Below are 116,422 nucleotides of genomic sequence, written 5' to 3'. Positions count from 1 at the left end.
ACATATGTAGTCGATCTGATTCCTATGCATACCATCAGGTGAAGTCCATGTGTATAACCTGCGTTTGTGTCTCTTATAGAATGTATTTGCAATGACCCAGTAAAATAGAGGTTCTTGATCACAACTCTGAAGTGCTTTTAAATTAAGGTGTCCATTTCTAACCGTTCTCTGAGGTGATGAAATCTGGGCACTTGTTCTTTTGTTTTTAGGGTTTGTTTGTTTGTTTGTTTTTCATTCTCTCAATGAGTGAATCATTCACTCACTCCTATCTTGTCAATTCTAACTCATAGCAGCTTTCCATTGGGTTTTTGAGGCTGTAAATCTTAATAGGAGGAGGTTGCCCATATTTCAAGATCCAATGGTGGATTTGAACTGCTAGAGACTTGAGACTTTTGTGTCTTTTGTATAACACTGAGACTATGTCACAAGAGCTCTTTGATGAATGAATGGTGTAACCAGTTTAGAAAGCTGTTGGGCAGGCATTATCAACTAAAACAAAAGCCTACCCTTCAGCCCGGCAGTCTCACTCCTAGATATATATGTTGTTGTTGTCAGGTGATGTGGAGTGGTCTATGACTCATAGCAATCCTATAAACAACGGCTCTGAACCTCGCCCTATCCTGTGCCATCCTCACCATCCCTAGATAGTATCTTCAAGCCCGTTGCTGCATTTACTGTGTTGATCGATTTTGTTGACTATCTCCCTCCCTTCCGTTTACCCTCCTTTCCAACCATGATTTTTTTTTCCAGGGACCAGCCTCTCCAAACAACCATGCCCAGAGTATCTGTTTGCTGAAATACCTGAATAGATATCCCATCAATTTCTGGGGCCTTATTTTTTTTTCCAGTGTCTTCAGTGCATTTTGGATATCATGCATCCTTCAGTGTAGACCAATTCTTTTTTTGACAATGATACAATGATTCTGTGTATCCCTTCCATCCTTTTGAGTGTGTATGACTTTAGTGAACATTTACAGAGATTGGTTTTCGTTCATTCATACACACACATCTTTTCCTCCTTCATTTCACTTTGTACTGCTTTTCGTGTTCCAGATTGTCAGTTGTCATATGTAAACTGTCTAATCATCCTTTCAGATTGTCCTTCCCTTCACCTCTTCCAGTGCACTCTTCATTTACCTTCTATATATTTCCTTTTCTTCCCTGCCCACCCCTCCTGCCTTTACCCCTTGTCCATCCTCTCGTTTTAGCAATGACCTTAGGCCATATTTGTCGTATTGGTGAGTGAGATATTCAGCATTGTCTTCTTTCAAAGCTTCCTGCATCATTGAATATTTTTGTCCTTAGAATCTTTCAGTATTGCGATTGGAGACTTTAGTTTGTTCTTCACTTAGTTCAGCTTGAGAAGTGTCAAACATGTTCTTCCTTATTGGTTTTCTAACTCGAACTCTTTGCATATTTCACTATACTATTCTTTTATTTCATTATTTCTTCCCTTTGTTTTAACTGCTTTACATTCTGGTGCAAGTTTCAGTCTCTGACATCAGTTTTGTTTTTTTCTTTCTTTGTGATGATCTTTTGCTTTCTTCATGGATGATGTCGTCTTACAACTCACCTGATCTCAATTTAGTATCTGAGAAAGTCTCCAGGTGTTTAAGACTCTGATATTTCAACTGAGCTTACCATTTTATGTAAAATAGAAGTAATACTGATACCTTTATAGATTGTGAAAATAGGGTAAGACTTCCTGAAAAAAAAATTGGAGTGTTTAGTAAGGATTCAGTTTGATAATAGTATTTAAGTTTTTTGTACTGTGCCTAACTGGGTAGGAGAAAGATGTGCCAGTTTGCTCTGTAAAGATTTACCGCCTTGGAGACCTTATGGGGCAGTTATAGTTATACTCTGTCCTAAAGGGTGATAAGGGTTGCTGTAAATTGGAATTGACTTGTGACTGTGAATTTTTTAATTTATTGCATATTTTTCAGACTATGTCGTAACTATATAAAAAGTGTCTTATGTAGCTTCCTAATTTGCCCTATTTTTGCCTTCCTGTCCATGACCATGTGTAAACTGTTTACTCGACTTTCTGGTGGATCGTCACTCCTGGGAAGATGTACAGGTAAAAAAAAGTGTGAGCTCCCTTCTGTACTTCTTAATTTTGTTCTACTCCAGGTTGCCACATTCATCCTCCAGAAGATCCTGTTAGATGACACTGGTTTGGCTTATATATGTCAGACATATGAGCGTTTCTCCCATGTTGCCATGATATTGGTGAGTTCTCTCATTTATCCCTTTCTGCATATAACTGATCACACAGTTTAACTCCTTTGCCTCAGGCGCTGAGCAGCACCTGACTTCCAAACCAAGAAAAAAAACAGCCCTGAGATAATCTTAGATAAGTGATTCCTGGAATACCGGATTGCAATATTTAGTTTAAATTCTATTATTATGTGTTATTAGAAGTTGCATATGTAATAATATAAATATATATGGGCGTTTTTTTCCCCTCCCTTCTTCATCCCGTTTTGGAGAAAACAGGGTAAAATGGTCCTGCAGCTATCCAAAGAGCCTTCTGCCCGTCTGCTAAAACATGTAGTAAGGTGTTACCTTCGACTCTCAGATAATCCCAGGTAAGCATTTACAAGAGTTGTAGAATTTCAGAGAAATGTATGAGACAAAACTTAATTAGTATTAAAATCTGAATATTGAATTTAGTAATTAGAGTTTTATCTTCCTACTGTAACTCACTGCAATACTCTTGAAAAATTCCAGAATCAAGTCAGTTCCCAGGAAAGCCTTATGATGCTTTTCGTAACTGTATTTTGAGTATTCTTTTGGTGCTGTAGGTGGTCAGAAAGAATATTTTCAAAGCTCTCTGAAAAAGGAATGGATAACTCTTAAAGAGTTATATCTCCGGTTCTCGTAATTTCTGTAAGGTCCTTGAACCAATTTTTTATCTCTGTGTTCATAGTCTTTCTGCCAGAAATCATGCAATGTAGATAAAATGCATTTTAGAAATGTTTGACCTTTTGCTTTGTAAATCCATAATTCATGCTGAAAGCCACTTGCTCAGATTAGATTAAACCACATAATGGGGTGATTTCTGTGTTCCTAGGAATGGAAGGCATAACTAGATTTAATGAACTTGCTTTCCTGCCACTGAGGTTATTCAAGCCCTTGCTATTTTTTTCTGTTCTCGAGTACTTGACTTACTTAAAATTCTAATTATACAAACTAGACTCAATTAAATAACTAACTTTTAATAATCCTATAACTAGTTTAAGACTTGCCTTTTTAAATGTTTAGGCTTGGCTTTCTGGTGATCTTTTTTAAAGAAAATAAAACATTTGAAGGGGGTTTTTTTAGGAGTGAGAAGCCCTAGTAACCCACCATCCTTGGACCCTCTAGCCATGAAAGAAAAAATCAAAACAAAAAAAGTTGATTCAGATAATATGCTGTCTTTTTGTTTTACTACTCATTCCTTACAAATTTTTAACTAAAAATTGAAGTAGTCATGTCCCCTATTAATGTATTTTTATAATGTTTTCTTTACTGTAACCCAGAACATGTTTATGTATTTCTCGTGGTTATTTTGGCAGTACTTACTATAATGAGTCAGAAGCAATTTGATTAAATTTGCACCTTTTAATTCCACTTTGCTTTAATGATATTCTACATTGAAGCATCATTTCGAAAATATTGGTAGACTGGAGACCTCTGAATTTAGGTGTACTAGAAGCTTTAAGTAGTTACTTTTTTTGTTTGTTTCTTGAAACTCTATTTTTGTTGATTCTTATTAAGAATGTACAAGTACTTGCTGAGAAATTTTTAAAGTTTTTTGGAACTCTTTCTATGTTAATGACATTTCCTTTAAAAAAGGAAGGGGAATGAAAACCCAGTATTAGTGTGGTAAATGGCTGTTTTTCTCACTTAAGTTTTTTAAGTAAGCCATAAAACTGTTCACCACTTGTTGGGGGAAATGCTTTATTAAAGGGAATGTGGAATATTTAAAAATATTAATCATACAATAAAAAATATTTTTTTAAAAAATATATATATACAAACACATTGTCTTCCAAGAAACTTACAGAAATTTCATGCCTTAACAAAACTATAAATTTTCAGAATTCTAAATATTTGTATCTAAGAAAAGAACTCTTTATCACCCCAAAACGTGGATTTATTGTTGGTCTCTCCTTGGTTGTTTGTTTCTGACAATAGGGCACGTGAAGCACTCAGACAGTGCCTTCCAGACCAGCTAAAGGATACGACCTTCGCCCAGGTGCTAAAAGATGACACCACCACAAAACGCTGGCTTGCACAATTGGTGAAAAATCTACAAGAGGGCCAGGTCACCGACCCCCGGGGGATCCCGCTTCCTCCTCAGTGATCCTCTCTGTCCTCTCCTGCTACTGCCCTGTACTGGGGAAGGGAGAGGAAACCTGCGAGGAAAACAGCTCAGGTTTTATCGTCGACTGGGAATAGACAACCTCAATGCTGAACCGGACTGGAGAAGGGGACAAAGGACCCCTGCTGAGGTGTATGAGCTGCCTTGAGAACCTGGGCTCCCATCTACTACTCCCAGGAAGTGGGCTCCTGACAGAGCAGTCTGCCACCACAGCCCAGGAGGGTGTCAACACCAGCAAATGCTGTATTTGCAGCATGCCCAAGATGACCTTGTCTCCACCTCTGCCTTGCAAGGAGGGGAGACAGTGAAGAGCAGCAGTATTCTAGGCATGGTGGAAGCCTGGGACCAAGCCATGTGGCATTTTTTTTATTTTGCCTTCCTGGAAGACTCAAGATGTGTCTCTTCATTCTCTCTCTCAGTGTTTGTTTACTTTGGACTTTTTTGTTTTATTTTTTAATCTAAGAGAGAGGTGTGCTTAGTGGACACAAAGCTGGACAAGCAGAACTTTATCACTTGGCACTGTTTACAAGTTTGTTAGCTATATAAGCTCAATAAAAAGTTGGTCTGGGCATTAGATCCCTTCTGGCAGGCCGTGAGCTGCATTGAGCTCTTGAGAGGAGTGAGAAGCGAGGGAAAGTGTGAAGCCAAAAGATGGCAGGGAACCACCGCCTTTTTCACTTCCCTTTCCTACTCCCCTACCCCTTGGATGCCACGAGGACCTTAACCTTGTTTCTGGCTTTAGCCTCTAGTTTTCCCAAATCACAATGCTTTCCCTTTTTCACTCCCCTCCTGTTAAACTTAAAATAGATGTCTTAATTCATCAGGTTGTCCTGGAAGTCTTGTACTGGTTGAGAGAGACCTCACCTTCAATCTTACTCCTCAAAGATACATTTGGATGACTTTTAAAAGGGAGATTTTTGGTATTGAGGTGACTGGCTGCTTGATCAGTTCTTGGCTTTAGTGTGAAGTTGAGCAGCCCCCGCTGCCTTCATGATTGTATCTGAAACAGTATTAATTAAATGTGTCCATGTTATTATTCCTGATTTAAGATAGAGGCTTGAGCTATGCTTATTCACTCATGTTTTTCTTTTGCCACATTCCCTTTTGTTCTGTGGGAATTACAGGGTTACCACTAAAATATTTTCTACTTATTCATATTGTATCAGAGAATTCACTTCCCTGCTCCTGGAGCTTTTAACAGCTCCACTCCAAATTCAGAGGCTTGAGGATGTAACCTGGTATAAATTGCCTTGCTTTATACCAGCGTCTTTACCTCTGCCAACACCTGCTATTTTGTCCCCATCTAAAAGACAGTATTGCTAATCCAGCTCTAGAGAGGGACCAAATTTTTTCTGTCCACATCTCACATAGTTGTTGTCTCTGAGCAACGGTGGGGAAGGTCTCCTCTTCAGGGCATGCTCAGAGAAACCTTTGCAGAGGCAGTTTTACCAACACAAGGGCTCTATTCAAGCCGACTTTCACAAAGGGAGCCGGCCTTGTTAGTTGGCTTCTGTCTCTTTAGAGCCAAGAAAGTGGTAATTAAGTAACCTAGATATAGGAAAGCACTTAGTCTGCTGCCTTCTAAAAACAATGAGGAGAAACAGGTCATCTCAATAGTTACAAGCCTGGAGAGGAGATGTTTTGGAGAACGGTGAGAATATCATGGGCTGAGTACATGTTTTAACTCTCTTCAGTCCATAGTCTGTGGTCTGGAATGTCCACTTGGGTAACCCTGACTTTTGCAAACCTCCTTCCTATTGAGCCAAAGTTTTCTCATTTTTCCTCCACTGGAGAAGCAGCTGAGGGCCAGGGCCTCACTCCCTGGGACATTTTCTCCATCTTTCGGTGCATTGGCCACATTACTGTGCCAATAGTGTCTTAATTCTTCCCCCATCTTTTCTCCCTCAGCTGATCTTGGACTCCACATAGGATTGGGGAGGGAAAGCAGTGGAAATGGGTATTACTCCTTGTTGTTGATCTTGTGTGTATGTGTGTGTATAAGAGATCCTTCCCCTCCTTTTATGTTTCCCCTCTCTCTCACTCCCCTCAACAGGACTGAAATAAAACATGCTTCTGTTACTTTGTAAAAATAAATTTCCATTTGAATTGAGGATTTTATTCTGTCAATATAGAGCTACTAAGGCACTTTGTGAGCTTTGCTTCTGTCCACTGTATACAACACACAACTATACTGCCCCTCCCAAGAGAACCTTTATGGTCCTTTTGTGAACAGATCTCTCAGGAGGAGTATAGCTGAGACATGAAAGCTGTTTGGGAGACTACAGTGGTACATTATATCAGATAAAGTAGCCTTCCTGGAACAAAATTCTGCCTGTAGTAGCCAGGACATGGTATCCATTTGGGAAATAAAGAGAATGCTTGAGACGCTTTATCATAGGCTATCTTTCCTGTTTTCCTGTGCTCAGCACTCTGACCACATCTCCAGTGTTGTTCCCTTGCTTCTCTTTAGAGGTCTGTCCACTTTAAATGAGACACAGCTGACCCTGGTTCCGGCAGTAGGGTTTTTTTGGGTGGGGGTAGAGGTGTGTTTCAGTGTTGGGTTTTTTTCCTTTTTCCCCCCCTCCCTTTTCAGTGTACCAACCCTCGAAATCAGATCCGACTGGCACAGGGAGAGATTTCCCTCCTTCTCTAGTGGAGCATCTAGTGGATTTAAACCAGGTGTTGTGTTTTGTTGTTTGGAGGGTTTTTTCCCAAAGGCTTTAGAGACCCTCTGACTGAGTGATGGAGCAGGGCAAGGATAGCCATCGATAGTGTTCAAAGCATACCTACTATATCCACCTCTGTGATTCCCCTGTTTATTTCCTCCTGGAGAAAGGGATATATCCATGATAATTACTACTGAAAAACTCAAGGAAAGCCTTTGGAATAGGAATCCATTGAATGAAATTATCCCTTCTGATACATTATAGAATTAAAAGTTTCCAAAATTCAACAGCAGTTATATCAAGCCAGAAATTTGAATGCCAGAGAATGCAGTATTCTGAACCAAAGGTATGCATATTCTTTGTACTTGTACATGAAGAATATACCGGAATTGGACAAAGCTGGCTGTCAAGCAAAAACCTTATAATAGAATGTCTGACCACAGTGGAATTGGATTAAGCCAAGGAAAAGAAAATCCCTTTTCAGTTGTTTGAAACTAAACAGTACATCCTAAAGTACCCATAAGACTAAGAAAAAATGAGGAAATTTTAATTGGATGAAACATGCCACCTCAGAACATGAGGTGTGCATCTAAAGCAATGCCTAACGAAATCTAACCTTAAGTTCGTGTTACAAGACAAGCTTAATAGTGCTTTAAATTTTCTTATAGTAGAACTGGAAAAATAATAGCAAATTTTAAAAGTGAAAGGAAGAATACCAAAGAGGCAACCAAAAAATTCCAGTAGAATTAGAAAATCATCTCTGAAAACAATAAAGTTGGTAAGCCCTTAGTAAGATTGATGAATAGCAATAGATCAACCTTAATGTCATATAACTTCAAGAATACAGAAACAGAACCATTCCTGATGGACTGTAGGAGCAGTGTCTGTCTGATTGCCATGAAACTGACTCATAGCCGGCTTTCCAGTGGGTTTTCAGAAGCTATAAACCACATGGTAGGAGAAGGCCCATCTTTCTCTCTCGGAGCAATGGTGGCTTCAGACTGCTGTTGGTTGGCAGCACATCTCTACCCACTGGGCCATGATAGCCCCCCAAACCTCAGGTGCAGCATTTTGCCACCAAAACCTGTTAAGGACATCAAAAGGAAGAAAAATAGGGCCAACCTTGCCCACAAGTGTAGACAAAGTCCCCAAATAAAACAAGCAAATGAAAGCCAGCAATAATATATAAAAAGGATAATGCATTGGATCTAGTCTGGATTTATTACTGCAAAAATAGAGTGTTATTTAATACTTGAAAATCAATTAAACTACAATATAAATTCAGAGTACCGTAAAATTGAATGCTACTTTGTAAAAAGTGAAAAAGAATAAGGATGTTTACTGTCACACTTCATTTACCATCATACTAGCTCTAGCCAGTGTGCTAGTCTGAGAAAATAAAAAATTCTTTGTTAATCCAAAAGAATATAAGTAGATTTAGGTAGATCACTGAATATAAAGTCCATACTTTTTAAAAAGACTAAGATACCCCTCATCCAGGATATGGTCTTCACAATTGCTATTCATCAGAAAGCTGGATAATGACTAGGGATGATAGAAGGAGAATTTGATGCCTTTGAACTGTGGTGTTGGAGAAGAGTATTGAGTATACCATGGACTACTAAGAACAAACAGGTTTGTTCTAGAGAGGGTGAAACCAGGCTGTTCCTTGGAGGCAAGGGTTCTGAAGCTTTGTCTGACATACTTGACATGTTATAAGGAGGGACCTGTCCTTGGAGAGGGACAGAGCGAGAGAGGAAGAGTCTTGAAGAGATGGATGACTCAGTGACTGGGCTAATGGGTATCAGAGACAATGGAGTTGGCTCAGGATAGAGCAGGGTTTAGGGCTTTTGTACATAGGGTATGAGTCTCAAGTGACTCAATGGCACATAACATTGAAAAGAAAAGTTTCTATTGCTTTGCATCAGAGAGCTGGACAATGACTAAGGATGACAGAAGAATCAAATGTCTTTGAATTGTGGTGCTGGAGAAGAGTCTTGAACATACCAGTGGACTGCCAAGAAAACAAATAGGTCTGTCTTGGAGAGGATGAAACCAAATTTCTCCTTGGAGGCTAGGAAATTGAAGCTCTGTCTCAAATATCTGGAGCAGTTGGCCAGGAGAGACTGGTCCTTGGAGAAGGACATCATGCTCCAAAGAATAGAGGCACAGCGCAGGAGAGGAAAGACCCTGGGTGAGATGGATTGATAGATTAACTGGGTTGGTGTGTGGAATCAGTGAGACTGGCTCAGGATAGGGCTTCAGAGCTGTTGTTCATAGTGGTGTCTATGGGTCGCAGACTACTCGACAGCATATGAAAACAACGTATACCAAACAAAATCTACTGTCACGTTGTTCTGACGTATAGGACTCCAAGGCTGTAAAACTTGATGGTAGAAGGGAGCTCTGGTGACCTAGTGGCCAGAACCTGCACTGTAATCTCAGAGGTACATGGTTCGAATCCACCAGATGCTCTGCTGGAGAAGGAAGGGCAATCTCCTGTACCAGTCAGATTCGATTTGACAGAACACAAACACACACACACCTTGATGGGGAAAAACCCCTTGATAGGAAACCTCGCGTCTTCCCTCATTGATTCCTGCTTGGCTGGTGAACTCAAAGGACTGACCCACTCTGCTACCAGCGCCCCTTATTTATAATAAAATGAACTTTCAACGGATCCCAATAGTGTAAGAAAGAAAAGATGTAAGAATATATCGACATGCAGAACCTTTACAGCAAAAACTAGGAAACATTTAGGAGAAGAATCAAAGACCTGTTTAAAACGGAGGAATGGATCATCTCTGTGAATTATCTCTGTATTGTAAGGATTGCCAGTTCTCAAATTTGTGTAGGAGCAAGCCTTGACATTAAGTGAAATCCCACCAGATTTATTTTTGTGAAGATTGACAAGCTGATTCTAAAATTTGCATGTATATGCAGAGTGCCCAAACAGTGCTTCCATTCCCATAGACTTTCCTTTGTCTTCTTAGCCTTGGGTGACAGGTTTTTGTAGCCATGACTTAGAAATAGCACATATTTGGGGGGTTTTAATGGTTCTGAAAATTTTATGTCGATACGGAATGTTCTATAACTTGTTCTGATATTTTTCTTCTATCATTTGGTTCTCTGGGTTTGCTTTCTGCTTTGCTGACCCCTCTTTGGTTTTTGTTTTTATATTTGAGATGAGGAAGGGTGGTTATATATTCTCAGGTGTTTTGAAGTGATCTGTCATGGTAGTTATGGTTTAGATTGATTATTTTTACATGGAAATTCCTCTTTTGAGTTGTCTTTTTGATTACTGACTGAGGGGAACTGGTCTAATATTCCTGAGTAGCCAAAGTGTGGAAGTACAATGGCATCTGCCCTCAGTGGCATCTGCCCTCAGTGACAGGATGAGAGTTCAGGGCTCTCTCTTTGCCAGCTGTCCTTTCATTTTAATTTAGTGCTTCCAGGCCTCTCCTGGGCACAGTTCCCAGAAAGTCCCTCTGCTACTGCTACTCTGATCAGGTTTCTGGATCTGTTAATAATAGAAAACAGTGGGGGAAGGGCCCGAATTGTGGCATGACCGACAACCAAACCAGATGGACTTTGCTTGTGCCTGGGGCCTAATGTCTCTGTCTCTTCCTTGCATCTTGAGTGTCATGCCATCCTAACCTTGTAAGAACTTCCAAATGCCTGCACAAACGTCTTAACACATGGCCTGGAAATACTCATTCATTTATGGGAACACAATAGGAAGACTATTTGAAATCTCAACTCTTAGAAAAGCTTGGATGAATGATAATATCCCTCACAGAACACCCAGAAGAGGAGGAAGTTGAGAAACGCTAAGTGCCATCAAACTGTGTCCACCTCATAGAGGTCCTTTGTACACTGAACGGAACACTGCCTGATCCTGAGATACCCTCACAATCAGTGCTCGGTTAGAACCCATTGTTGCAGTCATGCCAGTCCATCTTGTTGAGTCTTCCTCTTTTTCACTGACCCTGTACTTTACCATGCATAACGTCCTTCCCCAGGTCCCTGTGTGTTTGTAACATGTCCAAAGGACATGAGGCAAAGGTTCATCGTCATCTCACTTCTCAGAAGCACTTTGGCTTTATTTCTTCTAAGACAGATTTGTTTTTTCTCGGATTCTACAGTATATCCAATATTCTTCACCATCACCATGGTTCAAATGCATCTGTTCTTTAGTCTTCCTTCTTTATTCACTGTCCAGCTTTCACATGCATATGGAAACACGATACCTTGGTTGGTCTTCAAGATGATACTTTGCTTTTTAACACTTTAAAAAGGTGTGTGTGTTTTTCTTTAGCAGATTACCTTATACAATATGTCATTCTTTAAAAACAGTTGCAGTTCCATACCAGCAGGGAGATATTAGAAATTCAAGCCAGATTCAGAAGAAGACGCATAGCTAGGGATATTATTGCTGATGTCAGATGGCTTTTGCCTGAAAGAGAATACTAGAAAGAGATTTCCCTGTGTTAAATTGACTAGACAAAGATATTTGGCTCTAATCACAAACAATAAAAAATTATGCATATTATTGGAAAGAATGGAATTCCAAAACATTAATTGTACTCATGAAGAACATATATAGAACAATGGACTGACTATTGCATGGTTTAATATCAGGAAAGATAAATAGACACAGATATCTCCTTTAATCATTCTTATGTAATCTGTATGCTGAGCATATAATCCAAGAAAATGGACTATTTGCAGAAGAATGTGACATCAGGATGGAAGGAAGACTCATTAACTACCTGCAAGATAAGATGGCTTTCCTTAGGAGAGCTCTGGTGGCCTAGTGGCAAGAAGCTGCACTGCAATCCCAGAGGTACACAGTTCAAATCCACCAGATGCTCTGCCAGGAAAGGAGGGACAATCTCCTCCTATACCAGTCAGATCCGATTTGACGGTACGCACGCACACACACACACACAATAAAATAATAATAATTTTAAAAAAAGATTTGACTTTCCTTGCCTACAGTGAAGAGGACTTGAAGCAGTTACTGAAGAAGACCTAAGACTATGACCTTCAATATGGATTACTTCTCACCAAAAATCCTCAAGACTGAACCAGTAAGCAACATTATGATAAATGGAGAAGATACTGAATTAGTCAAAGATTTGGTCTTCCCTGCATTCACAGTGCCAGGCAGTAGTCAAGAAGGGAAGCATTAAACTGAAGCAAATAGTGACTCAGACAAAACATATGTAAGTTCTGAGTATGGAGGAGCTATAGACAATATGGACATCAAGTATGATAAAAATAATGCTTGTATAGAAATACCTTTACTCTGTACCTCTGCCTGTCAAAACTTGCTCTCAATAAACAGCATGGTCAACCCAGCAACACCCATTGCTATCAAGTCAGAACTAACTCAAAGCTGACTTTGCATTGGGTTTCACGTAAGTACTTTTGCCCATCTTTCTCCCTCAGAGCCTATAATGGATTCAAACCTTTGGGTTGGCAGATTAAGACCAGTTTAAGATCTCTATGGATTAAGACCAGAACTCCCTTGGTAAACTCAGCCTAGGTAAACATGATGAAAGATCAATATTAAGAAATTACTCGAGGGAGCGCTGGTGGCCTAGTGGCAAGAAGCTGCACTGCAATCCCAGAGGTGCGCAGTTTGAATCCACCAGATGCTCTGCTGGAGAAGGAGGGGCAATCTCCTCCTGTGCCTGTCAGATTTGATTTGACTGTACACGCACAAAAATAACAAAAGAAAGAAATTACTCGGGGAGCTCTGGTGGCCTAGTGGCAAGAAGCTGCACTGCAATCTCAGAGATTTGTGGTTCGAATCCACCAGATGTTCTGCTGGAGAAGGAGGGGCCATCTCCTCCTGTACCATTCAGATCTAATTTGACGGTACACACACACAGAAAATAATAAAATAATTACTCGTTGCAAAAAAAAAAATTCAAACCTTTCTGTAAAATATAACACTTATAGAGAACTACGTAAATAAACTCTTTTAAAATAAGACTCCTGTTGTGCCCTGAATTAAAAATAAACCTTGTCCAACTACACACCCCATCCTCTCAAAATCCTTCCTCCCAAAACTAATCACTATTTCTAACTTCTATGTTAATCATTTAGGAGGATTTTATTTTAATGGGACTAAAGGTTTAGCTATAAATAATCACTGGTGGTGGATTCAGGCAGTTGGGGTATTGGGGGGTCATGAGAGGCAGCCAGATCTCAGGACTTCACCGTATTTCATATAGTTAGTACCCTCTTAACTGTAATTTAAAAACACATCGCTGGAAAAAAGCTCACAAAAGTCCAAGATGAGAGAGGACTGTGCCCTATGCCTTCAGAGGCCTTAATGCCATTTGCTGGTCCAGAAAGAGCCACGCCCCGCAAGGCAGAACCGAAATTGGTGCTAATTTACAGTGCTTCAGAGTGTGCAAGGGCTGAGTTGTTTCTCCTGCTGCCATGTATGAGTTCAGCACACCACCTTAATTTTTCTGGGCCTCACTTTCTCACGAAATGATAGCGTTCTAATAAAGCCCTTTAGGGAGCTCTGGTAGCCTACTGGCAAGAAGCTGCGCTGCAAATCCAAAGGCACGCGGTTTGAGGCCACCAGCTGCTCTGCGGGGGATGGATGGGCAATCTCCCCAGCGATTAACTACCTCTGAAAACCCGCCAGGGCGTCAGCTATGGGTCGTTTCCGTCTTGACAGTACACAACAACAATAAAGCCCTTTTCGCGTCCCTCTTCCTCTGGTACTTTTAATTTGATACCGATTTTGGTGCCTGTTCAACTTGCCCTTGAGAAGAGCTTGTTTCTTTCCTTTGCTGGTGGAGCATCCTTGGCACGTTGTATTGCTCTCTTTGCTCTTTCGAGTCTTCCACGCAATGAGTTTGCTTCCTTTTCCCAAATCTTTGTAAATATGCGCATAGATACGCGCACACGCCAAGTGCCTAGCGCTTGGAAAGGGAACATGCAGAACAAACGACTTAATTGCATCCTTGTCTGCATGGCCTCCCTATTCAGCAAGTGCCAACTGTGTGCGGAGATACCTCACTGGTCCCTCTTCTCTCTTTCGCCTCGTCTTCTCTTTGCCCATCGTCTTTCTTTCCCAGCGGCTCAGAGCTAGACTGAATGCTCTGCAGAGACGCAGGAGCAGTCCGTGGACACAGACACGATGGAAGGGAGCCAAACAAGGGCGAAGACCGCCGTGTTACGTGCAGAGAGAAATCGATCGGAATGAAAAGCGGTGATTCAAGGAACACCACGATTCAAAGAGTCCTTGGGTTTCACAGAGAGCTAGCTGCTGGGAGCGCGGGGTCAGCCAGAGCTAAGAGAGAGGCGGAGGGCAGCTAGCTAGCTCCTCCTTCCCGAGATGCGGCTTCCAGTCCCTCCCTGTAATCCTCCTCTGCCCACCCCGCCCCCACCCCTTCTCACCCTTACTAGTGTCCTGGGCCTTTAAGAGGTGGATGGGCTGAACAGAAGAAACAGCTCCTACCTCTCCCCACCTAACTCCTTCCCCCTCTGGCTGTCACTCTGCCAGCCGCAGCAGCAAACTGCAGAAGAAGAGAGGTGGAAGCGAGCTTTCCAAGAGGAGCCAAGGAGCCAGGCTGGGCTTCCCAGACACAGTGGAGAGCATCCCAGAGCTCACACACACAGCACTGCCATCCTGCTTTCCTGCCCACGGGAAGGACCTGCAGACCCTGGCCAGCCTCTGCTCCAAGGTTTGTCCTGCCTGAGCTCGCGACTCTGTCCTCATTACTTCTATCCGGTACCTTTCCCCAAACGTGGCTTAGACCTCCTACTTCTCCCTCGCTTATCCTCTTTGACTCCTAACCATTTTCCTCCAGGGTGTGCTAATTATTCATTTGTATTCTTCTAGATGCTTTTCTATGCTTTCACTCCTCCGGGGTCTTCTTAGCTGCCCAATACCAGGACTACTATTCCTAGCCACTCCTCAGATGTGAGTCTCACCTCAAGAGGGAACTGATGTTAAACATAGGCTCATTAGCAGATTGCCAAGAAGTACTCTACTACTGCAGGGATCATGATGAAACTTCCTGGAAAAAGCCAGGGTTTGAGTTCAGGACCTCATTTCTCATGCTGTTTAATGGGCCGGAGCAGTTGGGCCGGGAAGGGCATTTGATTCTTGTCATGACTCTACCATTAACTCGTTTTGTGACTTTGTACCCCAACTTTTATGATTTGCTATAGGAGAGAGTTTATGCACTTTAAACAAGTCATAACCAAATCTGATTCTGATCCTTTAAGAGTTTAGGATTTCCCAAATATACCTCCGTACTAGGAATTCTTAAAGTAGGTACTCTTGGTCCTATCCTTGGAAATTCTAATCCAGTAGATTTTGAGTGGAGATTACAGGAATCAGTTCAAGGGGGTAATGATATAATTAAGAACTTCTGGGTTAGAAGTGTTTGCAAAAAACACTACTGACATTCTGAGGGCTGGGACCTGTGGCCAGAGCCATTCTGTCCAACGTATAAACTGGGTCAGACAAAATCCTGTTCGGAAGTGAGGGAATAGTTGATAGGATTCTTTCTTCATCCTCCTAATAGATATCTGAGATACTCGGAATCCCACTATGTAGCGTTGGTGCCACGGAGGACATGCCAAAGTCCATCTCTAGGGTGACAGGAAGCCACTTGGAATTCGAGGACCAAATAATTGCTCTGGAACCCTGGACTACTTTCTATCTTACTTTATCTTTGTTTCCGCAACTATATTAGATCTATACCCCAAAATATTTCCATATATATGTTTAATCTAATGGCCTCAAGTTCAGTGGAGTCTGACCTATAACAATCCTCCATCAGGTCTCTGAGCCTATAAATCTTTGCTGGAAGAGATTGTCTATCATTTTTTCAAAGGAGTGGCTAGTGGATTTGAGCTGCTGATCTTATAATTAGCAGCCCAAACTTTCACACATCAAAGAAACTCAGCGCCATCGAGCTGTATTTCAGAGGATGTAAATCACGTTAAAGGAGGTTGCCTATCTTTTGCCCCCGAGAAGCAGGTGATGGATTTGAACAATCTGCTTTTGGGTTACATCACCACTCTTTACCCTCTAGGCCACCAGGGCTTCTTATATATGTATTTAGGAGTTAATATAACCCAATCTCTCTTACTTTCCATCTTCATCTTTGGTTCCTTGCTAATGCCCCTTACCTCCAAAACCTTTCACCTTTTGTCTCTCACTGAATCTGTGTCAGCTGTGACTTTTTCCACCCTCCCTTCAAACACCAGAGGAGATTCCAAGACACAGTATATGTGGATCCCAGCTCACATTTTCTGGGCACTTGTTTTGCCACTTTCTTAGGATGCAGGCCAAGTCGGGGAGAGGAATGTGCTATCTGCATCTCCAAACCCAAGTCTCCTACCTGGCTCACAATCTCAAAAAATATTCCCAAATAATATCCCTTCAGGCTATCCTGACTGAGTTGGAAGTGAGTCATAGCTGCTGCTCAGTGGGCTTTCTGCAGAGACCGCTTACCTTTCTCCAGCAGAGCAGCTGATCTGAACTCCCTGCTCTGGGTTTGGCAGTGCAACTCTGTGCCCACAAGGCCACTCGAGCTCCCATAAAAATCCTCAGAAAGTGGTGGAAATCAGAGATACTGAGAACCAGTGAAGAAAAGAGAGGGAAATTACAGGAAGAGGCGATGGAGAGAAGTGAGAAGAGGCTAAGAATCAGAAACTGACTCAAGTGAGCTTGATAGGACGACAGCAGAGAGAAGACTGAGAGAAAGGTGGGAGCCCAAGAGAAAAGAAAAAGGTCAGGTGTTGAAAAGGCAGGAGGTAGAAGAAAGAAATGAAAAGGCTATTAAGTGCAGGAGAAAGGGAACAAAATTATAAAGGAAAAGACAAAACTGCAGTGTCCCGCCTTGATTCCTAACTGTGCTTCAACCTGGACCCTAGGGAAGAATTTTTCCTAAAGGTGGAGTCGTGGTGAGATCTCTGAGCTAGTCTTATGTGACCTTGGTTCTGATCCCATTTCTGCCACTTAACTCCTGAGGTGACTCAGACAGTCCAGCTCTCTTTCTAGTTCTTGGGTCTCTTCTCTCTGGTGAAGTCTAGCACTGACATCCTGTGCCCCTGAGTTGAAAACTGGCCCCTTGTAACATCTTATCTGGATAAAGGTTAAAATTAGTGATTTAGCCGGTAATAGGATTAGAAGATCAAGACCCAGCCCTGGAATTGGAAGAGCGTGAGAGATGGAACAAAATCACTTTCAACAGGTAGTTTGAGAGGAAGTGGACTTGGAAACACAAACATCTAGGCTCACGGACTCTCAAGTTACTCATGCTTCAGAATATAGTTGTGACATCTTGGAGTGGAAAAAAGATAATTCTTTCTTCTTCTTGGCTTAAGACACCCTCTGCTCGAGTCTCTGTACCTCAGAAATAGAAGCTGAGGTCCACAAGGGAGATGAGGAGGGAAGATGTTGGTAAGGAGGGTTTAGACTTCATCCCAGGTCAGCCCTGTTTAGAGTCTGTGATCTTAAGACATTGGAAATACCTGTTGTTTTCTATTTCAGTCTTCTTGTCATAAACTTTGTAAATCTGAGGTTTGTAAAACTATGTTTCCAAGGGGGGGGGGAACCCACCTCACTGCTATTAAGTTGGAAGCCCCGTTTAACAGGCCCTCTAGCAGGTTTTCAGAGACTGTAAATTGCATGTGAGGAGACTGACCATCATCCTCCTCCAGAGCAGCTGGTGGATTCGAACTATCTGCCTTTGCATTGGCAGTGTAAGTCTCTACTGATTAGGCCACCATTGTTACGTGCTATTTTATGTTGTTATAGTTATGTGCTTTTGAGTCACAACTGACTTATAGCTGACCCTTCAATGGGTTTTTCAGAGGGTTTTTCACAGGAGGAGATTGCCTGTCTTTCTCCTACAGAGAAGCTGGCTGATTTGAACCATGTGCATTCTGAGTTCGCAGCACAACTCCCTTCCCTAGGCCATCAGATATCCCTGATTTCCACCCAGTAAAGCAGATCTCCCTTCTATCTCCTAGAAGAAACCCTGAGTCCCTTCAATGCAGAGGCTTCTTCTGGTCTTGCCCAGGCACTCATATGAGACTTAGCCAGAAGAATCTTCTTCCTGGAACTGTTACAATTCCAGTTCTTGAGAGCTGCCTCGTACTATCTTTAGCTATCTTGAGTTACCACTTAGTCCTAGGCTACTTTCCAATCTTCTCCTCTCTCTCTGGACACCTGCACATTACTGCATTTTTGTAAAGTCTTCCCTGCTGCCATGGAAGTTATATTTTCACAGTGACCCCCAAATTCTTTCTAAGACAAATGACCCCCAAATTATTTCTAAGACAATACCTGTGGATGATTTTACAGACTCTTCCCACTAAAAAGAGGACACTAACTTGCTGTGTGACCTCTGTCAAGTTACATCACCTTCTGGATGTCTGTCTTTTCATTGCTACAGTAAAATGAACTCAACTACATAATGTTAATGAAACACTGACTGAATGATCACTTTGTATATTCTTTATTTGGTTTTTATATTTATATAAATGTATTTAAATTATATTAAATATATATTTATATTTATATTTTGTTTTTATGTTTTGTTTTGATAGTTTTTCATTCTTGTACATTTTCCTTCCTCCTCCCCCAGCCCTCATGTATTGAACCCCTTGTTCCATATTATTATCATACTCTTCACATACTCTTTAATGTTTAAATGCAGGCTCTTTAGACTAAACTGTGATAAAGTTTTTCATTTGTTAATTTAAAAGCAATACATATCTATTCAATACATATCTATTGCTTATACAGAACAATAATTTTATGTTTCATGAGTTTCATGATTTGCTCAAGAATTGACTATTTCTCTATGGGAAGGACTAGCATAGAGAGAGACATGTTCTAGCTCATTTCAAAGGTTTCTTTTTTTTACAATTTTTTTATTATTAATTTTCTTTTTTTATTTTACAATCAGCTTTATTTCAGTTAATACCACATTGCAATTTCCTTTTGTTAATAAATATAAAAGTATATACACACACAACTACACACACACATTAATGGCTGTGTATAATTTCACCATGTGAGAATTTTACTAGGATTTCAATTTTTCACACTTGACATTTTAAAGCATTTTTATTATAGTAAAATATAAATCTGTCCCCAATCTGTTTCTAAAATAGATTTAAGTGTCTTTAGACACTCAGCTGATACCTGGTTCCCTGGGCACTTCAGAGTCAGCAACTGTTTCTTTAGTAATAAACCCTTAAAAAGACTAAAATGGGCCTCAAAATCTTTAAAATGGATGGCTCCTCTCAAAAGTCTTCTTTTCCTTACTCGGATCTGAACATTTTGGGTTAAACAGAAGGCTTTCCTGGAAATCTGAAAATCCAAATCCAAAGTAACCCCAATTAGAGGAAGAGAATCACAAACCAAAAAGAATGATGTTCAAAGTCCCTGCCTCTTCTCCAGTGATCACTGGCTACGTTAAGAGCCTTCTAGAAAGGATTTTCCCCCTCTTTTTCAGAAGAAAAAAAAAGTCAAATAGCAATTCATTGGGATTTTGAATTAAAAACCCTTTGAAGACTCCCACTCCATCTGCTCGGGCTTTTGACCCCAAACATCTCCAAAGTGGTAAATTAAGGAGACCATACAAAAGAAACTGGCCAATATTCGAATCAAACTATATTATAATACATGTGTTTATTCCTTCATGCCATGTAAAGTTAAATTTATCACCTCAAGAAAATATTGGGGGAGAAAATCTTTTTATCACAAGTTTTGACAGTTTTCCGGCTAAAGATTCACAAGATCCTCAAATTTCTTAATGTTTAAATTCCCCCCCCCCCAAGGTTTTCCTGTCAGGAAGACGCTCGGCTTCAGTGCGCGCAGGAGCCCAGCCCACCTATTATTAATTTTCATGAAAGTTTACAGAGACTTAGGATTTCCATAATTCAGAGGCTTCTTGTTAACTTGATTGCTAGTTGCTGTCAAGTTGATTCAGGGTCATGGTGACCCCGTGTGACCCCACTTATGCAGAACAGCTCTGTTCCTTTTCTTTTTCAAGGCTGTGATGTTTGGAAGCAGATTTCCAGACCCTTCTTCTGAGATGCTTCTGGGTAACTTTGAAATATCAATTTCTTTTTTTGCTAATAGTTGAGCACTTAACCATTTGCTTCACTCAAGGATTTCTTCTAGGTCCTAAATTGAACAGCATATTAGAGAAAACTGCAGGGAGTTCTGGTGGATGAGTGGGTAAGATGTGGTGCTGCCAACCCAAAAGCAGGTTCTTCAAATTCACTAGCTGCTCCAGAGAGAGAGATAGGAAGTCTCCTCCCATGCAGTTTATAGCTTCTAAAAACCTGTTGGAGGGTCAGGTAGAATTAGTTCTGGCTTGACAGTACATAACAACAGAGAAAACATCAACATCCAGTTCTGAGACTCATATAACTTACTCAATGCATTAAAATTGTGAGAATAAATCAAATATGCTTTATAATGTGGATGTGGAAGACAGCTCACTTAGCTAAGTAAAGCACTAAGTGTAGAAAAGAGGAAAGAGATGCTTTTCCTGACCCTTCAGGAACTGGATAAGATACGAGGACTCAAGCAAGACAAGGGCTCCCAGGGCAGGGATACTGAGAAAATGCCACCTGAATAGAAGAAGGCTAGGATGTGAGGCACTTCCTGATTCTGGAAGGGGGTAACCAACAAGACAGGGGCTCTTGGTAATGAGAGATGAGAAGTGAGCAGTCTGTGTGAGGTTGCCTAGTAGATGCCGAGTTATTGAGGAGAAACAGTGTGCTTAGTAAAGGTCCTGGTTAGACTTCTATGGGAAATAGCAGGGATTCTGAGATAGGACATTCTTGGGTTTAAGTTCTGTGGTTTGAAGTAGGTTCCTTAGCCTCTTTAAGCCTCCACGTCACCAAACTTAAGTTAGAGGCAAACATAGCTACAGATTGTTATAGGTGAAGCATCTAACACACAGTTGGCAATCAGGCAACAAGTTTCCTTCTCTTTCTCCTTTGTTCTGTTAATCGAAGACCACCATGATTCAACTATTTGCACCTCCTTGCTCCTTTAGGTGACTCTGGTGCCAGCTGGTGGAGCAGTGGGTGATGGCATCCCTACTGCAAGGAATCCGTGAGTACCCCTAAAGGGAAAGAAGGCATGGGGAGACAGCCTGAGGAGGAGAAGGAGGAGGAGGCTGGACTCTGCTCTAGAGCTCCCCCTGGCTCCATCCCCTGCCCTCAGCTAACTGCCTACTTCTGCACAGGGCTGCCCACTGACCCAGACCTGCTGCTGATGCAGGAAGGCACACAGATGCGCAAGGTGAGGTCCAAAAACTGGAAGAAGTTAAGATACTTCAGACTTCAGGAAGACGGCATGACAGTCTGGCATTCCCGGCAGATGGGGTGGCGAGCCAAGCCCAGCTGTGAGTGATGTGGAGAGACGGGGTGGGCAGGTGGTAGGCTGGAACCCTGAGGAGCCCAGCAGCCTGAGGACAGAGAAGGAACCAGGATCCAGCAGCAGTCTGCTGTTGCTTTGTCCCTATTTGTATCTTAGGTCTGTGTCTGTAAAACGGAGATTGTAACTAGGGCTTGAAACTGATTCAGGCCAGTTCAGCAATGGCCAGCAAAATGAGTCCAAACTGGAACTGAGTTTTTAAAATGTGAGTGGAGCCGAACACTAACCAGAATAGGGGAAAATGACAGGTCAAGCTCTGCTAGAAACTCAATCTCCCCGTAGAAAACAAGGACAATATGCATGTTGCGTAGCAGCTCAACCTCTTGACCAATAGTATCTAGTTCAATCATTGTGGCTGATCCAATCACTTTGAATATATATCACACAATAACAACAACAACATATATCACTTCCCACAGTTTTGGTGGGAAGAATCTAGGGTCAAACATTATGCTCCCAAAAAAGCTTAACACAGTTGTTATCAGATACCATTAAGCTGACTTTGACTATAACTCAGAGCAATCCTTGGAAAAAAAGCAGATCAAAACCTTGGCCCGTCTTGCATCAACCTTGGAATCTCCACTGTGTTCAGTCCAGTATTGTAGTCACGGTCATTCCATCTCCTCAAGGGCCTTCCTTTCTTTCATTGGCCCTCTACTTTCCCAAGCGTGATGTCTTTTCCCAAAGCCTGGCCTTTCCTGACAGCGTGCTTACAGTACTATCCATGTCTCTGAGGAGTACTTGTTCATTCTTTTGGCAGTCCATGGGAAATCCAGTATTCTTCACCAACACAGTAATACGAAGGCATTGATTCTTCTTTGGTCTTAATCATTGTCCAACTTTCATGTGCATATGAAGCAATTGAAAATAGCATATGGCGTGAATCAAGCATACCTTAGTCTTCAAACTAACATCGTGGCTTTTTAGCACTTGACAGATTTTCCCAATGCAACACATTTATTTGTTTTTTTTCTTAAGGCTGCTATTCTGATTCAATTGGCTCCTGCATGTAAAGGATTTAAAAAACCTTGGCATCAGGGCTTCAGACTAGTTCTCCTTAGTTCATTCATAGTCAACAAAATGAAACCATAATGCACCCAAATTTGTAAAACGTGAGTTTGTTGATTTGTTGTTGCATGACTCATAGTGACCCTATGAACAAAAAGGCCTGAAGCCTTTCTATAACCATCATCATTTATCAAAGTTCATAGAGTTTCCAGAGGCATGTTGTTTACATAGTGGGTGCTACTCCTGCTTCCAAAAAATGTGAGCTGACTGGAATGATAATCAGAATAGCAAAAATTTTAGGACAATGCTCTGATAGATCTTAATCTCCGTCTTAGAAAACAAGGGCAGTCACCATTGCATACCTACAAAATCCCTTAACAAGTAGAGTTGGAAACAGTGGTCCCCCTTTAATGTGGCAGCTGGCATTACCACTTTGAATGTGTGTTGTTGTTAGGTGCCATTGAGTCAAGTATGACCCATCACAACCCTGTGAACAGATATGAACACTGCCCTATCCTGTGCCAACCTCACACTTCCTGACACACTAGAGCCCATTGAAGCAGTCACCGTGTCAATCCACTTGGTTGAGGGTTTTTCTTCGCTGACCCTCCACCCTTCCTAGCACCATGTCCCTCTCCAAGGAATAGCCCCTCCTAGCAACATGCCCAAAGTGTGTGAGGCAAAGCCATCATTCTTGCCTCCAAAGAGGACTCCAGCTGCACCCTCTCCAAGACATATCTGTTTATTCTTTTGGCTGTCCTTGGGATGTTCACTGCTCTTCTCCAACACCATAGCTCAATTCTTCATAATTTCTTCTTCTTTCATCCTTATTCACTGTCCAGTTCTCAGATGCATAGCAAGTGATCAGAAAGACCATAACCTGACATCATTACTCCTCAATAATTTGGAGAGGTCCCTAACTGCAGATTTGTGTGTAGCTCTCCACAATTTCAGCAGTAATCCAATTAAATACCCATATTGGACTCTTGTAAGGGCTCAGTACATGTTCTTCAAGTCTTATATTCAAGGCTTCTACTCGTAATAGTCCCCATTCTCTTTATCATCCTGGTGCACTCACATTTTACAAACTCAGATTTGTTTTGATTCTGATGCATTGACCATGACAGAACCAGCTCGAACCAATTTGATTCCTGCCATGCACATAGTAAAGGTCACTAAATCATAAACTATATCTTGTTATCATAAGAGCTTAATATCATGCATCCTCCAGCCTCAATTGCAACTTCTGCTTGATTACTTTTTACCTGAGTAAACTTAGACAAGTTATTTAATAGTTTCAGAACTCAGGCTTCAGTTTCTTCATCTATAGAACAGTGACTACACAGTATGGAGATACATTGCACTGGGAAAATCGGCTGTTAGGGAATTCTCCAAATTATTGAGGAGTAATGATGTCAGTTTGAGGACTAAGGTGCGTCTGATTCAGGTGATAGTCTTTCCCATCACTTGCTATTAATCTGAGCTTTATACATTAACTCAGTTGAGACTCTGTAATTTTCCAGGTGGTTGTTGTTGTTGATAGGTGCCGTCAAGTCAAGTATGACTCGTAGCAACCCCATGAACAAAAGATTTGAACTCTATGCTATCCTGCACTATCCTCACACTTCCTGACATACAAGAGCCCATTGCAGCAGTCACTGTGTCAAGCCACCTGGTCAAGGGTCTTCTCTCCTTCGCCAACCCTCCACTCTTTCCAGCATAATATCCTTCTCCAAGGAAGAGCCCCTCCTATCAACTTGCCCAAAGTATGTGGGGCAAATCCTCGTCATTCTTGCCTTCCAAGAGGACTCTAGCTGCACTCTCTCTAAGACATATCTGTTTGTTCTCTTGGTCAACCATGTTCAGTGCTCTTCAACACCACCAGCTGAAAGGTGTCAATTCCTTTTCCATCATCCTTATTTGTCATCATCCTAGCATAACATAACTAGCTAGCATAACACCTGAAACTGAGGGATTTCATAAATGTTAGCTATTATGATAAATTATTTTGTTATTATAAATATAAATATTTTAACACTGTGTGCTTTATTAATAAAATTATTTGGATTTGTTGTTGTTGTTATGTGCTGTCAATCCAGAATCAATTTATAACTGATCCTCCTGCAGGTTTTCAGAGTCTATAAATCACATGGGAGGAGATTGCTCATCTTTCTCTGAAGGAGCAGCTGGTAGATTTGAACCATGTACCTTCGTGTTGGCTGTGCAGCTCCTTACCACTAGGACACTTTGTTGCTGTTAGGTGCCGTCGAGTCACGTACGACTCATGGTGGCCCTAGTAGAGGTCCTTTATAATAGCTTTGGAAAGATCACAGGACACGTTTAAAGCAGTCGGCTATAAGGACAGAATCAAGGCTCATGATCCGAACCAGCTCTGCTAAGATAACAGGAAGAAAGAACTTGTCTGGCTCCCTCTTAGACATTCTGGAAAGAGGAAGCCCTCAAACCTGGAATGTAAGAATTGGACTCAGTATATAATGTCTTGATGTAACTTGATTCTACCTCTCAACTGTGTTTCCATCTCTAAGCCCTTCCAATCCTCCTGCAATCCCCATAAAAAAAGACCATAAATGAGGACCATCCATTATTTAAAATGAGGGATTAAGTCATTTGGTATTTGCCAGCTGGTGGCTGAAAGCCTGGTCTTGCCACTCCCCAGCGCAAACCCCTTGTCCTGAAAAGAGCAATGATCATGTGTCCTCCTAAGTCCCAGGGGCCTCAGGCTTGGGTCATCCTGGTGAAGGGCCCATGCCAGTCTTCTCTGGGTAGTTCCTGTTCTAGTGTATGTGCTGTAGAAGCAAGCCTGCACTATAGATTTTGGGGATCCAGGCTGGGGAGGCTGGGATTGCTCCTCCTTCCGACCTCACAAAAATGAAGGGGTGTAGGTCCTTGGTCTTTGGCCCTTGGCCCCCGCCACCTGGTCGACCCTCCTCTTTAGTGTCTGCCCCTCCACTTCTTTGGCAGTCTCAATCTCCGACGTGGAGACGGTGCGTGAAGGCCATGAGTCCGAGTTGCTGCGCAGCCTGGCAGAGGAGCTCCCCCTGGAGCAGGGCTTCACTGTTGTCTTCCATGGCCGCCGCTCCAACCTGGACCTGGTGGCCAACAGTGTTGAGGAGGCCCAGATCTGGATGCGTGGGCTCCAGCTGCTGGTGGACGTCGTCACTAGCTTGGACCAACAGGAGCGGCTAGACCAGTATCAGCAGGATAGAATCAGGGTGGGGGTGGAGGTCACTGAGGGAGTCATATGCTCCAGGACTAGGGACAGACAGATGGAGGGAGGTGCAGAGCTAGGGAGCTGCAAAGGCCCAGATGGAATGAATGGGCAGGGCCCCATAGGAGGCTCAGGATTCTGAGGGAGGGCTGAGTACTAGGATTTACAAAGGCATAGATAACCAGGAGTCCAGGTGTGAATCGAGACCCCCTCCCCAGGAGAAAGAATAATTCACGATAAAAGACCAAACAAGGTACCAGGTGGCATTGAGTAACAACCATAGCTGTGAGAAGCAGCCACTAGAGGGCTGGGAACACAATTCACTTCAAGTTTCCTGAATTGTACTCGCCTTCCAGTCCATTCATTCATTCACCACCTGTTCAGCACAACGCCTAAGGCACTATGCCAGGATTTAGGGGTACAGAAATTAATGATGTCAATGATTTAACCAGATACTGTTTCAGTCAGTGGAGGGAATGGAATCGTGAGAAGTAATCCACCACAGGTAGTACGGAATTTAGACTCTTTTTGGGTGTTCAAAGGAAGGAGAAATATATAATTCCAGCTTACATCCTGAAAGATTCAGGGAGGAGAGGGCATGTGAACTGGGCCTCAAAAATGAGTAGAATTTCATCATGAAGAAGGAAGGGCACTTCAGGCTGAGAAAGCATCTTGAGCGAAAGCCTTGAGGACCCTAAAGAGCAGGAGAGAGAGTCACCCGAGACCTGGGAGCTGCTGGGTGTAGCTGACATACAGGGAGGAGCCAGAAATGTGGGATCACAGGGAACAAAGGGATCTTTACTTTTGTGTTGAAGAATTTGAAATTCTTTCTGCAGAAAAGATGGAGGTCCCTGCAGGCTCCTAAGCCATGCAGCAGCAAGATAGATTGTTGCTTTAAGGAGATTATTTGGGAGATTACCCAGAAGCTGTGTGGAGAATGGATTGGCAAGGGAGAGAGAAAGATGAGGGAAAGAAGTTGATCTAGAAACGCACACAGCTGTGTGCACATATACATATGCACACAGTGCTTCTTCCTTGACTCAGACCTGGGTGGCTGAGCGACTGGTTCCAACGCGGAGACAAGAACCAGGATGGCCGGATGAGTTTTCGAGAAGTCCAGCGGTTGCTGCACCTGATGAATGTGGAAATGGACCAAGAGTATGCCTTCCAGCTTTTCCAAGTGAGTCTGCTGGGGAAGGATTTGCAAGAGTCAGCCAGGCCACGGTCCCCTCAGCCAAAAGCATTGGCCTTAATCAGTAGTTTAAATTTGCTAAATCTCCACTAAAGTGCGCTAACATCATGCCATGCACAATGGGGAATGGGGGGAGTACCCTTCAGTATTGGAAAGTTGAGTTCCTGGGTGGCACAGAGGGTTGAGCGCTCAACTTGTAACCACAGGGTTGACAATTCAAACCTCCCCAGAGGTACCTCAGAAGATAGGCCTGGCAATCTTTCTGAAAGGTCGCCACCTTAAAAACCACATAGAGGTGAGCTCTGGTGGCCCAGTGGCAAGAAGATGCACTGCCATCCCACAGGTGTGCAGTTTGAATCCACCAGACGCTCTGCTGGAGAAGGAGGGGCAAGCTCCTCCTGTACCGGTCAGATCCAGTTTGACAGTACACACACACAATAATAAAATTAAACAAAAACAACAACCCACATGGAGCAGCTCCACCCTGCACAAAGGACCACTGTGAGTCAGAATCAAACCAAAAGCAACTACCATCATGCTACATATCAACTATGACAATCATGCTACTGTGTCAGACTCGAGAACTTTGCTGTCCATGGCCAAACTGTCACCCACCTCCAGCGAGTCAATTCTAACTCACTGTGGCCCTCGGGTTTTGGAGGCTGTAAATCTTTGCAGGAAGAGACTGCCCATCTTTATCTCTCGGAGCAGCTAGTGAATCAAACCAGTGGCCTCTTGCTCAGCAGCACAAACATGAGGCATCACTGCCACCAGAGGTGCTCAGTAAATGGGAAACTCCAACTGGAATGTGAAGAAATAGGAGGAGGGACCTTCTGATACTCTAGGGACCTTGGAGACACCGAGTTCTTTCTAGTTGAAAACTTTTTAGTAGAAAGTACTATGGCAGAAAAGTTGGCTTTCACTTACTGAAGCTTTTTCCATGAACACCAAGTATCAGAAGCTCTTTGGGAGTTTTGTGAACATATGCTTGGAGCTTTCCAGCATGGAATGTAAAATGTCTCTTCCAGGCCATCCGTTTTCTGGTTAGAGTTTGCTCACTCTCCCCTAAACCCTCTCTGGCAGGCAGCAGACAAGTCTGAGTCTGGGACACTGGAAGGAGAAGAGTTTGTGGAGTTCTACAAGGCATTGACTAAGCGAGCTGAGGTGGAGGAACTGTTTGACAACTTTTCAGCTGACGGACAGAAACTGACCCTGCTGGAATTTGTGGATTTCCTCCGAGAGGAGCAGAAAGAAGGAGACCAAGCTCCTGACCTTGCTCTGGAACTCATCGCCCGTCATGAGCCTTCGGAGAGCGGTAAGAGGGCACCAGAGATGGGAGGGAGAGGAGGCCGTGATTAGGAAATCTCAGAGATGAGCAGCCTTCTGTCTAACTCAAGGCAGACTGAATGTACCCCTGCTTTCTTCTGCTCCCTGATCTCATTCAGCTACTCCCCTAGAGAAGTGCAAGCTTTCCCTCCCTAGGAAAGATGGAGCCATTCTCTGTAATGCTAGATCTCTCAGGAGGAAGAAGATGCCACAGACACCCGCCTCACGTTTCTTATACTTCACTTCCAGAAAGTTCTTCCTGATGTTAACCTGTGGCCTTGATGGAAAAGGAAGACTCTTGGTCCTTTGGCCTTGGCCTCTTCTCTCCCCAGTATAGATTACTCCTGTTCCTCTACTTACTGTTTTTGGCTCCTGTTTGCTGTCCTTTGCGTGCCATGTTTCTTCTCTTTCCCAGACTCCCTCAATATTTTCTGAGTGGCTCTTGAGTGAATAAGGCTGGTTGAGGAGCCAGGAAGCTAGTCAGCCCCTGGCTGGGTGGATGATGAGACAGCCAACCATTTAGCTGTTAACAAGTACAATTAAAAATACTTTCTCAGGGAGCTCTGGTGGCCTAGTGGCAGGAAACTGCACTATAATCCCAGAGGTGCGTGGTTTAAATCCACCAGATGCTCTGCTGGAGAAGGAGGGACAATCTCCTCTTGTACCAGTCAGACCCAATTTGATGGCACACACACAAAAATACTAAAAAGGAATTTTAAAAAAATCTTAGGGGAGCTCTGGTGGCCTAGTGGCAAGAAGCTGCACTGCAATCCCAGAGGAACACGGTTCGAATCCACCAGACGCTCTGCCGGAGAAGGAGGCGCAATATCCTCCTGTACCAGTCAGATCTGATTTGATGGTACACGCACACAAAATTAAAATAAATAAATAAAAAAAAATCTTAACCCAACCAAAAAAAACCCCAACCTTTCTCTGCCCCCAAATCTTTCCCCCTTTATCCCTCCTGTAAACTTCCTCCTACCCTACATCTCCTATTTCCTTCAGAGTGTGAGGAAATGCCATTATTAATAACAAACTTGTTACAAAGCCTTTCCTACACCTTGTTTTACCCCTCACACAAAAAAAACTTAAATCCACTGCCATCAAGTTGATTCCAGTTCATAATGACGCCCTCCCCCCCCCACTGGTTTTCTGTAGGGAGTTGCCCTGCTAATCCAAAGATCAACCCTCTCTGGCAGTTCACATCTTCCTGTGGCTCAGTGGGAGAAAGGTGGGCAGCTGTCTCCTTCAGGGTGATTGTGTAGACTTGGAAATCCATTATAGGGTCAGCTGGGAGTTGGTTCTGAACTCAGGGGCAATGAGTAGAACGAGAACTAGTAAGAGGGGTCCTAGCAGAACTTTTCCTTCAGGTAAAGAGTGGTAAGTGTGCAAGTGTGACGATTTAAATTTTAATTAGTGAAATTCAATTTTTAATTTCGTTGCTCAGTGCAAAGGCACATTCAGGGCTCTCAGTATTCATAGAAGGTGAGAGGCAGTGCAGACTAGAATGCTTCTCTCCTTGTCTAACACTTGTGTTAGACACTGATGATCTAGAATGATGTGGATGGATCCTCTTTGAAGCTTTCACAGGGTGAGGGTGATTGAAACAGACATTAAGTAGGGACAAGTCTGGGATCTGAAAATTAGAAGTGGCCACCATCTGGAAGGCAGGTGTCCAGAAAGGGGTGTGGGGGGCAGGGTGCAGGAGGGGTTGTAGGTGTTAGGTGAAAGGTTTCAGATTCAAGCCAAGAACCATGCCATGTTAGAGGAAGAAGAATTCTCCAAGTTTATTGCGTGCTGGACTACTCAGCAAGGGGAGTAGCACTGGGGGTTGGGCTTAGGGGGTTTATATGGGGTTTTAGCAAGTGTGTTTTAGGGAGTTGTGAGATGAGTTTGACGTTGCATTAGCTTATTGGTGCATAACGTTTCTGGTTTTGGAAAAAGTCCTAATATGGGAATTTCTGAGTTCTGGTTCTGGGGAATGTCCTGACATAGGATTTTCTGAGTTCTGGTTCTGGGGAATGTCCTAACAGGATTTTTTGAGTTCTTGTTTTGGAAAGTATCCTGACATAGGATTTTTGAGTTGAGCTTCAACGTCCACTTTAGTTTTCAGCCTAACACTAGGAACCCCACTCTGAGCTTCTGACTCTAGTGCTGCCCCACCCCGCACCCTAGGCAAACGGCGGCACGTGCTGAGCATGGACGGCTTCCTCAACTACCTCTGCTCCAAGGACGGAGACATCTTCAACCCTGCCTGCCGCCCCGTCTACCAGGATATGAGCCAGCCCTTGAGCCACTACTACATCAACTCCTCTCACAACACCTACCTGGTGGGCGACCAGCTCTGTGGCCAGAGCAGCCTTGAGGGATATATACGGTACGTACGGTGAGGAGGGAGAGGGAGCGCCTGTGGGGAACTGCGGAAGGAGGAGGGTCCCCTTGAGAAGGGGAGACAGGAGTCCCAGGATACCTGAGAGACCTGGAGGAGGTCTTGGTGACTGCAGGGAAAGATAATTATGAACGCAGTGGGTAAACAGAGCTTCTCTTTTACAAGTTACAAAACTCTTGAAACTCAGGAGCCTGACAGATTTATATCTACAGGTAAATGGAAGACAGTAGGGCATAGGAATGAAAACCATGGGTTCCTGAGTCAGACTGACTGAGTTCAAATCTTAGCTCCTACTCTGTAACCTCTTTATGTCTGTTAACCTCATCTGCAAAGTGAAGATAACACAGTGCCTCGTCTGTCTAGGTTGTTATGAGGATAAAATGGGTCAATACTAACCAAGTTGTATAAATTCCATGAGTTACAGGAAGGACCAGTCCCTAAGGTTCTTAAGGGAAACAGATCACCAGGTTTTTTGGTACTGCCCGGAAGCAGGAGGGGCATCCACTTCCTAAACCACATGCCTCCAGAAACTCTATGAACTTTGATAAATGCCAATAGTTGTAGAGGGGCTTCACGCCTTTTGTTCATAAGGTCACTATGAGTCGTGCTCGACTTGAAGGCAATCAGCAACTGCCAGGTGGGTTCAAATTACCACGTTTTAGGCTAGTAATTATGTAAACTGTTTCGCCACATAGGGACCTGACAGTAGGTAAACCCACTACTGTTGAGTCAGTTATCAACTCAGAGTGACCCTCCATTGGGTTTTGGGTTTTGAGACTATAAATCTCAATTGGAGGAGACTACTCAACTTTCTTTCTCAGAGCAGCCAATGGATTTGAACTGCTAATCCTTCTGTTAGCAGCTTGAGACATTATGCACCACACCACCAGAGAGTTCTGGTGGCCTAGTGGTAAGAAACTACTCTGCAATCCCAAAGGCATGAGGTTTGACTCCACCAGCTGCTCTGCAGGAGAAGGATGGGTGGTAAGCCCCTGAAAATCCACTTGTAAGTCAGCCCAACTTGATGGCACACAATAAAAATAAGAACCCAACTTTCTTCCTCAGAGCAGCTAATGGATTCGAACTGCTGATCTTTCTGCTAGCAGCTGGAGACATTATGACCTGTGCTACCAGGGCTTCTTGACAGTAAGAAGCAGCTGCTTTAAATTGTCATTAATTATGGATTAGTTTGAGCAGTCAAGTATCTTTGAAATACCAGCACTGAATGTAGCTTTTTGGGATATAAAGACAAATGAAATGAAACAGCTAGTTTCTGCCCTAGGAAAATTACAGTCTATTTGAGAAAATAAAGTTTAACTGGAGTCTGAATAATCCTGAATTGTATAGTGACATACAACTGAATACTAGAAGTATCATGAAACAACATGTGATAGCTAATGAGGAATGACGGTGACGATTGTGGATGATTTGTATAAGGTACAGCAGAGAAGGCCCCATGGAGAAGCAGCTTTAGGAGATCTTGAGGGCTCAGTGCTAGTGAGCACTGCTCTGTACAGTAAGGAGGAATTCCCTGGGTTCAAGGTTGAAGATCACACTGACAAAGAAGATTAATCAGAACTGGCTTTGACAAGCACTGTGGCATTTGGACAAGAACAAACTGGGAGGAGGGTAGAGAGAATAGTGCAACAATGAATGAGTGGAAGCCCAAAATCTCTGTAAATGTTTATGAAAATTAATAAAATATAATTATAGAAAAAAAAAAAAGATCAGACCTTCACTTCTGCTGTCCCTGGGGGCTGGGTCCTTGCAGGGCGCTGAGGCGGGGATGCCGCTGCGTGGAGGTGGATGTCTGGGATGGACCTAATGGGGACCCAATTGTTTACCATGGACACACCCTGACTTCTCGAATCCTGTTCCAAGATGTCTTGGCCACGGTTGCTCAGTATGCCTTCCAGGTAGGAGTCCAGCTGGGAGTATTGGAAAGGCAAGAGGATCTGAGCCTGAGGAGGGGAGAGGGAGTGTCACATGACATGATGTGAGCAAGAGCTTTTTTTTTTTTGCAAAGCACCAGGTTGAATTCTATATTATGAATAGATGTTGAATGTGCTGTCATTAATTACTAGTTATAGAGGTAGTTACTAGCTGATAGTAACAAGGGAGATCTGGTGGCATAAAGGCAAGAAGCTGCACTGAAATCCCAAAGGGTTGAGTTTCAAGGCCACCAGCCGCTCTGCAGGAGAAGAACGGGCAATCACTCTCCTCCTATGCAATTAATTGCCTCTGAAAACCCACTGGAGAGTCAGCTATGGGTCGGTTCCACCTCTAAGGTACACAACAACTAGCTGATAGTAACTCTTAATAACTACTACTTCCAAAAGCAAGGAGCTGGGGAAGAATGGATAAGGAAACAGATAGTGACTTTAGCAGTGGGGTCAAGTGCATCAGAGACGGTGAAGTTGGGTTGGTTCAGAATAGGGTAAGGTTCAGAGCCATTGTTCATAGGGTTGCTATGAGTCAGTAGCTGACTCCGCAACACATAACAGCAACAGAGGCCTGGGAGGGATAGAAATTGAGGTAAAACCGTGACAATGTAACCTGAATATGTAATCAGAGCACTGGCTGAGACTTCCCACTCTTTCTCAGCTTAAAAGCTCAAAGGTCTGCAGGAGCCTGGTCTAGACTTGCCCAAGATATGAGATTTGGGGTCTCACGATGTGAAGAGTGCTCCAGGGGTAGACCTCAGGCACAAATGCACCCATAATGGGATTGTTATTGTTGTTGTTAGGTGCTGCCAAGTCAACTATGATTATAGTGATTCTATGAACAAAAGACCTGAACCCTAATAATGAGATTAGAGCAGCTGAAAAATCAGGGTCCTCAGAAGAGTAAGTGACTAATGGGAATTAGGAAGCAGGTGCTTGGAGAAGACGTTACAGGCCTTTAGAACCATCGAACATCTGTCCGCCCCTATCACCCCTAGACGTCAGACTACCCAGTCATCTTGTCCCTGGAGAATCACTGCAGCTTGGAGCAGCAAGAGGTCATGGCGCACCATCTGACCGAGATCCTGGGAGAACAGCTGCTGAGCACCACGTTGGATGGCCTGCTGCCCGTCGAGCTGCCATCACCTGAGGTAGGAACACGGCTCCCCCAGCCTAGGCCCTTCTGGGGCTTCCCGGTCTTCTTCTTGCTCCTTTCTGCCCACTCTTTCATGGACTACTTTGATCTTTAGTATCCTCAGAGACAGCTTCAAAGAATTAAAAAACCAAACCAAAACAAAAAAAACAGCAAAAGCCAACCAACAGGTATTATAAATGCTTATATTGTGCACATATGTGTTTATCTAGTCACATAAAATAAACCCCATGAATGTGATAATGGTTCTATGTCCTAGTCATATATCTTACATGTAAGCTGTTATGGGTGTCTTTTCATGGAGAGATGTGTGTGTGTGTGTGTACGTGTGTGTGTGTGTGTGTGTGTGTGTATGTATATAAATTTTTTTAAAAAGTTCTTTAATATTCCATGGATCATAATTTATTTAATCAGTTCCCCATATTCAGGTTATTTATAATTTTTCACTACCTAGTACCTGTAACTTTGCCTATTTATTATGCTTTTTTCATCTTTTCCTAAATTTTCTTTTATACTGATTTACTTACAAAGCTCGTATCCATCGTTTTTCACACTGGATCTTTTCCCTTTCCTTTATCCACCCCTATTCTATTATACTTTTATGGTTGATTCCTAGAAGCAAAACATCTGGTTTAAGGAGTTTGCATGCTAACAATTTTGGTTGTTATTGCCTAATTGTCCTCTTGAAAACATGCCAGATTATACTCCAACCCTCGGAATGAAAGAGTGTTTACAAGTGACCCTGAGAATGAGGAGACTCAGAATGGCAAACAGGAAAAAGAATTTCGGTTTTTGGTTTTTTGTTTTTTTTAACGAAAGCCATTCAGACTGCGTTCTCTCTCTCTAACTCTCCGTAATGGGAGAGAAGAACAATCTTCAACGGCAAATAGCGGTTGCACTGAAGCAACACGAAAAGCCAGCTTCATGCTCAGGAGAGAATGCTGAGCTTCTGCCTCGTGGTTTTCGGTGCTCTACACAATCAGAGAAACTTCTCTAGTAACAAACTATAGTAATGATCCTGAAAGTATAGTCTTAAGAATTTTTTTTATTTTTTTAATTATTTTAAAATTTTATTATTTTGTGTGTGTATACCATCAAATCAGATCTGACCGGTACAGGAGGAGATTGTCCCTCCTTCTCCAGCAGAGCATCTGGTGGATTTGAACCATGTATGTCTGGAATTACAGTGCAGCTTCTTGAAGAATTTTTTTTAATCACTCCTTTAATTTATGCAGTTTTTCCTTCATTCAGCCTAATAAAGTTTAGTTTTTTAAAAGAAAAAAAGTCCATGTCTACTTTCTTTTTAATGATTTGTAAATATTACTTTCATTTGAGTTTATAATTTGTACTAATAGATAGCAAAAGTCCTCATAAGATGACTTTAAAGGATTCCATTTAGGAAGTCTTATTTTCCCCATGTAGGTAGAAATGTTCTAAATTGCTTAACAATGGGGCAGTCTCTACTGTATGTATGAAGAAGCCAATTTCCTGTGGGAACTTTTGACCATCATTTACTTCCTCTGACTTTGAGATGAGAGCAGTGGGGTCTCCAGGATCCCCGAGAGGATCCCGGAGTGGAGAGGTAAGTAGACAAATCCCTTCATTTTTGTCCCTTAGGAACTTCGAAGGAAGATCCTGCTGAAAGGAAAGAAGTCAAGGACGCTTGAAGAGGATCTTGAGGAAGAGGAGGAGGAGCCAGAGCTGGAGCTGGAGCTAGAGGCCCAGTCGGAGCCAGAACCTGAGCCTGAGCCGCAGGAGCTAAGCCCTCGGAGTAAGGACAAAAAGAAGGGGAAGGTGAGCCGGGAGTGCTCTGTCAACCCCTCAAACTGAGGGTGTGTAAATGAAGAGTCACTAGCCAAGCAAAGTAATGGGCCAGGGAGCAAAGTGCCCTCTTCCTCCAATGAAAGAGACTTTTCATAGCAACACTATATATGATGTTATACCATGCGTACTGTGTCGTGGTGCTGGGGAAGAGTGCTGAACATTCCATGGACTGGCAAGAGAACAAATAGCTTTGTCTTGAGAGGGTGAAACCAAGTTGCTCCTTAAGAGGCAAGAATTTTAAAGCTCTGTCTCACATTCTTTGTGCATGTTGCCAGGAGGGACCAGTCCTTGGAAAAGGACATCAAGCTTGGAAGGGTAGAGGGACAGCCCAGGAGAAGACGACCTTGAATTAAATGGATTGACACAGTAACTGGGGTATTGAAGGGTAGGTGTCAGAGACAGTGAGATTGGCTCAGGGTAGAGCAGGATTCAGAGCTATTGTCCATAGGGTTGCTATGAGTCAGAGCTGACTTGATGGCACGTAACAACATACTATATGTACGTATATTGCTGTGGCGTCCTGACTTCTGTAAGCCGTGAAATCCTTCTTTTAAAGGAAATGTATATGGAAGCTCAGTGTATGAAATAGATCAGTGCAACTTTCCTAGCTGAAGCGCCCATTTGACCCTCTCCTGGGTCCCCAGGTGACTCCTAAGACATGTTTCTTCAACTTCTTGATCTCTTTAGGCCAATTTGAAAACCATTGATAGATGTGTGTATGCATAAATGAGCTTAGTTAAAGTTTCTTGGAAAGGGTAAGAATGAGAAAAGACCAGAAGTAGCCAAACAGAAGTAGGAAGGCCTGAGGAAGCTTTGAAGTGGGGATGATCAATGCTCTGACCTGCTGTGCAGTGATCTTGTGGAGAAGGCAGGCAGAGGGCGGAGAGTGTCACTGGTGGAACCTTCAGCATCTGGGTTGAAGTCGGCCAGCTTTGTGTTTGTCTCTTGTTCCCTTGTTTGGCTCAGCTAATACCAGTAGTTTATCTTGTTCTCTCTGGGGGTTGTGCTAACCTGCTGTCATGCAGGTTTTCAGAGAAATGTTCTCTCTCATGTTTTTTCACAGGCTTTTTGTCAGACTGTAGTCCAGACTCATATCTCCAAGCTTGGGTCCCGTGTCTTGCCCAAGCATGTGAGGCAGCAGGCAGTGGGGAGGCAGCAGGCAGAGGCTTACAGAGGGGACAAGAGAGTTCGAGTCCCCTTCTTTCCTCTCAGACTGTAGAGTTCATTTTCCTCTCTACTTTCTTCTTGTCTAGAAATCCAAGTCCATGCTGTGTCCATCCCTCTCTGCCTTGGTGGTCTACTTGAAAAATGTCCCGTTCCACAACTTCACGCATTCGAGGGAGCACTACCGCTTCTACGAGATATCGTCCTTCTCTGAATCCAAGGCCAAGAACCTCGCCAAGGAGGCTGGTCAGGACCACAAGATAGAGGATGGGGAGGGAAAGGGAGTCACTCTGATCTAGGGCACGTGAGTCCAAAGAAAGAGGAGAAGGAAATGAGGAGAAATAGGCACCTTGGGGAGCTCCCTAGCGCTGGTGGTGTTGTCAGTAGGGAGTTGTGCTGGTAACCCGAAGACGGACCCCTCTGGCAATCTGAATTCAGCATCAGCTCCACTACCAGTGAGTTCCTTGAGACTGGCTGATGATGATGAAGGAGCTCCCTAGGCAGGGAGACGGGTATTGAGTCAGGGCTCTAGAGTGAAGAAAACAGAAACAGAGTAGGAACGGTGCCTTGCGGCTTTCTAGATCCAGCCTCAGAATGGTGGAAAGGAAAGGAGTGAACAGGCAGGGCTCAGGGAAGCGGGCTTCACGTGCACCTTCCTTCCACATCTCTGCATCCCATTTACAGGCAACGAGTTCGTGCAGCACAACACCTGGCAGCTAAGCAGAGTGTATCCCAGCGGCCTGAGGACGGACTCTTCTAACTTCAATCCCCAGGAACTCTGGAATGCAGGCTGCCAGATGGGTGAGGGGGTGAGGCCTGGGAGGGAGGAGAGGAGGAATAGCAGGTGGGAAAGACGCTCACTGCAGCAACAGGGCCAGGGTAGCTTTCCAAACTGAGTGCTAGGCTGGGAAAGATGCCTTTGGACATTGCTGTGTCCAACAGACACTCTTCCAGCCGATACCAGGGTTCGTAACTTCCTAAAGAGATGTGGGAAGGATTCCACGGTGAACCCCTCTTCTTGTCTCCCGGCACCCTCAGTGGCTATGAATGTGCAGACTGCGGGGCTCGAGATGGACATCTGTGATGGGTTATTCCGCCAGAACGGCGGCTGTGGCTACGTGCTGAAGCCAGACTTTCTGTGTGACGCCCAGAGTTCCTTCCATCCGGAGAGGCCCATCAGTCCTTTCAAGGCCCAGACCCTCTTAATCCAGGTATGATGGAGAGAAAAATTGGAGAGCAGGTCAGGAAATGGGATAAGAGGTGATTTTGGATATCTATGTGTGAGAGGCAGGATATCATGACTAAAAGCATGATATTTAGGATGCTATTTGACTAAAGTCTGTTTAGGTCCAAACACACTAGTGTGCAATGCTGGGCAAGTTACTTAACCTTCCAATACCTCAATCTCTTCACCTGCAAACTGAGGGTAATATTATAATACTACCAACCTCAGAGTTGAAAGTATTACATACAGTACTTGGTACATACATGTCAATTCGAACTTTAAAATCCTTTTTGGGTGCATTTAAAATTGAAGCTAGGTTACTAGAAGAAAAGATAAGTGCCATGGAGCAATAGCTAAAGCCCAAGGTCCTGTGTCCTTTCCCTTTTCCCTCCTCTGGGGTGATGGCTGGAGTGTGGGCTGGGCTGAGCAGGGGCTAGTGAGGTTCCAGAGCTCTGTTGCAGGTGATCAGTGGTCAGCAACTCCCCAAAGTGGACAACATCAAAGAAGGGTCGATTGTGGATCCACTGGTGAAAGTGGAGCTTTTTGGCGTCCGCCCAGACACAGCCCGGCAGGAGACCAGCTATGTGGAAAACAACGGTGAGGGACTGGCCAGTCCTGGGGGGACAGGGGGAGATAGAAGCGTGACCATTGGTTTCCTTCCTTCCTGCCCTCCAGTAAAAATAGGCCACGTCACCCCTTCCCCATGTGGAACCATAGAAAGAATAAGGGCTGGGGCGACAGTTCATATGGCTTAGTGATAGGGGATTGCACTGCCAACCCAGAGGCAGGTGGTTCAAATCCACCAGCTGTTCCTAAGAAAAGTGGGTAGTCTTTTCCTGTCCACTTTACAGCCTCTGAAAACCTGCTGGAGGGTAAGCTATGATCAGCCTGTTCTGACTCAGCAGCAATGATTTAAGTTACCCTAAACACACACAAAAAAAAGGCTGGGGCATCTTAGGCCTAAATTCTGGGTCCTCACTTAAAGCTCTGGGGAGCTGGGCACATTGATGACCACTCTGAGCTCTCATGTTTCCTTGGCTGTAAGATGCTAATTACTATGACAATTATATGAGAGAACCATGGAAATTGTGGCGCTGTGTCTAAGGGAAAGAGCTGGAGATGTCTCCTTCCACTTCAGGTTTTAATCCTTACTGGGGACAGACATTATCCTTCCGGGTCCTGGTGCCTGAACTCGCCTTGCTCCGTTTTGTGGTGGAGGATTATGACTGGAAATCTCGAAATGACTTTGTTGGTCAGTACACCTTGCCTTGGACCTGCATGCAACAAGGTGAGGCAGTGCTCGGATTCCTGGTCAGCACGCCACCTCAGAGCACCTTCTTAAGTGTCGCTCTCCTGTCCCTTCCCAGGCTACCGCCACATACACCTGCTCTCCAGGGATGGCACCAGCCTCCACCCAGCTTCCATCTTTGTACACATCTGCATTCGCGAAGAGCCAGAGGAGGCTGAAGGCTGACGTGGGCACTTCCATGTGGAGGGTGGTGCGCTGGCTTTAGATGGTGAGGAAAGCAAAACATAGAAGGATGCTCTGAGGGCAAACAGAGGTGGAATTTTTAATTCTGCATCATTCCTAGTCTCAGTTAACGTCCCCCAAGCTAACCTCGGGCTTGGTTTTAATTCTTTTCTCACCTGCACTGCCATGGAATCACTCCTGCCCTTTCTCTGGACTCTGCATAGAGTTTCCTCCTTCCTCTTGCCACAGTTCACTCACTCGGCTAGATCGAGATCTAGGGCTGATCAGCCAAATGAATCCTGGCTCAAAAGGAGACTGCGGCCCAAAATCTAACCTGGGGCTGGAGAATCCCAACGAAGTATTAGCCCCTCTACGTCTTCCTCAGAGCTCAGAGCTAAGGGAAGGAAGGAAGGATGCATGAAACTTCCAGGCTCCCCAAGCAAAGGCTGAGCAAGACGACACCATGACTCAGAGAACATGACAGTCCCAAGCCCCACCGGACTGCTCTTCTCTAGCCCAACCTAAATAAACACACCTCTCCTCACTGCAGTGTGGACGTGGTCTTATTGTTGGACAAGAACAGGAGAACAAAGGTTGTAGGACATCTGGGTAGAAAGGTAGGAAGGGGAAAAGCAGAAAAGCAATAGGTTCCTAGCCCATTTCTTCTCCTCAACTCGATATGCTGCATTAGAAGGACACAGAACAAAGGCTGGTTAAGGGAAAGGCAAGAGGAAGAGACAAAGGGCTATGTGGCGTCCATTCTCCTGGTTTGCCTGGGTGGTGGTGGTTGTTGAATGCCGCCTAGTCGAGCACAACTCATAGTGACCCTATAAACAAAAGGCCTGAAGCCTTTCTATAACTATCGACACTTATAAAATTTAATAAAGTTTCTGGAGGCATGTTGTTTAGGAAGTAGATGCTACTCCTGTTTCCAAACCTGTCTTAAACTGGGAGCTCTACCAAACACTGTCCACCATGGGTAACCATTACAGCATCTGACACCCCAATGGCACAAGGCTCAGCATCACAGCAACCCCAGGTTACCTCAGTACAGCATATTGACAGAAGAGTGCTGTACCACTAAGAAGAATGTTCCTCCAAAATATAATAACAACTAACTTTAAATACTAACGCCCTCCCCGAAGTCTTGTTGACTTCTAAACAAGAGGCTTGAATAAAAAAAACAACACCCAATATAGTATGTTGTTGTTACGTGCCATTGAGTCACCTGCGACTTACAGTGACCCTATGTACTGGGTTAACCTTGGTTATTTCCATTGTCCTAGTCTAATTTAATTATCAGGATGCTCTGGGGGCTTGTTGTTGTTGAGGACCATCAAGTTGGAACTGACCCCTAGCTGACCCTCCAGCAGATTTTCAGAGGCTGTTAATCAGACAGGAGGAGATGGCCCATCTCTCTCCTGCAGAGCAGCTAGCAGATTCGAAAAACGGCCTTCAGGATTACAGTGTAGTTTCTTACCAAGAATTGCACTGCCAATGTAAAGGTACATGGTTTGAATCCACCAGCTAACCTGCAGGAGAGAAAGATGGGCAATGTCCCCCCATGCCATTTACTCCTCAAAAACCTGTTAGAGGTCAGTTTTGACTCAACTGTATTATACAACAACAGTCTGATTAGACTAATTATTACGGAGCTCTGGTAGCCTAGGGTTAAGGAGCTGCACTGTCCACCCAAAGGCAGACAATTCAAATCCACTAGCTGCTCCATGGAGAGACAGGCAATCTTCTGACAAACCCACTCGAAGTTCAGCAATGAGTCAGTTCAAACTCTATGACAGTGAGTCGAGCCTATTAATTAGTGAACTCTGGGGTCATAGTCTGAAGGGAATCGCACGGCTAGGCCAACGGAAGTTATCTCTCTGGTGATCCAGACCCACTAGCAGCTCCTCCAGAGAGAAATGGGCAGTCTTCTCTTGAGCGAGGACAGCCTTAGAAACCCGAGCAAAGGTCAACTGTCAAGTTGATTTCAACTGACGGTGATGAGAGTCCAATTATTATCAGAAACCTCCCATGTGTCCCAGTTTAGGAGCCCTTGTGACAGTGGCTAAACACTCGATTCCAAACTCAGAGGTTGGCAGTCTGAACCTACCAGCCACTCCACAGAGAAAGATGTGACATTTTGCTTCTGTAAAATCAGAGCCCTGGAATCCTGACATGGCTCAGCTGTCTAACAGAATCACTAGGAGATGGAACTGACCCGACAGCAATGGGGAGCAGAGGGGTCTCATTTCAGCTGATTGATTATAGTCATCGTGAGGCACCTACAGGCTCCTAGATTAGAGATTTAACTCTCCAATCACGTGCCTTTCACACCATCCTTATGCCTTAAATTTCCTATTAAGCTGCTGAATTAGTCCAAGGACTGATGGTAAACTAAAGCTGATTTCTGTGGAAGGCTTGGAATATGGTAGCCTACACACACCAAGGGCTCAGAAGTAGGGAGTGGGGCCAGGGTCGCAACAGCCTCAAGGACAGAGAAAAGGCAGATCTTTCTGGGTCTATTTGAGAATCAATCACCAAATGAAAATGGAATGAGACAAAGGAGAGGAGACTGAGGTCTGAGAAGTGACAGGGCAGATTGAGATGACAACCTAGAAATGTTAAGACTGGAATTTGGATGCATCAATAAGCTAGTAATCACTCTGTTTAACATGCTTTATAGAGTATCAGGCACACCAGCACATGTGGTTAGATACATCTGTCTGGAGGAGGATGAACTGAAAATGAGAATGTGACATTGTAAGAAGTAAAGAGCACAGAATAGATAAAACCAAGATCTTACACCAGGGCTATAGTGGAGTGATGGTGAAGAAACTAAGAACTCATGAGTTAAAAGAGAGTGCCTCAATAAGAAGTCATGTTGCTGTCCGTGTCTTTTTATATATATATATATATATATATATAGCTGTCAACTCCCAAGTATACAGAGTCCCAGGACGGTTCCAGCCTCCCTGACACCCCAAAGCCAGTCTTTTCTCAAGCCCTGAACTCCCCAGGCCTGCTCTAGGTCCAGGTGCACACCCTCTTCCTGTCTGGGAAGTGGGTGGCTGCTTAGCCCTCAGGTCCGGTAGGCGGTGCAGCAGGAGCAGGAGGGCCAGGGTCCTCCAGCTGCACGTCATGCAGATGCACTGTGGGGGTGGTCGGGTCCTTGCCCACGCCCTGGTTTGGGTCCATCTGGTCCGGGTGGTGCCTGCGCACGTGCTTGACCACCTGGAATTTCTGCTTGGCCTTGTAGCTGCAGAGTCTGCAGAAAAAGGGGTGGCGGTCAGTGTGGGTGAGGGCGTGGTGGCGCAGGCCGGCGGCCCACCTGAACGCCCGGTGGCACACGTTGCACACGTAGGGTTTGGCCTCGCTGTGCTTGCGGAGGTGGGTGCGCAGCAGGAAGCGCGTCTTGAAGGCCTTGCCACACTGTTCGCACATGAAGGCCCGCGCGTCCCGGTGCCGCGTCTCCCGATGCACACGCAGCGCGTCCGCCCGGTTGGTGCAGTACTCACACTCGGGACACTGGTATGGCTTCAGTCCTGTCGGGGAGAGCAAGGGCAGGACGGGGGAGTCACACAGTGGCAGGGCAGCCTCACGTCACCGTGGGACTGTGATCCGCACACACATAGATCTGACTTAGTGACCACTTCCTAGGAGTGCTCCAGTTCTGTCTCACACTTCATGTCTTTCCCGCAGCTCTCCTTTCATACAGGAGGTGCTCTATGGAGGCTGACCGCTAACTGGACCCCTAATAGTGATTTGTTCCTATTAGTAATAAATACAGGCTGGCTGCCTGACAGTAATGACTACTCAAATACTGTGGAGTTTCCAAAAGGGAGATTCTAGCTCCCTTTTGGTCACAAAGCAGGCACTCAAGGGATTTTGGAATTAATTTAAAACCAACTCCTCCTTTAACTCAAGAAATAAAAGAAAATGTTGTGGGGGAAGGGGTGAGGCAAGATTAGCGGTATTGGGGAGCTCTGGTGGCCTAGTGGCAAGAAGTTGTACTGCAATCCCAAAGATACACTGTTCGAATCCACCAGATGCTCTGCCGGAGAAGGAGGGAAAATCTCCTCCTGTACCAGTCAGATCTGATTTGACGGTACATACACAAAAAATAATAAAATTAAAAAAAAATACTTTAAAAAAAATTAGCGGTATTGACAGGCAGAGGGCCCTGGGATGTATCTGGTGGAACCCTCCCCCAGGGAGGGGCCACATGGAATGATCACAGACACACCATTAATCCTTCTCTGTGGATTTACACTTCATCAGCCTCAAACTCAGGAGGAAAAGGGGCACTGAATGGAGAACGCTGTTTTCTCTATACTTGTTCCACCATGTTCATACAGGGACTACGTAGACCTGTCTGCCTTCATTCCTGTTCAAGCTGGAGTTTCTCAACTAGGGGTGGGGAGCTGCACATGCTCCAACTGTCAGGTTCACCCCTCTTCTGAAAGGTCTTTTTTCTTTTTTCCTATTTTTTAAAAATAATTTTAATGAACATTTACAGAGAATTTGGATTTCCATTCATTGCTGCAAAAAGTTTTTTATTATTATTATTTTTGTGTGTACCATCAAATCAGATCTGACTGGTACAGGAGGAAATTGTCCCTCCTTCTCCAGCAGAGCATCTGGTGGATTCAAACCGTGCACCTCTGGGATTGCAGTGCAGCTTCTTGCCACTAGGCCACCAGAGCTCCCCTTTGAAAGGTCTTTTTTATTAAAGAAGGTGGGGAACCACTTCTAGGACATCGCCTCAATGTGAAAATCAGGACACTAAGCGAGGACACACACCACCTCAGGGTCTGTCAGGGGCACAGGACCTCACCTGTGTGCTTACTCATGTGGTATTTGAGCTGGTTGACCCACTTGCACTTGTAGCCACAGTCGGGGCACAGGTACTTGCGTTCCTCCTTATGGATCCGCATGTGGTACTAGAGGAGAGCAGAGCAGAGAAGATACCTGGATGAGGCCCACTCTTGGGTACTTACCAGATGAGCACAGAGGCCAAGAGACAGGAAGCTGTTGGCACATAAACTTGTGCTCTGCTCCCATCCTATGCATACGCCCAAGACTGGTCTGCAAGTCTGATCATTTGACACCAACTGAGTTCGGCCTCGATCTGAGTCTGAATCTCAGCCATTGACTAGCTGAGATACTGGGTGAATTAACCCCCAGTTTTGTTAATCTGTAAAATGAGGAATAGATAAAGTATCTTTATCTTATAATGGATTAAAGTTAGAATGTTTGGTATCTTGTTAGTTAATGTGAGCCATTATCACCATCCAGGTGACCTCCTTAAAAATTACATATTTTTATCCTATTTCAAGCCTCGATTACAGAATCTCATCTTTGGACCAACTCTGTGAAATTAGCATTATCCCTTTTTCACAGATGAGGAATCTGAGGCTTGGAGAACCTAGGACTAGAGAAGAGGTAGCTTCTCTCCAGGGCCTGCGCTCCTCCCCCGCCCTGGCTTCAAGGCCCCTGACCTTACCTTGAGGCGGGAGGGGTCAGCACAGGCATAGGGGCAGAGGTGACAGCGGTACGGCTTTTCCCCGGTGTGGATGCGGCTGTGCCAGGTGATCTTCTGCCGGTTTTTGGTGCTGTAAGCACAGTCGGTACACTTGTAGAGCCGAGTGCCCCCGTGTCCCTTCACATGGTGATCAAGCACCAGCTGGTGGCGGCATGCAAAGTCACAAAAGGGGCATCGCAGAGCGGGCTGGCTAGCATCCCCGTCCACAGCTGGGGCTGCGCATACAGGGTCCTCATGCTGCTCCAGGTAGTGCTTCACCAGACCCACCTGCTCCCGGGCGGCAAAGTCACAGAGCTGACAGCGGTGGCTGAAATGCTGCTGCCTCCGGTGCTCCTCCAGCGCCGGCCGGCTCGGGAAGGCCTCTCGACAGGCCGTGCACTCCAGCCGGGGGTGCTGCTTCCGGGTGTGTCCACGCAGGCTGGCAGGGCTGGGGCACAGCAGCCCACAGCGCGAGCAGTGCAGGGGGCCCTGGGCAGCCTCTGTTGGCGAGCCGGGGGCTGCAGGTGCGGGCTCAGGGTGCCGGCGTAGAGCATGCTGCTTGAGTGCCGTCTCAGAGCTGAACTGGGCCTCGCACTGGGGGCAGGCAAAGGCGGGGGTGCCCTGGTGGCAGCTGTTGACATGGCGCGTGATGTCATGGCGGAGATAGCCACTATAGTCACAGAGTGGGCAGAAGTGGGTGGGCGTCTTGTCATGTACCCTCAGCCGGTGCAAGCGGAGCTTGGAGTTGGTGCCAAAGGTCTGGGGGCAGGAGGTACAGGGGATGCGGCCAACGCCCGTGTGCCGAGACTGGTGAGCCTCCAGCCGGTACCGCCTGGTGGTGGAAAAGTCACAGAAAGGACACTGATGTGGCTTCACCCCTTCGTGCTTGAGCCTCCGGTGCTGCTGCAGACATCGGCTCTGCTTGCACGTGAAGCTGCAGTCCCCACACTGCAAGGGTGGCCGGGGGCCTCGGGCAGCGCCTGCAGCCGGGTGCCTCCTCTTCTGGTGGAGCCTCAAGGCAGTGGCAGCAGAGGTGGTAAATGGGCAGAGGTCACAATGCAGGTCTCCAGACTCCTCGAGGGGGCAGCCCCGGGCCTGGTGAGTCCTCAGAGCACGTTCCTGCTGGCAGCTGAAGGGGCACGTGGGGCAGGAGAAGCGAGCCCCCTTTTGTCTGGGGACCAGAGCTGCATCCCCACCACTAGGGCTGGGCTCTGTGCTCCCAGTGCCCTCGGGGGCAAGGTCTCCATTGTTCATGGGGGACACCACAGGCTGGCCTTGGGGAGACCCTCGCTTCCCACCCCCTCCACGTGCACCCCGGCAGCCTTCAGCCACATGAGAAGTAATGGAGGACAGTCGAGAGCAAAGGAATGTGCAAGAGTTGCAGTGAAATTTGCCCTGCTCAAAGTGGAACTTGTCAGATGTCCCTGTGGGCGTGGGGTGGTCTCCTGCAGGAGGAAATGGGGAGCCAGAGAGGGTAGTGAGAGGCTCCTCTATTTCTCTTGGCTCCTGGGGCGGCTCAGGAGGAGGATCTTTTGGAAGTACCAGCTCTATTTCCAACGGCTCTGGCGGGGGCTTCCCAGCTTTTGCATCCTCTGAGGTCTGGGTGCATGTGGGCAGAGGGCTGGGTGAGTCGGACCTGGACAAGCCTTTGTTTTTTCTGAGCAGAACAGGGCACTTCTTCAGCAGGTGGGTGCTAAGGCCCCGCTGCTGCTTGAAGCTGGCCCCACACTCAGGGCACAGCAGGGGCTCTCGACGACCCTGGCAGCCAGTCCTGTTGTGCAGACTAAAGGCCTTTTCCCGGCGGGTGATAAAAGGGCAGTGAGGGCAGCGAAAGGCCTGCCCCTCTGCCTGGATCACCACCATCTGCACGCGCCCCTCCAACACCAGTGCCTCGGCTTGCTCTTTGTCTTGTCTCCGTAGGGCCTTGAGTAAGGACTCTGACTCGGGCAACTGGGGTGAGGGTGCAGTCTCAGCAGGTGGCGTTGCCTTGAAGGTCTCCACCCAGCCACCAGAGGGCTCCTCTGGGAAGGGAGGCTGTCTGAGGAGCTCAGGATCTGGCTTCTCCAGAAGGGGCTCTTCAGCACCCAAGCTGGCAGGCTCAACGCCTTCAAAGCTAGTGAGCTCTGTCAAAGCTCCCTCTGATCCTTCCAGTCCCAGCGGCCCTGAGGGATCCAAAGGCCGGAATGTCACAGGGGCTGCCTCTGCGATGTCCTCAAGTGGTGGCTCGGTGGGTTCCAGCTCCACACCCAGGGCCTCCAGGTGAAGAGTGCAGCCACCCTCGTCCACCTCGGCTGGGCTGGGGCTGCCAGCCAGATCGTCTCCCTGGGGAGCTCCGCCGCCATCCTGTCTCCCAGCACCATCCTCCTCGCTGGTCTCTGGCAGTGCCTGCACCAGGCTGGGATCCACCACGGTCCCAGGGTCGGGGCCCAGCTCCTCAGGCTGGGTGGACAGCTGGTTTGAGGACTGCGTGTCTGGCAGGGGTGTTGGGCACTGGCTGGAGCGCTCTGGCTCCTGGCTTGCGTACTGGAGCTGCCAGACCTGGTCCCCGGGCACGTAGCCGTGGGCCTTTCGCTTGTGGAAGAAGAGTGTGGTGTTGCTGAAGGTGCGGTAGTCGCAGAGCGCACAGCGGAACTCCCGCAGCCGGGTGTGCTTGCAGTTCTCGTGGCTCAGCAGGGCCTGCTTGTGGCGGCTCTGGTAGCTGCAGTAGCGGCAGGGGTAGAGGGGGGCTGGCGTGCCAGGGCGGTGCTGGGAAGCCATGTGCTTCTGCAGCTCATACTTCCGCTTGCAGGCAAAAGCACACACCTCACACATCAGGGTCTTGCCCTGGTGCCGTAGTTTGTGGCTGCTCAGCTGGTCGGCCCGGTGGCAGCGATAGGAGCACTGGTTGCACTGGTATCTGCCAAGGAGACAAGAGGGCAGTAATCATAAATTAATCACAACTGGCGAGCTCTGGTGGCCTAGTGGCAAGAAGCTGCACTGCAATCCCAGAGGTGTGTGGTTCGAATCCACCAGATGCTCTGCTGGAGGAGCGACAATCCAATTTGATGGTGTACACACACACACACACACACACACACACAAGAAACATTAAAAAAAATTAATCACAACTATCAGTCACTAACAGGTTCTTAACTCTGAGCCAGGCTCTGCCTTTAATAGTGTCCCTGAACCATCTAATGGAATCCTCCTTCCCACTACCCCATGAAATAGGTATCTACATTTTTACAAGTGAGAAATTTAGACAAAAAGGAGTCAATAACCTGCCAAAAGTTACAGAAGAAATGAGGGACACAGGCAGGATTTGAATGCCTAGCTTCAGGGTCTGATCCCCACGCTGGACGGCTTCCTAAGCAGCAGCAACCACACCACTGACTTCTTAGGCGCTAACCCCGCTAGAGCTCAGCAGAGCAGTTCTGTACCCAGATCCCATTATCCCATGAAAGCAGGAATTTTTTGGATCAAGCCTCCTAACCAGTTGTGCTCACAAGTTCAAAAGGAACTGGCCTGGACTTGAAAAGTACCACTTAACCAAGACCAGACTCGGAACTCAAGTGGTATCTCTAGGCCTGTAGCCCTTTCCCTGAGCCCAGAAAGCAATCAATGCATAGACTGGGCCATACGCACAGAGGCTGACAACAGACGACAAAGGGAGCAGGGAAAGGGTTAAGGAGTCATGAGTGAGTGATGGGGTCAGGGCTGGGAGCCAGGAGAAGCCTGAGGCAGCACCCGGTTCACAGGGTGGGGAGAGGCCTGTGTGCTCATACCTGAGGTCTCCCGCATGTTTGCGCATGTGCACGCTGAGGTAGTGCTTCCACTTGGTGACGTAGCCACACTCAGTGCACATGTAATCCTTGACGTTGGAGTGGGTCAGCATGTGCTTGGACAGGTAGCTCACGTCTCGGCATGTGAAGTCACACAGCTCGCACTTGTGAGGTTTCTCACCTTAAGTGGGGAGAGGAGTAAGGACGAGGGGAAGAGACCATGGATCAGACCCAGTCTGAGCGAGCTGCCAGACCCCGCGGCTCAGCAAGCCTGCTCTGACGCCTGCCAGATGTGGAGCACTTGCCAGATGTGGGGCACCACGTGCTACCGAAGGGCTGAACGCACCTCCACTGGCATACCCCTCTCAGATCACTGCTCCTCTGACTCCTACGCTGAGGAGGACAGGAAGAAAGCAACACTGAGCTTTTATTTTTAACTTAAAACTAGCTTAAAGTCCACTTTTGATTTGCTCACTGGCAGAACAGCCAACTATTCTCCATTTGACCCAATCCTTCCAGAGAGTCTGATATAGTGATAAAAATACTAATAGCCAAAATTTATACTGTGCTATCCAGGTGGATGCTTTTCTGACCATTTAATAATGTTTCCTCTCCCTGAATCCTTACAACATCCCTATAAAGCGGACACTTGTATTAAGTAGCTATTTTATGGGTGAGGAAACTGAGACATAGAGAACTGTTAAATGATGGTTAAAAATCTCAAATTTGCATTATTTGTGGCTGTGGGCAGGTCTTTCAGCCTAATTGTCTCCCGATCTCCAAAGAGGGGGCAAGCAAAATACTGGGTTCACACAGTTGTGAAGAGTAAAGGCGGGCAATGTCCTCCGTTAGAATTACAGCCTCCGAGAACCCGATGAAAGGCCAGATCAGTGTTGGTTCCGACTCAATGGAAATGTGTGTGAGCGTGGAAGTGCTCATGGTATCAGTGAGAACAAACGGTCAAGGTGCCAGTGTGCTGGCCAAAGCCTGGCACTAAGAGGCTGAAGGCAGGTTTCTCCTGAGCCCCTACCTGTCATCAGCTGCCCACCCCACCAGCCCCTTTCTCTGGCAAGCAACACGGTGCTCTGGCTTTGAGACTAGATGTGTGGTCTTGGAATAGTCACCTAACTCTGCAGTGTTTGCTTTCTCCTCTTTACCTGCCTTCAACACAAAACTGTTTTTATGGATTAAAGAGGATAACGCATCTAAAAGAAGTCTGTAACATCTAAAACACTGGGCACATGTACAGTTTTAGGAAAGGCCTATGAAACATGAGACTGTGTGACTAAGGCATATTTAGAAATAATCTGCTCAACGGAACTATGGCTTTATCCTAAGCCTCCTATGAATGGCCTTCCCAAACTAAAGAATCCTCGATGAGACCTTTGATACACTGCCAGTCCACCGAGGCTCCCACTAAGGTCCCGAGGAGGATGCTGACAGGCAGGAATCTTGACTTGGTTGTAATCCAAAGCATCAGTAATGCTGGTAACCAAGTCTCATCTAAAACACATGCAGCTTCCTGGTCATTCGAGGCGACCCTGTCTGAGTGTCATAAGCACACAAGCCGTGGGAAGGCCACACGTATATGACTGTGTTTCTTTGTCAGGACGTGTCTCTCATGGCATATCCCAAAACTTGAAATGCAAAGGGAAGTATCTGTCCTGACCCGGGCACGTCCACTATTACTGAAGGTCAAACAGCCTGAACTGGGGGTTGGGACAAAGGATTAAGTTTAGGCAAAAAACATATTGGTTAGAACATGGGTTCTGGAATCAGACAACTGGTAACCATATTACGAGGCTCATCTGTAAAGCCAGAATACCAGGCCTATCTCTAAGACTACGAGAAGGGAGAAGATGTACGCAAAGGCCTGTCACGTCAGTCACGGTCACGCCAGCTGTCATCACTATGGCACGGTAAGGACGCAGGCCATCTCACCAGTATGCAGCAGCATGTGTCGGATGAGCACCCTCTTGTGGGCGGTGGCAAAGCTGCATTCGGGGCACTGGTGGATCTTCTCGTGTGCATGCATCTTGCCCACGTGGTCCTGGTAGGCCACTGGGTTGAAGGTGGCGAAAGGGCAGAAAGTGCACCGCAGCTCTTCACTGCCAGGGTGGCCCTGCTTCTTGTGCTTGCGGAACAGGTGCTTGTTGGAGCAAGCGAAGTCACAGTGGGGGCAGTGGAAGGCGTAATGGCTTTTGTGGTGGACCTCCATGGCCTCGGCCGTGGCGAAGAGCATGGGGCACGAGTGGTGACGGCACTCCACCGCTCGCAGCCCATGGGCCTCCTTCAGGTGCTTCACGAAGGCCTTGCGGTGGGGCGCTGAGTAGCCACAGCCCTCCTGAAAGCAGCCGAGAGGCAGCGGCTCTGCTGCTGCCGCCGCCGTGTGGCTCTTGAGGTGCTCCTTGAGGGCCTGGCTGCGGTGGAATTCCTCGCGGCACACAGGACAGGCGTAGGTGTCCGAGTAGAAGTTGGAAATGTCCTCGTGCATGCTGGCCATGTGGCGGTTGAGCGCGTTCCTCTCCACGGCGCTGTAGTGGCACAGCGGGCAGCGATGGGCCTTCTCGCCCAGCTCGCGAAGCAGGTGGGTCTTGAGCTTGCTCTTACTGGTGAAGAACTTCTGGCAGTTGGGGCACTGGAGGCTGGGGTCTGGGAAGTGGAGATGCAGGTGCTCCACCAGGTGGGTCCGCTTCTTAAAGCAGCGCTTACACTCTGGACACATGTGGGTCTTGAAGAGGGACTCAGCACCAGAAGCCACCTCACCTGAGAGAGGGCGGAGAGGCACAGGGGGATGAGCAGGGAGACAGGGAAGGCTGGAGCCGGAGTCTTTGATAATGGGATACCCACAATTCCCGCGCCCCCCAACCGGGCACAAACACTGTGATAGCGGACTCCTTCTCTCCAGGAAACAAATAATAGGGCCTCAAACAAGAGCTGATAGATGGCAATTCAAGTACTCAGAAAAACAAAATTAGAAACCCATGCTGTGGCCTGTTTCATTTGGTTTACCCAGTCACCCACTGTTCTTGTCCTTTTCTTTAGAGTTGTTCAAAAGAACAATCCAGATGGAACATTCTTCCATAGAAAATAAACAGAAGGGCCTCATGTTCCATAGATGTAAACAAAAGGACCAGCAGGGATGTTTGGAAGGAAAATAACCCCGACGGGAGTGAGAAGAAAAGGAGGTAAAACATTCTTGCTTCGAAACGCTGGCTCACGGGGTTCGAGGTGATTTAGAGCTGGTAATATATACAATCAGATCTTGTCTGTTCACCTGACACTAATTAGACTCCCCAGGAGATAGGTTTCAAATGTTCTATCTCGGAAACCTGGGAAGCAAGGATTTAAGTGGGGGAAAAAAATCTGAAGGAGCTCAATGTCAGATAGCAGAGGCTTGAACATCAGTAATCACTAGCATTTCATACCACGGATTCCATTATCTACCCCACAGGAGAGTTTTCTGCCTTATGAAAAGCAGCCCAGAACAAACTATTTATCCCAATCCTATTCCCAGAGTCTCTATTCACTTAGCATTTTTCTACCAGATAGGTCAAGGTGGAATGGAAAGAAATGAGGGGGCCAAACCAAAGCTGACTTCATACCTGGGAGCTGCAAGGCCAGGCTATCTACACCCATTCCTCCCCATCGTCAAGCTAATGGTGTTGGTGCCGAATGGTGCCATTACCTTCCATCCGCTGAGCCTCCTTGCCATTTTCTGGGGATTTCTGGGAGTCCTTCGGGGAGTTACTCTCTTCTTCCTCTTCCTCTTCCGCTGACTCCTGCCCAGGCATGGGCACGCCTGCTTCTTCTGAAGGTTCCCCCTCTTCTGGAGGCTGTTTCGGTGCTAGAAATACATAAAGCCTAATGAAGTCTACAGGAACCAGTGAATGTTCTTCTCTGGTATGACGGTATCTGAGGTTCTAAGGAACTACAGTTAATTCCACTTAAGACAGGTATGGGTGGAGCAGGAGTTAAGCTGTCAACAATACTCCAGTCTAAAGGAGATGAAACCTCAGGTAACACCAGCCTCAGACTCCCTGAAGGTAAGAGCTTTGAGGTTATCAGAGGGCTGAGAGGTAAGAATGGGTCAACTCTACCTCCCCAGCTCAGTGTAGGCCAACACACCCTGATCTTATTCTGAGAAACCCAACTCAACAGCTGAAGGTCATCATATCTTGCTGCCTCGAATCTACTCAATCAACTTCTCAACAGAGGCCGCTCTAACAATAAAGTTGTTAGGACTCTTCTTCAGAAAACAGCTGAGTCTTTTGTAAGCTAAGTTCTCTCATCAGAATCCTGCTCTGTTTTCTCAATTTCCTTCCTGCTTCTCTATTCATCCCACACTGGGTTTTGGTTTGTTGTATGTCTTCCTCACAAAAGAGCAAGAACAATCAGTGACGTATTCACCTAACCCAAGCATCTCTTGCCTCACTCCCTAATTCCATTTGTTCTGAAAGGTAGTCTACAAGCATTCTGTTGATAGACATTTAACTTTTACCCCTGGAAAATTCTGAAATGGATCAGAAAAAATATTAGCCAAGTATCTTCAAGGTCAAAATGTATTAACAGCCAAATTCTACTCCTTCTCAGAGACAAAGGTTTCCTCTTGGCTACCTTACATATTCTGACTGATCAACGGTTTCATGCATTGATATAGACAGAGATGTAGATATAATCTATAGATATAGAAATCATCCAGTAATTCTGTCTTCCTGAACGGCTGCTCTGGATTCCCTCGTACTCACGCACTGCTCTCTCCCACAGGCTTGATGGTGCATTCCAGGTGACCACGGGACCCTTTGTCTCATACCTGGCCGCAGCTCCTGGGACGGAGGGCCTTGAACGGCAGAAAGTTCTCCCTGTGCTCTGGCACCATGGCTGCGCTGATGCTGCCGGAATAGCTTGATGTTGGAACCCATGAAGCTGCAATGGCTGCAGTGGAAAGGGTAATGGGTCTGCCGGTGTAGCTCCATGCCCTGCTGGCTTCCAAAGAGCAAAGGGCAGCCCCGGAAAGAACAGGGCACAGGAACAGCTTTGTGAGTCTGCCTGAGGTGGTGCTGTAGACCCTTGCGATCTTCAGGGGAGAATGCACAGCCAGATTCTGGGCAGGAGAAGGTGGCAGGAGCGCTTTGGTGAATCTTGAAGTGGCTCTTCAGGGCCTGGGGCTGGGCAAACTCCTGTCTACATACAGGGCATGGCAGAGGGCTCTGGCCCTGCAGAGAGCCAGGGAGGGTGAGGTTGCTGGGAGGAAGCTCCAGAGTGCAAGGGGAGCGAGGCAGGCCCTGCACAGGCTGTATGAGGGCCTGAGGGCACTGGTGCAGGGCCAGCAGAGCGGGCTCTGCAAAGCTCTGCTCGCAGCGCTCACAGAAGTACACTTCCACCACCTTTACCAGGACACCTGCAGGCAAGGACCAACAAAGAAAGGCACAATATCAGACAGAAGGAGACTCGCAGGCTCTTAGTCCAAAGTGCAGTGAATATTTTAATATCCATCCATGGGGTGAAGATGGTCTAATCTATCACCTTGAATGTTAAGTCCCATGAGGTCAAGGACAGTCTATCTTGCCCATGTGTGTATATTCCTAGTACCTAGCACAGTACTTGGCACAAAACTTATTAGATGCTTAGAAATATTTGTTAAGTGGGTGAACAAACATGAACCAAATCCAGAAAACATTAATAGTAGTATATTTTGCCCAAACAAAAATAGGAAACTTCCAAAAGAAAACTCAATAAAACTATAACATATCCTCTCAGGGGGAAATCTCTGCAACACAAATGACAAAGTGTTACTTTCAGTTCTATCAAGAGCTTTACAAAATCAATAAAAAAGATGAACAGCTTATAAAACAGTGCCAAAGGGTTTCCAATAGCCAATTCAGAAAATAAAAAGAACCAATAAATGAAACAAAATATTGACCCAATTACCAATGCTAATCAAAACAAAATTATCATTTCCCTCTCTGCTGGGTCCGGAGGTTGGCACCAACACTGACAAAGCTACAAGGTGAGGCTAACGCTACTGGTGGGGATATAAATTGGTGCAACTTTTCTGTAGGGCAATCTGTTCTAAACTTAAAATGTGCAATTCATCTTGCAGGAATTTACTCTATGAGAAGACTTTGAGAAGCACACAAGCTTGTATAAAAGGGTTAGAGTCTGTATCACACAGTGGCTGGCTAGAGAATTAAAGGACCCCTGGGTAAGTTAGAGCATAAGCATACAACTCAAGGGTAGGAACCTGTAGAAACAGAAATGGGTATTTTCTGAAATAAAATACAATCACAACAAATTCTATTAAAAACAGGTTATGCAAATGTGTATGGATGATTAAATAGGCAACCAATTTGCTTTGTAAACTTTCATTCAAATTACAAGTTTAAAAACAGTACATACAGAACAAAACAGTACATACGGAATTTATGCAAAAAGGTCTAGATGAATATATGCACAGGAGAAAGTTTAGAGGGATGCGCCGAATCATTTATAATGATTATCCATGAGTAAGGGGATCCTAGGTTATTTACTTCCATCTTTCTGCACTATTTTTTTAGACAATGAACATGCATAGCTTTTTCTCTCAAAAAACAAAGGTATAATGCACACACACACACACACACACACACACACATATAAAAGCAATAAAGACAGGTAAGAACATGAAGAAATGCCAGGGGCCACTGAGGAACTGAAAAATAGATTCCTTCAACAAGTATTTAATGGATAGTCCTAAATTTAAGGCACTGCTTCAGGAGGCACATCCTGGAGACCATAATCATCCCACACATCTCAGGAAGGCCCCAACCAGGCCTACATTGGGTTCTATGCTCTGAATCTTAGCGAGAACATCAAAATAAGAAAAGGGATTGGAGGAGACTTACAAAAGCAAAAGATCTGAAGAAAGATGGCAACAGTGTAGAGAGAGAACATTACATTATCTTCATAAGCACTCACTACATGCCAGATACTACAAGATCATGTGAGTGAAGAGGAAGAATGAGTTAAATTAGAGGAAATGATCCAACATGATGAGGTGAGGACTCAGTGTTTCATAAAATTCAGACTATTTCTTTGAGCACTTTTGAGCTGAAGCACTTCCATAATAAGACTTTAGTAAGAGCTCACTAAACACTCCCATATAGTCTTCCCAATTGCTAGTTGAGAAAAGGGACTTGAGATTCCAAGAGGTAAAGGCTATCATGCTTGTTAACGGTGAAGTCATGATTTAAGTACAGCTTTGTTTCATAATAAAACCTGATCTCCAAATTTATTTAACTGACTCTTTCCTCTTTACTGTTGTTTAAACAAATAAAAAATATAGTCATTGTACAATAAAGTCATATGATACAGAAGTATAGCAAAGAGATGGAAGCAACCCAAATATGCGTTAACAAAAAAAATGGATAAAATAACTACCGTACATTCAATGGAATATTATGCAGCACTGAAAAACCATGAACTTGTCCAACATTAGAGAACATGGGGGAGCCTGGAGGACATTCTGCTGAGTAAAATGTCTCACTCACAAAAGTACAAACACTGGATAACACTGCTGTTATAAAATATGACAGACATGAAGGAGTTGGAGAGAGCATAGGCAAAGAGTGGATATATAATGAACACTGCATTAGAACTGATGAGGGGAAGAACTGTCTGAAAGAAAGGGATATATGATTAGGTATTATGTGTATGACAATGTGGAACAAGGGTGCACTGCAAGGTTGACTGAGAGTAGGGGGAAGAAAATATTCAACAATACAAAAAATTAGGCATCAGAAAGTTGGATGATGACTAGAGATGACAGAAGAATTGATGCCTTTGAGCTGTGGTGCTGAAGAAGAGTACTAAATATACCATGGACTATTAGAACAAATAGGTTTGTCCTGGAGAAAGTGAAAACAGATTGCTCCTTGGGAGCAAGGATTCTGAAGCTCTGTCTGACATACTTTGGGCATGTTGCAAGAAGGGACCAGTCCTTGGAGAGGGACAGCTCAAGAGAGGAAACCCTTGATGAGATGGACTGACTTGGTGACTTGGGTACTGGGAGTAGGTGTGTCAGAGACAATACGATTGGCTCAGGATAGAGGAGGTTTCAGAGCTGCTGTACATAAGGTCGCTATGAATCACAAGTGACTCGACGGCACATAACAAAACAACATATTAAAAAATAATACAGAAGAATAAACAAAGAGTAAGTTCTTCTTCTCCCAACACAGTTTGGTCTGTATCATTTTTACGCCTTTTTCTGTGCAAACATATATCCCACAATTATATATATATGAGAGAAAGAGAGATATTTTGATTGAGAAAAACTAAAAAAGTGAAGGAGCAGATCAAACATTTGCTATTTTTATAAAAACTGTTATAAATAATTATAAGTATTTTAGAACAACCTCATAGGGGTTTTTTGGGGGGTCTCACTTGTGGTATTGATAAATCATGACAGAATTTTGCTCTTATTGATGAATATGTGGTTACTTCTAATCACTACAAATAGAGGAGCTCTTCACATCTCATTTTTAATACCTGTGTGTGTTTTTCCTTAGGCCAGATTCCTGGAAGAATTTCTAGGTCAAAGAATAAGTGTGTTTTAAAATTTGGAAAGTAGCTAACCTGATCTTCAAAGGATTCTATTAATCCAAACTCTATCAGCATTATAAGATAGTAAGTCCTGAAGAGCAGTGGTGTCTCTCTGGAGACTAAGATGCGTCTGATACAGGCCATGATCTTCGCAATCACCTGTTATGCATCAGAGAGTTGGACAATGACCAAGGAGGATAGAAGAAGAATTGATGCCTTTGAGCTGTGGTGCTGGAGAAGAGTATTGAGAATACCATGGACTGCTAGGAAAACAAACAGATTTGTCCTGGAGAGGGTTAAACCTTCCAAGGAGGGTGGCTCCTTGGAGGCAAGGATTCTGAGGCTCCGTCTAACATACTTTGGACATGTTGTGAGGAGAGACAGGTCCTTGGAGAAGGACATCATGCTTGGGAGGGTGGAGGGACAGCAACAGCGCAGGAGAGGAAGGCCCTCTATGAGGTGGATTGATTCAGTGACTGGGATAACTGGGATGGGAGTGTCAGAGACAGTGCGATTGGCACAGGACAGAGCGGAGTTTAGGGCTGTTGTACACAGGGTCGCTATAAGTCGCAAGCGACTCGACGGCACATAACAACAACAACAACAAGCTGTTTCTTCACATTCTCACCAACACTTGGATTTTGAAAAAGGTTTCATTTTTCGCAGAGTAAAAATGACATGTTGTGGTTTGTTTTTTTAAAAGTAAAAAAGTAAAGATAGATTTATTAGAAAATTATATCCCCAAAGGAACAGATCTCCCTCCTTGAAAGGAAATAAAGAAAGGCCCCTTGTGGTTATTTTTAACTTTAATTTATTTATTTTTGTGTTAATGAGATTAAGTAACCTTCTATATATAGGTACTGATGATTTTGATTTCTTCCTTAGAAATAAAAGGACTGAACTGAGATTCTTCTCCCACTTATTTTTTTAATTGGTAAAATCTTGGAATCTGAAGGCTATTAATTATTTTCTACATATCCTAAATATTTTCCTCAGGCTCTTTATCTGTGATTTTTTTTTCATTACACAAGAAAGTTTCAGTTAGCTTTTCTAGTATTCTTTGACAACTACCTAGAAAATAGTTTAAAAAACAAGTTGGGGGCAGCTCTGGTAGTCTAGAGGCAAGAAGCTGTACTGCAATCCCAGAGATAGGTGGTTCAAATCCACCAGATCCTCTGCCGGAGGAGGGGCTGTACCAATCAGATCTGATTTGACGGTACACACACACACACACACACACACACAAATAATAAAATAAAATTTAAAAAAAACCAACAAAACAAGTAGGGGTTTTTTTGTGTTTTGTTTTTTTTTAAAGGGGGGGTTGTAGATAAAGGAAGAATAAGGTAAAGACTCTCCCAGGATAAATAGATATGTTCAAGTGCCACTCTCAATTTGTACACTTGGAAAAGTTAGTTATGTTATGCATAAGAGATTTGTTGTTGATTGCCTTTGAGTTGAGCATGACTCATAGCGACCCTTTGAACAAAAGGCCTGAAGGCCTCTACAACCATTGACATTTATCGAAGTTCATAGTTTCCAGAGTCATGGTTGTTTAGGACTAGGGTAGACTATTATGTACCAGATGACTTCTAGAAAACCATGCCACACCCAGGTAGTGGGGAGTACCTAAGCCTTTTGCCTAATTCCTGGCTGTAGTTTGTGGGTAGGTAGGAGGGTTTGATGGGAATCCCTGTAACCTCTAAGAGTAAGATGCCAGGACTGGCCACAGGTGTCAACAAAGTCTTCACCTCTAGTTTGGTGCCCCATAGATGTAAAGACCACTCTGAGCTCTCATGAGAACAGACTCCACTAAGCCTAAGAATACTCTGCCAAGTTGTACAGTATTACCTTGCCAGTCTTGAGTCAACATTCACCAACTGCACAACAAATTACAACACGTCGAAGTATAAAAATAGGACGCTGGCCTGTGTTCTCACAGATTTACAGGACGTTCAAAAATAGCACAGATAAAACCTCAGGGCTGATTATCTCGCTGGCTGCAAACAACTGCATTTGTACCTGGAGCGTCTCCAGGAGCCCCTGGGGACAGGTTTCCGGCTACTGCTTCCACAATGATCTCCATGTTCCCCGTGCCCTCTTCAGTTGTGGTGGCCTCTACGAGCAAACAGCCTGGCTCGGCAGGCAGAGGGGTGGGGCTCCCAGAAGGGCAGGGGCTCTGAACAGGCTCCAGGATTCCACGGTTGGAGAGAGGCTGAGGGATCAGCAATAGTTCAGAGCACAGTCTATCCATCTCCCCAGCGTTGCTGGTTGACTGTGATTCCAATATGGGGTCTGTCATCACCAATTTCAGGGCTCTCTCTGTCTCTCAAGCGCTGAGAAGGCAACCAGAAGAAAAACAAAAACAAAGATTTAGAGGTCTCACTTTCTTCCCAGGCAGTGTAGATATGCAGTCAGTGCTTGCCAATCTAGACAGTTCAAGCTGCATCTTATTGACCTTAAGAGAGATTTTCTTATTATGACTATAAGGGAACAAAACTAATAGAAATTATAATGCATAGGCCAATACTGGGAAAGAGCCAATAAATCCCCACCAAACTATTTAAATACCACCAGTTAGCCCATCAACAAACAAAATGGATAGAGAAGCTCTGGTATAGTCACACAATGGAACACTACGCTGCATTGAAAAGCAAGGGACTCATGAAATATGCAAAATGGATGACTCTGGAGGACATTATGCTGAGTGAAATATCTCCATCACAAAAGGACAAATACTGCATAGGGCCTCTGTTGTAAAACGGGACTGACATTGAGGTTGAGGGAAGACAGAGAAGGAGGGAGGAATGATGTATACCACATTGAAATAGATGAGGGAGAGAACTGTTTAAAAGGGATATATGATTGGGTATTAGTATCATGAGAGTTCAGAATGAAGGCAGCACAATGGAGTGGACTTGGGGGGAGGGACTGTATAACAATAAAAGAGTTTTTCTTTTACTTTGCAAGGAGAAGAGTGAATTGGGGGGCGCAGGTGGGCAGCAAGAAAAGTGCAACAATGAATGAATGGAAACCCTAAGTCTCTGTAAACTTTCATTAAATTAAATAAATACCACCAGTTAGGTTTCTTATTTCGCTGCTTAGCTTAGCTAAGTGAGTCATGAAGCAATTTAGGGCTGAGCTTTCTCCTGTGCAATAAAACTAGATGAAGTCTAAGGATCCTCAAAGTCCCCTTTCTTCTTAGCATTTTATAATTTGACTCTTTCTTATCATGGCTATTAGGTCCTTCAGGATGTGACCTCTTGACCTTTGCAGACTCATCTTCTACCTCTCAAGAGGTCTGAATCAATCCCATCAAACAACTGACCCTCCTTAAGACTCTTAAAATTTTCCATGCCTTTAGCCGGATGTTTATTTTCATATTCTCTTGTCTATCTGCTCTAACTCCTATTTATCCTTTAAGAATCTGCAGAAGGAGCTCTGGTGGCCTAGTGGCAAAAAGCTGCAATGCAATCCCAGAAGCACACTGTACGAATCCAACAGACGCACAGCTGTAGAAGAATGAGCAATCTCCTCTTGTACCAGTGGGATCCGATTTGATGATGTGTACACACACACACACACATTCCAAGAAAAGAAAAAAAAATAATCTGCACAAATGCAAATCGCTTCTACTATGAAGGCTTTTTAAGCTACGTTGCTCTCTCTCTTCAGTGGTAAGGTTTCCAAGTGGTTTCTTATATATTAAGACACTTTATACACAGTTGTTTTGAAGACCACATTACACTGTGCTGTTTTCCTACCAGTATCCTTTCTTATCCTAGTCGCTGAGCTTTTAAAGTGGCATAGTTTGTTTTTTGTTGGTGTGTTGTTGTTTTTTTTCCAGTGGGGCAGTGTCTCAGCTTTATAGATGGACACACGTGTGCACCCAGAGGAGGAAGAGCACAGAGAGGGCGCACCACACTGTCCTGTGTCCTCACCATTGCCATCCCTCACCACTGTCCCTTGTCCCCACTGCTGTAACCTTCACTGCCCCAGATTCGCACCACTGTCCCTACAGCTGTTCGGGTTTTTTTTCTTCTTCTCCAAATAGAGCCTCCTGACATCCCTAAACAAGAAGAGATCTGGTGGTGTAGTTACGCTACGAACAGAAAGGGTAATGGCTCAAATGCACCATCTGCTCCACAGTAGAGAGACGGATAGTCTTCTTCTGTCAGGATTTACAGTCTCTGAAATCAGAAGCAGGACGGCCATGACTTGGAATGGACTTGATGTAAGTGGGTTCTTATGACCAACTTATACAAGTCAGACAAATGAGATTCTGGTGATGAATTATAGAACTTTAGAGATGCATCAGATTAAAATGAGGCATCCAAGTGGATGCTTACATGTAAAGAAATAACATTTGCAGAAATCTCAAACTCATTGACTAGAGTCTGATCTCAAAGTGAACACTGGGACACAGCTGACAAATGCATGGCAGTTAAATTGCACATCCTGTTAGAAATGGTTAAAAGAGAGTAATTCATCATTTTGTAACTAACAAGAATAATGACAGGCGTGAAACTGCATTACGAAAAGTCAGTAAAGACCTTAAGCCAGGAAGCAATCAGGTGGCAGGTGAGCAGCAATAGGTATTAAAAAGTAACCTAGACCTGCAGTCTGATATTCCCTTTTCTCCAAAATCCTGCCACTCCAAATCTTGGATCACAGGTTAAGTGCCCTTCTGCAATAAAGGAATTCTCTGCAAACCACTCTACAGCTCAGAAAAGGGGAGACGATGGGATCTAGACAGAGAACCTTAATCTGCTGTAAAGCAAGGTGAGGTTGGAGACAGATGGGTCCAAGAGAAGAGACCAGGTTAAGAGAAAACACAAATGAAGGCAGTGAGAAAGCTCCTCTAGGGACCAAGGCACACTGACTTACCGCATGGCTTCAGGTAGACAGTCACCTGGTTTCTGGGGGCCCCGTTTTTCCACTTGTAAGGTGGAAATGATAACAGCATCCAAATTGTCCAGAAAGAGCTGGGATCACAAAAACCGATGAGAGGGAAAAGTGTTTTGTAACCTGCAAAGCTCGAGACAGAGCGTCACGACGTGTAAGGTGGAAATGATAACAGCATCCACATTGTCCAGAAAGAGCAGGGATCACAAAAACCGATGAGAGGGAAAAGTGTTTTGTAACCTGCAAAGCTCGAGACAGAGCGTCACGATTAAGGCTCTACGGAGGATGCAGGTACCCAAAAGCGGTCCAGAGCAGTGACAGATTGAGGCTCCGGGGCCGCGTTCCTCGGCGTGCTCCCTTCAGCACCTCCTCCCGGGCGTTCCCCCCACCCAGACCACCCGCTCATCCTCCGGTGTCAGAAAGTTTTGCCTCCGGCTCTTTCCACCCTCACTGTCCTGCAGTTCTCAGCCTGCGTTCGCACACTCACCTCCCGGCTCCCCGGCCGGCTGGAGCCGCATCTCTATGGTCGACCAGCGGCCGGAGCGGTCTCCCGGGGCTCGCTTTGTGCGACCGCCTCTGGCCCAGGCGCCTCTAGGACATAGGACGCCTGAGAGCCACTCTCTCTCCTCCTCGTCGGCGGGAGGGCTACTCTATGGTTTCCCCCCCCTTAGAGTTTCCCTTTCCTCCCCGCCCCTCGGCCCTGGGGCGCAAGGAGTACCATCGAGAGTTGTGGGGCAGAGAGGCATGGCCTTCTTGGTGGGTGTAGCGGGAAGTAAATGCGAGTCAGGGCGGGGTCGAGCGGCGCTTCCCTCAAGTACGAGGCCGTGAAACCAACGAGAGGGAAGGCCAGAGTGTCATGGAGGTAAGGGGGCGGAGTGAGGGGGGTCACTGCAAACCACGCGTCTGGACGCGCGAGCTTGGGGGATGGGGGGGATCCGGGGAGCGAGCTTGGGGCTTCTATCGTGGACCAAGTAAAGGAAGGGATGGCTTTATCTGCTGGCTCTTCATGCTTTAGAAATCTGTATCCTTTAGAAATCTGACTCCTAACTCAGAGCCTCAGCCGAGGTCACTGCTGTCAGCTCACTGTTCTGCAAGCCAGGTTCGAGGCAGAGTGACCAGGTGTGGGAGGCAGAAAAGATTTGGTACTTACCCCTCGGGTTCTTACAGCCTATCATTAGACCTGGTCACAATTTACTGGGAAGAATTCAGCAAATCCTTGTCATTCTGTGGATGAAGGAGCAAATGGGCAGGATTCTGTTTGGTGAGAACAGAGGGAATTAAAGACGAACGAATATATTCCAAATAGGGAGACCTGCAAGAGCAGGGAGATGGGAGGTTATTTGCATATGTTTTTGGACAAGGATCATGAGAAACTTAAGTCAGGAAAGGTAGGTGGGCACTGTATTGTGAGAGTCTTGTCTACTAAGCAGTTCGCACCTGATCCCGTGGTCTTTTAGGAACAATTCGAGATACTAGGGAGGTGTATCTGTATACAATAGCATACCTGTCCAAAGTCTGATGCTTATCGTAAAAATTTAGCGTTATTGTACATGTTGGACAATTAGCCCAATAATAAAGATTTGGCGTTAAGGGCCCAACTCATTACTTGTGGGAGGGACACCATTTTTCTAAAAAAACTACCTCTTTTGGGTCCTTCCATTGCTTTGACACTTCTCTGGGACTTGGGTTACTTTCCCCAATTTGGTGGAAGGTTCTAGTAGGATACACTAGGCCCTACCATCTGAGAACTTGTCAAAGGGAATAGAAGGCATTTAACTGTAGGTGGATGTCTGAGAGGCATGAACAGGAAGAACGGGAGCTAGAAGCAGGGTAACACTGGAATGGGGGTGATGGGAAGAAAGCTCTGTTCAGTACAGGGCTGTCACATAGGAGAGAGATGAATGTTCTGTTGTCTCTGGAGCTGGAAACAGTTAACAGAAATGACTCAATGGCTCTGTCTTTCAAGTGGCACCCCAGGGCACAGGCCATACCCACCATAACATCGATACACCTCTGAGTATTTGAGTCAAGTGCTAGAATTGGAGCTGATCCCATCTATGTAGAATTTTGGTGAAGCCTGAATAGAGACCAATTAAGAGATCAATTCAGTAAATAAAAGATAATGTAGATGGAAAAGAATACAAGTTCTAAATAGGACAGGTTATGAGGAAGCTCTGGTGACCTAGTAGTAAGAAGCTGTGCTGCAATCCCAAAGGCATGCAGCCCAAATGTACCAGTAGCTTCATGGAAGAAAGATGGGCAATCTCCTTCCGATTTATGACCTCTGAAAACCCACTGGAGGGTCAGCTATGAGTTGGTTCCAATGGCACATACCACCAACAACATGAGGAATTGGGTATGAAAGGGAGGATGTTTAAAGACCTTACTCAAAACAGCCATGTAAAAAAAAACAAACAAAAAAAACCAGCCATGTCATTGGAAGAATGTCATTTCCTTCCTGCTCACTTGAGGCATTGGGCCTCTGTGCCTTAGTTGGTCACAAAAAATCCTATCCTTCGATTGCACTGTTGTGAAGTAAAAGTTTTATTGTTTGTTCGACTTTACAGACTCGTCAGACACCATCCTCTGTCTGGAGACTGAGTTTGCACTTCAGGTTAATTAAGAACAAACTAGGCTGAGGGCTTGGAGTCTCAAATCTTGGACTCTTCGCATTCCAACCCCTTCCCACCCACCAAATGAGGGCGGGGAGCAGTGGACATAGGTCTGAGGACAAGGGATTGCTGACCTGTCCCCATAGGGGAGAGTGGGTCAGGTGTTATGGAATCCAGTTTCTATGCTAACCTTGACCTTTGTCCCATTTCCACTGCTCCCCACCTCTAGGTTCTGATAATGCTGCCAGGCCTGTAAGACTCCTTTCAAGATGCCCCTCTCGGACTTCATTCTGACTCTGAAGGACAATCCCTACTTTGGGGCTGGATTTGGGCTGGTAGGTGTGGGCACAGCCCTTGCCCTGGCCCGGAAGGGTGCCCAGCTGGGCATGGTGGCATTCCGGCGCCATTACATGATCACACTGGAAGTCCCCGCTCGAGACAGGAGCTATGGTTGGTTGCTAAGCTGGCTCACCCGCCACAGTACCCGAAGCCAGCACCTCAGTGTTGAGACTTCATACCTTCAGCATGAAAGTGGCCGTATCTCCACCAAGTTTGAATTTATTCCCAGTCCTGGAAACCATTTTATCTGGTAAGGCTGGGAACCAAGCAGGGCTCCATGAAAGCAGAAAAAGTGAAGGGAACAGGGTTTGACCCTTTTGGCCATTCTTATTTAGGTATCAGGGTAAATGGATAAGAGTGGAACGAAGTCGAGAGATGCAGATGGTAGACCTACAGACTGGCACTCCTTGGGAAACTGTCACCTTTACAGCCCTGGGCACCGACCGAAAGGTTTTCTTCAACATCTTGGAGGAAGGTTTGGATGGCACAGGGAGGGCTCTTTGTGGGGCTGCAGAGACTGGGGAATTTGACATTCAAGAGCCTTGGAAAGTCCATAAGTGCATGGAACCAGAAGTAGCTGTTCGGTACACCTCTTTGTCTAATTCAAGAATCAGCCATGGTCAAAGAAGAATCACTGACTTTGCCTCATCTCCCTTCTCCTAGCTCGAGCACTGGCCCTACAGCAGGAGGAAGGGAAGACGTTGATGTACACAGCTGTGGGCTCTGAATGGCGCCAGTTTGGCTACCCACGACGCCGGCGGCCACTGAGTTCTGTAGTTCTACAACAGGGTCTGGCTGACAGGATTCTCAGAGATGTCCGAGAATTCATTGATAACCCCAAGTGGTACACTGACCGAGGTGAGAAGCAGCTGGGGGTTTGAAGGGGCTGTTTTTGATGTGTTAGAAAAGGTGATAAGGGCGAGTAGAAAACTTTAGGCCCATTTCTAAAAATGAAGGGGAAAGAAAAATTGCCTACTGGATAATTTCTTCAACTTCAAGCCCATCAAGCCCAGAGCATAGCTGAGTTGGGAATGAATGTGGACATTTGGGAGAGAGAGAGATCATGATTCTGTGTAGGTCTTGATTATCCTGGCTATCTTCCCAGGCATTCCCTATAGACGTGGCTACCTGCTTTATGGGCCCCCCGGTTGTGGAAAGAGCAGTTTTATGTGAGTAGAGTAAAAATTCTCTTAACTTGGCAAAACTTGAGAAAAAAACCTGGGCTGATGGGGTTAGAAAAGCAACTTGGGAAAGAGAGTCCTGGGTCAATCTGGTAAGTGGACCGTCAAGAGTGGTTGGAGTGTTAGACTTCGCAGACACAACTTCCAGGACAGAAAGGGCATCTGGGCCTGAGCGAGAATTCCCAGGAGGCCCGCCACCCTGTCATCCCCTTGCCTGCCTCCGCAGCACGGCCCTGGCTGGGGAGCTGGAACACAGCATCTGCCTGCTGAGTCTCACTGACTCCAGCCTCTCTGATGACCGGCTCAACCACCTGCTGAGTGTGGCCCCACAGCAGAGCTTGGTGCTCCTGGAGGACGTGGATGCTGCTTTCCTCAGTCGGGACATAGCCGTGGAGAGTGAGTTTGGTGCTGGGTGAGACCCCACCAGCGGCACTGATTAAGCACCATTTCTGCATTAGTCTGGAAGGGGAGTGTGGAGGGAGGAGAACAATGTCTTCCAGTGTTTTGGCAAAACCTCAAATGCAAGGCCTTATGGCCAAGTGTCTGCAAATTCATATTGCTGGAAAAATTCATTATGCCCTTAGAGGTTGCGGCTCTCATGTTTGTAACAGCTGAACCCAGAAAGAAGGAACGTGCAGATTTCTACAGAAATTGTAATTCCATGAGGCTTGTGAGATGAGGAAAACTGCTGTCTTCTAATGTGCAAAGCAATTCTGGAATGTAAAGAATTTTCTGTGGATTGAGTTCCATAGACATCATTACTGACATGTTCTTGAACAATGAAACATGTCTGTGCAGGCCAAGGAATGGCTTAGTAAATAACCCCTGAACAATGACAGAAGGCATTGATAAGCTGGGAAGATGAAAGAACTGAGCCTTTTCAATAGAGCTGTGACCACTCTTCGTTGTCCCTACTTTCCTCCAGACCCAGTAAAGTACCAAGGTCTAGGTCGGCTCACGTTTAGTGGACTTCTCAATGCCTTGGATGGTGTGGCTTCCACAGAGGCACGCATCGTATTCATGACAACCAACCACGTTGACAGGTAAGGGCCCCGCAGCCTCCTTCCTTCAGAACGTCTGTAAGTTGTCTTTTGGGATGCTAGTGGAACTGGTGCCCATGACTTTTATTTTCCCTGCCTCCTCCTCTTAGGTTGGATCCTGCCCTGGTCCGTCCTGGACGAGTAGACCTAAAGGAGTATGTTGGCTACTGCTCACATTGGCAGCTGACCCAGATGTTCCAGAGGTTCTATCCAGGGCAAGCCCCTTCCTTAGCTGAAACCTTTGCAGAACATGTCCTTCAAACTACAACCCAGATCAGTCCTGCCCAGGTGCAGGGTTACTTCATGATGTATAAAAATGACCCTGAAGGGGCAGTCCACAATGTTGAGGCTTTGAAGAGGTGACCAGGGTGTCCAGATCTCTAAACTGAGGAAACCAATAAACACCTGCCATCCTCCAATCTCGGATGCCTCTCTTCCCTTAATTTTTTTTGGTACCTGAACAGAAAGCAGAGTTCAACTGCAGATCCCTACAGGAGGAAGCAGTCAGATGGGTAAATGCTTAACTACTCCATGAAGGTTTAAGGAGCTCTGATGGACTAGTGGGTCAGGAGTTGGGCAGCTAACTCAAAGGTTTGGATCCACCAGCTGCTTTGTGGGAGAGAAAAATGGGCCTTCTCTTGCCCTGCCATTTACTGCCTCTGAAAACCCACAGAGGGTCAGCTATGAATTGGTTCTAATTCAACAACACATTACCAACCACATCAAAGTTGTTTGAATCAACCCAGGGGGACCTCAGAAAATGTGGTCTGATGTTCTGTTCCTGAAAGGTTACAGCCTAGAAAGTCCTATGGAGCAGTTCTAAACGTGGGGTCACCATCAGTTGGAATGGATGCAGCAGGTAGTAACAAATGTTGAGGACAACATAAATTGGAGGAAGGTACTATTATAGTAAAGGGTAAAATGCATTCTTCCCTCAAAGGCATTAAAAAAATCCTGTGTGTTTAATATATTCCAGTTGACAAGTTGTTTCTGACTCATGTTGATGCTGCACTGGGTTTCTGAGGCTGTTAATCCTTAAAGGAGCAGACTGTCCATCTTTGTCCTGCAGAGCAACTAGTGTTAGGAATCTAACATCAACACTATGCCACTGAGGCTCCTTCATACAGAAATAACACATGGGTGAGTGGCGGTGTGGATTTTGAGCATTTGTACATTCTCCTCAAATGCTGACATCTCACTACCTTCTCTAAAACCCACCATTTGAGGCGCTGGACCCCTCCCTTGATCCAGACCATGACCTCTCAGAACAGGCTTCAGAGCAGTTTGGAGTACTGCCCACCCGAGTTAGATAAAGAACAGTATTCTACAGGGTGAGCGCTGCTGAGCACAAGAAGCCCAAGGCTAAATGTCTTTATTGTTTCCCTTCCCACCCCAAATCCCCCCGTCCCCCCAACAGTACTGCTAGGAACCATCCTCAGGTTCCAAGCCAAGGTGTTCTCTTCGACCACCAGGCCTGTACACTCCCCGACCCCGAGGCAGGCGGGGGTAGGAGGAACCTGGGGTCCGACCTCTGGACCGTTCCCAGCGAGCACAGTCCCGAGTCCTGCGGGGCTGGGGGCCCTGCCGAGTGCCAGGTCCCTTCTCTTGGGGAGAACCTTGAACCCCTTTGTTCAAGGGGTTCTTGAAAGGCCCCTCAGGAGGGGGCAGTTCCTGAGAACAGCTGGTACTTTTGAGAGCACAGGACTCCTTGCAGGGCCCCTCAGGGGGAGGCAGTTCCTGAGCGCAGTTGGTACTTTTGGGAGCACAGGACTCCCCTCCCTTCGGGTGCTGCTGCTTGGGCAGTCGCCAGGGATCTCTACGAGCCCGAGAAGGATCTGGCATTGTTTTCTTGCCCAACTTCTGATTGGGCCCAGCCCCTGCAGTCTTCTCTTTTGTGTGTTGAGAGGCCACAGGAAGAAGAGTTGATAGGGTGGGTTGGGCAGCTGATGAGGTGGACAGTTCTGTGGTAAGGGCACCGGGTGGGTGGGATCCTCCAGAGACATCTACAGCTGATTCAGGTTCCAAAGGGGCAGGAGTCTAGAAAAAAGCAGTGGAGGAGATGCAGGTCCTGCAGAGCAGGAACGGCACACCATCTCCCACTATCTGAGCCAGCCATCATCCTGTAAGCAATGCACCTACAACACTGCCTTGTGTTGGGAGCACTAGGGCCAGGATGAGGGGGGAAGATGGCATATAGACAGGGTGGGGAACCGTCCTCTCACCTGCTGGAGGCTAATGAAGAACCGGTTACGCTCAGCCTCAAGGTCAATGATGCCACCTCGTTCCTGCTGCCTCTGGTAGAGCCGCTTACGCTCTTCTTGTTGGCGCAAGCTCTCTGCATCAGGCTGGTACAGCTCCTGGAGGGAAGGAACGATCGCAGGGAGGAGGGAATAAACAGGAGAAGGCAGGCTCGAACCCATGCTCTTGCAGGACTGCTGCAGGTGGTCTGCAACAGGCTCTTGATTTGGCCCTTCAGACTCCAGCTTCTAGTCTGTAGCCTCAAGCTCCCAATGGAGGGTGGCAGCTCTACAGAGAGGCTTCAGGCCGGCCAAACTCAATTCTGGAGATCCCATTCAGGGCTGTAAGATGTCATTCCCCTTTCCTGAAGAATGCTGCTATTCATAAAGAGTTCCCTTACCATAGGCTGCTGGGGTTCAGGAGCTGCTTCCAGTGTGGCAAGATCGTACACAAGGGGCTCTCTGCACACTGGACATTGCACACCAACTGCCTCCTAAAAAAAAATCCCCCCAAATGAGAAATCACACCCTGCCTGACCAGCCAGCTAGCCTACTCTACAGAGGACTAGAGCTATCTGTTTAGTGAATGACAAAGCAGGATGGCACAAGGGGTGGACTAGGGGTCTGGGAATTCTCTAAAAGTGCAAGCCACAGAAGTGTGTGGAAATCACCCTTTCCTGAGCAGAGGTGAGCTTGCATTAATCTCCATCTGAAGACATAGCTGGTGAGTTGGTTCTGATGTGATATGGACCTACAGGGCAGAGCAAAACTGCGCCCCACCCTCATTTCCTAAGGCTGTAACTCATTCAGGAAGCAGACTGCCACAGCTTTCTCTTAGTGGTGAGTGAGTTCAAACTGCCAACCTTCGGGTTGGTAGCTGAACACTTGACCACTGTGCTACAAGAGCTCTTTCCAAGGTTATTAAAATACCAAAAAAAAACAACACAACACCTCAACTCCAACTCACTGCTGTTGAATGGGAACCAACTCACAGCTGACAGTGGAATTTCAGGGGCTGTATCAGATCATATGGAGGACACTGCCCAGCCTCTCATGGAGCTACTGGTGGATTCGAACTGGCAAGAAAGGTGTGCCTTTGGGTTAGTAGTGCAACTCCCTACAGACTACAGAAGTGAATGGGCAGAAAGGATTATGAAAGTCAGCAACCAAGGAGGTCGGGGGAACGGGGCAGGTGGAGTCTACCTGTCGGGTTGTCGCATGCTGCCGTTCCTCCTCCTGCTCTTGGGCTTTCAGCTCTTGCTCCATGTGCTGGATGTACCGAGCAAGACAGTGGCAGTGGAAGTAGTGGTAACAGGGTGTTTTGGTAAAGGCCTCCTTCTCCTGGAGGGAGGGGGAGATGCAGGGCTTTGGGCCAGAGCTCTTTACTAGCCCTCCACTCCCCATCCCAAGCAGACACCTGGGGACTAAGAGAAAAACCCACCTGGAAACCATACAGGCAGATGACACAGTGGCCGTGGGGAATGTTGTTATCGGTGAGAATTTCTTTCCCTTTCTGAGGGGAGAGAAGACATTGCTACAAGCCAGGCCTGTAAACTACTCCTGGGAGTGAGAGGCCTGCCGTCTCCAAGCACTTGTGTGTTTCTGCATTTGTCTGGTGATACGCCCTCTACTTAGAACAAGTCCTCCATATCCCCACCTCTCCCTCCAATGTGATCTTCCTGGTTTCCAAGGCCAATTGTTCTTCTCATTGAGTCACTTAAAGTTTATCTTGGAGATGAAATATTTCTTCAAGTGAATGACAGCAAGTGCAATTAAAACCCTTATCTTTTGGGAAGCCTTTCTTGTTTAGTCCCCTTTGAGTATCACTCCCTCATAGAGCAATGAATTTGGTTTGGAAATTGCTTTCAGGAAGTCAAGGCATAGATAGCTCCACTGGGCTAGTCTATGAAATGAGTCTACACTGTTACTTGAACAGCCAATCTAAAATCCCAACAAGTTTAAAGCTGTACTGTGGCTTGACTTAGCAATGCTATAGTGGTCTATACTAAGTCTACCTCCTAGAAAAAGAATATCATGATTGATAAAGTAGATCAACAGAAACAAAGGAAATCCTCAATGAGATGGATCAACACAATAGCTCCAACAATGGGCTCAAATACAGCCATAACTGTGAGGCTACACCAAGCAACATGCAGTTGTTACACACAGGATTACCGAGTTAGAGCAATTTGAGGGCAACTAACAACTAACTTTTCAAACCACCCACTTTCACTCAATTCCAAACGCTTTTTCCTTCAATTCAATCCACAGGAAACTGGATTGTACTTAATTGTGTGTCTTAAATCTGAACCAATATTAACTTGCAGTTCTAGCAGGTGTTTCTTTTAACCAGGGTGTTGACTCTGAGTCATGACTTGTTTTATTCACCCCCAATGGCTAACTAGACTTCAAGAGTTCAAGTATTACTGACAAAGAAACTTCTCCTGACCCAGCTTCCTGTCCCTTGCCACTTGCAGATGGCAGCATGAAAAGAGAAAATGCACTGAAGATGAAGCAACAGAAACTGCAAGTTAAAGAGCAAAGGAGTTTTTTTTCAAGAGACTGGAATAGGGAATTTTAGGAAACTATAGAAACTATTCTTGGGGCGATTCCTTAAAATAGAAGTGCCTACCTAATTTTTCTGGATTAACTTATGGTTTACCTAAACAATGAACTCTATGACTAGTCCCTGGGTGGTACAAACTGTTACCAGAGAGATGAGTCTACCCAGAGGCACCTCTGAAGAAAGGTACAGTGCTCTACTTCAGAAAATCCAGGCATTGACACCCAGATGGAGCACGGTTCCACTAACACACACACGGGACTGCCAGGAGTTGGAGTCAACTTGGCAACAACTGGCTGGTATCTAAACAATGAAGTGAAGTGACAGTTATGTTTAAAATTCTAATCCCCTGGCTTCCCTTGGGAGTGTGCTTTACACCTTGGCAAGGCCATTTTCCCAGGTTATAGAACAGCACCATCTTACCTCAATGAGTTCATAGAGCATGGCGGTGCCCAGACTGGCCTTGGCCACATGGCTCAGCGTCTGGGTGATCCTGGAGGAAACACAGGAAGCCAAACATCAGGCCTGCCCACTCTCCTCTCCAGGTACTTGTGTCGTGAGTTTCACCCCAACTTACGTGTGGATCTGTTCATCTGAGAGTCCTCGGGGGTTACGGATAGAAATCTGTGGCACTTCATTGGGATACTAGTAGAGGAAATAGTAGGTTACCACTGATGTGATCCACCTCGGGTCCTCTCCCCTCCCTCCCTTTGCTGCTACACACTAGGGGCCTCACCTCTGCTGGGACCTGAAGCACCAGAGTGAAGCAGACGTATTGTGAGTCTTGGTCCTCTGCAGTAGCAGGGTGGAGGGTTATATAAATTTCCCATGAAGATCTGCAGGTGGATGAAGTAGAGATTGGGATGTGATTAGGCAGAGATTTGAGGGTTAGGGACAATGGGATGACAGTAAAAGGACAGAGGAAATGAGCACTGGTTTCTATCTCTTAGGAGAAGAAAAAAAAACTCCAGCCTTTGTCATCATGAGAGAAATAGCTTTGAATCAGGCCTCACAGGGATTTAAGATCAGACTTTTATTAAAAAGACTTTTGCCCACCCCTAGTCACTTACCTTTCATTTCCTTTAACCACCTGTAATTCATCCAGATAGATAGACTCTAACACTTCAATTTCAGAGGGAAGGACCCTAGAGAAATGCAGAGAGTGAGTGGCTTAACATCAGAGTTCTCCCTTTTGAAACCTGTTTAGGCCAATGAAGGCTGACGTTGTGAAATGACCAGGCAGGCGCATGGAATCAAGAATTTCAGAGATTTGTCAAACAGAGAAAATAGATTCCCAAAGAAGGAAATGACAAAACCAAATATTGAGGCTTAAGATGCAGAATTCGGAGCAGCCTGATTTTCAGATTTTCCACGGCTGGTAGTCACTCAACAGACATTATCCTGATCTAGAAACATGGTATCTCTTCATCAGCATCAAAGTGAGTAACACTAACTTTGTAGTACTGGCTATTCCCACGTTGTTCCCTGTTCTGTGTGGGACCCAGGCAGTGTTGGGGCTATTTTGTATACACACTGACAATGCCAGTCATCCTACAGTTTCTCAGAGAAGACAGTAACCTGAATAGAACTAGGTGGTATAAAGGCTTTGTTGAAGTAGAAGAGCCATATGCTTCTAACAATATGGGCCACAAGTTTATGTCCCTTTTCCTGCTTGTACATTATTTTCTCCATTATGATGAAAGACAGAAGGATCTAATTAGTATAGTATTCTGGATATATTTGAAACCATGCCTATCTGGTTGATCTTGTATCAAGCTGTCCAAGGGCCCAATGGTTCTTTTGTAAATCAGAAGATAAATACACTTGGTCACAAATGGCAGTTATGACAGTGAAAATATGTGACTGTTAAAGAGTCCACAGCTCCTTCCAGGGACTATGTGAAATAAGCACTCTGCTTGCTTTCCAATAGTTAAAAGCACCGTCCCCTCTTCATCAACAGAAGGGTTCTTCTACTGTGGCCTCTGTATTTGGGGTCCTTGGTATTTTTCTTCTAGTCTTAGACAATTCCCCAAACCAAATCTTTTATTGTCAAATCCATTCTGACTCATAACAACTCTACAGAACAGAGTTTAACTGCCTCATAGTGTCTCTAAGGCTATAAATATTGACTGGAGCAGAGTGCCACATCTTTCTCCTCAGAGTGGCTAGTGGGTTTGAACTGCTAGACTTCTGGTTAGCAGCCAAGAACTTAACCACTGCACCACCATGTATCATCAGACTTTGGCAGAAACTTCAAAACATAAATCAGAGTGGAGGAGTGTTGGTTGACAAGGGAGTGGGATGCTCATGGCAGTACGGAAAAGTTGCCATCTCCATGTCCTAAGGAGTAAGATAATCTTAAAAGTCTCCCTGAATAGTTTCAAGCCACCAGCTTAGTCTTAGTTAAGACCAGCACTGGCTGGGCTGGCTAAGCCAATGACACCTGCGCTACCATCTGAGTTAGGAGCCTCATCAATACTTCACCCCCTGTAGCTTTGATCCCAACGCTGGATGACAGGAATGGAGCAGGATGGTGGCTTAAAAAGAGCTGTAGCAAGCCCTATTATTAACAGATTTAAGAGTTGGAATCAGAGAGACATAGATTCCTCAATACAAACATTCACCTTTCATCAAAATTACCTCTTGGGGACGCAGCTATTCTTTTTAACTGTCTAAACCCCAAAGATCTTAATGAAAAGTCTTATGTATGTTAAAAATACAACCTGATCCTCTCTGATTCTCTGAAGTAGATGCCACTCCTACCTCTCCGTACAGCTGAGGACAGTGACTCACAGGAGCTAAGTGGCCAGATCAGCATCACATAGCTAGTAAAATGCCAAGTGAAGCCATATGTACCGTGTTTCCAAATTCCAGAGTCCTTCCAGGCGCTATTCTTTTGGATGGGAATGTTTGAGAGAAGGACTAAGAGAGCTTTTTGTGAAGTGCAAAGCTTGATTCAGTTCCCACTTACTTATAGCCATAACTAGTGCTGTACAAAGTAGAAGGTTGAAGAAGGCTAAGGCACAAACAGGCTGATGCAAGAGAGGAAGCGAGATGAAGCACAGGTGAGGTGGGGAGGGCTGACGAGCAGGCATCTTACTGACCCCTGAGCAAACGTGTTTCAGGAGGGGACTCTGTGGCTGGAGGGACCGAAGCGGCCTGACCCGCAGCCTGTCTCCATCGGCTCCCACCGGCGCCCTGCCACCCACCCGCGTCCCAGTCCAGAAGCCTCCCGGGGAGAAGACCGTCAACTCCCTGTCCACCCGCACGCCGCGGCTGGCCCTTTAGCGGCGCCGGTAGCCCCTAGGACAGGAGCCAGACGGCCACCAAAGCCCACGCCCCGAAGTTACCAATACTCCTCCCCAGCAGGGCCGGCCGCCGCCGCCATGTCTTCCCCGGCGCCGGAAGCGGAAGTGCTCTGGGCGCTCGGAGGCGGAAACCGGAGAGCGAGCGGGAGGACAGCCTCAAGCCGTCTCCAGGCAACCGCGGACTCCGGGTCCTCCTTGGGGCTTCCGCTCCAGAGACGGTTCCAAGTCCCCTAGCAAGTTCCTCTGGGCGACCCACCGTCTCGCCCACACAGGTGACTGCCCTCCCCGTCCTCCGCGCTTCTGTCCAGAAAAGTACTCTTAACTTCTAGAGAGTAAAGCTGGTGAGAAAGGGAGTCCAAAGACTGCGCAGTGCAGGTGGAATGCAGTTTTAAATCGGGCAGCTAGCAAGGGCCGGATGAAGGCCGTCGTTCCTCAGCCAGAGGAGCTTGCAGCACCTGGGCTTGGGGCGAGAGGAGCTCGGGCCTTTGAGGTGCGTGGACAAAGGGTTTTGAAGAGGTTGGGAGCAGCAGGAGCCTGCGGGAGGTTGGCACCGGGGCGAGGGGGCGAGGCTGGTGGAGGGGGCGGGGTTGGGGAGGTGGGCGGGGTCTAGTGTGCCTTGCGGGGTTGGAAAGTGGTGAAGGGTGCGATTGGGGTCGGGTTGGTGAGGTTGGATCCGGGGAGTTGGAGTCTAGTGGGTATATATCGTTAGATATAGGGGGTTATGGGGGATGCTAGCGTCGGGGGTCAGAGGAAACTAGAAAGGAGGAAGAGCTCCAAGAGGCTCTCACCCTTCATTCTTCCATCCACTCTCTTTTCATATTTTTGAAGACTGGATTATTATGAAACAGAGGAAGGGCAAGGTGGCTGACATTGATCCTTTTCCCATGCCCATCCCAGGCCTTCCAGATGTGCGGAGCTGTCCCTGGAGCGGTAACCCTTCACCACCACCTCCAGCCCCTTCCTTTGGGGGGATCCTGAGACACCTGTCATGGAGAAGTACCACGTGTTGGAGATGATTGGAGAAGGCTCTTTTGGGAGGGTGTACAAGGGTCGAAGAAAGTACAGTGCTCAGGTGCTGAACAAAGAGGGATGTCTTTTGGGTGGGATTCTGCTCCCCAAACTCCCAAGAGGTGCACCAATGGAAAATGGGACCAGAAAGAACGCACTCATCCCAACCTATATTCCTGAGTCTCTGACTTCTTCATCTATCTCCTGGAGCATGAGCTCTGGGGTTAGATCACTTAGATTAGATTCTAGATTTAGAGCTATGGACAAGTTACTTAATCTCTCCATGCCTGTTTCCTTACTATAGAATAAAAAGAAGCACATTTGCTTGATGGTGATCAATACTATATATGATAAATCACAATAAATAATACAAAGATGCCTGGCATCTAGTGAACAATAAGTAAAAATTGTTTGTTTTTAGGTGCTGTAAAGTATAAACCACAGATCTGAACCTTGTCATATCTTGTACCATCCTCACATTTCCTGGCTTACTAGAGCCCATTGCGGCAGTCACTGTGTTAGATCACCTGCATTAAACATTGTTGTTATGCATTGTCTAGTCACCTACAACTCTGTGACCCTATGTACAACAGCTCTGAACTCTGCTATATCCTGAGCTAATCTTACTGTCTCTGACATCCCTACCCCCATTACCCTGGTCACTGAGTCAACCAGATATTATTATTTGTCGTATTATGCAGGAAGACATGAATTGCTTTCCATTTTCTTTTTCCTTCTTCCCCCCACCCCTAAGTTTCATGAATCACCCTGAGTCATTTTACCAGGTCAGAATACCACCCCCAACATCCACCTTTTTTTTCTAGATGATCTCCAAAGTGGCCAAAGGTTCTGTCTGGTAGATAGCATCTCTTCCTGGGGATAGGGTTGAGGGAGGCCTGGGTAAGGTCAGCGTACCCCAAAGAAAATGAAGGAGATAAGTAGATATAATGAGAGTTGCTGAAACTCTAAAGGCAGTGTCCTGGAACTCTGAGGCTAATGTTGAAGATCTAGCCATTGATTGTTTACCTCATCACTGACAGATTGTGGCCCTGAAATTCATTCCAAAACTGGGACGCTCAGAGAAGGAGCTGAGGAACCTGCAGCGAGAGATTGAAATCATGCGTGGTCTGCGACATCCCAACATTGTGCATATGCTTGACAGCTTTGAGACTGACAAAGAGGTTTGGGTCACCTCCTCCCAGCACAGGGTCTTGGGGAATTTTCCCATCTCAGAATGCTTGAATCTGGAGCCATTCATGCTATTGCCTTTTCCCTGCAGGTGGTGGTGGTTACAGACTATGCGGAGGGTGAACTCTTTCAGATCCTTGAAGATGATGGGAAACTTCCCGAAGACCAGGTATAGTTTCTGACTCAAACTTCTTCCTGCCTCAACCTCTTTTTTTTTTTAAATTATTACTAAATTTAATGTTTACGGAGACTGGATTTCCGTTCATTCATTGTTACATTTTTCTCCCTGCCCACCTCCCACCCACAATTCGCTCTTCTTATTGAAAAGTAAAAGAAAAATTCTTTCATTGTTATACAATCCCTCCCCCCAAGTCCACTCTGCTATGCAGCCTTCATTCTGGACTCCTGTCATGACAATAATACCTAATCACATATGCCTTTTAAACAGTTCTCTCCTTCATCTGTTTCAATGCAGTATACATTATTTATCCCCTCTTTCTCAGTCTCCCCTTAACCCTGATGCCAGTCCTGTTTTTTACAACAGTGGCACTATGCTGCAGTATTTGTCCTTTTGTGACTGAGATATCTCACTCAGTATAATGTCCTCCAGCGTCACCCATTTTAAATAATATTTTATGAGTTTCTTGATTTTTAATGTGGCACAGTATTCCATTGTGTGACTGTGCTATCCCATTTGTTTGTTGATGGACACTTAGGTTGTTTCCAACTCTTTACTGTTGTGAACAAAGCTGCAGTAAACATGGGTGTGCATGCCCCAACCTCTTTTTAGATCAAAGACTGATAGGTAAGCTGAAGGTACTGAAAGTCTCTATTTTCAAGATTTCCTGAAAAGAACGCAAGAGAGTCTAGGTGTAGATAGACCATGTAATGTGAGAGTACAGTATGTGAATATTGAAACCAAAATATCTAGATGTAAAGCTTGGCTCTGCTAACTTCTTAGCTGAGTCCCCTTGATCCGATTACTTAACCTCTTTCTAATTCAGTCTATTTGTAAAACGGGGATAACAATAATAATATATAATAAGGCTATTCAAAGGATAATGAGGGAGCTCTTTTGGCCTAGTGGCAAGAAGCTGTTCTGCAATCCCAAAGGCATGAGGTTCAAATCCACCAGTTCTGCAAGAGAAAAATGGTCATTCTCTTCCTGTGCGATTAACAGCTTCTGAAAACCCACCAGAGAGTCAGCTATGGGTTCATTCCAAGTCGATGGAACACAACAACAAGAAGGACTAATGAATTTGTTGTTGTTGTTAGGTGCCATCAAGTCTCCTTCTGTGTGACTCATAGTGATCCTATGTACAGCAGCTCTGAAGACTGCCCTATCCTGAGATGGGCTCACTAACTCTGATACACCTACCCCTGTTGCCCTAGTTCCTCTATCAATCCATCTCATCCAAGGCCTTCCTCTCCTGTGGGCCACATGGGAACAGCCATATCGGATCCTTACTAATTTCACAAAAGGGAAGTGTCCTCATCAACAGCATCAGCAACGCAAAACCAATTTCCATGAGGTCAGACATGTCTCCCACACTTCCCTACCTCTTTTTACTCAACTCAATATCAATCTTACTGCTTTATTGGGTCCAGAATCCAATGTGATATCTCACAGACCACACGGAACCATATTGGGGAAGTTAAAAATTTATACTCCAGGTTAGGAGCAGAATTCAGTCAGGATAGCTTCCAAAATGTGTTCGCAGGCACCTCAGCCTTGAGCCTGGCAGCTTACGGCCAGTGTTAAAGAATTCTCAATCCTGACAATATTGGCTTCCTTCCTCACCCCCACCCCCACCTCAGTTGTCCAATAGCCTTGGTAAAAGCTCTTATCTTAGCTCTGGTTCTGTTCATGGGGAGGGAGGTAGCAGTAAACTTTATGTTATGTCAGGTCTTTCTGGTCCTCTATTTAGTCTGTGGCTTCTGCTGCTGTAGATTTAGCTGGAGCAAGCATTTCTGGACCCAAAGGACTTGTTGCATTCTCTTGCCTTTTTGATGGTGGGAAAGTTCTCTCTCTGCTTTGTATACACTCAATTTAGTGGCAAGGCTAGCCAATTCCTTTATAGATAGGCTAACACACCCTGTTTGCATATTCCTTTCCATCCATGTGGCAGAGCCAAAATTCAGTGGCTAGGGAAGGTATCTTGAATAATAAACTCCACAGCGTATATAAAATACTTAAAAGAGTGCCAGACACATAGTGTTTAGCAAAGTTAGATATTATAATTAATGAGGTGTCATTCTCAGACATGTTTAGGGAAGAAGGGCCAGTATGGTGGTACCTCAGAGGGCAGTAGGGCTGTGGTCAGGCAGAATTTGCAAGCAGGATTAAGACTATCTCTCTGTCCATGCAAGTAGGCCTCACTATTGCAACAGCACTGTTTCTGTCTGGACATTGATCATGATTTGTAATCATCTCATTCATTTGCTTATTGTTTGCCTGACTGCCACTTTGGAGTGCTGAAACTTGTCTCATTTAATGAGAGCTAAAGTGAAAGTAGTCCCAGTTGAATAGTGGTTAAGCATTGTGTTACTAAGAAAGAGTTTGGAGGTTTGAACCCACCAGTCACTCTACAGAAGAAAGATGTGACAGCCTGCTTCCATAAAGATTACAGCCTTGGGACCTTTGTGGAGCAGTTCAACTCTGCCTTACAATGTTCCTGTGAGTTGGAGTTCACTCAGAGGCAATGGACAATGTATACAATGGACAGCGTATATAGCAGACAGGGTATACAATGGACAGGGTATGCTAAATGCTTTCTAATTGCCAGGCACCATTCTGAGCACTGCTGTGTGAGCATTTAATCTTCACAGTAACTCTGTGAGGCAGATAGAATCATTACTGTTGCTTTATAAGTGAAGAATCTGAGAATTTGACCATGGTCGCACAATTAGTAGATGACACTGAGTAAGTTTTCCCTGAAACAGTGAGCAAACGAAACAGTGAATAAGGGGAGCAAAAAGTAAGGAAGATCAAATGTAAAGCTCTAGAAAAAAGAGAAGGAAGTAAAGATCACAGCAGTTGGATTAGGGAGGAGTCCAGACTGTCCTGCAGGTGACTTCTTACCTTTCCTGTCTTCCTCCTGCCTGACTGCTGGCCCCTAGGTTCAGGCCATTGCTGCCCAGTTGGTGTCAGCCCTGTACTACCTGCATTCTCACCGAATCCTGCACCGAGACATGAAGCCTCAGAACATCCTCCTTGCCAAGGGTGGTGGCATCAAGCTCTGTGACTTCGGGTAAGTTCCCAAGTTTTCATCTATGTGTGCAGTTCTGTAGGAGGTCTTAAACCATATGCTTGAGTTGAGTCTCATTTTAGATCCTGAACTGAAAACTGGAATTCCTGATGCATATTTTTTTAATGTAAATTCAAAATTTTATTTAGAACATAATCTCTGTAACACATTAAATTGATCCTACCCAGAAGTCTGAGTCAAGAGACCCATTTTAGAAGACATTACCAAAGGTGCTTTTTCTGCTCACGCAGTAGATGGTTCTTGATGGGGTCTAGGTTTTTTTTGGTTCGTTTTTCTTTTTTTAATTTTCTATGTGTATGTGTACCATCAATTCAGATCCGACTTGTACAGGAGGAGATTGCCCCTCCTTCTCCAGCAGAGCATCTGGTGAATTTGAACTGCATGCCTTGGGTCTAATTTTTATTGACTGTATTCTATCTTTCCATTTCCACACTCTCATCTTCAGGTTTGCCCGGGCTATGAGCACCAACACGATGGTGCTGACATCCATTAAAGGCACGCCACTCTACATGTCTCCAGAGCTGGTGGAGGAGCGACCGTATGACCACACTGCAGACCTCTGGTCTGTGGGCTGCATCCTGTATGAGCTGGCGGTGGGCACCCCACCCTTCTATACCACAAGCATCTTTGAGCTGGTCAGCCTCATTCTTAAGGACCCTGTGCGCTGGCCTTCCACCATGAGCCCTTGTTTCAAGGTAACGAATATAAAAAGAGGGATTGCATTTGCTTCAGAAATAGGGTTTCTTCTGCCCTCATGCCATTTAACAAAATTATTTTCCAGAGCTGGGGAAAGATATTGTATTTATCACAAACTATTGCATGAACTTGACTTAAGCAGCCTTTTCTACTGCAGTGGTTTACCTGGGAAGATGTTATAAGGTTTACAGTATTAGGGAATGGTCAGGCTGTTCTTTATCACAATGAAATATAATAGAAAGATATCAGAAACAGACACTGATCCCTTCATATGCCCTCTGTAATTATCTTTTCATATGCCATGTATTTACTGTGCGATAAAATGATAATTAGATTTTCAGCCCTCTGCTTGAAAGAAGGAATCTTTAAATACCTACATGGTAGGAATGGGCAAGGTGATTCAATGATTAGGGCAGGTGGTGGAGCACCTCTTCTGGTTGGGGGAGGAAGAGGAGGATTGCCTCAGTATAACCTTCTAAAATGCCAACAACAAAGTGCTGTATCATTATATCTCTTTTGCTTTATCTAAGATAAAAAGGGAGTTTTGGTGGCCTAATGGATCAGGAACACAAAGACATGCAGTGTGAGTCTATCAGCTGCTCCACGGGAGACAGATGGGCAGTCTCCTCTCATGAGATTCTGAAAACCAGCTTGAGGGTCAGCTGTGAGTGATTTCTGCCTCTACATCACATAACAGCAGCAATAACAAGATAAAAAGCTCCTCCCCAACCTAGTGGGTTTTTAAAAAAATAAAAAATTAATGTGCCATCCAAAAGATTCAGACTCACAGAGCCCCTTCATTGGGTCTCTGAAGCTGTAAATCTTTGCAGAAAATTGCTTATCACTTTCTCTCACAGGGCTCTCAGTGGATTCTAGCTGCTAGATTTTTGGTTAGCAGCCTCATACCTTGTCTGTTGTTCGTCAGGGCTCCAGCTTACTTTACTCAAACTCACTGGTTGTGTCAGTTCTGATGCATAGCAACCCTCGATTGGATTTCTGAGGCTGTAAGTTTTTATAGGAGGATACTCTGCACTCTTCTGCTGAGGAGCAGCTGGTAGATTTGAACTGCTGACCGGATACATACACACTCAATGTCAAGCAGACAAAGATTTTTTAAAAAAAAGACAAAGAGTCTCACCACTGAACCAATTGGCAGCATCAGGATAGATGGTGAAGAGATTGAGACTGTTCACAGCTTTAGTTTGTTTAGTTTGCTTGGCTCCACAGTCAACACTCTCAGCACCAGCAGCCGGGAAATTAGAAGACATATTGCCATGGGAAAGTCTGCTGTTAGGGACCTCTCCAAAGTACTGAAGAACAATGGTGTCTCTCTGAAGACTCAGGTGCGACTGATACAGGCCATGATCTTTGCTATCACTTGTTATGCATCAGAGAGTTGGACAGTGACTAAGGAGGATAGAAGGAGAATTGATGCCTTTGAGCTGTTTTGCTGGCGAAGAGTATTGAGAGTACCATGGACTGCTAGAAAAAACAGGTGCATCCTGGAGAGGGCGGAACCAGGCTGCCCCTTGAAGGCAAGGATTCTGAGGCTCCGTTTAACATACTTTGGACATGTTGTAAGGAGGGACTGGTCCTTGGAGAGGGACATCATACTTGGTAGGGTGGAGGGACAGCTCAGGAGGGGAAGGCCCTCTATGAGGTGGATTGATTCAGTGACTGGGATAATCGGGATGGGTGTATCAGAGACAGTGCGATTGACACAGGACAGAGCAGAGTTTAGGGCTGTTGTACATAGGGTTGCTATGAGTCACAAGCGACTCGGCAGCACATAACAACAACCACCACCACCCAGTTGGAACCAACTTGTAGTTGACCCTCCAGCAAGTATTCAGAGGCTGTAAATCACATGGGAGGAGATTGTCTATTGTTTTTGTGTGGAGCAGCTGGTGGATTTTAATCACGTGCATTTGATTTTGCAGCTCAACTCTCTACCCGGCCACCAAAACTCCTTGTTTGGAAAAATAAAATGGTAAAAAATCAAAACAAAGGAACTTTAAGAAAATTCATTTTCAGAGCTCTGGTGGCCTAGTGGCAAGAAGCTGCACTGCAATCCCAGAAGTACTCTGTTCGAATCCACCAGATGCTCTGCTGGAGAAGGAGGGCAGTCTCCTCCTGTACCAGTAAGATCTAATTTGACAGTACACTCACAAAAAATAATAAAAAAAAGAAAATTCATTTTCCTTTGGGTCAGATACGTAGATATCTTCAGCAAAAACTACAGTTGCACTAGCCTGCCTCCTTCAAGAGCACTGATCACAATCTGCTGGTAACTTCTAGTCCTATTTCATACCCAATGAGGATTTTCCCCAAAGATAACTCATAATAGATGTACCCTTTTCAGAGACAGTCTCTCTACCCTGCTACCATCTGATAACTTGCTGAAAGATTTTTCCTTCTAAGTGTTCCCAAAGCATACAGCTGTATGTGTGAGTGTGTGTTTAACCACAAATGCATCTGTTCCTACCCAGTCACAAGCAAGCCTAATCACGGGGAGGGCTAAGTGAGCAGCTTGGGAGTCCTGTGAGCATTTGCTCTCCACAGATGTTTGTGAAAGTAGCATCCCACTCTTTCTCGCAGCTCTCCCTTCCTCCTCAAGTGGCACTGAGGTGCCGTTTTCACTTCTTGGATTCCAGGATGTTCATAGACAGGAATTTGGGCTTCCCAGGAAGTGAAGCAATGAAGTCTGTCCTTGACTGCAGCCAAGAAAATGAAGCCAAAATAAAGATAAAGAAAGTATAATCAAGACTGGCTAGTCTTGTCTTTTTTTTAAAATTTTATTGTTTTTGTGTGTGTGTACCGTTAAAGCAGATCTGACTGGTACAGGAGGAGATTGTCCCCCCTTCTCCAGCAGAGCATCTGGTGGATTTAAACTGCATGCGCCTGGGATTGCATTGCAGCTTCTTGCCACTAGGTCACCAGAGCTCCCTAAGACTGGCTAGTCTTTTCTAAGATGAAATCAAGAGTTGATTTACCAGCTTTGCTGATGACTTAGGGAGAGTCTGTAGGAAAGTGAAGAAAGAACTGAGGAATATTTTTTCTCTCCCCAGAACTTTCTGCAGGGACTACTCACCAAGGACCCCCAACAGCGTCTGTCCTGGCCAGACCTCTTACATCACCCCTTCATTGCTGGCCATGTCACCAGTGAGTCATTGGGCCTCCCAGGGGTCTTGTCCTCAGTCCTCTTTTGTCTATTGCCCAACCCCCACCCCACCACAAAGCCCCTTCCCGGATCCAGAACCAAATTTTCCTTCCTTTACTAGCTTGAATTTCCTCCCTAACCCTTTATCCAGTCTTGCCACTTCTCTTGGAACCTCCTTCCCTCTTTGTCATTTTGCCAAAAAGATCTACTTCCACAGAAACTGGCAGACCAAGAGGCCGTATTGGCTGCAGGTCCAGTGTCATCTTATGCCCTCCTCTTCCCTGCAGTAATAACTGAGCCAGCAGCCCTAGATTTGGGTACCCCATTCACCAGTCGCCTACCCCCAGAGCTTCAGGTCTTAAAGGAGGAACAAGCACATCGGCTAGCACCCAAGAGTAGTGAATCTCGCATCTTGCGTCAGGCACGTAAACGCATGGCTGAGGAGGCCAAACAAAAGGTGTGTGCAGCACAGGTAGTGACTGGGAGAACTGAGGAGAGGGACTTTCTAGGGTGGTCCAAGACTGAATGAGATCTATTAGAGCCCTATGGTAAGCATATAGTTCTGGCCCAGAAGCTCTTACCACCTCCCACAGAAACTCCAGAACACAGAACTTGTCCTTGAGCAAGAAGACAAGACCAGCAAGGTGGCTCCTGGCACAGCCCCTTCGCCTGAGCTAAAGGCTGCCGATCAGGAACCAGGCCTCTTGGCCGGGATCTTGGCCTCAGAAATGAAGAGCAGCTGGGCTGAATGGGGGCATGGCGAGGCCCTCCCTACACCACGGTGAGTGAGGTAAACTCAGAGGTTTTTAGGGCAAAGTATAGGGAGGTCTGGTGGCCAATCCACAGGTAAGTATTTCAAACCTACCAGCTATTCTGTGGGAGAAAAATGGGCAGTCTCCTACTGTGTAGTTTGCTGCCTCTGAAAACCTGCTGGAGGGTCAGATGTGTGTTGATTCCAACTTAATGGTATTTAAAAATAAGAGCAATAACATTGTGCAGATTTTTGACCCTAACCCAAGTAAATAGAAGATGGCCCCTGTCCCTCGCCACTGTGTAAATGTGGACAGTGCCCTGGGAGAGTCTTGGTCCTAGGCTCTTGGGTTCTAATTCCATAGACTTTCCTGATTGGTCAGGAAATGTGGGCACTAAAAGAGAAAGGATACCTTTTATCTAAAAGAGAAAAGTGTGTGACTTGAGAGCTGTGGGTAAAAACTGCCAAAGACTTGAGAATAAGATCCAAAGTGGGAGGGCAGCCTGGGATGTGCCCACAGTGGTCACATATCCTGCCATGGACACAATCTAAAAGGCAGTTGCCTCATTCAGTCCTATATGACTTATTCCTCATTCCATCCTGAGTTTGGGAGAGGGATGGGTTAATGACCTCTCAGCCACATAAGACTGGAGCTCACCCTATTTGTGTTTCCTTTGTTAGGGAAGCCCAGGCCACTGTGGATTGTGAACAAGCACTCCCAGAACTGGAACCAGAGGAGATGGTCCAGAGGAATGTTGATGCTGTAGACCTAGAAAATGAGGTGAGTCTTAGGGGTTCTTCTTGGCCTTCTGTCAAGGGAATTTTCCGCCCCCTGGAACAGTGATTTTCAATTCAAGCATAAGCCCTTTTATAGTAAAAAATTATTTTCTTAATGTTAATTTATAGACTTTGACTGCAAAGTATGTGAAGACACAAAAACTAGAATGTTGATTCAAACTGCCGACCTTTTGATTAGCTTCTTGGTTTATTATGTGCTACTCCAGCAGGGTTCTTTAGATTCTTTACAGCAAAAGAAGAAATGAAGTCCTCCCCCCAGTCCCTGCCTCATTCTTAGAAGTGACCACAGTTAGCAAGCAGTTTAATCTATCTTCTTAGAAACTTTCTATCCTTTTACATACACAGACATACTCGCTTAGAAGTAAGTATTTCGACTTTAACATCAGATTTTGCCATTGCTCCAGTAATAGTCTTTATGGAAAACAAAAAACCTGCCACTGTCGAGTCAATTCTGACTCATCAATGTAGTTCTGACTACACTGGGCCTCTGAGGTTCTTAATCTTTATGGGAGGAGACTGCCTATCTCTCTCCCAATAAGTGCCTGGTGGAATTGAACTGCCAGCCTTTTGGTCAGCAGCCTGATACATTATCCACTATGTCACCAGGGCTTATATGCTTATAGCAAAAGAAAAAAAGCTCTGATCCAGGATCAAGCATTTCTCATTGAATTTAGTGGTTTTATTTAAATATTTCCCTTTAATCTGGAGCAGTTCCCAGCCTTCTGTTGTCTGTTGTACGTGACTGCATTGAGGAGTAGAGACCAGTTATTTTGTAGAATGATTCTCAGATTGATACTATCTCCATGTTAGATTCAGGTTAATTTTTGAAATGATTACTACTTGAGTGATGTATCCTCAGTATCATAATCTTTGAAACAACTTTATAGCATTTCCTAATATGGAAGTACCATGATTTCTTACTCACATGATGATTGGCTTTATGATTTTATTGAATTAGAGTATGTTGCAATATCTGAGGTACTGGTTTGTGTACATGTGCCATTATTCTCTGAGACTTTTTTTTTAATAATTTTTATTTATCTATTCTTTTTATGTGTGTACTGTCAAATTGGATCTGACTGGTACAGGAGGCGATTGTTCCTCCTTCTTCAGCAGAGCATCTGGTGGATTTGAACCACGCACCTCTGAGATTGCAGTGCAGTTCCCTGCCACTAGGCCACCAGAGCTCACCTCTCTGAGACTTTTTGAGATCTTTCACTTATATGCTTACCAGCTATCCTCTTTTTAACTGGTGGCTGGAAAAAAAGACATCAGTGCCCAAGGAATCATTGGTTTCTTGCAATTATTTCATGGTTCCCCAGGGTTTTTACCCCCAGGTTTGGAGTTAGTACTCTTTTTTTAAGGTTTTTTTTTTATTATTATTATTAATTTCAATGAAAATTTACAGAGACTTTGGATTTCCATTCATTCATTGTTGCACTTTTCTCACTGCCCAACCCTCCCCCCATTACACTCTCCTCTTGGAAAAGTAAAAGAAAAATTATTTTATTGTTTTACAATCCCTCCCCCCAGGTCCACTCCACTGTGTAGCCTTCACTCTGACTCCTGTCATGACAAAAATATCCAATCACATATCCCATTTAAACAATTTTCTCCCTCATCTATTTCAGTGCAGTATACATTATTGAACCCATCTTTTCTCAGTCTCCCCCCAACACTGATGTCAGTTCTGTTTTACAACAGTGGCACATGCAGTATTTGTCCTCCTGTGACTGAGATACTTCACTCAGCATAATGTCCTCCAGGGTCACGCATTTTGAATAATATTACATGAGTTCCTTGTTTTTCAATACAGCATAGTATTCCATTGTGTGACTATACCACAGCTTCTCTATCCATTCCTTTGTTGATGGTGGAGTTAGTACTCTTAAATCTTACAGCTTCCTCCTGACTTCTTCCACTTCCCTTTTCCTCAGGAGCCAGACAGTGATGAGGAGTGGCAGCAGCTGCTGGAGAGCACCAGGCCTGCACCCATTCAACTGAAGGCCCCTCTCACCCTGCTATGCAATCCTGACTTCTGCCAGCGCATCCAGAGCCAACTGCAGGAGGCTGGAGGGCAGGTGACTTGCACGAGGCTACTGGGGATGACATTTGAGACTGTCTTTTCAGAGGATGCATAAAAAACATTGCCTAATGTTATTAAGACAGCTTGTTTCTTTTCCGTTCTCTTACTCTCAGGAGATTTGTTAACCTCCTTTATTAAAACAGAAAAAGCAGGTCTCAAGTTTCATTTTCTAAAGGGGAAAGTGTCTTTCTAGAGCAATAGTTGACAAACTTTTTCTGTGAAGGACCAGATAGTACATATTTAGGCTGTGCAGGCTAAGAGGCAAAAATGGAGGCCATAATATGGTAGTTCAGTATTTGAGTATAAATAACTAGACCCCTGTTTTGTAATGTTTTATGAGTTCATTATTTTTGAGTGATGCAGAGTATTCCATTGTATGAATATACCATAGTTTTCCTATCCATTGATTTGTTGATAGACACTTAGGTTGCTTCCATTTCTTTTCTATTGTAAATAAAGCAACAATAAACTTGAGTATGCATATATGTGTTTGGATAGCAGTTATGGTTTCTTTAGGGTATATTCCCAGTAGTGGCATTGCTGGGTCAAATGGTATTTCTCATTTTTTGAGGAAGCGCCAAACTGCCTTACATAGTGGTTGTACTGTATGACACTCCCATTAGCAGTAAATAAGAGTTCCAATCTCCCCACAACCTCACCAACATTTATTGTTGCTTCTCTGTTGAATGTTGCTATCCTTACTGGGGTGAGATGTTACCTTATAATAGTTTTTATTTGCATCTCTCTGGTAGATAAGGATTTTGAACATATCTTCATGTGTTTGTTTGCCATCTGAATGTCTTCTTTGTTGAAGTATCTATTCATATCCTGTGCTCATTTGCAATTGGTTTAACTTTTTCTTGTTGAGGTGCTGTAGTATTCTATACGTTTTAGATATGAGTCCCTTATCAGATAGATCATTACCAAATTGTTTTTCCCCTCAAGTCTGTGGCTTTCCTTTTTACCCTGTTGACAAAGTTTTTTGTTGTGCATAGGTATCGGGATCCAACCCCGATATATCGAAACAGTTCTGCCGAGTGAAGGGACAGGGATGAAATGAAGACACAGAGAGACTACCTGTTGATGACAAATAGTGAATTTACTGATTTTAGAAAAGCATATATAGCTTTTAGAAAACCCATCTGCAGTAGCAATCGTATTATCTCTTTCTGTCTGAGATGTTGACTCTCAGGTCAAACATTAACTCTCACAGACCTCAGCACAATACAAAGATGGTTTCCAGCATACCTCATTGTGAGCTCCAAGAAACAAAGAGAGAACATTCCCTAAGGTCTGTGACCTTTGGTCACTCTTATTCATTAACATCCTGCTTCCTTGAGTTGTTTATTGCCAAGCAGATGTTCTAGCCAAGATGGAATTAGTCTTGCTGGTTTTACAATACAGGGCTAATCTTGTTTTGCAAGTTAGCCAGGCCCCTGACACAGAGGGATTTGATTCTTAGAAGGTTCTATTCATCTATTTTGTTCTCTCCTGGTTATAGGTTTTTCATTATGCTTGGAAGACTGTTCATACCATAGGTTAGGGCTTCTAGAGTTCTTCCAAGCTTTACTGTAATGCAGTTTATAGTCTTTGGTTTTACTCCTAGGTCCTTGATCCACCTTGAGGTGGTTTTTGTGTATGGTGTGAGGTGTGGGTCTTGCTTAAAGTTTTTCTACAGATGATTTTCCAGTTTTGCCAACTGTCATTTCCCCACTTAACTGATTTCATCTCCTTGTCAAAAATCAGTTGAACGTAAATAGATGAGCTGATTTCTGGGTTCTCACTTTTATTCTGTTCATTTGTGTATCTGACACTGTACCAGTACCACGCTGTCTTGACCACCATGGCTATGTAGTAGAATTTGAAATCAGAGTATGATACCCCCTACCTTGTTTTTCTTTTTCAGTCATGCATTACTTATTTGGGGTCTCTTTCCATTCCAGATAAAATTGGAAATTGCCTTTTCCATCTCATTGAAGAGTGGAATTGGTGTCTGTATTGGGATTGCATTAAACTTGTAGATTGCCTTTGGTAGAATTGTCATTTTCATGATATTGAATCTTCCTATCCATTCTTTTATTTATCCAGGTCTCTTTTTGTTTCTTATAGAAATGTTTTGTAATTTTCTTTTTATAGATCTTTTGTGTCTGTATTTATATTAGCTCTCAAGTATTTAATCTTGTGATTAGCTATTGTGATAAGTATTGTTTTCCTTAGCTCCTTTTCAGTATTCTTTGTCACTATAAAGAAATGCAACTAATTTTTGATCCATTTGATGTATGTTGATCTTGCTACTTTGCTTTATTGGTCAACTATATCCAATAGTTACAAAAACTTCATTTTTTTAAAAGATGGCATCTGAACTTGTCTGGCTCAAAATGCTGAGAAGTTACAATGTAGTTTCTGCTAAATATATTTACTGTGCTCTAAATATTAAAAAAAGGCAGTTCAAGAAGACAAAGCAATGTATTATAATGGCATGTACAAAGAGCTAGAATTGGAAAATAAAAAGGGGGCGAGCTCTGGTGGCCTAGTGGCAAGAAGATGTATTGCAATCCCAGAGGTGCATGGTTCAAATCCACTAGATGCTTTCTGGCAAAGGAGGAACAATCTCCTCCTGTACCAGTCAGATCTGATTTGATGGTACACACACACAAAATAATAAAAAATAATAAAATTTTTAAAAAGGAAAAAAAAAGAACCAATGATAATGAAGAAAGAAATTCAAGCTGCATTGAAAGAATTGGCAAAAAATAAGGTCCCAGGAATCAATGGGATACCATATGTTTCAACTAACAGATGCAGCCCTGGATGTGCTCACAGTCCATGCCAGAAAATTAGGAAGACAATTACGTAGCCAACTGGAAGAGATCCATATTTGTTCCCATTTCCAAGAAAGTTGATCCAACAGAATGTGAAGATTATCAAACGTAATAGAAAACTGCCAGAGTTTCAAGCTGAGTTAGAAGAGGCCAAGGCATCAGGGGTATTACTGCTGATGTCTGATATATAGTTGCTAAAAGCAGAGAATACCAAAACAATGTCTATTTGTGTTTTATTGTCTATGCAAAGGCATTTGACTGTGTGGACCATACAAACTATGACTAACATTGAGAAGAACAGGCGTTCTAGATATTATATTATTAATACTTAATTGTGCTCATACGAAACCTATACGTAGACTTAAGAGACTGTTTTCCGAACAGAACAAAGTTTAAAAATCAAGAAAAGTGTGCATCTGGGCTGTATTCTTTCTCCAAATCTGTCCAAGCTTCTCATTCAAGAAGCTGGACTTCACAAAGAGGAATATGGCAACATGATTAGAGGAAGAGTTATCAACAGCATGTATTTTGCAGATGACACAACCTTACTTTCTGAAAGTGAAGAGGATTTAAAACACTGCCGAAGTCTTCAATATGGATTACAACTCAATATCAAGAAGATGAAAATTCTTACTATGGGGCCAATAGGCAGTATCATGATAGATGGAGAAAAGACTCAAGTAGTCAATGAGTCCATCTTACTTGGATCCACAATCAGTACCCTTAGTATTAACAGTCAAGAAATCAAAAGACATGATGTATTGGGAAAGTCTCTTATCAAGGACCTGTCCAAAATAGGAGCAATTATGTCAGTTCAGAGACTAAGTACGGTGTGCCTTATTCATGCCATGGTCTTTTCAATCATTTACTGTGCATGGGAGAGCTGGACAATGAATGACAGAAGAATTGACACTTTTGAGTTGTGATGTTGTAGACGAATGCTGAATAGCTTATGGATTGCAAAGAGAATGAACACCTATGTCTTGAAGAAAGTACAACCAGAGTGCTCCTTGGAGGCAAAGATGTCAAAGCTTTGTCTCATATACTTTGGGCATGTTGTGAGGAGAGGCTGTTCCCTGGAGAGGGACATCATGCTTGAAAAGGCAGAGGCTCAGCGAAGGAGAGGAAGACCCTCAACCAGATGGATTTTCATGGAGACCACAGCAATGGACTCAGTATGTCAGGTGATGCAGATAGTGCTGTCGGACAGGGTTTAGAGATGTTGATGGAGTTGCCATGAGTCGTACTCAACACACCTAACAACAGCAACAGCCTCTCTCAGTCTTCTCTGAAAGAGGGACTTTATACATTCTTTTTTTTAAGTAATTTTTTTTTCTTCATTATTTTTTATTGTTTTATTTACACTGCCAACTTCTAAAAAGATTGCTAAACTAGGCAGAAATCGCTTTATACTCCTCATTCTTGAGGGGGAAGGGCTCTTCTTCTGTAACTAATTCAAGCTGGGAAGGAATATAAAAGCTAATGACTTAGTCACAATTGTTCTGCTAATCCAAAGGCTGCCAATTTCACAGTCTCTGTTGATCTTAAGCCCATTGTTGTAGCAATCAGGGAGAAATGAACAAAAAGAGAAATTCTTTTCTGTAAAAAACCCAAAACAAAACCCCCAGACCCATGTTGTTGTTGTATACTATCAAGTCAGAACCAGCCCACAGCTGACCCTTCTGAAGGGTCTCCAGAAGCTGTAAGTCACATGGGAGGAGATTGCTGATGTTTCTCCTGCAAAAGCATCTGGTAGATTTGTATGTTGTACCTTATTATGTATGTAATTATATGTGTATTCAGTGTTGCACAAAGGGCATTATATAATATATTTTTTCCCCAAAATGTGGTTTACTTTTTAGTTCTCATAAGTGTCTTGAGTGATTAAATTGTGAATTTTGGTAAGGGGGGTATTCTTCCCTTTGGTCTCTGTTGTTATTATTATATTTTCAGACAACTTGGCCTTCTATATTCCTTTTCCCTTGATCTTTGTACAATAAATCTAAACTCTTACCATATCCAGCACCATTCTCATCAACTCTGACATACTTGAGTCTGTTGCTGTGGTCACCATGGAAAGGGTACAGTCTCCCTTGTAGGGAATTTTAGACTCTTTTTTTTTAAAATTTTTTTTCTATAATTATATTTTATTAATTTTCATAAACATTTACAGAGATTTTGGGTTTCCATTCATTCATTGTTGCACTGGAATTTTAGACTCTTAAAGAAAGAAATTGTTCTTAAAGATTTGCCAGCTTCCTGGGGATACTTTGTAACTGTATCTTTCCTCCTTTTACCTCATGATACTGATCTCTGTCTTGTTCCCTCATGTCTCCCAGATCCTGAAAGGTATCCCAGAAGGTGCTTCTCACATCCTCCCTGCACTCCAGGTTCTGAGCAGTCTTCTGTCCAGTTGCAGTGAATCTGTTGCCTTGTATTCCTTCTGCCGTGATGCAGGGCTTCCTGGCCTCCTGCTCAGCCTAGTCAAACACAGCCAAGAGAGCACCAGCATCCAGAAGGTGAGCACCAGGCGGGGAGCCTCTTGAGGCTGACAGAAGTGCCCTCTTCTTGGCGTTCTCTGCCTTCTGCCTGCCACCTCTATTTGCTCAAATGCCACTTTTCTCTTTCCATCACTATCTAGTTAGTAAACCAGAAATTGCACATTTTTATGCCTTCTGGAGCTCTAGCGGCCTAGTGCTAAGAAGCTGCACTGCAGTCTCAAAGACATGGTTCAAATCTACCAGCAGCTCTGTGGGAGGATGGACAATCTCCTGTAAAATTTTGTTGTTAGGTGCTATTTAGTCAGTTATGACTCAAAGCGACCCTGTGAACAATATACCTTAATCCTGTCCTGTCCTATGTCATCCTCACTATCTCTGATACACTTGAGCCCAATGCGGCAGTCACCATGTCAGTCCATCTCAATAAGGGTCTTCCTCTCTTTTGCTGATCCTCCACCCTTCTAAGCATGATACCCCTTTCCAAGGAATAGCCTCTCCTAGCAATTTGTCCAAAGTATGAGAGACAAAGCCTTGTCATTCTTGCCTCCAAGGAGTACTCCGGCTGCACCTTTTCCAAGACATACCTCTTCATTCTTTTGACAGTCCATGGGATATTTAGTATTCTTCTCCAACACCACAGCTCAAAGGCATCAATCATTCTTCTGTCTCCCTTATTCATCACTTAGCTTAGATGCATAGCAAGTAATTGAAAAGACTATGGCCTGAATCAGGTGCACCTTAGTCTTCAAACTGACATCACTGCTCTTCAGTATTTTGGAATGATCCCTGACAGTAGACTTGCCTAAAGCAGTATTACCTCTTATAACACACTAGGTTCATCTATCAAAGTATCAACTCATAGCACTAGAGTTTGATTTTTATTTACGTTTTGATTAATGTTTATATGAAGTATAAAATACTCGATGGCCTATTCACATGCACAGATGACAAAACTAAGGGTCAGAGAGGACAAGACCTTTAAAAGGTAAATTTTATCAGAGTTATCAAAGACCTCATTTAATCTGGCATTACCATTCCATTAGACAAAATAAAGCCCTGAGAGGTTAAGTGCTTTCTTCTAGGTAGAAAAGTTAATAGTGGCAGACTATATTTTGCAAGCTGTGATGATCACATTAGGTATATTCGCAATCTATTGGGAACCCCAGATAAACTAGGAAGAACTAAGCCCTTTCATCCTGCAGCTGCCCGCTGCCCACAAAAGAAAAATAAACTGGAAGGACTGTGGGTCGGTTCCAACTCAACAGCATATAATAGTACACAGTGTCTCCTGGGACCATGTAGATCGTGTTAGTCATGAAGTAGAGTATGTGTATGACTAGACAGAAGAGTGGAGAATGTGATAAACATGCCCAGTCTAAACAGGACAGCCTCTTCTCAGTGACAGTTCACTGTTGCCATGTGGGACTGCAGACCTTAGTGGTCTAGCTTTCCAAGATTCTTCCATCCCCCCAAGATTCTTTAAAAAAAACAAAACAGATAAAACTTCATCTTAGAGCAGGGTTTAGAGCTCTTTATATAGGGTCACTCGACTCGATGGCACATAATAATAATAAACAATAATACCAACCAATAACTTAGGCAACCGAAAAGCTGCATTCTGATAAGTGCCAATAGGCATGGTGGGTTGGGTTTTTTTAAAGTTTATAAAAAACTTGGATTTCCATTCATTCATTGTTGCACATTTTCCTCCCTGTCCCCCCTCCCTACCAGTTCACTTTTTTCTTGGGGGAAAAAGTTCTTTCATTGTTACAGTCCCCACTATCACCACTTTACTATGCAGATCTTATTCTGGACTCTCGTCATGCCAATAATACCTAATCATATAATCCTTTAGACAGTTCTCTCCCCCATCTGTTTCAATGCCGTGTACATTATTTATACCCTCTTTTCTTAGTTTCCCCCCAACTCCCATGCTCCCATGTCAGTCCTCTTCTATAACAGTGGCATTATGCAGTACTTGTCCTTTTGTGACTGAGATATTTCTCTCAGCATAATGTCCTCCGTGGTCACCCATTTTGTATAATATTTCATGAGTTCTTTGTTTTTCAATGCAGCATAGTATTCCATTGTGTGAATATACCACAGCTTCTCTATTCATTCATTTGTTGATGGGCACCTGGGTTGTTTATCATGGGTATTTCTTTTTTTTTCCCCATGGGTATTTCTAAGGTATTTAGAAAAATACTGAGGTCTTTTGAAAAGCTGACCCTGCAACACTCCTCAAACTAAAATTTTATGTAGACTAAAGAGGACTCATTTCTAGGCTGCTGACAGCCTGCCCGCTGACACTTTGCTATCCCTAGTGTGTTTCTTATGCCCATGCGAGATCTGTCTCTGTTCTTCAAGGTTTGGCCCTCTTGACTAGATCTTCTTGTGCCTTTTTTCCATTTTTCCTACTCTCTGTTTTCCTCCCCCACATTTAATAACCTTTTCTCACTTATCTTCCCTGGCAGCAATCTTGGTATGGTACCTTCTTAAGGGACCTGCTGGCTACTCTTCAGGCTTACTTTGCCTGCACCTTCAACCTGGAGAGGAGCCAGACAAGTGACAGGTAGGGTTAAAGGCAATTATCCTCGGTCAGCCATTTGGGCTTCACTTTTTACTTCACTTTCTTCCTTTCTCCAGCTGGAGGAAGCTAAATGAGAAGAAATTTTGCAACAAGTTTAGGGATCAAATTAATCCAGCTGATCCTTTAAATAAACTCAGAGATACCTCAGACTTTCAGGTTCTAAGAAACAGTAGTAACCCTGGCCCTAAATGAAAAAGTCCAGTAGTGAATAACTAGGGAAAATGATAAAGCAGGGCCTTGGAGGATGTGTATGTGTATTAAGTTGGGTGTGTATAATGTGTGTAATGGAAGAGAGAAGAGAGCAATTTGATACATTCCTTTGCAAATTCTTTGCACCCAGAACTGGCCCAGTCGCTACATCTGGCCCTTTATTCGATGAGAAGAAACCAAGGGCTCACTTGTTTCCTAGCTTGCAGGTCTTCCAGGAGGCCTCCAGCCTCTTTCTGGACTTTTTGGGGAAACTGCTGGCCCAACCCGATGACTCTGAGCAGACTTTGCGGAGGGACTGCCTTACGGTAATGTGCTCCACACCATATTCCTGCCTCTCTTTCCCTCCATGTTTCTCTTGTTCTCTTCTTTCTGACTGCATAGGATGAGAATAAATTAATACAACAAACATTTGTTGGATGGCCTCTGTTTGCCACACACTATGGGAGTAAGAGGAAGTTCTCTTATTAAGGGGTGAAGGGTTATCTAATTGGGAGGATGGAAAGTGATCTACAGATCATCCAGTAGTTCTCAACTTTGTTCTAAGTAAACTGTAGATATTGGAAGTGAAGGCCAGAGAATGGAAAATTGAATGGGCGTTCTAAATGATAGCACCTGATTAAGTGAGAGAGGAACATGAACAAGAGGTTAGAAATTGCCTGGCCATTGTTCACATTTCTAATTGGGAACACAGAAATAGTTACATTCCTCCGGCTACTGGTACATTCAGACTTTGCTGGTCTGAGAGCCTGTTTGAATACCTCAAATTCTTTTGAGCCAAGAAACTCCTAATGTCTAACTTAAGTGCTGGCCACAACCAGCCTGGGTCGTGGATGTGCAGCAGTGACTCGTGCTCTTGGCCAAGACACTTCAGATGCCATCCTGCATGGAGAGTTTAGAATAAATGCTCCACCTACTGAAATTCTAAACCAGGGAGACTTGGGTTTGGAGGGACGTAGGAATCCTCAGGAGCTCTTGTACTTGTGTTCCACAAGTAATACTTTGAGAAACAGCATGTAGCAAGCAGCAGAGTGAATTCTTGTTTTTGCTGAGAAAGCAGTTAAACATGCATTTTCTGTAGAAGGAATGTTTAGAGTAAGACACCTGCTGCCCTAGGGTTTTCATCTTCATCGCTGAGATTCTTAGAGGGTTCTTGTTCCTTACATTAAACTTCATCATCTTCCTGATGCCCTGACATTAACACTACTCTTGACTTCCTTCAGTGCTTTACAGTTCTATGTGAAGCAATGGACGGGAATAGCCCAGCCATCTCCAAAGCCTTTTACTCCAGCCTGCTGACTACGCGTCGGGCTGTGTTGGATGGTCTCCTTCATGCCTTAACTATTCCCCAGCACCCTTTCCACACACCCCCAGGTAATGAGTGTGGAGGGGAGGTTCCACTGATGTTATTGTTGCATAGATCTGGTTCTGTTCTTTCTATTACCAGAATAGTGCCTGGTAGTTAGTAGATACTTAATGAACGGCTGTGAAGTAAAGGAATGAGTGGCGGTCTGAAGGAAACAACTGGAGCCCACCCTGAACCCTTGTCTTCCTCTCCAGGAGCCCCACAGATGAGCCAGTCGCTGAAGGAGCAGAGTGAGGACCTGCCTGGAGCTGTTTCCTCCGCATTGGCAGCCATATGCACTGCTCCTGTGGGACTACCTGGCTGCTGGGAAGCCAAGGAGCAGGTGGAGTATCTGTTCTTCCCATCTGGGTTATCAGGAGGCTAACCCAGCTTCTCAGATAGACAGAAAGATACAGGCTTTCAGGGCCTTCATTTGATGCCTCTGTGATAGCAGAAACTTGCTCCCACCCTGGGTCAGGCCACTTGAAGAGTATGATAGAGCCAGAGACCCAGTGTCCTTGGTCCCCTGATGAAGAGGAGCTCAGGGATAAGCTGCCCACCCAGGTGGGGTTGTTGGGCTGAAGCCGCCACTGATGTTTCCTCTAGAGCTTAGGATTCAGCTTTCCTGCTCTCTAGTGGCCAGAAACACTTCTCTCTGTATCTGCCTACTCTTGTGCCAAACTAGGTATCACTTTTGGTAAGGAAGACTGGGGATAGGAATGGGCTCTGAGGTTCCTGGTAAACCTGGGGAAGGAGCTAGTCAGGAATTGAGCACCCTAGTGGTTGGAGAGGTGAGAGGATTAGGACTGGAATACTGTCTCTAGGATTGAGCCTTCCGTCTGTCCCTGTAGGTCTCTCGGCATTTGGCACATCAGCTGACTAAAGACAGCAGTCAGTTGAGGCTGTCCCTCATCTCTGGCCTGCAGCATCCCCTTCTGTGCCTACACCTTCTCAAGGTACTGCTTACGCGTAACTCCACCCCTGCCCCTTCCTCTCTTTTTAAATTCATCCTTTCACTGCCCTGGCCCCTTCATTATCTAGGCTTCACCACAACTGAAGCATATACCCACCTAACTCAAAGAAGAAGTGGAAATGGACTGAATTCCTCACACTCCCAAGTGTAGATACCAAATTTATAGAGAAACTTTATCTGCCTTTCAGCTGAGCCTTCCAGCCTTGGAGCCCAAGGGCCTCTCTGCCTCACGGGAGCCTTCTTCTTGCTCCCTTAGGTTCTCTATTCCTGTTGCCATACCAGTGAGCACTTGTGCCATCTTCTAGGGCAAGAGCCCCTGGCCTTGGAATCGATGCTGATGCTGGTCCAGGGCAAGGTAGGCTAGGAACACAGGTGGGGGTCTCACAGTGACATCACCACCTCAACCAGAGGTGTTGCCTGATGGCTTAGCTTTCCTTTTTAGGTAAAAGTAGTAGATTGGGAAGAATCTACTGAAGTGACTCTCTACCTCCTTGCCCTTCTTGTCCTTCGACTCCAAGAACTACCTTTGGGGTGAGTCGTAGAGTCAAGTTAGTCCTAACTTTGATGATGTAGTATATGAGGAAATGGCACTCGCATCCTACCCTTTAAAGGGATTGAAACAGAGAGTGAAGGTTTCTCTACAGAGACAGATCTAGAGCCCCACCAACTTTCTGCCTTGGCAATGCTGTATGGCCTAGGTAAAGAGCATAATCAGAGGGTACAGGAAGACAACCTACCCACCTCCAGTGTGTTTCCCTTTTCCAGACTGGAGAAGCTAGGCAGTGAGGCTGCTGCTGTCTTTACCCACTCACATGTTGTCTCACTTGTGGTAAGTATTCACTCTATTTCTTCCCTTCTCACCTTAATCCTCTATCCTTTGGGGGAGCAGGGAAGGCAGTGTCCCACTTGGCAGCTGTTTCTAGGGCCATTCATCTGGACCAGGGCAGGGACAGATTCCTCCTCTGCTTGTGTTGAATAACACACAGATTCAGACATTTCTTCTCCCCCTTCTGTTTCGCCCACAGAGCGCAGCAGCCTGTCTGTTGGAACAGCTTTGTCAGCAGGGGGTAACCCTTGACCTCCTGCCTGCAGAATGGATAGCTGCAGCCACTCATGCCTTGTCTGCCCCTGCAGAGGTGGGAAAGCACAGACATCTTTTCTCTGAATCAGACCTTCAAGACAGCATTCAAGACATGCTAGGGAGTGGTGAAGGAATAAGAAGGCTTTCTTGTTTTATCCTTTGCTTTTAAATAATAGGCCCCCCTGAGAGAAAGAAATAAGGGCAAAGAAAAGAGACTTAAATTCTCTGAGGAGGTACAGTCCTTGGCCGCCTGCAGTCTTGTCTACCAGAAGCTCTTATTTTTGCCTGCTGAAGGATCTTCTACTTCTAGGTTTTCCACTCTCCCATTCTTTCCACTGCCACCATAACGAGCTTTCTTAAAAGCAAATTTGGCCATCTGTTAACCAGTATTATCAAAGACATCAATTTTTATTGAGTTCCAGACATCATACTAGGCTCTGGGGCTACAGCAGTGAAGAAAAAGGACAAACTATCATACCCGTGTGTAACTGACTTCTGAGATCAAGTCCTATAGCGGGATGACTCCTTAAATGTGATTGCCAAGAAATACCTGCAGTTCACTCCTTAAATTTGGGTTCTTCCTCCTGTTAAGTAAGAATTGCAAAACAGGATTTCAGGCTTAAAGAGTTTATTAGTGGAAATATTTTGCAGAGAACCCCTTGACTCACTGAACAAAGGAGGAATTTATTCTTTTTTTTTTTTTTTTTTTTGCCTGTCAACAGATGGTTTATTCTATATGAATTTATTCTTTTAAAGGCTCTGGAGGTGGGTGAGGAGGGATATCACGTTTATTCATAGAATTGGTGGAGTTTTTTGAATGAATCTATCAGGCTTTGTGGGGCATATGCACAGACGATCAAGACAGCCATGAGTATGCACAATTAAGGAAATTTCAGAAGATGTTTGTGGCACTTGGTCATCATGGAACATGCGTTTTCAAGATGGTGCTTATCTATGTTAAATAGAAAAAAGAGTTGAGAGCTAGAGAGAGAAAGAAAGAAGCTGCATTAACAGGCCTTTATTGCGTTGTCTGAGAAGCCTGTATTGGGTGTGGAGAAGTTCAGAATGACACCTTGGCAGTCAAGGACAGTTCCTTTTTATAGGGGGTTTTAAGAAGAACTAGGGAAGATTGTGTTTTACTCTGAATTTGGGGCTAGGGTTCTGTTAATTATCTTAGGTGTGGGCTTTTGTGACCAGGCCCAGAGCCTTCGACATTATCAAGTTTGTTCAAGGAGTGGTCAAGCCGGGAGGCAACTGTGACAGTCTTCATCCAATCATACAGGAGTCACTGGACAAGTCACCAGAATGTTTTTAGCAGAATTAAAAGTTGTTAAGAGGGAACCCTTAACAGAAATCTAACCCTGAAGGTGTCTAAGCCGCTCTTGTAGAATATGTTTTTGGGTCTATGTTGCTTGCAGTTAGCCAAATGCTGGCTTTCCTGATCTAAACTGTTTCAGGGGGAAAGAATCCAACACATCATGTAAAGAAGGATGGGAAAATAAAGTCTACAGTTCAGTGGTAATTTAGCCAAAGTTTAAAACAGTTAATCTTATTCTTTCTTATGCAGTGACACAGTAACTCAGGACTGAAGGTAGGTGTGTCAGAGACAGTGGATTTGGCTCAGAATAGAGGAGGATTCAGAGCTATTGTGCATAGGGTTGCTATGAATCTTAGTCAACTCATGGCAAGCAGCAACAACAGCATTAATTGTAAAGGTCATCTTTTTTTTTTTTTTAAAGGTCATCTTTGATAGAAGGACAGATAGTCCTGTTATTATGTTAATAGAGGGAGTGCCACTTAGGTGTGGATTGCAGCATGGGGAGGCAAACTAGAATAGTTAAAAGATGTAAACTTGGGGAGTTCTGGTGGCCTAGTGGCAAGAAGCTGCACTGCAATCCCAGAGGAACACGGTTCGAATCCACCAGACACTCTGCTGGAGAAGGAGGGACAATCTCCTCCTGTACCAGTCAGATCTGATTTGACGGTACACGCACACACAAAAAAAAAATTTAAAAAAAAAAAAAGATGTAAACTTGATAAGGAAGTATTTTTCAAAATTCTTTCTAGATTAGACTTATCCTTATAAAAGTATTATTACAATCCCAATTGTAATTGCAGCCCTCAGGACTGTCTTTTATTGTTTTTGTTCAGACATTCATCTAGGTCGTATAGCCCTGGTGTACAAGTTGCTTGTACAGTGGTAACTTGTGGTGGCTGCGAGGCTGAACACTGTGACACTGTGTCAAATGCGTTAATGGCTGGTTACCCAATGTGGACAGAGAGTGGGGTGGAGCTCCCTGATTAAAAGCTTGGAAGGAGGAGTGACATCCACTTCCGTAATAGCTTGCCTCTGGAAACCTTATGAACCTGGAGATAGGATGAGAGACACCCAAGCTTTGAGGACTCTTCCTTCATAGGTCACTATGAGTCGCCTGCTACTGGCACTTAACAACAACAACAACATTACAGTCCCAAAGGTATGCAGTTTGAATCCACCAGATTCTCCACTGGAGAAGAAGGGGCAATCTCTTCCTGTGCTGATCAGATCTGATTCAACAGCACACAACAAGTAAATTGAAGAAAAAAATATATATGATTAAAGACTGTTACTCTTACTCTTGCCAGCACATAACAACAACTCTCTTGCCTGTTGTCATACCCCCTTCTTATTTCTGAGTTTCCCAATCTCCGGAGACTAGGCTATTCTCTGGAGTCTGGTTGAATTCTAGGCTCACTTAGAAAATGGTTCTGATATAAATGGCCCTGTCTTAGAGGAAGCTGATTCTTTTCAAATTCTAATCTCTAATGGGGTTGTTAAAAACTTCCCAAAATAACTGCTTGAGCAATTGAAAAGATCAAAGAGATGAAGAAATAAATGTTAAGATGTCTTCTGAACTCAGTCCAGCCTACAGTGCGGGGAAGCTGCAGTATAGTTCCTCCTACTCATAAGCACCATGTTCCAAATTTTAAAGCAGAACCTAGTCTCCATTCAGAATCTTCAGTCTGCCTTTTAAAGCTCATGTGCTGTTACCTCTGGGCTCTAAAATCCTGCAATACATAAGAGTTACCATTTTCTTTTTTTTTTTCTATAATTTATTAATTTTCGTAAACATTTACAGAGATTTTAGGTTTCCATTCATTCACCGCTGCACCATTCTCTCTACCCTCCTCCCAGTTTGTTCTTGTCCAAATGCCACAGTGCTTGTCAAAGCCAGTTCTGATTAATCTCCTTTGTCAGTGTGTCCTTTGCCATTCCCTATCACTCCTCCCTGAGAGAGACTTCACCCTGAGTCATAAGGAAAAGGGGATGGCGTATTCTCTTAGCTACTTCCTGCTGAAAAGGGACGCTGTGGGTTTCAGGGTGAAGATCTTCTCTCACTACTCTAAAGGGCCCCTTTGGCAGTAGGAAACAAATAGACTATTATGGAGATTGATTTTGGAATTTAGATGCACTCTTATTGATTGTGCTTGGCCGTACATGTTCATATCCCTGAAGATGTATCATGGGGGGGGTTGCAACCTAGAAGACACAAATTTGACTAACAAGTTATAAGTACAGGAGTCAAAAATTATGGAAAAGTAAAAGAAAAGATTCTTTCATTGTTTTACAAACCCTCCCCCAGGTCCCCTCCACCATGTAGGCCTCGCTTTAGACTCCTGTGATGACAGAAATACCTAGTCACATATCTCTTTTAAACAGTTTTCTCCCTCCTCTGTTTCAGTGCAGTATACATTATTGAACCCAAGAGTTACCATTTTCAAAGTTCACTGGTTTTTCCTGCCTACTTAACTTTACATAAATTATGATTTTAACTTGAAACGTTCTCTTCCCTACTTTTACTTTTCTTGTCTGCCTTTGAAACTCTTCATCCATCATTTTACCGCCTCCTGGAGGCAGTCAAGTATCTCAGTTATGCCCCCTAAGCAGTCAGGAAATCAAAAAGCGTATCGGGATGGGAAAGTCTGCCGTTAGGGACCTCTCAAACGTACTCAGGAGCAACAGTGTCTCTCTGGAGACTAAGGTGCGCCTGATACAGGTCATGGTCTTTGCAATCGCTTGTTATGCATCAGAGAGTTGGACAATGACTAGGGAGGACAGAAGGAGAGTGGATGCTTTTGAGCTGTGGTTCTGGAGAAGGGTACTGAATGTACCCTGGACTGCCAGGAAAACAAACAGATCCATCTTGGAGAGGATTAAACCAAGCTGCTCCTTGGAGGCAAGGATTCTGGGGCTTCGTCTGACATACTTTGGACATGTTGCCAGGAGGGACGGGTCCTTGGAGAGGGACATCATGCTTGGGAGGGTGGAGCGACAGCGCAGGAGGGGAAGACCCTCTATGAGATGGATTGATTCGGTGACTGGGGTAATCGGGATGGGTGTGTCAGAGGCAGTGCGGTTGGCGCAGGATAGAGCAGGGTTTAGGGCTGTTGTGCATAGGGTCACTATGAGTCGGAAACGACTCGATGGCACATAACAACAACAACAACAACAACAACAACAATCTTTTATATAGCAACTGTCTTCTCAAACTGTACTTCTTTCCATGTCTGCTTACCCCACCAAGCTGTATATTTCTCTTCAAATAGAGTTATTCATTGAACGAATAGCAGGAGCCAGGATTCCCAATTCCTGAACCTTTCCCACTCCACCAGACCAAGAAAGGGATCTTCCTGTCTGATTAGATTAGGGTGCACAGGCCCGTGAGGCGGCTTCATCTCCTCTCATGGTTTTACTTCCTGCCTCTCTCCCACAGGTTCGGCTGGCTCCACCAGGTGGCTGTGGCTTCTATGATGGCCTCCTCATCCTTCTACTACAACTCCTTACCCAGGTATTTTCTGTGATGACTGGGAGGAAAGAAGAGAGATACTGGGTGTTTTGGAGAGCCACTGAACAATAAGCAACAGAAGAAACAACTCCTATTAACCTCTCAGACCTACTTTACTAGCTTTAAAAAAGGACATCTGCTCTGCAGGGCCAGCTCTAGTGGCCTGCTGGGTAAAGAGTTACGCTGCCAACCCAAAGGCAGACAGTTTGAATCCATTAGCAGCTCCAAAGGAGGAAGATGGACAGTCTCTGAAAACCTTCTAGGAGTATCAGCTGAGTTGATTCTGACACCAATGCAATAACTTTAACTTCTGACTTTGCCTTCCATGTAGACCCTTTAAATAAAACGACTTAGCTGCATCCTTTGGAATTCAGTGGAACAGAAAGTTGTGATTCTGTTTTTCGGCAGACATACACATCAGTTGAGCAGTCGTTGGGGTTGGGTTAAGGTATAATTAAAAAGGGAAAAGACACCAGGGAAAATTTAGATAGGAATCAGAAAACATTATTTCTGAGAATCTCTGCGCTTCTGGGTCAGGGAAAGGCATGGAAATGACCTTTTGACTCCTTACTTATGTGTCCACCATACTTTCTTCTAATTTTGTCTCCAGCAGGGCAAGACCAGCCTGATGAGGGATGTGGCTAGTTCAGAAATGTGGACCATTTTGTGGCACCGCTTCTCTATGGCCCTGCGGCTACCTGAGAAAGTGTCTAGACAGGAAGAAGAGCTGTTGCTATCCAGTCCACAAAGCCAAGAGCCAGACTGGACACTGATCTCACCCCAAGGTGCCTTTCAGCATGGTCTCCTTTTGTGGGGGCTGTTATATTAAACTCTCTTCAGAAGGAGGCAGCCTAGAACTGAGTTAGCCTACAGAGATTGCTACTTCTGCCGCCTGGGAAGAGGATGTCCGAGTCTACATTAGAACTGGTTAGGGCAGAGTCAGGGGGCACCACCACTCCATGTTTGCACCACTGGGTCCCGTTCTTGGTGTTTCCAGGCATGGTTACCCTGCTGAGCTTGGCCGTGGCCACCTTCGCCCAGGAACCCCAGCTGTGCCTGAATCACCTGTCCCAACGTGGAAGTATCCTCATGTCTACCTTGAAGCACTTGCTTACTCCCAGCTTCCTGCTTCAGTTGAGCCAAGCGTGAGTTTGAGCTGGAAGAAGGAAAACAGAAGATGAAGGGAATCAGCAGTCAGGAGTAGAGATGGGAAAGCAGGAGAGGAGTAGCTGACACTGAGCTGTGAGGCACAAAAGGGAATTAAGATTAAGCTGGAAACCTGAGTTGCTGAGAATGGGTAAGGGGAGCTGGAGGAGGGAATTTGAGAAGAAAGAGATAAGAATTTTAAAGGGCATAAGAGGTGCAAGATAAAATTCAAGTTTATCCTTCTTCATTCCCCTGCTTAGGCCTCACGGGTCTGAGTTTCTTCCTGCTATGGTACTCTCTGTCTGCCAGCTCCTCTGTTTCCCCTTTGCCCTGGACGTGGATGCTGACCTCCTTGCAGGGATCCTGACTGAGCTCAGGGACTCTGAAGTTACAGCCCATCTACTCCAGGTACTTGGGGAAACTACCTAAGCATGAAAGTGTGAGAGGAAGACGGTCCACTTGTGTACTCTTACTCACTTCCTGCCATTCCAGAGTTCTCCTTGGCCCCTAGAAAAGTAGAGCACATGGCCAGACTTAGGAGTTGGAATGGAGAAAGTATTCAGACCTGAGCAGAGGCATGTAGTCACAGCTGGGCCTGCTACCTCTTCTCCCTGTCAGCCCATTATCTGGATTCTGTTGGCGCTCATTGGGGTTGACATCCCAGTCTAGGGCACTGGAGATTCTGCTTCGTTACCAGAACTGCTGCTCTGCATTTCTTGAATGAGCCTTGGGCTTTTATTAATTTCTTTTTATATGTATAAGAAGTGAGGTTTTAAAAGGCAGAGATTCAGAGTCTTCAAAGAGCAAGGAATGAACTTTGAAAGAACCTGCTCTTTTGGGCTCCAGTGTATGTTTCCTTTGGAATGGTGAGGCAGGAGTTGGCCAAGTCTTCCAGCTTCGCTGTGGTGTTTCTCACTCCTGTTTGGTTTTGATCCCCCTTCCATTTTTTACCAGTCCTAGCTGCCAGGTACACCCTCTCCTTTAACTCCTTTTTCTTGCGCCCCCATCCTTCCAGGTTTGCTGCCACCATCTTCTGTTGCCACAAATTGAGCTGCCCATGGGCCTTCTCACGCGCCTGGCCCTCACGGATTCCACCTCTCTCAGTCAGTTTGTGAATACAGTGGCTGCCTCCCGTAGCCCCATCATCTCCTTCTTATCACTAGCCCTCTTGGGTGATCAATTACTGCTGACTTCTGATCTTCTCTCGCTTCTGGCTCACACGGCACGGGTAATGTCTCCCAGCCACTTGTCTTTTATCCAAGAGCTCCTGGCTGGCTCTGATGAATCCTATCGGCCCCTGCGCAGCCTCTTGGGCCACCCAGAAAATTCTGTGCGAGCCCGCACTTACAGACTCCTGGGACACATGCTCCAACACAACATGGCCTTGCGTGGAGCACTGCAGAGCCAGACTGGACTGCTCAACCTTCTCCTGCTGGGGCTTAGAGACAAAGACCCTGCTGTTCGACACAGCGCTAGCTTTGCTGTGGGCAATGCAGCTTACCAGGCTGGCCCCCTGGGGTTTGCCCTGGCTGCCGCAGTGCCCAGTATGGCTCAATTGCTTGGAGATCCTCAGGCTGGTATCCGACGCAATGCTGCTTCAGCTCTGGGTAACTTGGGGCCGGAGGGACTAGGGGAGGAGCTGTTACAGTGCCACGTACCCCAGCAGCTCCTCGAGATGGCATGTGGAGACCCTCAGCCAAACGTGAAGGAAGCTGCTCTCATTGCCCTCCGGAGCCTCCAGCAGGAACCCTGCATTCATCAGGTATGTCCTGAGGGACTCAGGAGCCAGGATCAGGCCCTGTAGAGTTCACATTGCTCAGAGAGAGTTCTTAAGGAATTTGGACATCTAGAAATCCAAGCTGGGTTCCTCTGAGCAAGCAAGTCTAGATAAGTGTTCACCTTTGAGCTGTGGTGCTGGAGAAGAGTGTTGAATATACCGTGGACTGCTAGGAGAACAAACAGGTTTGTCCTGGAGAGAGTGAAGCCAGAGTGCTCCTTGGAGTCAAAGATTCTGAAGCTTCATCTAACATACTTTGGACATGTTGCAAGGAGGGACCAGTCCTTGGAGAGGGACATCATGTTAGGGAGGTTGGAGGGACAGCGCAGGAGAGGAAGACCCTCGATGAGATGGATTGATTAAGTGATTGGGATAATGGGAGTGGGTGTGTCAGAGACAGTGAGTTTGGCACAGGATAGAGCAGGGTTTCGGGTTCTTGTACATAGGGTCACTGTGAGTCACAGGCAACTCCATGGCACATAACAACAACCACAACAACCCTAGAATAAGGTCATTATCTTTGTTAGCGCTTACTGTATGAACAGTACCATGCTAAACATTTTACTTTTAAGATCTGGTTTAAGCTATGCTTATCATCATTTTGAAGGTGAAGAAACTGAGGCTCAAAGAATTTAATAAGTAACTTGTTCAAGTTACAATGCTAGCATGTAAGATTGGACATTTGAACTCAGGAGCCCGAGTTCAGAGCCTGTGCTCTTAAGCTTCACTTTTACTCTTCCACTTTATTCAGTGTTTATTAAAAGCCCAACTGAAAACATGCATCCATTTACAATAAGACTAACATCCCAAATTACAGTATCTCAGTGTGGTACTGTGTTTAGCAGGAAGTAACGGGGCATAAAGGTACAGGACCATGAGCATCTCTCTGAAAGGGCCAGAGAAAGTAAAAATAACACAGCTGCTCCCCACCCCAGAAGAGAAAGCAGATCAGAAGTCTGTAGTCCAGCCCCATGGTATCTGGCCTCCTTGCACTACTGCATTTGTCACCACTTCCTGGGGACAAGTCTGTGAGTCCCTTGGAGCCAAAGGGTAATATGAGTAGAACTTTTCTCTTATTCCAGTATGAGTTCCCAAGGCCCTTTCTTACTTCCTTTCCTGGAGTTTGTATTGTTGGGTCGATTGGAATTTCTCTGCATCTCAGACACTACTATTTCGAAGCCTCACACCCTGTGTCTTCATCTTTTCTCTATCCTCCAGGTGCTGGTGTCGCTAGGTGCCAGTGAGAAATTAGCCTTGTTTTCTCTGGGAAATCAGCTGCCACCTCCCAGCAGCAGCAGTCCCAGACCTATCTCTGCCAAGCACTACAGAAAACTTATCCACCTCCTGAGGCCGACCCACAACACATGATTTCAGACACTGGGTTCCGAGCCTCTAGTCTTCTCAGCCTATGGTTGCCAACTCTTCCTTTTACTACTATGCAAGTCGCCAACTCAACTGAGAACTGAAGAGATAACATTGCCAAGTCAACTAAGATTGAGAAACTAGAAAAAGTGTACGCATCAAGTTCTTTCCTTGCCTCTCAGATGCAGGATAATAAGAACCAGTATGCGTCATTGCTGTTGGCACCAGAGAAGATTCCTCTGTTCTCTGTATCAGGGGTCTTTTCTCCCAGTAATGAGCTTATAACTGCAGGAACTTGAATCCTGGACTTTCTGGAAAGATCTTGTACCTGACAGTGGACGAAAGATCTTTTTTTGGAGTAGCTGTAACCCTCCCACCAAGTTCTTGGGTTGAATCCACTGGCTTCAGAGTAGTGATGAAAACAGAGATTGTTTAAGCTCTGTGCTGTTGGGATAAATGCCACCAGTGTCTGTTATTTGAGGGAGGGCCCCAGACCTTAGTCCATATTCCCATTTTTGGGTGGTGGTAGGGGAGTATGTCTTTTTTTAAAAAAAATTCTGTTTATAAATCATTTTAATAAAAAATGTGTCTCATCCTACCTAGAGCTTCCAGAGTAATGGATTAGGAGATTCAGCCTCTCTCTTCTCTTCTGGGTGGTGTGTTTGAGGTACGCCTGTCCTTCATGTTGATATCCTCATATGCTGGGTATGTAGGCTTATCTATATCTTCCTACCTTCCAGCATTCTTTTATTCAGATTACTACATGTGGTTGTTTCCACATCAGTGCTGGTGGATTTGAAATAGGAAAGGGTAAGATTAAACAAAGGGGTGGGTGGGGTTCTTTTTGAGATCTCCAGCCTGATCACTAGTTTTGGTGTTTTGTTTTTTTAAATTTAATTTTATTGATATTTTATTGAGAGTTTACAGAAAACTTCGATTTCCATTCCTTCATTGTTGCACACAATTTCCTCCCTCCTCCTCCTCCCTGCCCCCCAGTCCACTTTGCTGTGCATCTCTTATTCAGGACTGTTGTCATGCAAATAATACCTAATCATATCTTTCTTTTAGACAGTTCTTTCCCTCATTTATTTAAATGCAGTGTTCATTATTTATCCCCTCTTCGGTGTCCCCCCAAACCCCCATGTCAGTCCTGTTTTATAACAGTGGCATTATGCAGTATTTATCCTTTTGTGACTGAGATATTTCACTCACCATAATGTTCTCCAGGGTCACGCATTTTGTATAATATTTTATGAGTTCCTTGTTTTTCAGTGCTACATAGTATTCCATCATGTGGATATACCACAGCTTCTCCATTTGTTGATGGGAACTTGGATTGCTTCCATCTCTACTATTGTGAACAACACAGCAATAAACATGGGTGTGCATATATCTGGGTGGCATTTCTGATTTTTTTAAATTTAGAATTAATTTAAATGAAAATTTACAGGGACTTTGGATTTCCATTCATTCATTCATTGTTGCACTTTTCCCCCCTCCTAATCCTCCCCCCTAGTACACTACCCTCTTGGAAGAGTAAAAGAAAAATTCTTTCATTGTTTTACAATCCCTCCCCCTAGGTCCACTCCACTATGCAACCTTCGCTCTGGACCGCTGTCATGACAAAAATACCTAATCACATATCCCTTTTAAACAGTTTTCTTCGCTCTGGACCACTGTCATGACAAAAATACCTAATCACATATCCCTTTTAAACAGTTTTCTCTCACATATGTTTCAATGCAGTATACATTATTGAACCCATCTTTCTCAGCTCCCCCCCAACCCCGATGTCAGTCCTGTTTTACAACAATGGCACCATGCAGTATTTGTCCTTTTGTGACTGAGATATTTCACTCAGCATAATGTCCTCCAGGGTCACCCATTTTGAATAATATTGCATGAGTTCCTTGTTTTTCAATGCTGCATAGTATTCCATTGTTTGAGATCCAAAATGGTTGTAGCTTGTAGGCCAGGCAAATACAAGTAAGATCGGGGACCTTGGATCAGGGACCTTGCACTTCGTGGAATCAAACAGCGACAGTTTACAATTAAAATATTCCTAGAGAATCTCCTCCTGTACCAATCCAATTTGATGATACACACACACAAAAAGAATAAAATTTAAAAAAAAGCAACAACAAACCCACAGGGGTTAGGTGGAGTCAAGTCGGGGCGAGTTCTTGAGGCCCCCATGCTACCTCTGCATGGGCTTAAGCGCGACACTACATCTCCCAGAATTCCTCTCGCTGGCTCCCACCCACTCTGAAGGAACTGCGCGTGAGCACACGCCAGGCACCGCCCCGTCTCTCCCTTCACCCCGCCCCCCCAGTTCCCAAGGTGCTGTGCGCGGGCTGTGCGCCCGCCCCCAGCTGCCGGGTCTCGGCCCCCGCTCTGTCCTCTAGGGGCGGGCGCAGTGCGTGGCGGGCACCCGCGGCCGAGAGCGCCGGGCGCGTGGAGCCGTGTGGTTGCTAGGGGCGTCTCAGGCCATCCACTGGCCGGCGCCGCAGGCCGAGGAGACAGCCGCGTAAAGTGGGCGCCGCGCCGAGGTGACGCCGGGTCGGCTAGGTGAGTGCTGCGGCCGGGCCGGAGGACGGGCCCCAGCTGCCCCGCTCTCCCCACCCGGGCTCTCCGCGCTCTGCCCCGACCCTTGGACCGCTCCCGCCCTCACCCCGCTTCCCGCCCCTCGGACGGCGAGCGGGCAGCGGCCTCCTCGGCAGCCGGCCGCCTGCCGTGCCTGCCCGGTGAGCCCCTCCGAGGGGACCGCTGGGCAGCCCCTCGCCCGGTTTTCCCGCCGCGCTGCGCGCTCCTCGCATGGAGCGGAGCCCGAGCCGCGCCGAGACGCGAGGGTTGACCTGGTGCCCGCTCTCGCCGTGCTAGTTCCTTCAGGGAAACCCTCCTGAGGGAGGTTCCCGCAGGACCCGCGAACGCGCTCCTTGTGCCTGTGCGTCTGTCCTCTGATCCAGTCACTCCCGACAGCCTCTAATGAACGCAGACAAGTCGTGGGTGCGCCAGGCGCTCGGAGGGGCCCGGGGGACCCCGGGAAGGGGTCGCTGTGGGCCCCCCGCGCACGTGTATTCTCCTGGGACTGCTTTAGTTAAAGCGGGGTCGGGGCATACTGTGTGCTCTGCTTGAACGCAAGGACTTAACTTGCACGACGACCATGACCACGTTCCCTGCACTTTTCCGTTCTGTATCTAGAAAATGCTTCACATGGTGATGGACTGACTCACCTCCTCCAGATACTTCACGTCCTGTTTTGTCTTAACCGCAGCACCTGTTGCTTTAACCAGGTCCAGACATTTTGATGGGACACGAGCAGTCCGCGTTCTTTGGGACTGAGTCGCATCCAGTCCTTTCCTGTTTGTTGCCATCAATCCTGAGACATTGGTTACATAAAAACCATGCATCCTTTTGGATGATGGTACTTGTTGAACTAATATGTCCCAAATCCAGCCTCGGCCTTTCAACTTAATAGCAAGCAGTCCAGTAGGGCAGAGTAGAGCTGCCTTTGAGGTTTCTAAAGGCGTGAGGAACACACAGGTGGCCAGTTAGCTGCGCTATAATCCCACATACACGTGGTTTGAATCCACCAGCTGCTTCAGTTGAGAGACTGTTGGGCTGTTTCCTCCAGAGCGATTTACTGTCTCTGAAAAACCACTGGAGGGGTAGCTAAGAATCCCAACTCCACAGCACACAACAAAGGCACAAGCCGACTGCCTTTCACCCTAGGAGAGGCTGGTAAGTTTGAACCACCAACTTTTTGATTAGTGATCAAATGTTTTAACCACAGCTCTGAGTTCCCTGTAGAAGCCTTTTAAACATGTATCAAATAGTTTCTGGTAATAAAGAGGTAGGAGGAGATATGAGATACAGAGTAGCTTTCTAGGGAAGGTATAACAAATGAGAACTGGAAACAGTTTTGACAGTCTTAGCTGCCCTTGGAGAGAACCATCCGGGAACTAAAAGGAGGGGAGCTTTGGTGAGGAGGGATGTTTTAAAGAGCAGTTAAAACTGTTAGCAGATTGTTGGTTTTGATGCCTGGGTGATCAAGGTTCACACAGTGTTAAAAGAAGCCGTTTGTAACCTTGATGGTGCAGTGATTAAATGCTTGGCTGCTAATGTAATATCAGCAGGTTGAATTGACCAAAAACCCGATGAAGAAGAATGTGACCCCCTGCCTTAAAACCCGGGAAACCTAAAAAAAAAAAACCCAAAAAACAAAAAAACCCCAAACCAAACCACCTTGGAAACCTATGGAGCAGTTTTACTCTAACTTAAGAGGCCTAATTAGTCAAAAGAATTTGTGTGGTGACAGCAGTGAGTTTGGTTTTTGATTTTCAGATGAACTCTTTCTGAAACTGTACTTAACAACAGAGGTGATATATATCCCATGTGTAGAAACCACCTCAATGTTTCAAACATGGGAAAATTTGGATATATTGGTTTGAAGGAAACCACCATTTTTAATTAAGTTACCTCTCAAACCCAGGAGATTCCTCTTTTCTAACTGACTGCTGTTAGGATGACTCTTGTTCCATGTTGAGTTAACTGAGTTTACAACAGAATAATTATATATAACTGGAATATATTTTGGGACCCCAGACCTTTAAGCTATATTGGATTTTGGAAAACAAAACCCAAACCAAATAAACACTACTGTTGAGCTGTTTATGATTCAAAGTGACGATCCATAACTTTTGGAGGCTGTAAGTCTATGAGAGATTGTACGTTTTCCTTTGGAATAAAAAAAAGTGATATAGTCAACGAACTTCTTGTCGTTGAATCGAAACTGACATGACTGACTCTTCAGCAGGTTTTTGAGGCTAAATCTGTCTGTATATCGATCTAATCTACCTATCTTCTATATTTGTTGTTGTTATATGCTGTCAAGTTGCCTGTGACTCATAGTGACCCTGTGTACAAAAGCCCTAAACCCTACTCTATCCTGTGCCAATCACACTGTCTCGGACACACCTACCCGAATTACTCCAGTCATTGAATCAATCCACCTTATAGAGCGTCTTCCTCACCTGTGCTGTCCCTCCACCCTCCCAAGCATGACGTCCTTCTCCAAGGATTGGTCCCTCCTTGCAGCATGTCCAAAGTATGTCAGATGAAGCTTAAGAATCCTTGCTTCCAAGGAGCAGCCCGGTTTAACCCTCTCCAGGATGAACCTGTTCTTTTTCTTAGCAGTCCATGGTATATTTAATACTCTTCTCCAACACCACAGCTCAAAGGTATCAATTCTTCTATCTTTAGTCATTGTCCAGCTCTCTGATGCATAGCAAGTAATTGCAAAGACCATGGCTTGTATCAGTGGAACTTAGTCTCCAGAGTGACATCATTGCTCTTTAATACTTTGGAGAGGTCTCTAACCGCAGATTTTCCCATTGCAATATATCTTTTAATTTCCTGGTTGCTGGTGCTAAGAGTGTTGACTATGGAGCCAAGCAGACTGAAGAAGCTGTTAACAGTCTCAATCAATTAACAATCTCTCTTTCTCTCTCTCCTCCCCCTCTCCTCCTCTCTCTCCGCCTCTCCCCCCCCCCACCTCTCTATATACATACACACATATATAAAGAGAGAGACTGAGATTGCCCATCTTTCTCCCAAGTTGCTTTGGGTGGATTTGAACTATTGGAGAGGAGTGGCCTTTGGGTTAACAGTGTCATTCTCTACCTAACTAGGCCACCAGACCTCCCATTATTTTACTTATTGTGTACCACTGAGTTGGAGCCAGACCCCCTGGGTTTTCAGAGGCACAGAATACCACTGGAAGAGATTGCCAGTCCTCCCATGGAGCAGCTGGTGGATTCAAACCACATACCTTCAGGGTTACAGTGCAGCTTCTTGCCATTAGACTACCAGAGCTCTCTCTAATATCTACAGTACCATACTGTTAAGTGGCATTATTCAATAAGATAAAGTCCATTTTATCAAATCAAATCATGAAATATTTATTCCTATTACATTTAAACTTCTTTTTATCAAATATATGATATATACACAAACAACTATAGAGAAAATATTTTTTACTTATTAAAACACACAACTCATGATGAAAAATTATAGTTGTCAGCTTTAAAATATCCAAGCAATACATGGTTTTAAAGATTCTTTTGGAGATATATGAGTAAAGTGGTTTGAAGACTAATTATCAGGAAAGGTAATTATCAAGAAAAGAGTGATTTGTGTTTGAGAGGGATTATGGTAGCATTTTACACATTTTATTAGAAGGTGCTTATCTGGAGCTTTGGTGGCCTAGTGGCAAGAAGCTGTACTGCAATCCCAGAGGTGTGAGGTTCAAATGCACTAGATGCTCTCCTGGAGAAGGAGGGGCAATCTCCTCCTGTACCTGTCAGATCCAATTTGACGGTACACACACAAAATAATAAAATTTTTAAAAAAGAAGGCGGCGCTTATCTATTCATTTTTACTCCCTTCTTCATAATTTCTGTTAATCCTCCCAAGATTTTTTCCCTCCCTGTATGTAAACCTTTCCATGTTTACCATCTGGTCAGAACCAACCCATAGCTGCCCCTCCAATAGGTTTTCAGAGACTGTAAATTGCACAGGAGGAGATTATCCATCTTCCCACAACGTTTCCTTAGCTTTTTATGATAATGGCCTTATATCTTAATTGTTTTGTGACTGACTTATGTTACTCAGCAAAATTGGCATTAGATTCATCTATGTTGTACAGTATTTCATGAATTCTTGATAATTTTTTGGTGATTCATAAAACTCCATTGCATGGCTTTCTGGTTTCTTCAGCCATTTGTCTATTGATCACTTAGGTTGTTTATAGCTCTTTGCTTTTGTAAATAGTAGCGTAGTAAGCATGGATGTGTGTGTCAGTTTGTCAGTTTCTGTTGAAACTCTTTTCATTGAGGTAGAGTTTCATTGAGATGTATACCTAGTAGTGGGATTACTGGATCAAATGGTGTTTCTGTTCCCAACTTTTCTGAGGAAGTGCCAAGCTTTCCATAGTGGTCTTGTGGTTTTACATTGCTACAGTAAGGTTGGTTTTTTTTTAAAATTTTAATGAACATTTACAGAGATTTTGGATTTCCATTCATTCATTGTTGCACTTTTCTCCCTGCCCAGCCCTTCCCCCCCGACCCCCACCCTCCCAGTTTGCTCTTTTCTTTGAAAACGTAAAAGAAAAATTCTTTCTTTGGTATACAATCCCCCTGCACCCCTCCCACCGCCCCAGGTACACTCCACTATGCACCCTTAATTCTGGACTCTTGTGATAACTATAATACCCTATCATGTATTGCTTTTAAATTATTCTCTCCCTCATCTGTTTCAATGCTGTATACATAATTTATCCAGTTTTTCTCAGTCTTACCCCAACCCTGATATCTGT

At 45.0% G+C, this 116,422-nt stretch overlaps 6 protein-coding genes across 8 annotated transcripts in view; 4 read left to right on the top strand and 2 right to left on the bottom strand.

Annotated features, from left to right (window-relative positions):
• The window catches only part of RQCD1 (RCD1 required for cell differentiation1 homolog (S. pombe)), a 32,757-nt gene extending 27,575 nt beyond the window's left edge, over positions 1-5,182 (top strand). Inside the window, exons 6-8 of the mRNA XM_006891896.1 lie at positions 2,131-2,229; positions 2,497-2,588; positions 4,180-5,182. Coding sequence (XP_006891958.1) covers positions 2,131-2,229; positions 2,497-2,588; positions 4,180-4,348 — 360 coding nt within the window. The 3' untranslated portion in view covers positions 4,349-5,182. The remainder of the gene's footprint in view (positions 1-2,130; positions 2,230-2,496; positions 2,589-4,179) is intronic.
• A 15,956-nt stretch (positions 5,183-21,138) lies between these two features.
• PLCD4 (phospholipase C, delta 4) lies at positions 21,139-39,414 on the top strand. The gene is made up of 15 exons (XM_006891941.1): positions 21,139-21,163; positions 21,297-21,455; positions 25,478-25,706; positions 26,769-26,904; positions 28,000-28,231; positions 30,418-30,619; positions 32,403-32,547; positions 33,573-33,725; positions 35,345-35,521; positions 36,805-36,961; positions 37,400-37,516; positions 37,754-37,926; positions 38,402-38,537; positions 39,079-39,228; positions 39,308-39,414. The coding sequence occupies exons 1-15, from the start codon at positions 21,139-21,141 to the stop codon at positions 39,412-39,414; spliced, it is 2,298 nt and encodes a 765-aa protein (XP_006892003.1).
• A 3,069-nt stretch (positions 39,415-42,483) lies between these two features.
• ZNF142 (zinc finger protein 142) lies at positions 42,484-59,578 on the bottom strand. The gene is made up of 7 exons (XM_006891940.1): positions 59,299-59,578; positions 52,382-52,540; positions 50,635-51,459; positions 48,697-48,874; positions 44,915-47,828; positions 44,246-44,351; positions 42,484-42,953 (listed from the first exon to the last, which is right to left on the bottom strand). The coding sequence occupies exons 1-7, from the start codon at positions 59,576-59,578 to the stop codon at positions 42,484-42,486; spliced, it is 4,932 nt and encodes a 1,643-aa protein (XP_006892002.1).
• Positions 59,579-65,020: 5,442 nt separating this feature from the next.
• LOC102846421 (mitochondrial chaperone BCS1-like) lies at positions 65,021-67,764 on the top strand. The gene is made up of 7 exons (XM_006891895.1): positions 65,021-65,382; positions 65,468-65,607; positions 65,796-65,990; positions 66,238-66,301; positions 66,540-66,709; positions 67,239-67,356; positions 67,464-67,764. Exons 1-7 carry the CDS (start codon positions 65,063-65,065, stop codon positions 67,714-67,716), a joined length of 1,260 nt encoding a protein of 419 aa, XP_006891957.1. The 5' UTR covers positions 65,021-65,062; the 3' UTR covers positions 67,717-67,764.
• A 1,011-nt stretch (positions 67,765-68,775) lies between these two features.
• Positions 68,776-75,541, bottom strand: RNF25 (ring finger protein 25). Its single transcript, XM_006891894.1, has 10 exons — positions 75,504-75,541; positions 73,224-73,298; positions 72,890-72,989; positions 72,731-72,798; positions 72,577-72,646; positions 71,032-71,103; positions 70,794-70,931; positions 69,992-70,084; positions 69,576-69,710; positions 68,776-69,390 (listed from the first exon to the last, which is right to left on the bottom strand). Exons 1-10 carry the CDS (start codon positions 75,539-75,541, stop codon positions 68,776-68,778), a joined length of 1,404 nt encoding a protein of 467 aa, XP_006891956.1.
• An 875-nt stretch (positions 75,542-76,416) lies between these two features.
• STK36 (serine/threonine kinase 36) lies at positions 76,417-109,053 on the top strand. 3 transcript variants are annotated; one of them, XM_006891893.1, is made up of 26 exons: positions 76,417-76,533; positions 77,510-77,650; positions 77,749-77,826; positions 80,778-80,908; positions 81,372-81,621; positions 84,691-84,784; positions 85,070-85,239; positions 85,376-85,563; positions 86,215-86,314; positions 88,269-88,412; positions 93,579-93,758; positions 96,215-96,312; positions 96,740-96,845; positions 97,761-97,911; positions 98,098-98,225; positions 98,734-98,838; positions 99,112-99,210; positions 99,298-99,386; positions 99,621-99,684; positions 99,881-99,991; positions 104,691-104,774; positions 105,373-105,547; positions 105,760-105,907; positions 106,169-106,316; positions 106,924-107,670; positions 108,904-109,053. In XM_006891893.1, exons 1-26 carry the CDS (start codon positions 76,450-76,452, stop codon positions 109,051-109,053), a joined length of 3,963 nt encoding a protein of 1,320 aa, XP_006891955.1. In that variant the 5' UTR covers positions 76,417-76,449. The 3 variants fall into 3 exon arrangements, with proteins under 3 accessions (XP_006891955.1, XP_006891954.1, XP_006891953.1); XM_006891892.1 differs by having other exon boundaries at positions 76,450-76,533; positions 104,691-104,765; positions 105,376-105,547; XM_006891891.1 differs by having other exon boundaries at positions 76,450-76,533; positions 104,691-104,765.
• Positions 109,054-116,422: the final 7,369 nt, after the last annotated feature.

The sequence above is a fragment of the Elephantulus edwardii genome, unplaced genomic scaffold, assembly GCF_000299155.1.
Source record: "Elephantulus edwardii isolate Elephantulus edwardi_28Jun2011 unplaced genomic scaffold, EleEdw1.0 scaffold00106, whole genome shotgun sequence".
Lineage (NCBI taxonomy): Eukaryota > Metazoa > Chordata > Mammalia > Macroscelidea > Macroscelididae > Elephantulus > Elephantulus edwardii.
This window is presented reverse-complemented; position numbering and strand designations above follow the sequence as displayed.

Coding starts and splice junctions, on each gene's coding strand:
- PLCD4 (XM_006891941.1), top strand. CDS start 21,139: ATGGCATCCCTACTGCAAGGAATCC. Junction 28,232..30,417: donor TCATGAGCCTTCGGAGAGCG/GTAAGAGGGCAC, acceptor CCCGCACCCTAG/GCAAACGGCGGCACGTGCTG. Junction 36,962..37,399: donor GAACCTCGCCAAGGAGGCTG/GTCAGGACCACA, acceptor TCCCATTTACAG/GCAACGAGTTCGTGCAGCAC.
- ZNF142 (XM_006891940.1), bottom strand. CDS start 59,578: ATGACAGACCCCATATTGGAATCACAGTCAACCAGCAACGCTGGGGAG. Junction 52,541..59,298: donor GGCTCCTGGAGACGCTCCAG/GTACAAATGCAG, acceptor ATGTATTTCTAG/CACCGAAACAGCCTCCAGAA. Junction 42,954..44,245: donor CCACATGAGTAAGCACACAG/GTGAGGTCCTGT, acceptor TCTCCCCGACAG/GACTGAAGCCATACCAGTGT.
- LOC102846421 (XM_006891895.1), top strand. CDS start 65,063: ATGCCCCTCTCGGACTTCATTCTGACTCTGAAGGACAATCCCTACTTT. Junction 65,383..65,467: donor CCTGGAAACCATTTTATCTG/GTAAGGCTGGGA, acceptor ATTCTTATTTAG/GTATCAGGGTAAATGGATAA. Junction 65,608..65,795: donor CTTCAACATCTTGGAGGAAG/GTTTGGATGGCA, acceptor CCCTTCTCCTAG/CTCGAGCACTGGCCCTACAG.
- RNF25 (XM_006891894.1), bottom strand. CDS start 75,541: ATGGCGGCGGCGGCCGGCCCTGCTGGGGAGGAGTATTG. Junction 73,299..75,503: donor CCTGCTGGGGAGGAGTATTG/GTAACTTCGGGG, acceptor GCATTTCTCTAG/GGTCCTTCCCTCTGAAATTG. Junction 69,711..69,991: donor CTGAACCCCAGCAGCCTATG/GTAAGGGAACTC, acceptor CCTTCCCTCCAG/GAGCTGTACCAGCCTGATGC.
- STK36 (XM_006891893.1), top strand. CDS start 76,450: ATGGAGAAGTACCACGTGTTGGAGATGATTGGAGAAGGCTCTTTTGGG. Junction 81,622..84,690: donor CCATGAGCCCTTGTTTCAAG/GTAACGAATATA, acceptor TTCTCTCCCCAG/AACTTTCTGCAGGGACTACT. Junction 99,685..99,880: donor CACATGTTGTCTCACTTGTG/GTAAGTATTCAC, acceptor TTTCGCCCACAG/AGCGCAGCAGCCTGTCTGTT.